General features: G+C 38.6%; 8 protein-coding genes, 2 long non-coding RNA genes, 3 other non-coding genes and 2 pseudogenes across 17 annotated transcripts in view; 6 read left to right on the plus strand and 9 right to left on the minus strand.

Annotated features, from left to right (window-relative positions):
* On the plus strand, positions 1 to 125 carry LOC119785758 (annotated as a pseudogene; the record flags this gene model as incomplete).
* Positions 126 to 3,938: 3,813 nt separating this feature from the next.
* Positions 3,939 to 8,887, minus strand: LOC119785738. The gene is made up of 3 exons (XR_005281083.1): positions 8,825 to 8,887; positions 5,007 to 5,167; positions 3,939 to 4,117 (listed from the first exon to the last, which is right to left on the minus strand). It is a non-coding gene; the product is annotated as an uncharacterized LOC119785738 (long non-coding RNA).
* LOC119785735 lies at positions 4,498 to 67,901 on the plus strand. Of its 2 annotated transcripts, XM_038288499.1 has the most exons (8): positions 4,498 to 4,591; positions 8,324 to 8,409; positions 58,288 to 58,396; positions 58,497 to 58,610; positions 61,562 to 61,701; positions 62,026 to 62,195; positions 65,533 to 65,932; positions 66,420 to 67,901. In XM_038288499.1, exons 4-8 carry the CDS (start codon positions 58,554 to 58,556, stop codon positions 67,264 to 67,266), a joined length of 1,614 nt encoding a protein of 537 aa, XP_038144427.1. In that variant the 5' UTR covers positions 4,498 to 4,591; positions 8,324 to 8,409; positions 58,288 to 58,396; positions 58,497 to 58,553; the 3' UTR covers positions 67,267 to 67,901. The 2 variants fall into 2 exon arrangements, with proteins under 2 accessions (XP_038144427.1, XP_038144428.1); XM_038288500.1 differs by having other exon boundaries at positions 58,497 to 61,687; positions 62,025 to 62,195.
* Positions 4,999 to 5,162, plus strand: LOC119785756. The gene has a single exon (XR_005281084.1). It is a non-coding gene; the product is annotated as a U1 spliceosomal RNA (small nuclear RNA).
* LOC119785767 lies at positions 8,817 to 8,965 on the plus strand (annotated as a pseudogene).
* LOC119785729 lies at positions 10,213 to 11,891 on the minus strand. The gene is made up of 4 exons (XM_038288492.1): positions 11,882 to 11,891; positions 11,740 to 11,794; positions 11,398 to 11,695; positions 10,213 to 11,209 (listed from the first exon to the last, which is right to left on the minus strand). The coding sequence occupies exons 1-4, from the start codon at positions 11,889 to 11,891 to the stop codon at positions 10,652 to 10,654; spliced, it is 921 nt and encodes a 306-aa protein (XP_038144420.1). The 3' UTR covers positions 10,213 to 10,651.
* On the minus strand, positions 11,637 to 13,870 carry LOC119785736. Its single transcript, XM_038288501.1, has 6 exons — positions 13,721 to 13,870; positions 13,405 to 13,595; positions 12,989 to 13,326; positions 12,162 to 12,786; positions 11,882 to 12,070; positions 11,637 to 11,794 (listed from the first exon to the last, which is right to left on the minus strand). Exons 3-5 carry the CDS (start codon positions 13,004 to 13,006, stop codon positions 11,946 to 11,948), a joined length of 768 nt encoding a protein of 255 aa, XP_038144429.1. The 5' UTR covers positions 13,007 to 13,326; positions 13,405 to 13,595; positions 13,721 to 13,870; the 3' UTR covers positions 11,637 to 11,794; positions 11,882 to 11,945.
* On the minus strand, positions 13,062 to 15,722 carry LOC119785750. The gene is made up of 7 exons (XM_038288546.1): positions 15,425 to 15,722; positions 14,875 to 15,244; positions 14,624 to 14,711; positions 14,185 to 14,537; positions 13,883 to 14,083; positions 13,405 to 13,595; positions 13,062 to 13,326 (listed from the first exon to the last, which is right to left on the minus strand). Exons 1-7 carry the CDS (start codon positions 15,475 to 15,477, stop codon positions 13,062 to 13,064), a joined length of 1,521 nt encoding a protein of 506 aa, XP_038144474.1. The 5' UTR covers positions 15,478 to 15,722.
* On the plus strand, positions 17,232 to 17,397 carry LOC119785768. The gene has a single exon (XR_005281094.1). It is a non-coding gene; the product is annotated as a U1 spliceosomal RNA (small nuclear RNA).
* Positions 22,856 to 23,826, minus strand: LOC119785737. 2 transcript variants are annotated; one of them, XR_005281082.1, is made up of 3 exons: positions 23,814 to 23,826; positions 23,230 to 23,411; positions 22,856 to 23,124 (listed from the first exon to the last, which is right to left on the minus strand). It is a non-coding gene; the product is annotated as an uncharacterized LOC119785737 (long non-coding RNA). The 2 variants fall into 2 exon arrangements; XR_005281081.1 differs by lacking the exon at positions 23,814 to 23,826 and having other exon boundaries at positions 23,230 to 23,682.
* On the plus strand, positions 24,514 to 24,677 carry LOC119785766. Its single transcript, XR_005281093.1, has one exon. It is a non-coding gene; the product is annotated as a U1 spliceosomal RNA (small nuclear RNA).
* LOC119785751 (THAP domain-containing protein 1 A-like) lies at positions 29,517 to 39,387 on the minus strand. The gene is made up of 4 exons (XM_038288547.1): positions 39,154 to 39,387; positions 38,733 to 38,829; positions 38,316 to 38,440; positions 29,517 to 29,626 (listed from the first exon to the last, which is right to left on the minus strand). Exons 1-4 carry the CDS (start codon positions 39,380 to 39,382, stop codon positions 29,517 to 29,519), a joined length of 561 nt encoding a protein of 186 aa, XP_038144475.1. The 5' UTR covers positions 39,383 to 39,387.
* Positions 30,128 to 36,451, minus strand: LOC119785734. Its single transcript, XM_038288498.1, has 2 exons — positions 34,002 to 36,451; positions 30,128 to 32,579 (listed from the first exon to the last, which is right to left on the minus strand). The coding sequence occupies exons 1-2, from the start codon at positions 36,253 to 36,255 to the stop codon at positions 30,832 to 30,834; spliced, it is 4,002 nt and encodes a 1,333-aa protein (XP_038144426.1). The 5' UTR covers positions 36,256 to 36,451; the 3' UTR covers positions 30,128 to 30,831.
* Positions 67,902 to 70,079: 2,178 nt separating the features above from the next.
* dcun1d5 (DCN1, defective in cullin neddylation 1, domain containing 5 (S. cerevisiae)) lies at positions 70,080 to 76,479 on the minus strand. Of its 2 annotated transcripts, none has more exons than XM_038288476.1 (9): positions 76,441 to 76,479; positions 76,271 to 76,316; positions 75,519 to 75,615; positions 74,377 to 74,542; positions 74,189 to 74,280; positions 74,003 to 74,111; positions 73,366 to 73,470; positions 70,702 to 70,804; positions 70,080 to 70,519 (listed from the first exon to the last, which is right to left on the minus strand). In XM_038288476.1, exons 3-9 carry the CDS (start codon positions 75,581 to 75,583, stop codon positions 70,395 to 70,397), a joined length of 765 nt encoding a protein of 254 aa, XP_038144404.1. In that variant the 5' UTR covers positions 75,584 to 75,615; positions 76,271 to 76,316; positions 76,441 to 76,479; the 3' UTR covers positions 70,080 to 70,394. The 2 variants fall into 2 exon arrangements, with proteins under 2 accessions (XP_038144404.1, XP_038144405.1); XM_038288477.1 differs by having other exon boundaries at positions 76,271 to 76,313; positions 76,441 to 76,461.
* A 13,250-nt stretch (positions 76,480 to 89,729) lies between these two features.
* The window catches only part of LOC119785739 (cullin-5), a 21,169-nt gene continuing 3,290 nt past the window's right edge, over positions 89,730 to 107,608 (minus strand). Inside the window, exons 3-19 of one of the 2 annotated variants that reach the window (XM_038288503.1) lie at positions 106,958 to 107,057; positions 104,080 to 104,256; positions 103,673 to 103,814; positions 103,008 to 103,153; positions 101,868 to 101,948; positions 101,078 to 101,171; positions 100,430 to 100,560; positions 100,234 to 100,341; positions 98,334 to 98,398; positions 98,121 to 98,253; positions 97,904 to 98,035; positions 96,269 to 96,392; positions 95,746 to 95,921; positions 95,215 to 95,376; positions 94,228 to 94,346; positions 93,950 to 94,073; positions 89,730 to 90,944 (exon numbers count right to left, since the gene is read on the minus strand). In XM_038288503.1, the coding sequence (XP_038144431.1) occupies positions 90,750 to 90,944; positions 93,950 to 94,073; positions 94,228 to 94,346; positions 95,215 to 95,376; positions 95,746 to 95,921; positions 96,269 to 96,392; positions 97,904 to 98,035; positions 98,121 to 98,253; positions 98,334 to 98,398; positions 100,234 to 100,341; positions 100,430 to 100,560; positions 101,078 to 101,171; positions 101,868 to 101,948; positions 103,008 to 103,153; positions 103,673 to 103,814; positions 104,080 to 104,256; positions 106,958 to 107,057 (2,209 nt within the window). In that variant the 3' untranslated portion in view covers positions 89,730 to 90,749. The remainder of the gene's footprint in view (positions 90,945 to 93,949; positions 94,074 to 94,227; positions 94,347 to 95,214; positions 95,377 to 95,745; positions 95,922 to 96,268; positions 96,393 to 97,903; positions 98,036 to 98,120; positions 98,254 to 98,333; positions 98,399 to 100,233; positions 100,342 to 100,429; positions 100,561 to 101,077; positions 101,172 to 101,867; positions 101,949 to 103,007; positions 103,154 to 103,672; positions 103,815 to 104,079; positions 104,257 to 106,957; positions 107,058 to 107,608) is intronic. The other variant, XM_038288504.1, reaches the window with a different exon arrangement.

Raw genomic sequence — 107,608 nt, forward strand, 5'->3', positions numbered from 1 at the left:
CGTCCCCTACCCGGGGACCATATATTAAATTGATTTTTGGAACAGGGAGATGGAATAGGGGCTTGCTCCGTCCACTCCACGCATCGACCTGGTATTGCAGTACTTCCAGGAACGGTGCACCCCCCTCTACCTGTTAAATGATAATGTTCCTTTGTAATGTTTAAGTGAAAAACTTTGAGTGAACTATGGCAGTCATATTCTGCCTGATTTGTGTTGTAATCACTAAAACATTTAGTTTTGCACTTTTTCCAATCGATTTTTATCTATTTAATGGTGGTATAGTAGATATTTTGTTGTGAAATTGTGATTTAAGAAATAGTTTGTAGTAAAAATTGATCACAATCATGATTAATAATCCTTAATATAATCCACAGTTTACCTTTTACCATATTTTATAAAAATATTTAATTGTCAATTGACCAAGAACATCATTAATGTAACTGTATTATTAGAAGGTTAACCCAAAGGAATGGTACCTCCTCAGAGATCAGAGAGAAATCACTTTTACGCAAAAATAAACACGAAAAATACTTCTATTTGAATTTATTTATAAATTAAAATACATCAGCCAATAATATTTCCTTCTAAAGCTAGTAACACAAGTACAAAAGAAAAAGATGATAAACCCAGAGCATGGGACTGTTGAACCAAAATTACTCCAAAATCTAGCCTAGCATGCTTCTCAAAGCTGCTCAATGAAAACACAGGTTAATCTTTTAAACAAAATAAAACAACATTCAACAGAAACTGTGAGGAATTGTTCAGATGGCAATTTAAACAAACAAGCAGAACAAAGTGGATTAAATGACCCATCCTCAATCATTGCTTTTCTAACATCATAATCCTGTCTGCATTTCCACAATGTTTGGCTGGTTGTTATGAGAAACTCATAAAAAAGTAAAAATATAATAAATCACACTGTGTTAAAGAGGAGTAAAACCAATCATCAATAGTCATTTCTTACTCAAGTGCTTGTTTACTAAAATATATCAAGGTCAATTACAAAAGCTCCAAATCATTTTTAGAGCTTAGCAAAGCTACACTGAGATGCACCAGCCTGAAGGCCTTTACTAATATGCTTTTACTTGATGTTAAGATATGGCATCATGCTGATAGAGAAAACCTAAAATACTATAATGGTAAAAATTATTATACCAGCCTTTCTTTCTCCAACTTCTGTTCAAGAGGTGGTCTAATAATGTTTTCCATAACTATATATATCCAGAAAGGAACGGAAAGCTGATCCGGAGCTACAATTGTGGTCAGTTTCCTCTTCCATCCAGTGTGGGGGTTTCTTCATAAAGGCCCGGTCACACCGGTTGTGCACGACTTTTAATCTCCTATCCGATTATTTTCCATGTGCCTCTGACTGCATATAGAGGGGCTTCGACTACGCAGGTTGAGCAGATTCCCATAGAATATTTTCACACCTGTCTTATAAAAAGTTAGTATAAAATAATATAAATGCTTGGAAATAGTATTATTATTGTGAACATTGTTTAAATTCATATCAATTTTCAGGGGATTGTAACAGATATTTTGTGCCACTGCTGATTTTTGGACTGGGCAATAATACTATCCAGCTCTGTAACACCAGCAGAGGTGGGGAGCGTTTATTCGTTTGAATAACACTAAAATAAAGAGGTTTAGCATGGAGTACAAAATATCTTTAGTCCTCTGTTGGTGAAACTTAAAGCCATCTGCCTCTCCGAAATTGTCTAAAAAATAACTATGACAGCAGAAAATTTGATTTTTTAAACCGGATTGAATAAAATGTTGGTAATTTATTAAGCAAATCTGGCAACCCCCTGAAACTTGGGACTGGCATTAACTGAAGCTCATTAACACAATTTGGCTCTAAATTCAATGACATGTAGGTAAAACCGTTTTCTAATTGGTGAGAATTTCCTTTTATAAGTTTGTTTCTATGTTGCTTTGTTTGGTTTAATGTCAAAATATCCTAGTTTTTAATTCAAGCTTCATATCACTGAGGTTGTTAGCGCTTTTGCGACGCCATTTAAGGCTCCTCGTGCTGCTTCATTTCCTCCAGTTATTTCCAGCTGACACACAGAAGTAGGTTAAAGTTAGATATCACTTCCATATCTAGAAATGTTTAATTAATGTTTTAATTAATATAAAAATGCTTGAAGGTTTAAATTGCATTTCGTTATTTCATTTTCTAGACTGCTGTTCTGCTCGGTATAATTCCTTTATGACCATTTGACCATTTTTATTTTCTGATGAGCATAGTGAAATATATATTTTTAGTAGTTAATAAGATTTTCTAAAAGATTTAGTGGTGTTTTGGTTAAAATAATTATAAAATAAAAACTTTCTAATAATGTTAGAAAGATATTCACAAACATACTACTCTCTGCAGCCACAGCAATGTGCTATAATGGCATTTTACAACAAACCATCCTAATAATGCACTGGGAGTCACGAAGGAGAGGTGTATAGCCAAATCATTTTATTTGAATGTGGTCTCACTTCTTTCATGCAACATTTATTTGATTTAAACATAATACTTTTAAAATATCTCAAGACTTTCCTAAAGCCTAAATAGCAAAATATTCAGTAAAGTCTCTTTTGCTAGGATAGAAAAAAAAGTTGAATAAAAATAACTTTGCTCTTTAATAATATAATATAGGGGCTTATAATATAATATATATAATAAAGGGCTTTCAATTTAAGCAGTTTGATATATTTAAATAAGTAATATTTAAACTCTTAACATTGATTAACTTTTAAAATAACTACCCTCTATATGCTATAGTGCCATCAAACTTACAGTTCACAAAAATCACCTCTGGTAACATTTTTGATTCCATCTTTGGCTTTTATTTCCTGTATTTTATATACTCTGTGCTTCATTCTCTGGTTTTGTTTTTAAGTTTTTCCACAGTTCAAAGATTGTCCTAACCTGACTCCGCCAGATGGATTTGCTCGCGAGATCAGGATGGTCTCACGAGGCTAAGATTGTCCCTCCTAGCCAGCACAATGCAGAAGGAAGAGTTTGGGAACAAACAGAAAGTGGTTGGGCTTAAAGTTAGAAAATAATATTTCTCTAAATTCATGAATTTATAACCAGAGAAAACTTATTTTTGCTTTGACAGGTCTCAGACTTAATTTACTCCTCCTAAAGAAGAGCCCAATGGCCAGAAGTGGTGTGAAACTATGCTTCAGCATCAAGAGGGTGACGAGGAATTGGGCAGCACTCGTCCTAGGAGAGGTGCTATCGCAGTAAAGGCAAGTGTCTTTCTTCCTTATTGGAAGAAAGTGGCTAATATTTAATAACAAATTAGTACTCATTAGTGCAACATGATCAGGTAATAAATAGTTGCACAATTATTATCTATTCTCAAACCATTCCTATAGAACTAGCATTTGTGCATTTCACATTATAGATTTCTAAATGTATAAATGTCAACTGTAGCCTTGTCTGTCTGAGTGTTTATCTATCTTCAGGGACCCCCTGCCCTGCATGTTTTAGATATCTCACCTGCTGCCACACACCTGTGTTATATGAATAATTAACAGGCATCTGCATTGGTTGATATCTGCTGAGGAAATCATGTGATTATTTGAATTAGGTTCGCTTTGACTTAGACATCTAAAACATGCAGGGCAAGGTTGAAAACTTAATCACTAAAACAAATTACTCATCTGTGTAAAACAATATTTGGCAAGAAGCTTATTCTAATTTGCTCTTTAAGAATATGAGCGGTGATGACCCCCTGATCAAAGTCAAATTACTTGTGATCTCCTGCTGGTTGATATTGATTGAAGTTTTACTAAATTAAAGGTCAGCTTGAAGCTGATTCTAGGAAATTACTGGAAACTGATGGATGACTGTGAAGGCATGGAACTGACTACCACACATTTTTTGTTATAGCTCCAGAAAGTTGAGGATGTAACAGTATATATTCAATGTGCAGACTAGTAATACAGCCCTAAGATCAATATTAACCATTTGAAAATAAAAAGGAAGGGCTATATGCCCAAGATGGAAACCTGGAATGCTCTTCTTGCCATAATGTGAGGATTATTGGCCTCGCAGCATCTTGTGGATCAGTTTTTCCGCCAGTGGGATGAGAGAAAGATGGCCACTGAACAACTGTGAAAGAGAAGAACACATCTGGTCAGTAAGAAGCAGAAGCTACTAGTTTCCAGGAGCTAGAGTAATAGGCACTTTCAAAAGAGAGTTATTTTAACAACCAGCTCCTTCTCCTTCCCGTAACCAGTGAGGACTTCAGATTATGGGAGAAGTAACTTGGGTCATCTCTGAGTTTTATCTAATTTTAATAAAAAAAAAAATAGTTACAGAAATGAATGTAATAATTTAGATTGGTTATAATCTTTTGCGGTTTGAGTATGATGATTTCCAAGGTTCTTTTTTAGCTTTAAAGAGCTACATAATCAGTGGTTAATTAAAGCAATTTATTTTTGCTTTACTCTTTAAATTGTAAAGCAGTTTTCAGATGGTTTTGTTTTCTCTCTCAGATGCAGACTCTTCACCAACCATTCCAGCAGGGGGCAGCACCAGACCTGTTTCTCTGAACAAAGAAAATCGGAAGTGGCTGTACTACAAGTAAAACAAGCTCATTATTGTTTATATTCTTACTCTCCAAGGTGTTTTAAAATAGTTTTACACAACAAACAGATTTATATCCTTCATATTTATCATGTTTCATTGTTGCTATTTTACAAAGAAAAGGAAAAAATGAAGGGAAAGGAAAGGAGGAACACGTTCTTTGTCTGTTTACTTTAGCTTTGCTCAAGCAGCATTGCATCATGGGTAAACTAAGTGTATTTGTAAAAAAAAGAAATCCAACCGAATTGTCCTTTTTTACACCAAAGCTGGTCAGAAAGACTTTAACTGGTGTAGGATGGCTGCCATCAGGCTTTACATGGTCCTGCTAGTTGATGGTGTATTTAGACCGTTAGTCATTTAAGTGTGTGTGTGAAATGAATCCCGGTGTGTGAGCTGAGCAACTCATACTTACCTGGCAGGGGAGATACCATGATCAAGAAGGTGGTTCACCCAGGGTGAGGCTCAGCCATTGCACTCCGGTTGTGCTGACCCCTGCGAATTCCCCAAATGTGGGAATCTCGACTGCATAATTTCTGGTAGTGGGGGACTGCGTTCGCGCTCTCCCCTGATAATCTGTTAAAAGAAAATGGAATGATTGCAAAATTACTAATGCATAGCTCTCCCCATACTATTCCTTGTGTATAGAAATATCTGGCAACTGTTGATTTATCATTACATTAAACGATATTCACTAACTCCATCACTAATATCTGACTAGGGCCTAAAATTTACACGATTTTCTGGTAGTGGGAGACTGTTTGGGCTTTTCTCTGATTTCATTTGAAGGTTCATTAGAGATAGACAGTCAGAAACAATATTTACAAATGGTAATCATCTTTATGGATCAGAGTTTGTTCTAGTCATGAAAACTTCATTTTGGCTACGTTCACACTGCAGCCTGAAATGACCCAAATCTGATTTTTTTTGCCCATATGCGACCTGAATCGGATCTTTTCATGGCTGTCTGAACAAAACAGATCCGATTTTTGCCAGTGCGACCCAGGCCACTTGGCTATGTGGTCTTAAATCCGATACGAATCTGATCATTTCAAATGCGACCTGTGTCTGAACGACCAGGTCATATTCATCCTACCTGAACATCATTTATACCCGACAAAGGTCACTATTATGCGTCTTGCTATGCAGAAGCGGCAAGAAAAACAACAACCATGGCGGACGATGATGTGGAGAGCAGTATTTATGTTTAACCATATTGAAAAGATTGTGTTTTTATGCTTGGAAAAGACCGCTAGATGCACGCCGGCATGAGCATGCTGGGCTGTGACGTCATTGCGTCCTCTACTGCGCATGCAGGACACCTGTGTTGTATGACTGCAGTTCACACAGTAGATCACATACAAGTTGCATATATTTGGAAAAATGAACGGGAACGCAAAAAAATCGGATTTTGCAAAAAAATAAAAAATTGGAATTGAGCATCAAGGCCTGCAGTGTGAACGTAGCCTTTGATTGAAAGAACTAGCTCATTTAGCTTCTCACTAAAATGAGATGGTTCCTTTGGCACCTAAATACTTCTTGGGGTCTTTGTATTGCTCAATTAGACAAACGTTTTCATGTTGGTATATTATATTGCTTTATTTACTAGCACTCATACTAGTAATCCAGCCCTGAGATCAATATTAACCATTAAAAAAAAGGAATGGCTATACAGTCATATGAAAAAGTTTGGGCACCCCTATTGATCTTAATTATTTTCATGTATAAATATTTAGGTGTTTGCAATAGCTGTTTCAGCTTGATATATCTAATAACTGATGGACACGGTAATATTTCAGTATTGAATTGAGGTTTATTGGACTACCAGAAAATGTGCAAGACGCACTAAAACAAAACTTGACAGGTTCAAAAATGTGGGTACCCTAATCATTTTAATGATTTGAATACCCGTAGCTACTTTTCACTGACTTACTGAAACACAAAATCGGTTTGGTAACTTCATTAAGATTTGAACTTCATAGCCATGTGTATCCAATCATGAGAAAATGTATTTAAGGTGGCCAGTTGCAAGTTGTTCTCCTGTTTGAATCTCCTCTAAAGATTCATCATGGGCACCTCAGAACAACTCTCAAATAATCTGAAAACAAAGGGTGTTCATCATAGTTGTTTGGGGGAAGGATACAAAAAGTTGTCTCAGAGATTTAAACTGTCAGTTTCCACTGTGAGGAACATATTAAGGAAATGGAAGACCACAGGGACAGTTCTTGTTAAAGCTGCAGTCTGTAACATTGAGGAGAGAGCAGACTTCAACTGAAAATTTGAAGAAAAACAGGTTTCACGCCACTCCCCCACCCTCTCTGCTTCACTCATGCCCCACCTCCAAGCTCCACCCCTCTCACAGCATCTGCGCGGCTACCGCATGCGACCAGAAGGGGGGGGGGATTCAGCGTGTGTGAGCTGTGATTGACACTCCATCAGACGCTCCTCTGGCTGTGATTGGTTGTTTTGACTCGTCCCGAATTATTCTTTCCAGATTGAAATACAGGCAGTAGGCGGTACCAATTGAAGCAGTTTTTTTCACAGGTTACATATCACATGTACTGCTGTCTGGGCATAGGGACAGTTTTAGCCAATATGACAAAAAAAGTGATTTTTAAAAACTTACAGACTTCAGCTTTAAGCCCAGAAGTGGCAGACCAATAAAAATATTGGAGAGGCAGAGAAGAAGAACGGTGAGAATGGTCAACCCACAGACCACCTCCAAAGACCTGCAACATCATCTTGCTGCAGATGGTGTCACTGTGCATCTTTCAACAATTCAGCCCACTTTGCACCAGAAGAAACTGTATGGAAGAGTGATGCAACAGAGGTCTTTTCAGCAATTACGCCACAAACACAATCGCTTTAGGTTTGCAAAAGCACATTTGGACAAGCCAGCTTCATTTTGGAATAAGGTCCTGTGGACTGATGAAACAAAGTTTGAGTTGTTTGGTCATAAAAAAAAGGCGTTATGCATGGCGGCAAAAAAACCCCACAGTATTTCAAGAAAAATGCTTGCCGCCCACTGTAAAATTTGGTGGAGGTTTCATCATGCTTTGGGGCTGCGTTGCCAATGCTGGCACTGGGAATCTTGTTAAAGTTGAGGGTTGCATGGATTCCACTCGATATCATCAGATTCTTGAGAATAATGTTCAAGAATCAGTTACGAAGTTGAAGCTACGCCAGGGATGGATATTTCAGCAAGACAATGATCAGAAACACTGCAACAAATCAATTCAGGCATTCATGCAGAGGAAGAATTACAATGATCTGGAATGGCCATCCCACTCCCCACACTTGAATATCATTGAACAACTGTGGGATGATTTGAAGAAGGCTGTCCATGCTCAGCGACCATCAAACTTAACTGAACTGGAATTGTTTTGCAAAGAAGAATGGTCAAAAATCCCTTCATCCAGGGTCCAGCAACTCATTAAAAGCCACAGGAAGCAACTAGAGGCTACTGTTTTTGCAAAAGGAGGATCTATTAAATATTAATGTCTCTTTTTTGCTGATGTGCCCATATTTTTGCACCTGTCAAATTTTGTTTTAAACTGAAATATTACAGTGTCAATCAGTTATGAGATATATCAAACTGAAATAGCTGTTGCAAACACCCAAATATTTAGAAATGAAAATAATTAAGATTAATAAGGGTGCCCTTATTTTTTGCTTTACTCTTTAAATTGTAAAGCAGTTTTCAGATGGTTTTTAATTGGTTTTCTCTCTCAGATGCAGACTCTTCACCAACCATTCCAGCAGGGGGCAGCACCAGACCTGTTTCTGAACAAAGAAAACCGGAAGTGGCTGTACTACAAGTAAAACAAGCTCATTATTGTTTATATTCTTACTCTCTAAGGTGTTTTAAAATAGTTTTACACAACAAACAGATTTATATCCTTCATATTTATCATGTTTCATTGTTGCTATTTTACAAAGAAAAGGAAAAAATGAAGGGAAAGGAAAGGAGGAACACGTTCTTTGTCTGTTTACTTTAGCTTTGCTCAAGCAGCATTGCATCATGGGTAAACTAAGTGTATTTGTAAAAAAAAGAAATCCAACCGAAATGTCAATTTTTACACTAAAGCTGGTCAGAAAGACTTTAACTGGTGTAGGATGGCTGCCATCAGGCTTTACATGGTCCTGCTAGTTGATGGTGTATTTAGACCATTAGTCATTTAAGTGTGTGTGTGAAATGAATCCCGGTGTGTGAGCTGAGCAACTCATACTTACCTGGCAGGGGAGATACCATGATCAAGAAGGTGGTTCACCCAGGGTGAGGCTCAGCCATTGCACTTCTGTGTTTTCACGGATTTGACTGCTCATCCTTTCATGCATCTACGTTGCAGTGATGAAAGTTCTCACTCACTCTGGAAAAATAATTGAACGTACTATTAAATAAGTCAGGAAATATTTACAATAAGGAACAATGTAACTGAAATAGTATAAAAATAAACAAAAGTAATAGTAAAATGGTTTGTGAAATATTTACAATGATTAAGCATAAGTACTACTTTAAATATGTCTGAAATTAAACAATTAAAACAACTTTAAGTAGTATCAAAAAATATGTTTCAAGTATAAAAGACATGTAAATAAATACAGGAATGTACTATTAAATAAGTCAGGAAATATTTACAATAAAGAACTATGTAAATTTGCTTGAAATAGTATAAAAATAAACAAAAGTAATAGTAAAATGGTTTGTGAAATATTTACAAAGATTAAGCATAAGTACTACTTTAAACATGTCTGAAATTGAACAATAAAAACAACTTTAAGTAGTATCAAAAAATATGTTTCAAGTATTTAAGGATGTAAAAAAAATAAAGGGGGCGTACATTAATTGGTCAGGGAAAAATTTCAATAAAAGAGTGTAAATTGCTTGAAAAAGTATAAAAATAAAAATGTTTATTTTTTAAAAGGTTTTTTGAAATATTTAAAAAAATTAACAAAAAAATTTTTTTTAAATTTTTTAAATTTTTCAATTTTAAAAAAATTTTAAGTAGGTATCAAAAATTGGGTTTTTAAATTAAAAATTTTTAAAAAATAAGGGAAGGAATATTAAATTAAGGGTTTTTTTGGAAATATTTAAAATTTAAAGGGAAGGTAAAATTTTGCTTTTATTGTATAAATTTTTTTTATTTGGGGTTTGGGGTTTTTTGGGGGGGGGGAAATTTTTTAAAAGTTTTTTAAAAAAAAAAAATTTTAAATAGTCTGAAATTGACAATAAAACCTTTAAGTGTATTAAAAAATATTTTAAAGTATAAAAACTGAAATTTTCAGGTTATTTAAATAATCGGAATTTAAAAAAGAAACTATGTAAAATTTGCTTGAAAGTTTTAAACTGTAAAGTAAAATGGTTTGGGGAAATTTTAAAAGGGGTTGATTAAATTCTTTAAACGCTGAAAGGGCAAAAAAACTTATAAAAATTTTTTAAACTTTGCAAAAATAATGCCCCAAAGTCAGGGTTTTTGGGGTACAACGGGTAAAAAGCATAATGTTACATCCGTAGGGCCTTTAGTGTTGAATCTCTTTATTGGGAAATGAATTTTTTTTTATTTTTTTTTATGGCCCTGTAGGTGTTGGCCACAGACTGTACAAAGAGGCAACTTGTCCACTTTGTGCATCTTCAATCCGATTGATTTGAGATCTTCCTTCAACTTCCGCTTGTACAGTGTGGCTCTTGACCAGTTTGGCTCTTTAGCTGTGCCAGCTGAAGAGACATCAGGGATCACCTGCTGGGCAGCGGTAGTGTGGTGCGTGGAGGGGCCTGCCATGTCAGAGGCTGTGGAGGAGGAGGCTACAGAGGAGCAGGAGGAAGATGGAGAAGGCCCAGGTAAAGGTGTGGAGCTGGTTGAGGTGACAGGTTTATCAATATGTGGAGTCTGCTGTGAAGGGGGGTTGGTGGGCATAATTTAACTTGTCCTGCCTTTTAGAACTTTAGTTCCTGCTGTGCTGGGTGTGGGCTCATACATAATCTATGGGTAGGCTGGTGTAGGGAGGACAGCAGGCTGATGAGGTGCTGGAGGAAGGTCTGCTGAGGAAATGGACTGCAGTTTATTGATGATGGAGGAGGGCTGCGGGGTGGAATTTGTGTTGAGGATCCGCTCCTGCCGCTGTATGTATTATCTTTGGCAGAGGGATCCCAGCTCTGCTCAGGATCGGGTCCTCCACCAAAACGCGGTGCTGGATCCTCTCATATGCCTTCAAGATGTTTTTTTTCTCTGGACTGGTGCTGCGTGATCCCTGAGGGGCATTCAGCCACAGTAGCTTCACAAGAACATACATCAGTCTGTTGTTCTGTGCACTGATGTTTTGCTGTGCTGGCGCATATCTCTTGGACATCTTCACCTTCTGGATCACAGCAGCGTCCACAAGGTCGTCCCGCTTTGTCCTGCAGTACAGCGTATTCCCCCAGTGAGTCCTGTACAGCTGGCTGAACTTCTGGGGCTGCTTATCATGCTCCTCCACTTTGTTCCACGCCTCCAGGATGCTGTTTCTCTGCTGGGTGCTGAGCGACAGCTTTTCGTCAGTCAGACCGACGTCGATCAGCACCGAACAGAACTTCTCCAGCTGCTGATACCCAGGAAGGGGGCTGGGACCACAGACATCTTCCTGTCCAAAGAGAAACACAGAAATGTTAGATCCGTTTCATGCTTTAATTCTGTTCACTGTTGCATGTAACTTGACTTCTGCTTCTTTTGTCAAATGAAACCGCCCGTATTTGCTCATTTAAAGCCGTTTGATTACAGAACTTCGGCATAAAATAAACGGCATTGGGAAACTACTGAACAGCTACTTACAAAGGCTCGAGGTTGAACCGTCGCCGTCTCTGCACTGGTTAGCATGATGTGAGGCGAAGCAGAAACCAGGATCTCAGCCGAGTTCTCTGGGTCACTCTCATAGGCCTCGTCTGGTTCCGGTTGCCCAGGTTGAACCACCTCCTCATCAGGATCAGGACCATCCAGCATGATGTCCTTAAGGGAGAAGGGAGCAGATTCCCCTGTACTCTGGCTGAAGAGGTAGGTGACATCGGCAGGTGCCGATAGTTGTGGTTGAGGCGAGCCATAAGGGGCGCAGAGTAGGTGCTGAGTCGCTGTCCTTTAACCCCAAACACAGCTTGAGAGCGACGATCTGCGTTCCACCTCGCAATGCCGCTGATCAGGTAAACCTGATAAGGCCGTGCTGCACAGTGTGGACCTGAAAATAAAAAACACAGGGAGAAAATATTAAGAACATTTTAATTAATCACTTCATGCTAAGATTTTTCACACTCCTGCTGCATACCAGGAATCATGGTTGGCAGCGATTTGTGGAATCCCTCCAGGCTGTTGTTCCCACGCACACATTTTTAGTAGGGCAGGTCAACGTTGTTGATGGTAGTTGTGTGAGCCACCCTGTACATGTGTTGGTCTGGTGGATCCTGGATGCACTCCAAATGTCGCTGCTGTGCCGCCCACAATTCGTCAATAGCCTCTGTAAATATGCATTGACACATATACAGTTGAGGTTAATTTTGACTCATTCTGAGCCTCGTTGGTCAGAATTTGCTTTTTAGTTTTCATACCAGGTGTTTTGAAGAGGCTAACCCCGCTCTCATCCAGCCCTGCAGGACCTTTCAGTTCCTCGATGGCCTTGTGGACCAGCCTGAATGTCTCCTGCGCTCCGAGTGTGACTCTTCGGACATGATGTTTCAGTTGATCCCTGGTGATGTACAGGCGAACAACATCCTCATCTGTCACAGACTCAAATGCCACCAGGTCCTTGGCTTTAATGGCCCGGATGAGGAGCTCCAGGTCGGACCGGTTGTATGCCAGAACTGCCCTGGCGATCGCAGACTTGAACGTGGCATATTTGCTGTGGGATTCTGTTCGGATGGCGGCGTCAAAACGATGAATCCAATGGAAGATATCGAGACGTACCACCATCCCGCTGTCCACCCAAGGCTGGAACAAGGTCTCCACTGCTGTTGGTCCCTGAGCACGACAGCAGCCACGGTCCACGTACAGGATGCTCGGGACAGGTTGGCCAGCCAGTTTGTATCTCTCCATCAATCCGCTGCACATTGGCTCCAGCTTCTCCTTGGATTCCTCACAAGTCAGCACAAAAGACACGATCTGTGAGTGCTCATTCCCGATGCTGGTGAACCACTCAGCTGAGTGCCGCCCTTCACCAGACAGCTTCTTTACTACCTAGAAGAGCATAAGAGGAAAGAAATCTCATGTCAGTAGATTCTTCTTCTTTACTTTTAACAGAACAACAGAGTTGGGTTATAACAAAAAAAAAAAAAAAACACGTTCCCAATGTTTTTTTTTTGTTTTGTTTTTTTAATTAATAGTATTTTTAATCCCATTTTATTTATCTAAGTGTAGCGTCATGTTTTGGTTTACATACTTTCTTGGTGGAATCCATTTTCAGCACAGTGCCAAAAGTGGAGAGGATCTGCTTCCTGTAGTCCTGCACGTTTTCAGCCTCCGGTCAGCAGAAAGGCGTGTGGCAAAAGACGGGCTGATGGAAGCTCTCTCTGAGGAGGTGGAGGCTGGAAAGTATGGCCAAACGCACCAATGATCCCTCCATGTTTCGCGACAGACATGAGCAGTGTGGTGTAGAGATCCAGACGATGGAGGTGCTCCTCCACATGGTTCTCCTGGATCTGCCTCCACACCTTCGCCATGGTGTTTCCTTCTGTGCGGTCTCGCAGAAGACGCACCACCTTCTTGTCCACACCACGCCTGTGGAGTGTATGTTTGTTAATGTTTAGAAAACTGTTTTGAAGAAGGAAACATGCCCACATTCCAGTGTGTACTCACTTGCTGGTGAGGATAGTGGGGAACATAGCCTGATGAGCCTCACTGAGCTGCTGTAAAATGGCTGGATCCCATGCAAGCCATCTTCCCACGGTGCCTCCATCTCCGCTCCTTGCTGCCTTTGTGCAGGGCCCGCAACACAAGACCTCCGTCAGCATAGTGTACAAGCTAGATACATCACAAATATGACGTACCTGGAGTACATATGAAACAAATGAGAGAGGTCTTAAAATACAGGAAAGCTTTAGCATTTGTAGACAGAATGGATCTATTATTGAGTCATAATACTTTTAGCAACAAAACAGTTAGTGAGGTATACCCTTTGGTGGTAGCCTGACTTATACAGGAAAACGTTGCGCCCCTTTCCAACACAGTCATCCCCACGAGGACACTTCAGGGAACATCTCCAGACTCCCACAGGGCGCCATAGGAAGACAGGCCTGCGGAAAAACAAATGTGGAACAGTCAGAGTACCTCCTACAAAGGCTGGAGGTTCTGGAGGATAAAACCACATCCTGTCAGACTTTAGCACCCTCCTTTTCTTGCAGAATCCGGTGACGTCTTTGTAAGTCTGAACAGGTGTGAACAGACCCCTCTCTGTGTCCTCCTTCAGCCAGAAAATGTCAGCTGTGGGAATGCCGTTAGGGTTTTCCCAATTTCTCACCCACCCCTCTAACTCCACCTGTAACACAAACACAGGATATGAAGAACTATTGTAAATGTTGCCTCATTTGATGGGATTTAAACTAATAAAGACTTTTTATTTATATAAATGCAACTTACATCAGAGTCACTAGGAGTTGCTTGGAGTGGATTATCTACATGCTGAGGTGCAGGAAGAGATTTGGTGGAAGGTACGGCTGGAGTTTCAGGCTGCTGTCTGTGTGGGACACTTGATTTGTGCTTGTGCTTTAATGAGTGGGTTGGCTTGGACTGCCTGGAGGACAGGATCTCTCTCTGCTGTGTGGGGGAGTCGGGGGGCTCGGGCTCTGTGGAGGACTGCAGGTGCCTTTGTTCTGTTGAGGATCGTGGCTTAAGGGATGTCTCAGTCAGCTTGGGCAGGCTCGTAGGATTAAAAAGATCCCGGAAGGAGCTGACTTTCTTCGTGGGCTCAGTTTTATGTGACTGGATCAAGTCTTAAGAATAATCAGGGAAAATACTGTAAACATAAGCAGGACTTTGAAAGTATGTTTCCCCATACCAAACTGATTGTGTAACTTACCTTCCACAGACTGGCAAGCAGCCACCATCTCAGCCTCATCCTCCGGCCATGCAGTAGGACATTGCTGGGAGACACTGACCTCTGGTTGCTGAACAGTGAGTAAAAATTGAGAAAAAAAATGATTTTCCACCACACAAATTATATTTAAAAAGGTACAAATAGTGTTTGTTTTTGTTTCTTTTTCTCTTTTTTTTTTGTTAAAACCACAAAAATATTTTTTATTATGATCTGTGTTATTTCCTAACACTTAGTTGCTCCTTCTCGTAAATGTATTTCCTGAAGCGCTTCATTTGGACACTGGAAATATGGGTCACTGGAGTATTTAGCCACCTCTTCACTGAGCTCCAGGCCTTGTGAATTTTGTCCGTCTCACTTTTGGTGAAATTCGCTGGGTTTTTTTTAACCAAAGAATACTGGCTGTAAAGTCCCCACATCTCCTTGAAGGTGTAGTTCTCCAATCCCTTCTGTCCATAGATACAATTATCTATATTTGCCTCCAGGATATCAGAGGTCTGTGGGAAACTTTCAGCATATTCTGTGAGAAGGTCCTTAAGCCACTGATTGACAGCCTCTCCCTTCTTCATTGGGTTAGACATCTCCTCCCTGTGCTTATCTAGAATGCTGAAAATATATACAGATTGTTATGCAAAAAAAAAAAAAAAAAAAAAACACTTGAGGACAGAATGATCTTAATAGATGTCATCAACACACTCCAGTGTTGTGCTGGTTATAAATCTACTTATGCATGCAATTATTTTTCCCAAACCAATTAACATGCTGTATATGAATAGAAGCACTTACTATTTCAGGTAGCCCACATCATTTGAGACAAGCCAGTGGAACGGTGCATTCATATATTGGCCAAAGGGAACCACCAGCTTTCCCAGGCACTGCTGTCTGGTCGGAGCTCAGATGCCCTCTGCTTTCAGGAGATTCTCTGCATGGGCCAAAGCAGTCGGGCGGTTCAGGAGCTCCATGGGGGGGGTCGAGAAGCTTCGCTGTCTGTCACGAAACTGATGAGCCTCTTTGGTTGCCACCAGTATGGCCTGTTGTCGGTCTGTAGACGCATCTGGGTTGACAATCCGGATTACTGGGCTTGTCATCTACAAAGAAATATACTGTTAATCTCAACACACAATGTCAGCGTTACACTGTAAATATTAAATTAGTGGTAAACAACCTCGGGGCCTTCACATTTTCAATGTTTACCTGTCTGCACAGAGCCAGTTTTCAGGTACATTTAAAGACAAAAACAATATTAGATGTACAAGTTTGTTTTGAACTCTTTTTTTTTAATGTGGATCTTATTGTCTTGGGTTGCTTTAACTTGTAATATACCCTCACTTTCTTAAGGAGGAATGCAGACACACACAAAAAAGCAAAAAAAAAAAAAAAAACACAAAAGGGTTTCTGAATGGTCTAATAAGTGGTTCCTAAGAACATGATCATATATTCTTATATGATCAAGTTCTTAGGACTTATTAGTTCATTTAGAAACCCTTTTGTGTTTTTTTTTTTGCTTTTTTTATTAGACCAAATATGGTCTAATAAGTGGTTCCTAAGAACATGATCATATATGTTCTTAGGAACCACTTATTAGACCATATTTGGTCCACTTATTAGATTTTGAATTATCTTTTTTTCCTCCCACAGTTTATATTTGATCATTGCTGCACTTTATGGAATGGAAATGTTAATGTACTATCTGGAAAGCAGTACTAAACGAAATTTCGTTTGGTATACACTCTATGTACACAAAATGACAGTAATATTTGTCAAAGTAATATGTCAATGAAGGATAAACATTAACTATTAATATTCCCTTTTACTATAACTAAGATTAGGCTATGCTAAGATTAGAAAAAAGGAATTAAATGGAAAGAAGCAACATTATATATAAAAGAAAAAAATAAATAAATAAAAGGCCATCATTAAAAAACTCTATATATGGGTTTATGCAATTGTATAGCTACTCTATGCTGAAAGGATTTTCCCTCAGCATTGGCATAAATGTTCAGCAGCATCACCAACAAGGCAAATCACAGGGAGAAATTAAGCTCTGATATTTAACAAATTATTTATTTATTTTTTGAAAACTAGAACCCCAAATTTGCTAAGCTCCAGAGGTGGGGGAAGGGTGATGTTGACCCACCTTGACCGTGATCGTCCAGGATATAAAAAACAACGATGTGAAAGACGTCTCTAAAAAATAAAAAATAAAGTATATTAAGAATGCTATTTTCTAACCGATATTATCATTGATTCAAACTTTAAAAAGCAGAAAACTTTTTGAGGCCGATCGCGTTAGCCGACTAGCTCTAAATTCTCCAAATTAAGAGAACGGACGAGAGGAAAAATCAACTACAAAGCAGCCAAACGATCGAAAAATCAATCTGGAATTTTCCGATCGATTGTTTTTTTATTTTTTTCTCCTTACTCACGTCAACGTAGTAATATCTAATCGGTTGTAGCCGTAAGCTAGCGGAGATTTGAACGACGGGTCAGAAGGTAAGTTTTCGCGAACCCTGATTGGCTCTCCCCATAGGGGGTTGATCGCTCTACGAGCCAGACGCTCCGATTGGCCAAAAGTCTACAGTTCTACGTTTCTACAGTTTGCGGCGCTCCGATTGGCTAAAAGTCTACAGTTCTATGTTTCTACAGTTCTACGTTAGGAATTGCACCACTGTCGACCCGACGCCTGCGAATTCCCCAAATGTGGGAATCTCGACTGCATAATTTGTGGTAGTGGGGGACAGCATACGCGCTCTCCCCTGATAATCTGTTAAAAGAAAATGGAATGATTGCCAAATTACTAATGCATAGCTCTCCCCATACTATTCTTTGTGTATAGAAATATCTGGGAGCTGTTGATTTTTCTTTAGATTAAATGATATCAGCTAAGTATGTCACTAATATCTCACTAGGGCCTAATATGTACATTATTTTCTGGTAGTGGGAGACTGTTTGGGCTTTTCTGGGATTTCCTTTGAAGGTTCATTAGGGATAGACGGTCAGAAACAATGTTTACAAACAGTAATCATCATTATGGATCAGAGTTTGTTCTAGTCATGAAAAATTCATTTTGGCTGCATTTACACTGCAGTCTGAAGTTACCCAAATCTGATTTTTTTGCCCAAATGTGACCTGGATCGGATATTTTCATGGCTGTCTGAACAACACACATCCGATTTTTTCCAATAGCCACTTGGCTTTGTGGTCCTGAATCCAATACGAATCTGATCTTTTCAAATGCGACCTCTGTGTGAATGGCCAGGTCATATTCATCCTACCTGAATGTCATTTATACCCGACAAAGGTCACTATTATGCGTCTTGCTAGGCAGAAGCGGCAAGAAAAACAACAACCATTGCGGATGATGATGCGGGGAGCAATATTTATGTTTAACCATATCGAAAAGAATGTGTCTTTATGCTTGGATAAGACCGCTAGATGCACGCCGGCATGAGCATGCTGGGCTGTGACATTGCATCCTCTACTGCGCATGCAGGACACCTGTGTTGTATGACAGCAGTTCATACAGGAGATCACATACAAGTCACATATATTTGGAAATACGAACGGGAATGCAAAAAAAAAAATCAGATTTCACAAAAAAAATAAAAAAATAAAAATTGAGCATCAAGGCCTGCAGTGTGAACGTAGCCTTTGATTGAAAGAACTAGCTCATTTAGCTTGGCTCACTAAAATGAGATGGTTCCTTTGGCACCTAAATACTTCTTGGGGTCTTTGTATTGCTCAATTAGACAGACGTTTTCATGTTGGTATATTAATATTGCTTTAATTACAATCTGCTAAATTATACTTAAATAGAAAAACGTGACCATATGAAACTTAAATGTTTTCCAGACTTATCTACTAAATAAAATAAAACATTTATGTCAACTCTCCTTGTGGCCCCTTCCTGTCTTTCTCTTGTCTCCCCCTCCCTCCTTTCACTATGTGGGTGACTGCCTCCCCTCCCCCTCTGCTCAACCAGACTGAGATGACTCGTCACATACTGAGCACACTTTTGGCGCTGAAGAAAAAATAGTGTGAGAAATAACTCTCCAATGTGTTTTAAAATAGTTTTACACAACAAACAGATTTATATCCTTCATATGTATCGTGTTTCATTGTTGCAGTTTTACAAGGAAAAGGAAAAAATGAAGGGAAAGGAGGAACACATTCTTTGTTTACTTTAGCTTTGCTAAAGCAGCATTGCATCATGGGAAACTTAAGTGTATTTAAAGAAAAAATTATATCCAACCAAAATGCCCTTTTTTACGGAGCCCCCTAGGGGACATGGGGAATTTTTTTTCTTTTGCGTTACCTCGCAAAACTTTTGTGAAATGTGAAAGCCCTTTGGGAAAACTCCTCCAACTCCCATTGTCATTGTGACACAGCACACACAAGTGAACACTGCACACCATGAAATTGCATTTATGCCTCACCCGTGCAAGGGGGCAGCCCTCAATGGCGCCCCAAGGGAGCAGTGTGGCGGGACGGTACCATGCTCAGGGTACCTCAGTCATGGAGGAGGATGGGGAGAGCACTGGTTAATTACTCCCCCCCACCAACCTGGCAGGTCAGGAGTCGAACCGGTAACCTTTGGGATCAAAGTCTGACACCCTAACCGCTCACCCACCGACTGCCCCAATTGCGTTCCCTCGCAATACTTTTGCGTTCCCTCGCAATATTTTTGCGTTACCTCGCAATACTTTTGCGTTCCCTCGCAAAAACTTTTGCGTTCCCTCGCAAAACCTTTTGCGTTCCCTCGCAAAACCTTTTGCGTTACCTCGCAATAGGGCTTGGTCGTCGTGACCATGTTGACGGCGCACTTTACGGCTTCCTTAGACTATTGCCTGTGTTCTCCCTCTCAGCCGTGTTTTATTTCGTTTAATTTCACCGTAACTTGATTTCAACCATGGTAAACCGTTGCTGTATTGTGGGCTGTAACAGCGCATCACATGATCGCCGAGGGAAAAACCTACAAAATGGGATAACTTTCCACCGCTGTCCTGCCTGGAGGCGCAAACACGGAGACCAAGTTTCACAGATAACAAAAAGTCGTCGGCTAGCTTGGATCGCGGCTGTAAGACGACAGAACAGAACTTTCCACAGTATCCTGATGTCAATGCGAGTGTGTTCCCTGCATTTTCATTCTGGTAAGTTAAAGATGCACGGTTTTATTTTATAGCCTACAGTGTTTCCTTCCTTCATCCGTGGCACCACATACAAGCATGAACGCGCGCCCAGAGATTGTTGATATAGCATTTTCATCCTCGTTGGTTGATATAGCATTTAATCCTCTTTGGTAGAACACACTGCCAGTTCCTACAAGGACAGGGACATCCCTCTCCATTTTCAAAAAAAACCCTTAGGGTTGTCAGCTGTCATAGCACCACTTATAAATTTTGCTGATCCTAGCGCTTACCAGCCGTCTTGTAATGTAATGTAATCATATAATACAATATAATAATGTGTATATTGAGGATCATTGATAACATTATGGTTCTATATGTGTTCAACACTGCTGCTGTGGATAATAATTTTAAATTGTGTCACCAGGAAAACCAGCAAATGAAATGTACACCTCACATCCGGATTGGGCACCATCACTACACTTGGGCCACACTGAGATAAAGGCCACACAGACTGCACGCTATGAGAGACAGGAAAAGAGAAAATGGCAAAGGACTGACAGTACACCTGCGAGGATGAGACAGCTATTGATGACCTTGTTCCACCCGGTAAGCCTTACAGAGCCAGCAGATTCAACGCCGTATGTTGCTTTTGTGGCTTTTTCAGCTGCATGATGCACATTTAGCTAAAAGAGGTCCTTATTTTATCCATAGTGGAGACACCAGCACCAGCTGAGGATGGAGCTGAGCAGACACCGCTGACAGAATGTGACTTCTGTCAGAGCCGGCGTGCTGAAATCAACCGGCTGCTGGAGGAGAACAGGACCCTGAAAGGTGAGCTTGGCCAGAGACTTCAAGCTTAACACTAGCTTTGTGACCATTCATTCAGTGAAAGGAATCTCAAATCTTCATCAAAACATTTATTCAAAATATAAAAAAAAATTTTAAGAATAATTTGCTGAAATAGAAATCAGCATTTGTTTGATACTTAGTGTTAGAAAAAAAATGTGTCCTAACAGGTTTTCTGAACCATCTTCTAATCTAGTCTCCCCCAGCTGCTGGTAGAAACAAGATTTTTTTACCATCATTCAGAAACTGGATAGGTGTTACATCTCTATTTTGTTGAAAATCATTTATTGAACATTGTTATTAATAAAATTTTAAGGAACAGATTAAATAGTCAAAGATCCGCAAAATATAAAAAAATAAACAATAATGCAGTGCTGTGGCCATTCAAGTTAACTCCTAGTTTGAATCAGTCTTTCAAAGTGAACTATTTAGAAAAATGAGTGCAGTATTGACTGCGGGTTATTAAATCTGACCTCATAAAACACTGTAACGGGTAACTTTGAGCTTAAATCATTCAGTCAGAGGTATTATGCAGGTTTAAATGTCCTGTGCTCATTTCATTTATTTTTCTTTTAAGTGATATAACAATATAACAGCGTGGTTGTTATACTTTACTGTTGTATAACTGTGATTTATATGATATGTATACACATGCATGAGGGGTTGAGGTTAACGTTTGCTTTCCTGCATAGAATGAAATATAATGGTGTCCTTACCTGCATAATTTATGTCTATTTTTTTTCTCCTCAGGTCTTGCACTCTCAGCGCATTAATGAGACTCCCCTGAAGCCATGGGTCATCATTGCTGACGATGGGCAGGTTTGCTGTGCACACTGTACATGCATGGCTGGAATTGCAGAGGCATGTACACATGTTGGGGCTCTGCTGTTTATGATTGAGGCAGCAGTCCGCATCCGTGGGAAAAAGACTGTGACAGATGTGCCAGCTTATTGGAAAATACCAGCAGTTATCAACAAAGTCAGCGGTGAAGTCGCCCACAAGATGGACTTCACTTCATCCAAAGCGCAGAGGATTGCTCTGGACAGAGTCATCGATGACAACATTCCCATGCCTGGCCTACGGACACGGGCCAGCAGACGCACTGCCCAAGCCACATTGGACGACTTATCGTCAATGTTCCCTGTTCTTCAGAACCATAGGTCAGTTTGTATGTCCACAGTGAAGTCCTACTTTCACAACTATGCTGCTCCTGTCCAGCCAGCTGTGATCCCAAAACCCCTGCAAGACCGTCTGCGCGACCCAAAGTTTGAAAATGCTCCACCAGCTGTCCTTCTCCAGCACTGTGAGACAGTGAAAGACATTGCAGCTGCATATTATTGCACGTCGTTATATTACAATACAATTATAGATTATATTATTGTATATCATGACATATTGCATCGCAGCCTTTATTTATACAATTTAAGAAATGCATATTGTTAAAAGTAATTATATAAGACATTGCACTAACATTGTTTTTTAATGTGTACTATAGTACCGGTAATAATTTGCACTACTTCAAATGTTATTGATATCTGTTATTACTTAATTTGATCTACCTCCAATTTTTATGTTTGTAATTGATGTTTCATAAATACGTATTTTTTATTACTTTGGAATTTTTTTTATACATAGACATTTTTTATAAAAAGCATAGTATTTTGTATTATTACATTGTATTGTTATATTTGCATATTATTGCACGTTGTTATATTATACAATTATAGATTTTATTATTGTATATCATGACATATTGCATCGCAGCCTTTATTTATACAATTTAAGTAATGCATATTATTATAAATACTTATATAAGAATTTGCACTAACAGTGTTTAACTGTTAATGTTTACTATAACTACAATTTGTATAATAATAATTTGCAATATCTCCACTTTCAATTTCTCCATTGATGTTTCATTAAGACCGACTTATTAATAGGATTGAACATTTTGTATAAATACATACTATGTTATTGTAAGTAATTGCACTGCATTTTCATCGCGTCCATTTTTTATTTGTAACCATTTACCTACAAGCATTCAAACTGCACTGCACTGTTCTGCGCTACACTGTGTTCTCAAGTTTCACTACTTGCAAATAAACACTGAAAAGGATCTGATCGTTTGAGACCTCTTGCTTTTGGGTATGGATGCAAAACACACCTATGGCTAAAAAACAACCCACTTGTTAAATGTTTGCTTAGAGTGTATTGTTGATACAAAGAAATCGTCAATTCCATATTGAGCATCAATCTTTTCTTTAATACAGTAATTCATAAACACCAGAATAAAGTGGTTGACTTTAAGGTGTGGAAGTCCAGTGTAGTATTTCACTTTGACGGTGTCTTCCTTCAGGAAATCTTCATCCATTTTTCTCTGGCCAAGCTCACGTTTCAGGGTCCTGTTCTCCTCCAGCAGCCGGTTGATTTCAGCACGCCGGCGCTGACAGAAGTCACATTCTGTCAGCGGTGTCTGCTCAGCTCCATCCTCAGCTGGTGCTGGTGTCTCCACTATGGATAAAATAAGGACCTCTTTTAGCTAAATGTGCATCATGCAGCTGAAAAAGCCACAAAAGCAACATACGGTGTTGAATCTGCTGGCTCTGTAAGGCTTACCGGGTGGAACAAGGTCATCAATAGCTGTCTCATCCTCGCAGGTGTACTGTCAGTCCTTTGCCGTTTTCTCTTTTCCTGTCTCTCATAGCGTGCAGTCTGTGTGGCCTTTATCTCAGTGTGGCCCAAGTGTAGTGATGGTGCCCAATCCGGATGTGAGGTGTACATTTCATTTGCTGGTTTTCCTGGTGACACAATTTAAAATTATTATCCACAGCAGCAGTGTTGAACACATATAGAACCATAATGTTATCAATGATCCTCAATATACACATTATTATATTGTATTATATGATTACATTACATTACAAGACGGCTGGTAAGCGCTAGGATCAGCAAAATTTATAAGTGGTGCTATGACAGCTGTCAACCTCAGGGTTTTTTTTGAAAATGGAGAGGGATGTCCCTGTCCTTGTAGGAACTGGCAGTGTGTTCTACCAAAGAGGATAAAATGCTATATCAACCAACGAGGATGAAAATGCTATATCAACAATCTCTGGGCGCGCGTTCATGCTTGTATGTGTTGCCACGGATGAAGGAAGGAAACGCTGTAGGCTATAAAATAAAACCGTGCATCTTTAACTTACCAGAATGAAAATGCAGGGAACACACTCGCATTGACATCAGGATACTGTGGAAAGTTCTGTTCTGTCGTCTTACAGCCGCGATCCAAGCTAGCCGACGACTTTTTGTTATCTGTGAAACTTGGTCTCCGTGTTTGCGCCTCCAGGCAGGACAGCGGTGGAAAGTTATCCCATTTTGTAGGTTTTTCCCTCGGCGATCATGTGATGCGCTGTTACAGCCCACAATACTGCAACGGTTTACCATGGTTGAAATCAAGTTACGGTGAAATTAAACGAAATAAAACACGGCTGAGAGGGAGAACACAGGCAATAGTCTAAGGAAGCCGTAAAGTGCGCCGTCAACATGGTCACGACGACCAAGCCCTATTGCGAGGTATCGCAAAAGGTTTTGCGAGGGAACGCAAAAGGTTTTGCGAGGGAACGCAAAAGTATTGCGAGGTAACGCAAAAGTATTGCGAGGGAACGCAAAAGTATTGCGAGGGAACGCAAAAGTTTTGCGAGGTAACGCAAAAGAAAAAAAAATCCCCATGTCCCCTAGGGGGCTCCGTACTTTTTTATACCCAAGCAGGTCAGAAAGACTTTAACTGGTGTAGGATGGCTGCCTTCAGGCTTTACATGGTCCTGCTAGTTGATGGTGTATTTAGACCATTAGTCATTTAAGTGTGTGTGTGAAATGAATCCCGGTGTGTGAGCTGAGCAACTCATACTTACCTGGCAGGGGAGATACCATGATCAAGAAGGTGGTTCACCCAGGGTGAGGCTCAGCCATTGCACTCTGGTTGTGCTGACCCCTGCGAATTCCCCAAATGTGGGAATCTCGACTGCATAATTTCTGGTAGTGGGGGACTGCGTTCGCGCTCTCCCCTGATAACCTGTTAAAAGAAAATGGAATGATTGCAAATTAACTGCCCCATAGTTCTCTCCATACTTTTCCCTAAACAGATCCCTGTGTAGAATAATATGTGGAAACTGTAGATTTATCATTGGATTAAATGAGATCTACTAACTCTGTCACCAATATCTCACTAGGGAAAAAAAGTGTGAGAAAAAGCTCCAAACCAGGACTCAACACCTGTTGTTCACTTTAAGGAGCAATCAGGGAGTCGATTCTCTCATGACTGAAACATCAACACAATTGTTCAAATGCTAACTTAATTTGAATTTAGTTAGGAGCCAGTGACATGCACTGAGCCTAAGTCTGTGCTAAAGTGTTCTCTCTGGAGCTAAAATGCATGTTAAAGTGAGCTCTTGGGGGGCAAAACACATGCTAAAGTGCCTCCTTTAGGGCCAAAATGTTGCAACCTTGGGTACCAAAACGAATGTTGCAGTACCTTCTGATGAGTCTAGACTTATACTAAAGCAATGTTTCCCATTAATGAATAAGACTGTGGTGGCCTGCCACAGTCTCATATAGACAGAGAGAGAGAAAGCAACAACAAAAAAAAGATCTGTCAGTTTATCAGATCATTCCACAGCTGTACTTTCATACCGCCCGTAACCGAGCGCCATAGGGACAAATTGTTTACAGCCGTAACCAAGCGACAGGAAGAAGGCACGTCACGCTCATAGATGGTCAGTAGCGGTTCTACTCCCCGGTGAGACCAACTCCAACTGCCAGTTTTTTCTTCGAAGCGCGTGTCCCACCCTCCTATATTAAAATGCAGCCCCGGTTCGCCCGCATTGTTGCCAACTCAGTGACTATGTCGCTATATTTAGCAACTTTTCAGACCCTTCCAGTGACTCTTTTTCAAAAAAGCGAGTATCGTTCCTACTCTTAACCTCCAGCAGCAGGTGCTGCCGTGGGGCGCCTCCCCCGTCCCAACCCAGCAGGAGTCCCTCTCAGCGCTGCTGTCAGAGCCACAGCATGTTTACCCTCAGGGAGCGAGCGGGATGTAAATGTAAAATATTATTTGGTCTAAAATAAATAACTGAATTTGAAATGATATCTTGAATAACGGCAACAGTCACCTAATCAACTTGTCAACAGTTTACTTTGTGCCTTGAACTCGTTGCCCAAAGGAAGATGTTACTTGGATATAACCTAACGGAATATCTTCAGAACAGCTTTAAATGACACAAAACTCATAAGGGTGAGTAGAACATGATGTCATAACGTAAAATCAAGGGCCAAATGTAAAAAAAAAAAATGGCATTCCCCTTTACGTGGTATACACCATGCTTAAAAATGTGCAAAACCCCCAAGGGTCAGAGACTCTCCCACCACAGTCTCCTAAAATCCTGTGGGAAACACTACTGAAGTGCCCAGTTGGGAGCCAAAACACATGGTAAAGGAAATCTTAGAAGCCAAAATGTGTGCTAAAGTGCCATCTTGGGAGTCAAAACGTGGTAACACAAAATGTCTGTGTACGCCACTGTAAGGAGCCCTAGGACTTTTTAAAATAGGGCCAACATATTTTTAAGATTGCTAGTGCCACATTGGATTGTGGGAATCCATTCATCCATCTTCTTCCGCTTATCCGAGGTCGGGTCGCGGGGGTAGCAGCTTCAGTAGGGAGGCCCAGGCGTCCCTCTCCCCAGCCACTTGGGCCAGCTCCTCCAGGGGAATCTGTCCTGGTGCCAAGAGCACATATGGTCACCCTTATGCTTGAACATGGTGTCCGTTATGGACATCGACGATGAGCAAAGGAGTCCAACAACAGAACACAGCTCGAGTTCAGGTCAGGTGGGCCATTCCTTCCAACCACGCCTCGCCAGGTCTCACTGTCATTGCCCACGTGAGCGTTGAAGTCCCCCAGAAGAACAAGGGAGTCCCCAGGAGGGGCACTCTCCTGTACCCCCTCTGGTGCCCATCCATCCGGCCCATCAAGACTCACTTTCATTTCATCAGACCAAAACACTTTGGAGAAATCAGTCTTCAGATATTTCTTGGCCCAATCTTGACATTTTGTCTTGTGTGTTTTGTTCAAAGGTGGCCTTTTTTCGGCTGTCCTTACCTTGGCCAGGTCCCTGAGTATTGAGCACCTTGTGCTTCTCGGCACTCCAGAGATGTTGCAGCTCTGAACTATGGCACAACTGGTGGCTAATGGCTTCCTGGTAGCTTCACACTTGATCCTTCTCAATTCATGGGGAGTTATTTTGCATCTCCTTTTTTCAACAAGCTTCTTGCGCCGCCGTTGGCTATTTGCCATGAACCGCTTGATTGTGCGATGACAAAAGCTTGGCAATTTCCAAATTGCTGCACCCCTCTGAAAGACATCTGACAATTTTTGACTTTTCAGAGGCTGTCAAATCTCTTTTCTGACCCATTTTGCCAAAGGAAAGGAAGTTGCCTAATAATTAAAGCTACAGTGTGTAATAATTACAGGGATATACAGTCAGAAATGTAATATATTATACATAACTATGTTATTTATCAACATCTACGAGCTCAGCCTCTTAACCATAATATTTGCGTTGCCTTAGAATTCGTTATTTATAATTACATAGGAGCGGGTCTTGCAGCCATGGAGGCAGACATCTTTGCGCTACGGCAGCGCAGAGCCAACAAACTAGCGATTGCGAGATCGCCAAAACGTCACAACGATGTAGAAAAAATAACGGCTATATTTATTATCTTAAGTCTACATGAAATCTATACCCTACACAAACTAATGAAATACTATCTGTAAAATTATCTATGTAAACAAACCTCATCACTTGAGAAGGTAGGTGATGCGGACGTCGTGGAAGACATTTTGTTCTGAACGCTCGCCGTACTGTTGGGGGGGAGAAGCGGTGGGGGGAGATGTTCATGTTGCTGCAGTCTGACCGCTAGATGTCGCCAAAAGTTACACACTGTAGCTTTAAGCAAACCTTATATAGGGTGTTGATGTCATTAGGCCACACCCCTTCTCGTTACATAGATAAACACCACCTGATTTACTTAATTGGTAGTTGGCTTTCAATCCTATAGAGGGATTATTTGTTTATCAACACGGCGGATGCGCGCGCATCTTGACTGCAAAAAGTGCCGGGTCCTTTAAAGTGTCTGGTCGAATGTTGTGATTATACGCGGTTATTTAGCAGTTGCGATCTGCTAACTAGCGATGTTGTCAGCGTTCTACAACAGTTTATCACCTAGTGATAAAATAAGTTATGCTGCTAAATTAACACTAGTTAATGGAATACGTCTTAATGACCCATACGCGTTACATGCCGGTGAGTGGATAAATGACGAGAAAAAATGGCCCAAAATTCAGTGGCCGGACATTCATTCCCACCTGTGCAAAGTGCAATAGGCATTTCCATTACGAATGTGCAAAAGTAAAAAGAAAGGCTAGAGAATGGTATTGTGATCAGCGCAAAAAACAGAAAAACTAGAAAAAATGCACTCTTAAACATAGAGGTTCTCAGTGTGCATCTTATGACAAGATTGTTTAATATTGTTATTTTTATTATTGGTTACATGCACAAGAATAAATATATTTCAATGTTTCCTTGACTCTTGAATACTTTATTAATATTTACACAGGGTTTACACAGGTATCAGCTGATTGAATTGTTTTCTTTTCAATGGCAAAACACAAAGCAAAATATCTGCATATTTCATTTAAGATTTTGAAATATATCATACAACAGAGGAATGAGGAAAAATCTCAATATTCAAAAGCAAACTGGATACAACACACATTTTGAACCAAAACTGCTGCAAAATGTTTTAAACCACAGCTTTTGAATGTTCAATGAGCTTATGCAGTGAAAATACTTAGGCAATCATTTTTTTCAAAAAAATAATATTCAATGACATTTAAACCTCAATTCATAGATGTCTTAATTTTGGCACAATTCAATTAAGGGCTTTTAATTTATTTTCTAGGGACTATGCATTTGCAAATGCTTGTCAATGCTGCACAAACAATTACAATGTCATCTAACAGGTCCACCTGTGATAAAGGAATAACAGTAGTAAGAATTCGGAAAGTTTTCCATCTCCCTATTATTCTTTCAATGTGTATTCTAACATTGGACAAACGCCTCAATGTTTCCACCTCTTGAGCAGACAACTGCCTTTTACCTTTGGTAAAGTGAGGGATCCTCAGGGTAGCACCACGCAAGGCAAGCTCATCTCTAATGGTAAAACCACGATCTGCTAGTATCTCATCATTTACTTGTAGAAGGTCATAAAATCCAGACTCGGCTGTAAGTTGTTTATCAGAAACACGCCCACCCCAACCTGCAGACAGAAATGTAATTGCTCCTGCAGGTGACATGCCAATCAAATACTTAACTGTGTTACGGCTCTTATAATTTGAATATGTTTGGGCTCTGGCTGTTAAATTTGTTGGTCTGTTAATAAAAATTTCTGTGCAGTCAATAATGCACCTGCAACACTGGTATTTAGGTTTGAAACATTTTGGCATATTCTTTAAAATAGCATGCTTACTTGGCCACTTGATTAAAGGTTTCAAAATCTGAGACATAATAGGCAGCCAACTTCTTAAGATTTTAGAGATGTCACATTCGTTAACATTAAATCTGAATGCAATATCCTTGTTGGTGAGTCCTAATCTGAGTTTCATGAGTACAGCCTAAAGATGATCTTCTAGGGTCAGAGAGCCACGGATGACCTCAACACTGTCCTTAATTGTCTGCAGGACCCAATTAAAGAGGGCACTGGTTAGACCTGTGAAAAACAGCACCTGTGCTGCTTTACACTTCAGTGACGCAAAAGAGAACTGTGCAGTCCCGAGCATTTCTTTTAATTGTTCATTCTGTTTTCAGTTTGTTGATGTCCTCACGCAGGTTATCACACTCTGTATGAAGTTGGCTGTACTTCAGCTGGAGGTCATCATGGACAGTCTTTTGGACCATACCTTCTGAAAAATAAATACAAATTTTACATGCTTATCTTTACAAAAAACAAATAGTTACATTCTGGGTGATCAGTCACACTGTGGGCAAATACCTGTTTGCAACAAATATAAACATTACTAACTGATTAATCCCACTAATACGGAAGAGGATAAGGGCCACTGGAAAAAAAAAAAAAAAGTTAACTGTTTTTGTTTATTTTATTTCAGTATAATATGGGAAAAAAGTCAGAATTCTGAGAAAAAAGTCAGAATTCTGACTTTAATCTCAGAATTCTGACTTTGTTCCCATGTTAAACTGAAATAAAATTTAAAAATCAGTTTACTTTTTTTTTTTTCCAGTGGCCCTATACCTCTTCCGTACACTAGTGACTATTCTATTCTGCAATAATTAATATGTTAACATTTAGGAACACACAGATCTACGTCCCTTTATAAAAATCCAAATGAGTTTGCAGGCCGTCTTGGTCAGTGTAATTCCCCTCAGGCACGACGAGCACAAATGGATTTCTTGAACTGATTTAATGAAGCCTCCAAATCTTCATTAGCACCGTGAAAACTGTACAGAACAATACAGTTGATACAATTAACTAATTAGCTACCATCAAACCACACAGTGTACATTGTAGCTGGCTTACAACAGAATGAAACAATGTAACGTTATATACAAATAATAAAATACCTTGTTGGCTGCATGCCACAATGAGGGAATTATCCGTGAATTAAAAGGTGATTGTCCTTGATGCTGTCCTTGGTTTTTACTCAACAAACTTCAGCTTATAATGTTTGTGAGTAATGTGAAAAACCTCCGTTGATTTCCATGAAAGACGGGCGTTGGAGTTTGTTTCCATGGTAACCCAAGACGGACGTTGGTGAAATAACGTCTTCTCAAAACAGCGCAAGAACAAGCTTGTAAATATAATCATGAGAATAATCATAAATAAATCAAACCATTTGTCACTCAGTAAAACAATATAAATATACAATCATATTTACAATAATTAATATGAAATGTAAATAACTTTATATACATATATCAATATCAATGAAATATATCAATAAACTGTCTGCATCATCATGGATACATTTACACTCCCACCAAATTACACAAACTAACAGTATGTGGGATTTCTTAGAGTTATAGCAGGTACCATATCATATCATCAAAGGATATTTCTCAAAGGTAAGCTAAATAAACTCACGTATTGCATCTAATCTGCTTCTATCAAAGTAACAACTTTGTGTATAGGTCTCTCTAAATACACCTTACTCGTTGTAGCTTTCCCTTTGCTATTGTATGTGGTGTGGCTAACTAGCAGCTTCAGCTTTCTGACCCTACCATCTTTCCCTGGGTAGACTTCAGTGACTCTTGCTAGTTTCCATTTGTTGCGTGGTGTCTGTTCGTCATGGAGAAGGACGATGTCATTGACTTTTGAGTTCCTTCTGGTTTTACACCACTTCTGTCTTTGTTGCAGGTTGAGAAGATATTCTTTCCTCCATCTGTTCCAAAACTCATTGGCCAAATACTGGACTCGGCGCCACCTCTTTTGTAGATAGAGATCTTGCTTGACAAATTGTCCAGGTGGGGGAAGAATGATTGTTGATTTCATAGTCAGAATGTGGTTCGGGGTTAGTGGTTCAGGTCCAGATGGGTCGTTCAGATGTTCAGCGGTAAGTGGCCGGCTGTTGATGATGGACATGACTTCATACAGGTAAGTCCGGAGAGAGGTGCTGTCGAGCCTTTGTGCAGACTGGTCCAGAACTGCAGTCAAGATGCTCCTTATCGTTCTTATCTGCCTCTCCCATATGCCACCCATGTGACTTGCCACAGGAGTATTCATGAGGAACTCACATCCTAGAGCCTTCAGTCTCTCTTCATTCATTCCTTTCATGAGTTCTGCAAACTCTCTCCTTGCACCAACGAAATTAGTCCCTTGGTCGCATCTCAGTTGGCGAACGTTTCCTCTGATGGCAATGAATGATCTGAGTGCATTGATGAATGCGTCGGTTGTCATATCGTCGATTACTTCTATGTGAATGGATCTTGAACATAGACAGGTAAGTATGAGTCCATATCTTTTGAGATCCTTTCTTCCTTCTTTAATGCCGATTGGGCCGAAGCAATCCATTCCAGTGTACGTGAAAGGTGGAGCTGCTTCCATTCGATCTTGAGGTAAGTCGCCCATTCTTTGTTCTTCGGTGCGTCGTCTGTATATTCGGCACTTCACACATTTGTAGATGTGTGATGAGACAGCACTGCTGCATCCCAGGATCCACCATCCATTAGCTCTGAGTGCGTTTGTTGTCATTCCACGTCCTTGGTGTTGGATCTTTTCGTGGTGGTGCTTGATGAGTAAGGATGATATGTGGCTTTTCCGTGGAATAATTGCTGGATGCTTTATGTGTGGGTGTAGTGCAGCTTGACCTAGACGTCCTCCCACCCTGAGGATCCCTTCTTCATCCAGGAAGGGGCTTAACTTCTGTAGCTTACTTTCTTTGGTCTTTACAATTTCCTGCTTTTGCTTGAGTCTTTTGATCTCAGCTGGGAATGCTTCCTTTTGAGCTAGCTTAATGATGGCAAGCTCTGCTTCTGTCCTTTCCTCGATGCTTGTACTTTCATTGGTGCGTTGCTTCAGACCTTTGTGTTCTTTGGCCATTCGCTGTAATCTTGCAACTGCTTTTACAGCTCTTGTCCAGTCTGAAAACTTCTTCAGGTGGTCTAATAAAGATCTCTCTTCCTTTGTCTCAGTATTGCACACAAGAGCCTTACGAAGTTCGGGATCATCTTCGTTGACTTCTCCCACCTTGCATTCTCTCTGCAGTGGACCTCTTTGCCAAAGAAACTTCGGGCCGGTATACCAGTTTGAGAACTTTAGTTGGTCTGCAGTCAAACCTCGAGAGGCATGATCTGCAGGGTTGTCCTCAGAAGCAACATAGGACCACTGTTCAGGCTTTGTACTTGACTTGACTCTTTCGATGCGGTTGGCGACAAAGACTTGAAATCTTCTAGCATCGTTGTTTATGTAGCCAAGAACAACTCTGGAATCTGTCCAGAAGAACTCTTGTAGATCTTGGATTTCGAGCTCATTCCGGAGCATATCGCTGGTTCGAACTGCAACAACTGCTGCAGCGAGTTCAAGTCTGGGTATTGTTGTGACTTTTGTTGGAGTAACTCTTGCCTTTCCCATTACGAGACAGCAGTGGACTTCATCAGATTCATTGATGGATCGCAGGTAGCTACATTCGCCATATCCTGAGACGCTTGCATCTGCGAAATGGTGAAGTTCGTAGCTTTTGACGTTGCCGAAATCTGAAGGTAAGTAGCATCTCCTGATGTGTGTCTCAGACAGATTGGGTAGGTCTCTGAGCCATGACTCCCATTGAGGTCTTAGGGCTTCTGATAGTTCTTCATCCCAGTCGGCTTTGTCTCGGCACATCTGCTGGAGAACTTGCTTCCCAACGAGGACAAAGGGTGCCACGAACCCCAGGGGGTCATAAATGGAGGCTACGGTTGAGAGCAGACCTCTTCTTGTCAGTGGATGGGGCTTTACTTGGACTCTGAACTGGAAAGTGTCTGATGTAACGCACCACTCTACTCCAAGAGCTCTCTCCACATGTAGTACTCCGAAGTCCATGTCTTGTTCTTTCACTGCAGTACATTCTTCTTCTGGGATGCCCGCCATGACATTCTTGCTGTTTGAGACAAACTTGTGTAGTCTCAACTTCCCAGTGCTGCAAAGTTCTCTTGATTCTCTGACAAGTTGTATGGCTTTATCTTCATTTTCCACACTTGTCAGACCGTTGTCCACATAGAAATCTCGTTGGATAAAGCGTTTAGTTTCTTCACTGAACTGACCTTTTCCTTGTGCTGCCAGATGTTTGAGGCCAAAGTTGGCACAGCCAGGGGACGATGCTGCCCCAAACAGGTGGACTTTCATTCTGTAGACTGATGGTACTGTATCCATGCAGCCATTCTCCCACCATAAGAAGTGTAGATAGTCTTGATCATCCTTTCTTACTTGAAACTGGTGGAACATTCTTTCGACATCACACATGACTGCAACAGGGCCCTTTCGGAAGCGGCACAGGACACCAACCAGTGCGTTTGTCAGGTCAGGACCAGTGAGGAGATGGTCATTAAGGGATGTATCTCGGAACCGGGCACAACAGTCAAAAACGACACGAATTTTTCCTGGTTTCTGCGGATGATACACTCCGTGATGAGGGATGTACCAAGCTGGGCTGTTGTTGATTTCTTCCTCAGGGACTCTTTCTGCATCACCACGAGAGATGATATCCTCCATAAAGGTACAGTAATCCTTGTAGTAGTTTTTATCTTTCTTTAGTCTTCTTTCAAGACAGTTCAGGCGGTGTATTGCACTTATCTTGTTGTTAGGTAGCTCTGGTCGCTCCCTTTTGAATGGTAAGGGCATCTCGTAGTGACCGTTCTCCTTTTGTGTGATGTTCTCTTTCAGCTTTGACAGGAACTTCATATCGTCTTGTGAGATGGGATTATCTTCCTTGGCTCTTTCTGAGAAGTCAGACTCGAGGACCTTAATGATTTCTGAAGTGGTCACTTCTTTCACCTTGAATCGGTTTATATAGTGTACTTCCGTTCGGAGGTTGATAGAAGACTCAACATCTGGTGTCACTTGTCTCACTTCTATACAATGACTCGTTCCGATGGCATCTCCATAGTCTACACAGGGACTTCCACACCCCACGATGCTCCATCCAAGGTCTGTGCGTTGTGCGTAGGGCTGGTTTGTTTTGCCAGATACAACTTCTCTTGGTAGAAGTGCTTGTGAGCAGTTGTACCCGATGAGCAGGCCTACTTCACATTCCAGTAGAGGTGAGATCTTTTCCTGAAGGTGCTCCAGGTGGGACCAAGCTTTTGCCTTTTCGTTTGTAGGTATGTGAGCTCTGTTGGCTGGAATGAACTCCCTTGTATAGGCTGGTGGTAGGGAGATCTTCTTTCGTGAGTAGAAGCCACGGGCTTGTAGATTGTTCACTCTTTGGGAGTTTACTGTTGAGGTTGCAGTCATCGTAGTGAGCTTGAGCTTAATTTGGTCTTTGTTGGCTTTCAGCTTGTCAGCTACTTCACTTAGAATAAAGGTTGAGTCGCTTTGAGAGTCCAGTAGCGCATACACAAGGACTTCTTCTTCTGGGCAGGTTGTAGATGAGAGCCAGACAGGAAGTATTGCAGAGGTATGTGTGCCAGCCTCACCAGAGATCGTTCTGTATGCAGTAGCAGCTGTGCTTGTTTCTTCAGGAGGCGACGATTCAGCTTCCTCTTGGCTTTGACTTTGCCTTTCCTTAGCTTGTGTTGGTTTCTTGTCACCTTTGGCTCTATCCACATGCAGGCAGGTAGGGTGCTGCTTGTGGCACACATCACACTCACTTCTACTGCTACATTTCTTTGAGTAGTGGCCAGGCTTGAGACAACCAAAGCACAGCTTGTTTTCTTTAACAAAGGTTGTTCGCTCTTGAACTTCCTCCTTCATGAACTTTCTGCATTTGAGCAAGGTGTGTCCATGCTTCTTGCAGAAGACACATGTCATGACCTCCTTTTCATCTGAGCTTGTAGCCAGTACCTTTGCTCCCATCGTCCTGTTCCTGTTGCCTCTTGGGCTCTCTGCTTCGCCTTGCTTAAGTGACTGCAGAGAGGTGATGGGGTGACAGGCGATCTTTGCTTCTTTGATTAGGAATGCAACAAACTGGCTGAAGGTGGGGAACTGGCCGTTCTGTTCTTCTATTTCAGTAGACTTCCGATTCCACCTGGCCGTTAACCAGTCTGGTAGCTTGGAGAGAATCTTCCTGTTTTCGTTGCAGTCATTCAAGATTTCCAGAGCCTTTATGTGAGTCATAGCAGCCTCACAACTGCGGAGAAAATCTGTAAACCTTCTGAGTTCGAAGCAATCCTTAGGTCCCATTTTGGGCCATGTGTGGAGCTTGTCTCTAAACGACTGTGCGATTGTGAATGGGTTTCCATATCTCTCGTCCAAGAGCTCCCACGCCGCAACATAGGCAGACGCTGTGCCGAGTAGGAAATAGCCATTGATCGCTTTCTTTGCATCTCCATCCACATACCTGCGGAGGTAGTAGATCTTCTCATTTTCCTGGATGTTCTTCTGGTCGATCAGCGTTTTAAATGACAGTCTCCAGTCACTGTACATCAATGGATCCCCACTGAATACTGATGGTTCGGGGATTGGGATTCTGTTGGTACTCACAGCATCTGCTAGCACCTTAACGAGCTCTGCTGTACTTTCATTTGGAGAGGTGATCACAGTCCTTGGTGCAGAAAACACATACGTGGATGGAGGGCTTGTGGGATCAGGCACTTGATTGACTGTTCTCAATTCACTCTTCAGTATGATATCTTTCTTCTCTTCTTCTGTGACCTCCACTTGGTCATACACTTGTATTCTCGCTTGTGCTGCATTTAGACCTTTCATTGTCTCCAAATGCTGTACCTTTCTTTGCCTCTCATCCAGCGTCCTTTGGAGAGCTGTGTGTTCCGCTTCTAGTTGAGCCTTGATTTTAGCTTCCTCCTCTTCTCTCTGGATTCTTCTTTTTAGATTTTCTGCTTCTCGTTCCATTCTCCATTTCAACTCTTCTGCTTCTTGTTCCATTCTTATTTTCAACTCCTCTGCTTCTCTTTCCAAATGACGCTTTACAGCTGCTGCCTCTTGTTCAGCTATTCTCTTCTGAGCTTCTTCTTTCAGTCGCTGTATTTCCCGTTGTTCTCTTTCTTGTTCTTGTGACACCTTGAGAACGGCTTGTCTTGCAGCGGCATCAGCAGCAGCTTCTTGTCGTCTTTCAGTGGACCCATTTGTGTGTAGTGAGGTCCTCTTCGAGTCTGAGATGAGAGAACTGATACTAGAGTTGAACAGAGAACCTGCTTCAGGCCAGTCATCTTCTTCATCAGGTGTAAGCCCACCCAGTCGTCTTGAGGCTCTGTCTATGATGAACTGAGATACATGGACACACAGATCAACTTTCCGACGTGTTTCCTGATCTGGAGTTTCGATTGTCCGAAGTTCATTATAAACACACTGGACATCTGCAGAGAGACTATGAACGTCATCGATGACATGGTTGAGCATATCATCAGATACTCTGTTGCTTCTGATAATGTTTTCTTTGAGTATTTAATGTGATTTCTCCATCTACCATACATATATCTGAACTTGTCTTAAAGACCTTTAATTTTTTCCTCCTGCATTCCTCTACCCTTCTCTGTCAGAGTTCTGGATCTTTCACTTCGTCTTACTGTGTGTTCTTCAGCAGTATCACCGACTTGACTCTTTTCAGGCTGCTTTTGGGAATCTTCTTTGTCACGAGTTTTATCCCTAACCTGACCAGTAACCTGCTCTTCTACTTGATCAGTAAGCTCTCCTTGTCCTGACATGTTGTACACTGACATGTTGTACACAAACTGAATATGTAAATCTAATAAATCTGTAAGCCTATTTATACTATGGCTGCTTGCTGTGTGATTATTTATAATTTTTAGAATTGTTTTTCTAAAATAACCTATACTTATGTAGATTAAACCCCTTATTAATTTAAATGCCTCAAATAAGATTTAACAATGAAATTATACTTTAAACCTCAAAGCACACTTATTTAAATACTTGCAAAAAGGGAATTAAGTCAGACCTTGTTATCTTGAAAATCACACCATATATAGGTTACAGTCAATGAAATACTTAAAAACATTGCAAAACATGTGATATGTGGGTGCTTATTATTATTACTCTCTATCAACACACACTTCACTTACACAATAACTAATAGCACATTTACAAAATTGCCCTTTCTTAGATCACCAACTTGTAAAGTGTCCAAGCTCCTTATGGCTTCTTTATGCAAATGTAGCTCTTATGCAATCTTCTTGCCTTTATGTGTTTGTGAGATGCGAGCTGAGTTTAGCCTTCAGTTTGCGCTGTTATGGAGTTCCTTGCGCTGTCCCATGTTCGATGAAAAGGACTCTGGCGCCATCTTCTGTCCCACTTGCGTCGGTGAAACAGTCCGAGTTTTCACTGTAATTCCCCTCAGGCACGACGAGCACAAATTGATTTCTTGAACTGATTTAATGAAGCCTCCAAATCTTCATTAGCACCGTGAAAACTGTACAGAACAATACAGTTGATACAATTAACTAATTAGCTACCATCAAACCACACAGTGTACATTGTAGCTGGCTTACAACAGAATGAAACAATGTAACGTTATATACAAATAATAAAATACCTCGTTGGCTGCATGCCACAATGAGGGAATTATCCGGGAATTAAAAGGTGATTGTCCTTGATGCTGTCCTTGGTTTTTACTCAACAAACTTCAGCTTATAATGTTTGTGAGTAATGTGAAAAACCTCCGTTGATTTCCATGAAAGACGGGCGTTGGAGTTTGTTTCCATGGTAACCCAAGACGGACGTTGGTGAAATAACGTCTTCTCAAAACAGCGCAAGAACAAGCTTGTAAATATAATCATGAGAATAATCATAAATAAATCAAACCATTTGTCACTCAGTAAAACAATATAAATATACAATCATATTTACAATAATTAATATGAAATGTAAATAACTTTATATACATATATCAATATCAATGAAATATATCAATAAACTGTCTGCATCATCATGGATACATTTACAGTTAGGATAGTAATAAGGTTTCATACCATTATATAGATCAGCACCAGCCTCTATTCCACACTCAGTTGGAGAGATGGAAGAGGGTGTACAGTGATGTCCATCTTCTGGACACCTGCTGGGGGTTGCATCCCTTCTTCTTTTTCTCTTATATCTGAAACACACAGGAGAGAACAATCATTTAGTGCAAAAAAACCCCCAAAAAACAAAAAAACAAAACAGTTCCACAGGTGTTATCTCCTAAATTCAAGTCCATACAAATCACATGCTCAGTCATCCCAACTCTCCATATGAGATGTCTAATAAAAACTACATGCTCTGACCTTTAACCCGGGTAACCTATATAGCTACAATATATCAATATTTTTTCTTTGCACTTCCACTCATACTATGTGGAGTCATGCTTGTAATCAGACAACAATCAAGCACACAGATGTGATACTTACCGCTCCAGTTTTGCAACACCGTCTTTGCCGGGCTGGATTGAGTATGGAAAGATAGACAGGACAAAGTCTGGGTTGTCGATGTCGTCTGATGCCTCTCCTGTACAAATAATGTATTGACGCAATCATCATCATCGTCAACCTTTATTACAGACATTAGTCAATCAATTGAAAAGACAGCACACACAGAGAAGTTTAGACCAGACAACGTGATGATGTTAATGATAAAACTTATGGCTGACCCGATGAGTTGCAACTTGATAAGACTGAATCAAGGTACATTAGCTTGTATGCTAGTTATCCTCCAATGTGTTTTGTAAGATTCATTAATCCCGTTTATATATGTAATACTTAATAATTGTATGTAAAACCATTGTTTGTAAAATCAGCGATGCCGTTTAGCTTTTTTATAGATAAGACTTACCTGATATAAAGTGATCGCTGCAGATTGATGCATTTTTAATCATCTGCTCGTTCCAATCGCTTCTTCTGATGGCTTGCAACCAATGACGTCTCTTGTTTGCCTTGAAAGGGGTGCGAGTTGATGGGATTCGGTAAAACTTGCGCGTTTTATTGTTTTTATCAAAACGGTTCGTGCAACCGACAGCACAACAAGACATGTTAGCGGCTCTTTCTGCAGGCGACATGCCCATTGGGGCCGGAAGTGACGTAGAGTGACGTTGCCTGATAATCCCTCTATACAGCTTAGAGTAGGACAACATGCATGAAAAGGATGATGTGGTTGAAATACTCATTTTCCTAAAGATTCTGCACACAATGTAGACATCTACAACATGCAGGGCAAGGTTGAAAACGTTATCACTAAAACAAATTCCTCATCTGTGTAAAACAATATTTGGCAAGAAGCTTTTTCTAATTTGCTCTTTAAGAATATGAGCGGTGATGACCCCCCTGATCAAAGTCAAATTACTTGTGATCTCCTGCTGGTTGATATTGATTGAAGTTCAACTACATTCAAGGTCAGCTTGAAGCTGATTATAGGAAATTACTGGAAACTCGTGGATGACTGTGAAGGCATGGAACTGACTACCCCACATTTCTTGTTATAACTCCAAAAAGATTAGGATGTAAGAGTGTGTATTCAATGTGCAGACTAGTAATCCAGCCCTGAGATCAATATTAACCATTTGGAAAAAAAAAAAAGGAATGGCTATACAGTCATATGAAAAAGTTTGGGCACCCCTATTGATCTTACTTATTTTCATTTATAAATATTTAGGTCTTTGCAATAGCTGTTTCAGGTTGATATAACTAATAACTGATGGACACAGTAATATTTCGGTATTGAATTGAGGACTACCAGAAAATGTGCAAGACTCACTAAAACAAAACTTGACAGGTTCAAAAATGTGGGTACCCTAATCATTTTAGTGATTTGAATACCCGTAGCTACTTTTCACTGACTTACTGAAACGCAAAATTGGTTTCGTAACTTTATTAAGATTTGATAGCCAGGTGTATCCAATCATGAGAAAATGTATTTAAGGTGGCCAGTTGCAAGTTAATCTCCTGTTTGAATCTCCTCTAAAGATTCATCATGGGCGCCTCAGAACAACTCTCAAATAATCTAAAAACAAAGGGTGTTCATCATAGTTGTTTGGGGGAAGGATACAAAAAGTTGTCTCAGAGATTTAAACTGTCAGTTTCCACTGTGAGGAACATAGTAAGGAAATGGAAGACCACAGGGACAGTTCTTAAGCCCAGAAGTGGCAGGCCAATAAAAATATTGTTTGTGGCATTCTTGCTTACATTTAAAGGAGAAAATTCAAATCTTGGAGAAAAAAAAACAGCTTGAAGTAGTTGCATTTTTTCTTCAGGTTTTTAAACTCTTACTGTGGCACTTTAACTTATTTGTGTTTTTAAGGTATTTATAGTGGTTTTATCTCCCTGCTCTTAACTATTTAAATTCTCTTTTAGTGTTTTAGTTCACTGCAAAAAATAGAAACCTCAATAAGTTATTTTTTCTTAAAATAAGTGAATTTTTCCTTGAATTGAGGACGTAAGTAAGACACTTTGCCAATGGAACAAGACAATTTCCTTTTAAAATAAGAAAAAACTATTTTATCGTCTTATTTCAAGTAAATATTATCTAACTATCTTATTTTAAGAGTAAAAATACTCATTCCATTGGCAGATCATCTTATTTACCTGCTCAAATTAAGGGTAAATATACTTAATTTAAGAATTTTTTTACTTATTTCTGGATTGTTTTTGCAGTGTTGGTGGTGCCTCCACCATGTCGGCCAGCCATGCCGGCATGCGGAGGCGCCACAGCGTTCGCTTTTTATTCAAAGAAACAGAAGAAACTCCAGTAAAAATGTCCAGACTGGATTTCTCCAGGATAGTGTTAATTTTTACCAGCCATTTTTAAATTTAGTTTCAGTTTTAGTCCAGTTTCAGCATCGCTTGTTAGTTTTTATCATTTAGTTTTAGTCGACTATAAGTCGAGCATTTTAGTGTTAATTTTAGTCCAAGAACACATAATTTTATTCGTTTAGTTTTAGTCAACAAAAACTGTCAACATTTTAGTCTAGTTTTAGTCAGGACATACAGTGGGGCAAAAAAGTATTTAGTCAGCCACCAATAGTGCAAGTTCTCCCACTCAAAAAGATGAGAGAGGCCGGTAATTTTCATCATAGATATACTATGAGAGACAAAATGAGAAAAAAAAATCCAGAAAATCACATTGTCTGATTTTTTAAGAATTTATTTGCAAAATATGGTGGAAAATAAGTATTTGGTCAGTTACAAACAGCTGGCTTTTTGTTGTTTTAGTGGCAAAAGAAGAATACCTTAAATAATGAATAGAAGTACATTTTTAGCTGGTCATGTTTTTCTTTCCTTCTATGTTTTGAGTAGAATGATGATTTTGCTGCTTTTGAGGCTTTAAAGAACTGTAGAATAAGTGGTTCATGAAAGCAGCTCATTGATGGATTTTCCTCTCAGATGCAGGCTCTTCAACATTCATACCAGCAGGGGGCAGCACTAGAGCTGCGTGAAGCTGACACCCCACCCACGTCAAAAAACTCTGCAAATAGACTGAATGGTTAGTGCAACGTTAGTGCAGATTTGTGCAGAAAAAAATATCGTTTGTGCTACTTTTGTTTAAGAGATATTAAAGATTATTTTTTAGGTCATCCAGAGGTCACCATCCCCCCATTAAACTCCAATTTGAACCAAAGTGGTCTCGTTTTTTAGTGCTTCGTTTGTGCTGATTTGTGCAGTTAAAACGGTCATTTGTGCTATTTTACTTTTAAAGATATAATCATTTTAATTTTTGGCTGATGACGTCACCATCCCCCCATCAAGCTCCGATTTGATCCAAAGTGGTCTCATTTTTTAGTGCTTCGTTTGTGCTGATTTGTGCAGTTAAAACAAACATTTGTGCTGCTTTACTTTTTAAGATATAATCATTTTAATTTTTTGGCTGATGACGTCACCATCCCCCCATCAAGCTCCGATTTGATCCAAAGTGGTCTCATTTTTTAGTGCTTCGTTTGTGCTGATTTGTGCAGTTAAAACGGTCATTTGTGCTGCTTTACTTTTTAAGATATAATTATTTTAATTTTTTTGGCTGATGACATCACCATCCCCCCATCAAGCTCCGATTTGATCCAAAGTGGTCTCATTTTTTAGTGCTTCGTTTGTGCTGATTTGTGCAGTTAAAACGGTCATTTGTGCTGCTTTACTTTTTAAGATATAATTATTTTAATTTTTTTGGCTGATGACATCACCATCCCCCCATCAAGCTCCGATTTGATCCAAAGTGGTCTCATTTTTTAGTGCTTCGTTTGTGCTGATTTGTGCAGTTAAAACGGTCATTTGTGCTGCTTTACTTTTTAAGATATAATTATTTTAATTTTTTTGGCTGATGACATCACCATCCCCCCATCAAGCTCCGATTTGATCCAAAGTGGTCTCATTTTTTAGTGCTTCGTTTGTGCTGATTTGTGCAGTTAAAACCGACATTTGTGCTGCTTTACTTTTTAAGATATAATCATTTTAATTTTTTTGGCTGACATCACCATCCCCCCATCAAGCTCCGATTTGATCCAAAGTGGTCTCATTTTTTAGTGCTTCGTTTGTGCTGATTTGTGCAGTTAAAACCGACATTTGTGCTGCTTTACTTTTTAAGATATAATCATTTTAATTTTTTTGGCTGACATCACCATCCCCCCATCAAGCTCCGATTTGATCCAAAGTGGTCTCATTTTTTAGTGCTTCATTTGTGCTGATTTGTGCAGTTAAAACCGACATTTGTGCTGCTTGCATGTCCGATTCAAACTATATTCTCTATACTTGCAGGTGATGATCACAACCGACTACATTTATTACACATCTACAACTGCTGTTTTTGTTTCAGGCCGCTTTTTATCCTGTAAATTCTTGTCAGTAATTTAGTCTGGGACAAAAGTAAATTATATCTCACTGCCAACACTGGAAAGAAGGGAAGTCTTTTTAAAATGTTTCTACTGATAAATCAGTGTCTTTATTATGAAGATTACCGAGCCTGTTTGTCCCCTTCTTATTAGATTATTTATATATTCATGCTAATTGGCAAAGATCTCTAGGGAAACGTGTTTTTATTGTTATTTTATTATTATTATTTTTTGTACTTTCCACTGTTATAAGAATACTTATTTTATACAGTGGCTTGGTTGCCCCATGCTGGAAAGGAAAGTAGTTATTCAACAACAGCAGTTGTGGTCCGCTGTCAGAACGCCTTGGTGGAAGAAGATGTGGCCAGATGCACCGTTTGGTCTAACCACTGTTCTCAAGAAAGCAGTTAATTTCATATATTTGTTTTATATTGCAAGTTGTTTTAGCTGTTATTGTAAAATGTGTTTTATATTGTTTTGTATTCCCTAATAAAGATTGATTGCAGCAAGATTTATTGTGCCTCATTTAAAGAACTTTGCTTTATATAGCAATGTCAACAAAGCCACCAATATATTAACCTTTCTCCACAGAAATGCAATATTGTTGTCTCACAAATGGAGAGGGGGACACACCATCCTGAGCCTGCACATGATCAAATCCTCACATTCTGCAACAGTTATATACTTATAACTTCTACAAATCTTTTACCTGTTACTTATATTCCATTATTATTATTCTAATATTGTAACTGCGATTTCTTTTAAGGTGGTTTTGATAGTCGTATTCACATTGTTGACCCTTATTTTCCGCACATTGAGCAGCAAACTGGTTTAAAAAAATAACTGAGATGCGCCAGAAGGATGAAGTTAGAAGTGCACAGCACGTAGGCAATTGAGTGTCATTTCAATTAACCAACCTTCTTAATGCTTTAATAAAATGCATCAAGCTTTAATTTGTAACTTATGACATTAAATGTAGGAGTTATTAAAACAGCATTGACCGTTTGGCAAATTGGAAGTCCCCACAACGACTTTACAGGGAGTGACGCCACCTAGTGAGTCAGTGAACTGTGCGTAGAAAGAATCAAATTAGATCATATATATATCAATAAAAGTGAAATCCTTCAAACGTCAACATCCGTCAAACGTGATTTTAGAGCAAGGTAAGATAATAAATAATGGGAGATGCATTGTTGAATGCCATACATACAGGGCTAGCAGCCACATGGCAGTAAATGTTAGCAACAAATAAGGTTTTAGTAACAAACGTGACACGATCAACAGCAACTACGTTATTTTTAGCTAAGTTGGCCAGGGTATCCGATATTTAATTTAATACAAAGCAGACAGATTTCTGTAAATCCAAAATTCAATTACATTTTAATTCCAGATTTTTTAAATTTTATTAAAGCAAAACCATTTATCTAGGGATTGGGCCCAAATCTTAGACCCCAAACATGGCTAAGGAAACTTTTTTAAATTTGAACTAATACTTTAAATGAAATTAACAACCCAATAAAAATGCAAAAATGTGCAAAAACCCAAAAAAACCCGATTTAAAATTTAAAAATTAAAACATAAAGGGCATATTGATTTGGGGAAAACCCGAATTTAAACTGAATTTTTTAGTTGAAGAAAATTTCCCTAAAAGCCCGAATATTTTGTTTTAAAAGCTATCAAATTTTTTTTATTTTTTCAACTAGATGCCTCACAGCCATCAGAACCCAAGGGTTTTTCCCTTTTTTTGCAGTTGTCTGCAATTAAAAAAGGGGGCCATTTTTCCCCTAAATGGCAAAATGCCACTCCTCCCTTCCCTGCTATTTGGACAAATTTAAAGCCCATCAGCGGGAAAACAAGATGTCTCCAAAACCCTGTGTACCTTTTAAAAATTTTAAACAGACAAAACCCATCTGGCCCATTTTTGGGGAGATCAATGGGCGGAAAGTGATCCTGAGAGCAGATTTGGACATGGGATTTTGACTCTGGTTTCTATTTCTTCGGGGAGTAAACAGCTCCTCATGTTTTCAATTGAAGCCCCTTTTTGGAGGAAGGAAATAAAATTTTGAACCAAGAAAGTACAATATAATGAAAAAATTTTCCCACCCATTTTGGCAAAAGGGAAAATATGATTTTAAAACCAGGCACTTGGAGTAAATTAATTAACCATCTGAAAAGGGAAAAAATTAAAAGAAAAATGTAAAATTTGGGGTTTTCCCCAGGGGACCCAAAGGGGTTTATATCCAACGCCCCCAAACAATTACATCGATATAAAGGGGCCTTCTGTAAAGATTGTCGGGGCCCAAACGTTAAAATGACATGTCCCCAAAAAACCAATATCAACAGCCCAATGATTCGGGATTTTTTCCAAATCGAAGACACGGGGATACCCTCCCTGCAAAAAACCGGGGCTTTCCCAAAGGGGTTTTGTCTGGAAAGTTTCCTGCAAAAGTTTTAAAAAGAGCTGTGTGAGGCGGGAAAGGACCCGGGGTTTTTATGGAGGTCAGCGAAGGCATGGGAATTGAGGTGATTTTGGAGATCCTAAACCCAATTCACCCCCCAAAATTTTTGGCGACCCAAACCGAAAAGCAAAGCAGGAGGAAAAAGATTTAGAATTGGGTGACAAAGACCCAAATTCTGTCTTTGAAAGTTTGCCCAAAAAAAAAAGCTCACCTCACAGTGGAAGTATAAGAGACTTTTTGGGTCTAAAATAATTCTTCTCCCACATTGGGGGTCCCCCCTCAGCTCCTCTGTATAAACCCATTGTCCAAAAAATCCCCCTCAGAAATTTTTTGTTTTTGTTTGCAACAGGTTCAGTTTTTTGAGAAAAACCTGGTGAAAAACCAAATGGTACATCTGGCCCACATCTTCCTATATCAAGGGGTTGACGGGGGAAAATTTGTTCCGCCCCGGGTAGTGCAAATGCTGTCAGAGAGACACGACATTAAGGGCTATTGCAACATGGCTGACAAAATTTGGCTTGGGACAGGTGCTGCAAATCCCAAAAGAAGCCGTGAGTGCTTTTCACTGCTAACTAGGTCCCTCGGGTGAAGGTTTTCACCCCTTTACCCTGTCTAAAGACATACATTAATGAGGGGCTTCCGGTCTATTTTGGGAACCGGTCGGGGGGAAACCCCTTTCCTTGTTTCATCAGGGTGGATTTTTGGCACACTGAAATAAAGATGATCTCCAGGGGGAGCTCCCTTAAAAACAATTCACAACCCGTGTAAAAAAGCCCTTCTTTGTCGGGCCCAAATCAAAGCTGCTTTCCAAGTCAAAATTTTAACCCCATCCCAAAACAGCAAATAACAGCCATCACTGTTTGGCTCTCAGCGAAGCAGAGGGAGTTTACATTTCGGGAGCCCCCTCTGGAATCAAGAGGTGTAAAAAATACCTAAACACAGATCACAAAAGCCCTTTTTCAACATTCCACGAAGCCCACAGAGGAAAATGCATAAAGGGGGACCCTTTTTTGATGAGATCCGGGAACTGCCCAAAGAGACGGGTATAAAACTTTATGGGGAGGAGAGCGGCCCACCGCTGCAGCCAAGGGGGGATAGGGATAACATCCATTTTTCTACCTGAGATTGTTCCACCCCTAAAAAGACTTCAATTTATTTTCCACTTTGGACAGGTTTTTTAAATGGTCCCCCTCCCCCAAAAGCACCCAGCCTCACGCAAGCTCACCACTGTTAAGAAGCAAGATTTCCCAAAAATTAAAACATAAATTTTTTAAACACGACAATTTGCCTATTCGAGTTACCCGCTTCTTTTCCCGCCCTCTTTCCTTCATAAAAAGGAAATATGGGGGTTTTTTGTTCTGCAAAACAAAAAATGGGGGGAAAAAACAACGGGATTAAAAAAAGGAAACCCAATAAAAAACTGCATCCCACGACTAACCACAGTGCGGAAGCCAAAGAAGATTTTGACCCCCTTACCACTCTAAAGGAATCCGAAAAAAACCACAGACTTTCCTCCACAGATAAAGATGGGGTGGAAAACGGGAAAGGGGGACAAATTTTTTTCCCCCCTAAAAAAAGAAAGCAAAATTTTAAATATCTCATTTCCCTGCACTGAAGGCCCCCATGCAGCCTTTTTCTTTTGGGGGGAAAAAAAGAGTGAAAGGGGGACTAAAAAAAAAGGGAAAACCTACCTCCCAAAATTAAAGGATTTTGGGAAGTCAGCAACCCTCGGGTCTAAACCCAACATTTTCTTTTGATGCTTTCTGCCCAGTGTTTAAATTTTGTGTTTTTTGTGACAGCCCCGGATTTAAAGAATGTTTTTTCGGAATAAACGGTGACAACCCCATTTTTGCAGCTGGTTAAAGCCATTTTACAGAGGGGTGACCCAAAGGATATATTGGGGAGAGAGCACAGCTATTTTGTACAATTTTTGAGAAATCCATTTTGGGGTTCTGGCGCCTACCAAATCGTGCCCATCAACATCTGTACAAAAAGGGAAAAAACAAGAGGAATTTTTTCAAGTTTTTCCCTTTTAAAAGCCACTCCCTCTTCACCGTATTTCCCAGCTAAAAAAAGGGAATCACAAGGGAATCCCAAAATTTTTTTTTTCCCTCCTGAATCTCTGTCCTGGGGGGACTTTTGGGCATTTCTCCCCCTTGGGACTTTGCAGTAAAAAAAAACGGGCTCTTTTTCCCAGAGTCTCCCTGCCTACGCCCACTGGAGGAGAATCAGAGTGTCCAGGCTGAATTCAAAACAAACCACTCCTTCAGGAAAAATGCCCCTGTGCTGGAAGAGTGACTCACAGCTACCGTTTTGGGGAAAAAGCATGGATTGACACTGACCTTGCAAACACAACTGAATTTCCTTTTTGTGAAAATTTTCCCCCTGTTTGGCTCTTTCCCAAGGGAAAAACACTGACCTTAAAAGGAGTGTCCCCTTTCCCCGGCCAGCTCAAAACCAAAAACGGTCTTTGGGCATTACACTGCCCACTGCCGGGAAAAGCCCATGTATGTGGAACTTTTTATGATCTGGCAAAGGGGAGTGAAGACCCGGGGCCTGAAAAAAACCAAAGGCATCCACATGCTTTGTTTTTACCCAGCAATTAAAATTTTCTGTTTTAAAAAAAATAACTTTGGAAGGCAGGTTTTTAGAACCCAGAAGAGTTCCCAGTTGTTAAAGGGCCCATATTTTCAGGGTTTAAAAAAGGGGGTTTTCCCTTTTAAAACAAAATGCAAAAGTTAACAAAAATTCGTTTTCCAAAACAGAATGTTTTTTCTTCCCTTTGAAAGTAAAAAGGTTTTATTAAAATTTCAAGGGGACTTTTTTTATAGTTGAAAAATTTTGAAGCAAAACTTTATTACATTTTTGTATTTCATCTCTCTTTTTATTTATCTTTTGTAAATTTTTTTGTAAAGTACTATGGTTCAAAAAAGGGGGGCTGCTAAAAAAAATGTATTATTATTAATTTTTATTAATTTCTTTCCCTTTTTTGGGGTTTCTGCACCAAAAAAAAAAGCAAATTTCAGTTTACAGGCTAAGTAGTAAACTAAAACAAAATACAGGGAAAAGTGGTTTGACTATAAAGAAAAAAAAGCATCTGTAAGGGAAAAAAATCCAAAAAAATTTTTTCTGTTCAAGCAAAAGGGTTTAATTAGGCTAAGGTCCCCCCGTTCATTACTAAACTTCAAAGCGTGGAGTGGGGAAAAATTGTCCAAAAATTAATAAAAATTTGGGTTAATTAAATAATTAGAAATTACAAAAAATGTTTGAGCAATTTTTTTTTTTATTTTAATTTAGCTCAGCATAAACTTTTTATTAAAAACGTAGCAGTCCCGCACCCAAAATATTACTGGGCTGCAAATCTTAAAAAAAAACTTTTTTAAATTTCCCAAAGGGTTTTTGTTGACAAATTAAAAAGAGCCAAAAATGGATGAATTTTTTAAAAACCCAGATACAGTTTTTTTTTTGAACCCCCGCTGGGGGATGGGAAATGACACAGCTTCATAAATTCAAACCCCCGGGTTTATCATAGAAATACCAAATATGACGAAGAAAACTAAAGACTTATAAAAAAGGTTTAGGGGGCAAATTGAATCTGCCCGAAAGGGCGGGGGCAAAATACTACAATGCAAACTTTATTTGAGGGCTTTAAAGGGATACAGGGAGTAATCAAGGGTCTTGGTTTTGGGCTAAAGAAAAAAAACAAATAATATCATACTAAAAATCATTTAAAAATCAGTAAGCAAAAAGTAAGTAATCAGGCATGAAAAAACATTCACCATAAAAAAAATATCATTAGCCCCTGACACCTATGGTCAATCTAGCCCAAAAAAAATTAAATCAACCAAAAAAGAAAAAAGTTTTCCCCCCCCCCCAACCAAAAGGAAAATTTAAAAAATCCGATCCCCGTGCATAAAGACTGAAAACAAAACATGTATTTTAAACTTTAAAAATTTAGGCTAAGCCCAAAAAAAGGAAAAACATTGAGTAAAAAACCCTTAGGGTTTGTACTACTAAAGCTGCAGCTAAAAAACTAAAGCTGCAGCTTAAAAAAACCCAAAACAGTTAAAAAAGAAAGGTTTTATAAGGAAAATTTTTCAAACCCCCAAGGCATAATAAAAATTTTCATGTCATCAGTTACACACTTTAAAAAATCCACTGGGCATGCCCTAGGGGGGGGGGGAACCCCCAACTAACTTTTTGACGAGACTCCTTTCTTTGCTGCTGAAATTTTTTCCTTCCGCAGCTCTCTAATAGGGGGGGGGTTTACCCCACCCCCCTAAATTTTAAAATTTTTTATTCTTTAAAAAATAAAAACACAAAAAATGTTTGTTTTAAATGGGACAAATCCCGCACAAACGAAGCACTAAAAAATGAGACCACTTTGGGTCAAAACGGGAAACTTGATGGGGGGAAAGGGGGATGTCTTTAGCCAAAAAAAATTTAAAAAAATTATTCTTAAAAAAATAAAGGGAGCCCCAAATGACCGTTTTTTAAATGGGACAAATCAGCCCCAAACGAAGCACAAAAAATGAGACCCCTTTGGGTCAAATCGGGGCGAAGGGGGGATGGGGATGTCATCAACCAAAAAAATTAAAATTTAAATTTTAAACTTAAAAAGTAAAGCAGCCAAAAATGACCGGGTTTTTAAAAAGCACAAATTTAACACAAACGAAGCACTAAAAAAAAGGACCCCCTTTTGGGTAAAAACGGAGGGTTGAAAGGGGGGGAATGGTGTCCCCTCAGGGCCCAAAAAAAAATTAAAAAAATTATATCTTAAAAAGTAAAACAAGCACAAAAGGGGTTTTTTTTAACTGCACAAAACAGCACAAACGAAGCACAAAAAAAAGAGACCACTTGGATCAAAAACGGAGCTTGATGGGGGGGGTGGGGACGTCATCAGCCAAAAATTAAAATGTTAAAAATCTTTAAAAAATAAAATTTGCACAAATGACCTTTTAACTGCCAAATCACACAAAAGAAGCACTAAAAAAGGGGAACCCCCTTTGGGTCAAATCGGAAACTTTATGGGGGGATGGGGATGTTTACACCAAAAAAAATTTAAAAAGATAAAAATTTTTTAAAAATAAAACACACAAATGTCCCGGTTTTTAAATGCCCAAATCAGCACAAACGAAGCACTAAAAAATGAGACCAACTTTGGATCAAATCGGAGCTTGAAGGGGGGGTGGGGGAAGTCAGCCAAAAAAAAAATTTAAAAAAGATTATATCCCAAAAAATAAAGCAGCAAAAAATGTCCCTTTTTTTAAATCCCCAAATCAGCAAAAAACGAAGCACTAAAAAAAGAGACCACTTTTTGGGTCAAAAACCGGGGCTTGGGTGGGGGGGGGGGGATGTCAGCCCAAAAAAAATTTAAAAAGATTATACTTAAAAAGTAAAGCACACAAATGTCGGGGTTTTTAAATGGGGAAAAAAATTTAGCACAAAAAGCACAAAAAATGAGACCCTTTTGGGTCAAAAACGGAGCTTTTGGGTGGGGGGGTGGGGGAGCAACAGCCAAAAAAATTAAAAAAATTATATCTTAAAAAAAGTAAAGCAGCAAAAAAAGACCGTTTTTTAAAAATGCACAAATCTCACAAACAAGCACTAAAAAATAACCATTTGGATCAAAACGGAGCTTGATGGGGGGGTGGTGAAGTCATCACCAAAAAAATTAAAATAATTTTTATCTTAAAAAAGGGAAAGCAGCACAAAAAGACCGTTTTAAAAAAATGCACAAATCCACAAAAGAAGCACAAAAAATGAGACCCACTTTGGGTCAAAAACGGAGCTTGATGGGGGGGATGGTTGGGTGTCATCCCGCCAAAAAAAATTTAAAAAATTATATCTTTAAAAATAAAGCAGCCCAAAATGTTTTTTTTTAACTGCACAAATAGCACAAACAAAACAAATAAAAAAAAGAGAAACCAAATTTGGGTCAAATCGGAGGGGTTTATGGGGGGATGGGGGACGTCATCAACCAAAAATTAAAATGATTATACTTTTAAAAATAAAATTTGCACAAAAACCGTTTTAAAATTCACAAATCAGCACAAACAAGCACTAAAAAACGAGACCACTTTGTTCCCAAAAAAGGGGTTTAAAAGGGGGATGGTTACCTCCGGATGACCTAAAAAAAAAATCTTTTTAAAATCTCTTAAACAAAAATACACAAACGATATTTTTTTTTTCACACAAATCTGCACTAACGTTGCACTAACCATTCAGTCTAATTTTTTAGAGTTTTTTTTTACGTGGGTTTGGGGGGCAGCTTCACCCACTCAGCACTAGAAAATGTTTTCTCTACAAGGAAAACCGGAAATGGTTGTCCTACAAGTAAAACAAGCTCATTATCGCACAACAAACAGATTTATATTCTAATCTCTCATATTTGTTCTATTTAATTGTTGCTTTTTTTTTTTTTTAGAAGAAGATGAAAATAATGAAAAAAAGGAAAAGAGGAACAAATTTTGTGTGTTTGCTCTAGCTTTGCTCATGCAGCATTGAATTGTGGGTAAACTAACTGTGATTTTAAATCTAACCCAAATGCCGTTTTATACAACTGAATTAGTCCTACAGACTGAAAGATAAGCAATAAAAACTTTTGACAAATTGAACTTTTCACCCAAGCTGAGGCTCAGCCATTGGGTCCATTTGTGATGACCCCTGCATGATATGTCAGCTGCAGAATATCTGGCACTGATGCATAAGATTAGCAATCTCCCATGATAATCTGTTAAAGACACAAAGTTTAATTTTGTTTTATTCTTTATTGTTTTATTGTAGATGAAGCAGTAAAAATAGAGAAATTATTCAAAATAAATACAAATGAAAAGAAATGTAGTGATGTTCAATTTGATATGCAATTATGTGTTGAAATATGTTTTTTTTTAGCCAATGAAAACATAAAATTATCTAATGGAATATTTTTTTTTTTATTAAATACCCAAACCCGAAACTTTAATAAAAAAATTTGGGAGCTGCTCACATTTTTACAGGGTTTTAAAAATGATGGAATGTGGGGAAGTGAAGACAAAAGAAAATTGTTTCTTTTATTTAAAAACTAGTTTTTTTGTTTTTTTTTTTTCCCCGTCCCGTTGTGTTGAAAGATTTTTCCTTTTGAAACTGAGCACTCTAACAGCAAGTAAAATTTAAAAATTATGTCTCCACTGCTTTAAAAGACATGAATTTAAGGGGGCCTTTTGAAAACGTCCTGGTTGGGCCCAGCTGAAAAGCATCACAAGTTTGCTTTTCCCCGGGCCCCTTTTTACGGAACTTTACGCTCGTGGGAGCCATAACCCGGGTTTACAGGTTTTATTTAGTTTTTAAAAATTTTTAGGGTCAGCTGCTCTTGCTTCACTGCTCTGTGCCAGCTGTGTAGTTTATTTAACCATTGCTTTTGGCCTAAAGATGGCTACCTTTCTACTTCTGACCAGCAGGGGCAGCAGGTGTACATCTATTGCCAGTCAAAGACCAGGAAGTGGCTGCTCTGTATTTATGCTCTCATTAAGTTTTTAAAACGTTTTTTTTAGTTTTTTAAAAGCGAAGGTGGAAAAAAACAAAATTCCCCCTAAAATCGTTTTTTTTGCCTCTTTGGGGTTTTTGCTGGGGGTTTTTAAAAGTAAATTTTTAAAAAAAAAAAATAATGTTTTCTCTGTGAGATATCTTCAGCAAGGCTATTGCAGCATTGGATTGTGGGAACCCAAACATTACTTTAAACATTAAATCTAATCAAAGCCAACATTTCTACTACCAAGAGAGGCCAAAATGTGTAGGTAATGCAGATCTGCAATCTTCTGGTTCTGGTTTTCTTAGTTAACATTTTATTTGGGACCCGACCCTTAAATTTTTTATGCGGAAAAAACAAAAAAATGTGGGGAACAAAACATACCCGGGCTTTCCCCGGTAGGGGGGAAACTACCAAAAAAAGCAGGTTTGGCATTGCAGCCCCTTGTGGAAAAGTGGTCTGTCCCGGGGATTCCGACCTTTTATTTTGTGGATTCCCCTGACAGGTAAGTTAACTCTTGGTCTTAAATGGAAATGATGTTCCATAAATCACAGATGTATATATTGGAAATTTTGGTGGTGATCCAATACAAGCTAAACTTCTTGATAGCAAATTTTTAAAAATAATGTTTGGGTTTTTTTTCCCGTAGTGATTAGAGACTGACACCCGGGGGTGGAAAATTTTTACTCCTGTTTCCCCTCCCACTCCCCCAGAAAAAAAAAGGGGTCCCCTCCCGGGGCCCGAGTAGAAAAACTAAAACCCGTCCCGTTTCCCCCTCCCCGGGGAACCCTTTAAATTTCCCCCCCCATCCCGCTCCCCCTTTAGAATGACCCCCCGCCCCCTGCACCACCCCATTCTTTTGTTTTTCCCTTTAATAAGATTTCTGCCAATCCCTTTAATCTGAATTTCTCTGAATGGGGCATTTAATTCCCCGTTTTTAAATGGTAAACTGTTTGGTCCCCCATTGTTGTTTTTGACGCCGGGGGAAAAACTCAGACGGAAAACACTGTTTGGGTTTTTTGGGGGGTGTAGTTTTTTTTTACTCCGGGGGGTTTTTTAAGGGGTGGGGTTCAAAAAAAAAAAACTTTTCACAATGGGGCCCCCATTCTGGATTTTTTTTCTTTCTATTTTTTTTTTTTTTTTTTTTAATTTTTTTTTGGCAATAACCCAGTTTTTTTTTTTGTTTTTCTATTTGGTTTTCTCCCCCTCCCGTCCCGCTCCCTTAGTGTTTTTAAATCCGTACCGTCCCAATCCAAAGTGATCGTTTTTACTTAAGTACTGACTCCCACCCACGGGGAAACCCCCTGGGATTCCCCGGGACCCCCTTGGGGAAAAAAATTTTTTTCCCAAAAAATGTCAGTCTCTAGTAGTGATGGCAATTTTGAAAACTACATCCTGATGTTAAGGCAGCTTCTTTGTTTCCTTTCTTTCTCTACTGGATGAACTGATTAATCCAGGTGTATCTGGCCAATGCTTTCTGAGGTCAGGCAAAGTTAGATTAATCAGTTTATTCAGTAGAGAAAGACAGGGAACAAATGAGCTGCTTTAACTTCAGGAAGTAGTGGAGTTGTGAATAAAGTCCACTGGATAAAAACTCAACATCATGCTTAATACAGTTGAACAGATTTGAATGGCGACATCTGCTGATTGGCTATGAGAAATACATTTGTCTAAATTAATCCACGACTGAACTAATTTGTTCCATAATATTAGTATTGATAATGATAGTATAAATAAATGAATAAAAAAAATTCTGACTTGTGGAATTTTAAAGAGACATAAAGCCCTTTTGATTATTATTGCTGAAGCTTTTCTGAGCTCAATGTTGTTTAATTGTATCTCAGACTATAATTCTGTAATTTAGATAAAAACGATATGACAAAACGATGATGTGGGAATGGTATGTGCCTCTGCAACTGTGCTTATGTCACTTTAAACTGTAAAATTGGAAGGAGATGGTTGTGTGAATTTGTTTTGTAGTTAAAAAATTTGTATTAAAAAAATATTTCTTTTCAGCAGTGCCTGGTTCAGCCTGCTCCCCTCTTCTTTCATTACCTCTCCAGCTTTGGAGGAGACCCATTCGCTTGGTACCAATGTTGCTGGTATCAACCGATATTATTTAGCTATTTTATGTAAATTAGGATGCACCGCAGCTGTTATATCTGAGCGGGTCCGCTCCTCTGTAGAGGTAGGCCTCAGATAGTTTTGTATTTCCATCTGCGGTCTCACTGCCGTCTAACTGTGGTTGCACCTACAACAAAATAACTACATTAACAATTGTTAAGATAAATGATTTTTGTATATTAAATAAATATTATGGAGCACTTGATTAATTGATCACACAAGTTAATGTTATCCTAAAAAAACTTAATCCATAAAATTTGTCCTCTACATTTAACCTGCAATCAGAAAAGAAGTGGAGAAATGGTTATACCCTTGCAAATCATGAAAGTCTTGTATTTTGCACTGTTGCATCATTTGTTCATTGGAGCTCACCAACGTACTTTGCTGGTGTAGATCAACCCACATTTAAAAAACAAGTAGAAAGCAAAGATATTTCTTTGTTGTTTCTTTTATTGAAATCTACCTTTGATAAAGGTCCAACCAAAAACAGAATGAGTCCAACATAAACAAACCATTTCAGCTTCAATGCTTCAGGTAGCTGTAGAGTAACATGTAGCAGGTTAATTCTTAACAGAATTTAAGATATATAAAGCTTTCTGCCATCATGGAGGTAAAAGGAAGTGCTAGCTAAATCCAGATGGTCAGAAGTGATACATTTTAAGACCTGAATTGATTTAAATCAGATGTATTTAAAGGCCCTGTCATACCTTGACGATTTAGCCAGCATATGCCTGACATCCCAGAATCTTCTAAAACGATGGCATACGCTGAACTTTCGATGTGTTTAATTTTGAGCGTTTACATGGAGTATTCATCACGAGTCCAGAACTTATGTCCAACGAAAGCCAAACTTATGCAATACGGGGGGGGGGGGGGGGGGGGGGGGGGGGGGGGGGGGGGGGGGGGGGGGGGGGGGAATGCGCCCGGAGGCGTCTGGTCTGCATAAAAAGATTTATTTGATCGCAGTAATAACCTAGCTGCTGTTTAAAAGAAAAAAAGAAAAAGAAAGGGGATTTGCAGTCACAGTAGATTGAGCATGATGTCTGCTAGAAAATTTGTTGTTAGCGGCTGTGGGTGTTAAACTGTAGAACTGACGGTTTCCTCCTGTGAATCCCCTTTTATATCGAAAACGCTGCCAATACGCCATTTAACGGTAGCTGTACGTTAGAAACACATTCAGCGGTGGTCTGGAACACATCAAATACGTTGATATGCGTTGGAGAAAACGTCTTGATAAGTTACGCGTAAGTTATGCACAAGTTACTCATAGGTTTTAAATAAAGCATCACGACGCCATGACCTATGAGTAACTTACACTTAACGTATGTCAACCATCAAAAAACCTACCTGTAACTTATGGCCCAGGTATAAGTAAATGCTTAAAATGTTTTGACGTACTTACAGTATGTTGACGTGTGCCAGCCTACTTCAGCGTGCTCATAACTTATACAAAACTGACCTATAACTTATCCAACGTATGCCAGCGTTTTTAGCCAGATTTTCCGTACGTCAGACATACGCTGGTTAAATCGTCAAGGTGTGAAAGGGACATTAGCAGGTAAACCTCTAGGAGATTTACTCCTGGGGATTTTAGTGTAACTAAAACCAATTCTTGATGCAGTTTTTGTGTTTTCACAGACTTGATTGTTTGTGTTGGGTGGAATGACGGATACACTGACCTTGCATGAATAACCGAGTAACAGCTTGAGGAATAATCTCTAAAACTTCATCTTCTTTTTTTATAAGAGCTAAAATTGTATTTGATATGAACAAATTGGAACAGTTATAGTATAATTCCTGGTTTAAAGTATATTTTATAGGGTGTACAACTTGGTTTATCACAACTTTAGGCTTTGTGTGGCCTTAGGGGGGTCCGGAGGTTTCCTTCCCCGGAAAATGTTTAAATTTATACCCTCTGGACGCTAATTCCTGCATCTTTATGTGGAATGCAGCTCACTTTTTGTTTATGTTACAACACTGCTTTTGTCCTGATTATTATAAGTATGTGTGCTTGAATGGCTGTGGAGATTTCATAAGAAAGACATGAAATAATTTTTTGGTACAATATTATGTTTCATAGGATAGTTCAAACAAAGAGTGAACAGATGCATTTCCATTTAAATTAAATTACTGGTATGTATTTTTTCAAGAATCGTAAGATAAAAGCACATTTTAATTGTACCTGGAGTACAATTTATTAAAAGCAATCAATAAAATTAGCTGATGTCAAAAGCAAATAGTTCAAAAACTCTCCTTAAAGGTGATGTGTTTGTCTGTGAAAATATTTACATTAATTACATCTTTTAGATTTACAAATACTTCTATTTTCTCTTGTAGGTTTTTATTCTTTAATGTTTTTATTTTAATACTTTAATCTGCTTTTGAGGGGTGTTTTTATTTTTGCAAGGATGTCCCTGAAAGATGCGTATTTTTTTGTGTAGAAGTGTTTTTAATGTCTGCATTTTATGTTTCCATGCGTTTCCAAACAAAATGATATTAGGTTTTCATAAAGGTGGAGATTCCTCACAGCAACAGAAATATAGCACAGGGTGTTACTGTAGCACAGAAGACTTTGTGAAACAGTGCTGTGGAATCAGAAAATTTAGAGAAAGGCGTTCCTTCCTCCTGTAAAATAAAAAACAATTTAAAGCCTCCTGTAAAGTGTGTTTACAGTTGAGTTTTGCTTATCACTCAGCACTTAGGTAAAGTGTTTATATTTTCCATAAACATTCTGATCCAGACCGTTCGACAGGGACATAATCTTTTCAGGGCATTACTTTGTGTGTGTTTTGTTTAGACTGAAGGTACAGCTGCATTGGGTTAACTTGATGGGCTGCCATTATTGGCTGCTGGAGGGGCCTGGGATGTGATGGTCACAGTAGGACGCTCCGAGGTACCAGGACCAGCTATCTGAGACATCACTGGAACAGATAAATACAGGCAGTGAGAGATCAGGCCCGCTGATGGCAGAGTTTATTTCTCACCAATGATGAAGTATGTTGTGGCAGCTGGTGTGCGGACCTGTGTCATTATGGCCATACTTTCCTTCAATTCTTTTGTCTCCTCAGTGCTGGATTCGGACTCGTTCTTCATCATCTTATGGACGGAAGACGGTATGCTGAAGGGCTGGAGGAAGATCTGCTGAAGAACCTAAACTTGCTCCTGCTTCTGGAAAAGGTCCCTCACAGATTTATTCCACTGTTTACCTATTTCTACTTACAGAACATGAGTTTTGCTTATCACAAAATAATGAAGCCTTAAATGCTCTGTTTTCAAGGTTTCTAGGTAGAGCAGTCCTGCTCATTATCCACCAGCAGGAAGTGTAGCGCAGAAGATGAACAGTTTGGTGGAGGCTGGAACATTGAGCCAGACGTCGCAACGATACCTCCAGGTGTTACCATGTTCATGATCTGCATATTGTCCAGGTTCAGATGATGGAGGAACTCCTCTACATGATTACTTGCTGCCAAATTTTGACAAAGATGCTTCAGTACTCAGAAGTCGTACCACGTTATAGTCCATAACAGACCTGTTAAAGTTATGTTTATTGGTTTATTTTTTGAAGACTAAAACATGCAGTTTTGCCTCACTAAGCTGCTGCAAAATGGCTTGAACCCACTGCTAAACCCAGTGGCTTGAACCACTCCTTGGGGCCTTAGTGCAGGGCCTACAACACAAGATCTCATTATTATTCCATGTTGACTACAGGGGATGTATAGAGGTTCTACTCCTCCATTGATTGACTTATAACAAAATTATCTCCCATGTTGTTCTTGTGATTGCCTAAACGAATGAAGATACCACATTTATAGTAAATACATGAATCAATCTTTATTTGCATTATATCACATACATCACTTACATTTGCGGGGGCCTGGACAGGGGAATGATTAACTGAGACCATGTGTGCTAAAGAACACTGTCATTAGGCGCATTCTTTCGGCTACCGTACGGCTACCCCGTCGTGTGGTGGTTTCCTTAGGGCGTTGCCTTTTATCTCAGTGGAAAGATTGGAGCCACATTGGGGAGGGAGAGGGGAAAAAGCATATTTCACACTTTATCCTTAACAGGGTACAGTTTAAGATATCAAAAAAGAACCTCAGCACAAAAACGCACATATAAACACCAGACAAACATTTCAGCAGAAATGTTTGTGAAGATTCTCAGTCATCAAGGTCATGTTCATGCTTGAAAAAATTTGGTCTTGGCAGCTGGATGTGAGGTTTTCTAGAATTAGTTTCAACAACGCAGTGCACAGAAACATCCAGTTCACACGGGAAGATGTGAAAGATGACAGCCTTGCTTTCCTGGACTGCGTGGTTCACATCATGGAAGACAGACAACTCAGTTTACAGGAAACCTGCACACCGACCAGTACCTCCCTTTTGACTCACTCCACCCACTGAAACACAAACTAGGCATCATCAGAACCCTCCAGACATGAGCAGAAACCATTCCCACCATCAACAGAGGGAGGATAAGAGAACAGGGACACATTAGGACATCTGGAGTTATCCCAGATGGGCATTTCTAAAAACCAACAAGAAGAGGTCTGCTGAGAAGGAAGAAAAGAGAAGAAGGAACATCGTCAATTTCTGTGTTGATGGAGTTGTTGAAAAACTCAGGAGGATTTTCAACCAGCACCCAGTTGCCATTTCAAACCTGGCAACACCCGAAGACAAAATTACCCAGAAGATTCACCTCCCACTCGTCCCCATCTGAGTTCTGGGCTCTTCCGCCCTAACATCCAGCGGAGTTTTGATAAGGGGCCGGCCGAAGTCCAGAATAAACTTGTTTTAAGAGCAAGCTGCACAGAATCTTTCACCTGCCTTGAAGTCTTTGTCGCTGTGCTCCTAATGGCGAATCCAGTATTCCAAACTTGTTGGACTTTTCTGCCTTGAAGCGAGCATGCACATCCAAGATATTATCCCATCTTACCCTTGAGGTCAACCACCACAGCCAGGTTGCCGTTCCATCGCACCCAGCATACGGCTCAGCTCACAGTCCTGCTCGTTCACAGCCTTTGTGAGCGCATCAACTGTCGCCGACATCCTCCATAATTGTAGATACATCAGGTATCCTCGTAATCCATACAGATGATATCTGAGTATCTTAAGTCCAAACATGTATATGTCTTCCACGTCCTTGACTGACAGCATCGTAAAACACACCATTCTGCAAGCCTTCCAGGAGTCTAGAGTTTATCCCACAAAGTATGTGCCAGCAGGACAAGACTTAAGCCTGTTTTCTAATTGAGAAAATGTTATCAATTGCATTGAGAGACCAGCTGACTGGATGCATTGTATGATTCGGGTGATATGAAGAGAGGGCTCAGAGGGCTCTGCCTTATGCCCTCTGGAAAGAAGCTTCTCAGCATTCAATGGAGGGCCAGCAGGTTCTGCAACAGCTGTTTCCCCGCTGCCATAAGACTGCTGAACTGTTGAAATTCTAATTAAGTCAAAAATCAAGACTGCATCACACTTGTAAACATCATATTGACACTACATGGCCAATTTTCAAATCCTTTTAACTAGAACTCAAATCAGTGTTTCTACTGCCTTTTGCACCATATTGAATCATTTATTTTGCACTGCTCTGAACCGTCCACTTCAATGCCTTTTGGATCATGTCTCTCCTACACTGTTTACTTTTTGATCACTGCTGCACTTTATAAATGGAAATGTTCATTTCACTGCTAAGCTTCTCATTCACTTTTGAAGCAGTATGCATCAAAATGTGTATACACTGTATACAAAATGACAATAAAGTTTGTCAAGGTCTAGTTCCATTTGTGTGATATAGGCACTTCCTGTCGCCTGTTGTCATGGTGACTCATCAAAGCTATTCCGATCTAATTAAACTAACTCACAGCAGCTTTTTTGAAACCAAGAATTCAGTTTACAACCTCAGACCAATTCAGAGTTGACTCATTTTTGATTATGTTAAAAAAAAAACAGGTTGAATCTGTGCTGCTAAGAGCCAACAAGAACTACAGGCGGCCTGTTACTCAGTTTATCTAGGTGTTTCCAAATCTCTCTAAAAATTACTGGATCATCTCGGCCCTTTAATGAACTACAGCCTGAAGCCACATCTATTTTAACTTCAAATAATTCATGTTATTAATACCCTGGTAAATTCACATTAAAGGGCCCGTATCATGCAAACTCAGCTTTTAAGCTGTTAACAGCTTTGTAAGGCTATTCCTTAATTAAATAATGCTCAAAGTAGTAGAAAGAAAGAGGCCAATTATCTATTTACAATGTTTTAGCCACTTACTCTGTTCAGTCTGGCTACTGTTGTCGAGAAACAGCAGCTGATGCTATTAATCTTTAACATCTTAAGAGAAAACATCCCCACTGTCATGTGAAGAGCTGCACTTTACACTCAGCCGGAGGAAACTTAGACACAATCTCAACCATCAGAGGCAATGGTTTCACACTCAAAGGAATGAAATATCTGTCTCTGTGGAAAAAGAAAATGGGGTAAGCTGATTTCTTCCTAAGCTGTTTTTATCTATGTCTTAAATTCCTGGATTAACTTTTTAAGATTAAATAAACAGATATTTTAAGTTAAAACAAGCTTAAAGTTGCTATAATCACTTCTACTTGCAGGCAACAGAACAAGAAAAATCACGGGCAGTTGTAACAAATCTGAACATTGTATTCCAAATTTAATTTGGCTGTTTTTAGTTGTGTTTTATAGGGTTGTTTTTGTGTGTTTAACAGGAAAGCTGCTTGGATCACATTCTTGATCTCCTTCACTTTGTGTGGCACATAAAAACGCAGCTGACTTTGTTTCTCCTGCAGGTTTAAAATGTTTATGAGGTGGTTAACGTTCATAGCTCTTCTGGCTGCCTCAGTGAATTCAGGAGGCCGGGTTTCTGGTCGGGGATCGGTGACTTTTGAGTCAACCTGCAGGGTCAAAAGTGAACCAGAGGAAGAGCTGATCTTACACTGTGGAGACGGAAAATATGAAGGTGAGGATTTCATTTGATAATATTTTATGAACAGCCTACATGGTGTCAGTAATAGTTTGAAAACAGTTCTTGGTTCCTGCTAATCAGACTTTCCCTTGTAAACTGATCCAAGGTTTTCTGTGAAGTTTTAGTCCTGTCAAGTTCCTAAATCACTTTCAGAGTAATCTTTGTTACTTAGCCATTTAATTCTAAGCTTTGAATCATTAGGGCATAACAAAGGCTCTTTAGAATAAAGCAAATAAAATAGGCTGTTTTGACACAAAGCAGATAACTTGAACTCCAAAAATTGAATGAAAGGTTAGAGAGAAGCGTAAAATAAATGTTTGCAATTGATTTGGCGCAGGTAAGTAAAATGACTTTATTTTTTTTTTACTTTTAAGAAGGGGAAAAATACATTTTAAACTTAGTGCATTATATGTAATGTTTTTAAGATAAAAAAAAAATTATATCATTTTTAGAGCTGACTTCTACCTTCTGTGAAAGAGAATATACTGTTCTATATAAGCAGCAGGGAATTTATATTTAAACCTCTTTACAAATTGTTCTCTCCAAAGAAAATTTAATAAGACTAAAAAGGGCATCAGTGGCAGCTGCTTATTTTGCACTTGGCGTGGGACATCCTGCTGAATGTACAGTACCAACTTTTGATCATTGCTAGGTCAAGATATAACAGCCTAAGATTTGTAGAACATATTTTATTTAGAAGACTCAAATAAAACTATTTCAGAATAATCCTGTCTTTCACAGTGAGGGTGGAGGTTTGACAGGACCCAAATGCAGACACAAAGGTGGTTACTTGAAGGTTAAAAAACAAAAGTTAAACAGAAGCAAAAATCCAAAAATATAAAACGCTGAAAACCAGGAATACTCAAAACACTAAGGTGACAAAGAAATGTCAACAAACCAGCAAAGAGTGACTGAACAGGAGATTATATGGGAGTGACAATCAAAGACCAGACTAATTAGCAGATTGGGAGCAGGTGTGAACAGAGGCAAGAAGGGAGCTAGGGAAAAGGAGACTGACACAAGAGGGCAAACAAGAAATATCTAAGAACTCAAATACAATCAAAAATAACTAGAACACAAGAATCGAAATAAGACCAACGAAAACTCAATATAAAATATTTCGTCAATATAATTAAACTTGGACAAAACCATGACACTGTTCATGTTTGAGTTGTCTGCATGTTCTTGTCTTTTATTTTTTTTATTAAATACCAAAAAAGCTCTAAAATCAAATTTTTTGTGTTTTTATTTTTAGAATGAAGAAGGTTTTACAAATCAAACAGTATTTTGATATGATTTGTTAATACATTACAAATATCCAGTTTAAATTTAAGATTTGATTTTGTGCTATGGTTGATCAAAGTTTACTGGACTTGATAAATACAGCTAATTAGTCCTTTATTATAGTCACTTTGTCAAAATGTTAACAATAAAGGGCCATTTTTTGGTTTTTATTAAGCTCTGAATCGTCATGCTATTGGATTTTCTTTCTTTAGAATTGTAATAAAAATACATGTTTTTTTTACAAAAAAAAATGTTTTGCTCCCATTTCACAACAGATTGTCAAGTTGTTTATTTTGTTTCACCACCCATGATTTGTTCCCTGATTTTAAAACTGTAGAAAACTCCCAGCTCCCATAGCACATAGTCTCATTAAACATGTGTCAGTGCTAATGGGTGGGCCTGGAGGCCAGAGTCCAATGATAGTCCAATGGTTCAGATCTGCTTTAAAGGAATAGTACACCCAAAACATGATTAGCCTTCATTTTCTACTCACCCCCATGCTGAACAACACTCTGGAGTACTTTTTTGATATCTCAAATGCATCTGGAGATCTGGGAGGCTTCTTGCTGTCTGCTGACATTCAAATAATGGAGGTCTATGGCGCCCGAGGCAGAAAGGTCCATAAAAGTCCACAAAAAACGTGTCAATATTCCTCCATACTGCTCGTCCAATGTATTCCATGTGTCCTGAGTGGGTAGCGTCCATAATTTACTCGAAACTCGAATCCTATACACTACTGTTTATGCTCTAAAAACATTCTAAATGACTTCGTTTCGAGTAAATTCTTATCTTGGAAAGATAAGCTTAATGGCTGCTTTTTTTGCATACCATAATTAGAAAAAAAAGGAGGAATCAGAATCAGAAAAAAACAAAACACCCAGTATTTGTTTTGTAATCTTTTTTTTTTTTTTTTTTTTTTATGTAATCAATTTTTATTTTATTTTATTTTATTTTATTTTTTTTGCACCTGCTACTTGGACTGCAGCTTAAAGGTTCTGGAAACAAAGCAAATATATTTTCGCTGTTAGCCTCTTTTATATTAAACCTCCCAGATGGAAAAAATACACAAAAAGAATATATAAATGTTAAATGAAATAAAACATATTAAAGGTTGTTATAGCTGTAACTCCTTTTGCTTTAGCTAAGTTAATGCTAAAGTAATTTGAAGTGTAAATCATTTAGGAAACTGCTGATCAATCACCTTGTGCATAAAGGTGTTAGCCAACCCCATTGGATGAATGTGCTGCCAAACAGAACTCACAAATGTTTGAGTAGTGAGACCTCAATATATTTTTTAACAATTATTTTGTTATTTTCTGATCAGTTTTCTAATTTTCCAGCGAATCAGACCTTCCCTTGTAAACTGGTCCAAGGTTTTCTGTGAAGTTTAAGTCCTGTCAAGTTCCTAAATCACTTTCAGAGTAATCTTTATTACTTAGCCGTTTAATTCTAAGCTTTGAATTGTTCAGGCATAACAAAGGCTCTTTAGAATAAAGCAAATAAAATAGGCTGTTTTGACACAAAGCAGACAACTTGAACTCCAAAAACTGAATGAAAAGTAAGAGAGAAGCGTAAAATAAATGTTTGCAATTGACTTGGCGCAGGTAAGTAAAATGACTTACTTTATTTTTTTTTTACTTTTAAGAAGGGGAAAAATACATTTTAATCTTAGTGCATTATATGTAACTTATTTAAGATAAAAAAATATATATATATCATTTTTAGAGCCGACTTCTACATTCTGTGAAAAAGAGAATATACTGTTCTATATAAGCAGCAGGGTGATTTATCTTTTAATCTTTTTACAAATTGTTCTCTGCAAAGAAAGTGTCATAAGACTAAAAAGGGCATCAGTGGCAGCTGCTTATTTTGCACTTGGCGTTTTTGTTGTTGTTATTTTGTTATTTTCTGATCAGTTTTCTAATTTACCATTATAATTTAGAAACTATTATTTGATTTGATGTATTGCACATTTATTTCTTGAATTCCTCTGTGAAAAAGCAGCAAAATTAAAAAGGCAAGAAAAATATGTTGTCTCTTGTTATAGGTGTGGTCCAATTCTGGCACACCCCATTTGGTGACCTCCAGAGTTCCTCTTCACAGTCTAACCTGGACGCAGCGTTTATTCACCTCGATGGGCATCTTGTGATCCCAAACTCCAGCATCCATCACAGTGGACTGTACTACTGCATCCTGCTTCACCTGGATGGATCCACACTGTGGCCCTATGAGCTGCATGTAGGTCTGAGCCACCAAAACGTAGCGGATGAGGATGAGCGCGGCAACAGTTGTTCTGCACACAGGTTCAGGAGGAACGCAGGTTTCCCAGAGAAGAATGCAGCTGTGGTTTCGGATGAGACTTTTGCCGGAGCGGTGGCTGCATCGGTGCTGCTGACGTTTTTGGTGGGATTCAGCGCTGGAGCTCTGCTACGGTCTCGTGTTCTCAGGTGGGTTTGGAACAAGGAATGTGATTATTTGGTATTTTATCAAAAAGTATTTTCCTTCAGATTTTATTATAAGCCTTTTCTCTCCTATTTGTAGTTTGTATATTGGTTGGAGTTAAAAAAATTAAAAGAATGATGGATGCAATTCAAAAGTATTAGTCTAACTTGTTCCAGTTCATTGTGATTTGGGTGGGTGGGTAGGTGGGTAGGTACACCCCTTCTTTCATATGATTTAAAAAAAAGTAACCACATACATTTATTGGAAGAACCTAATTATTTTATTGTTAGTAAGTGTGACAATGTTTAAAAACAAGGATATACTGCGGTAAGTCCCAGTGATCATGATGCAAAAGGCCAAAAGTTCATATTAATAAATATTACTAAATATGTCTCACTGCAATGGCAGGAGATGATAACCTGAAACAAACCTGAGTGAGGGTGATTAAGAGATGTCAATACATTTACTAACCCAAAGATTGATTTCTTTCAGATGCTTACAGGCACTCAGGGTCAGGATGTCACGAAAGAAGCGACAACACCAGCCTGATGTGCCAGACAGTTCCCGGGTCACCATGACAACCCTGCCTCCCATGTATAATAGCCATGCCTTTAGGACTGAAACAAGGCAGCATAATGCTCCGCCGTCCAGAACCACAGAGACACCAGTTTTCCTTACAACACCATCTCCACCTGCCAAACCTAAGAGAAGCTTCCGGAACAGAGATGAGGAGAAACAGAAAGGAGCTGCATACTTGGAAGGATGTGATTACAACCAGGAGGAGGAAGGTTGTGAGGATGAAGAAAATGAGGGGGGAGAGTCTGCTAAACCTTCTTTCCATGTGCAAGATGAAGGGAGTCGTAGTGAAACGGAGGAAGACAAAAGTGAAGACCTAGAGGAGGCTGGAGCAGCAAGCAGGGTCTCAAGAATGGGGAAGAAAGGTGGAGCAGGGGAGCTGAGCAGAAGAGAGGAGGAGATGAGCGGAGAGGCGGATGGAGGACAACAAACGGATGAGGAGATTGCCCAGTCGCCCACGGAAACGGATGATGAGAAGAGCAACAAAAGCGAGGACGACACAGCCGAAGAGGAGCCTTCAACGTCGTCTTCCCGCCGTCGTCGGAGCCGCGTTATCCGTTTATACCAGTATGACGATGACGGCCAGAGATACGGCCACCTCCCGGATCCTGCCCCCCAGGCTCCAGAACCTGCCCCCAGGCTCAAACATCGCTCCCTTTCTCTAACGCGCCTGAACGCCATCATGGCAGTAGCCTCCACAGGGCTGATGGAGTCGGGGAAGGAGCAGGGCGAGGAGAAGCAGGGCTTCCACATGAAGATTTAAGAAAACCATTCAGACTGGAGGCTGTTCGTGGAGAGGAAAAAGACCTCAGAGACAAACACAAAGTCTGCTGTCTGAGAAACTACCAATGGTCAAATAATTTTAAAGATGTCTGCCAAGTTAAAAAAAGCAATAAACTCAGGGTGTGACCGGCCTCTCACAGCTGGAGAGAGGGACTATGCCCCCATTAGAGTATGTAGGTTTAGACAGAAATAAAATAAATGTCTTTAATGTAAACTTATGAAATAATTCTTTACTAAAGTGGTGAAATCCTTAAACATTTTGTTTCTTGTACTACAGTCTACTATGAATTATAACAGTAACAAACAAGTTAAACAGGTAACAGTTCTTAGCTACTGATTGTTCAAGGTGTACAATAATGGAGCTCCAGACCAATCATCCTGTTTACAGCATTCTTAGCTCCGCCCACTGAGTGTTGACATTAAAGCTGAGAGGTTCATTAGAATCATCATGAATACACACTTCTGAAAAATAATTCATTTGAATAATTCATAGAAACAGTTTATATTGAAATTTTCACATTTATATTATGATTTTGTGGCCTTTGACTGCAACACTATTGGAGGATCGTCTGCTTTTAATAATTACACATTAAAGTTGTCTAAAAATGGAAGGTACAATAACAAGTACTTATTTATCAGCAGATTTTTATTTAATTTCAGAGGCATGAACATCCAGTGTATTTACTGAAGATATTTTTGTGAACCTGTTTGGTAAAATCTGTTAAATTGAGGAGTTTTTAAAGGAAGATCAACTAAAGTTCTGTTCTCATGACTAAAAATAAATGATTGGGTTTTCTTAAAAAACACACAACTAATGTGTTATAAATTAAAACGTAAAAATGACTTCATTTGCTAAAAAAAAAAAAAATCTACCTTTATTCAAATTTTTTTTTTGTTTAGCAGATTTTATGGATGAAAGAAAAACGTTAAAATGGTGGAGCTCTTAATTATACTTTCTAGCACTTTTGGACTCATAGTTTGACACCGCCGCATTATATATTCCTTAGAGTCGCATCTTAATGGATGAAAAGATTATAAAGATGAATCAGAACCTTAGATTTAGGAGCCTTTGGGACTGAATGGAAAACCTGCAGAAAAAGCTATAAAATACATGTCAGTTCTTTACACTTGTATCTAATCAAAGTAGAATATCAATGGAAGTGCCAATTTCGGTCTAGGAGTTTATTTTTGTGTCTTTTAACAAGGTACAAAGGAAATACTGCATTAGCTCTGTCTTCAATGAGTGCTTAAAAAGGCATTTTCAGGTGAGAAATAAAATGCAACCATATTGAAGAGATGTGTGCATGTGTAAATTATAAATTCATGCAGTAGGTATTTATTTTAGGTTTATAGAATATAGTTAATTGTTAGAATGAGAACCTGAGAGAAAGGGGAGGCAGGGTTTATCCTTGACTCAAATAATCTATCCTTTCAAAACATCTCATTTTGCATTGCATTTCAGGAGAAAAAAAAAAAAAAACCTGAGGAGAGGTTAAATCGCACTTCCATGATCTTTTAACTGATTACAAGTCTGCAGTGGTGTCACAACTGCACACATTTGTTACTTAAGTTGAAGTATCAACTTGACCTCTTTACTCAAGTAAAAGTGAAAAAGTATGTGCTCCGAAAAAATACTTAAAAGTATAAAGTAACCTTTAAAAAAAAAAACAGCCAGGTGCCACTAAATTGAAAGCTAAATTTTTCGACAATTTTGAAAAATTCTTTGAGATAGGGCCAAGGATGAGGGAGGTCTTGTTGGTCTCCATCTCCCGATACGGTCTCGCCTGCGTCCAACCTTTAAGACATTTCAACATCTTTTTCTGAATCCTACATTATAGCATGGTTTAGACAATTCACGTTTGCACTAGTTTTCACTAGGTGTTGATGGCGCCAATGATCTACATTGGATGCAGCACATGATGTGAAAATATAAACATTAAACCGAAGCCAAGAGTAACGAGTAACGTTTGTTTTAAAGATATAAGGAATAGAAAGTACAGATACTTGTGTGAAAATGTAATATGTAGAAGTCAGAAATGGGAATAAAAATAAGTAATGGAGTAAAGTATAGATACCTAAAAAGTGTACTTAAGTACAGTAACAAAGTATTTGTACTTCATTACTTGACACATCTGCAGTGTGTAAATTTACATCTATGAGATGGGAATTAATGTAAAATTTTTGATGATATATTAGGGCCTTTCTTCCAAGATAATTTTGTTCATGTGAGGTAAATTTGTCCATGTCAGAGAAAGTGAAACATTTCCTCCTCTCTCAGCTGTCTGAATAGTTTAAAAAATATTGCAGTGACCAGAATTGTACACCCAGGACTTCTAATAGGACACCAAGTACAATATATTCTAACTATAGACCTTTAATACCTAATGGACCAAAGCCATCAGCTTAATTGTTAATTTACTTTAAAATAACCTATTTAACCACATTTCTAATAAACCTGAAGCATTTGTGAAAAGGCAACGCTTTTAAAAACTTCCTCCATCTGTTAAGATTTAAGAAATGTGTCTCAAAGGATGAAGATTAATCTGTTGATTCAGCTATCTAGAAGGCAATAACTAAACAATGAATGTAAAGAGACTGGTTAAACACATACAGGAAAACTTTGAATCCTTTAGGAAGTATGCTATTATTTTCATGTTTTGGTAACTTTATATTTTTTAATGGATGAATTCATTTCTCCTTTAAATTCACCAGGAATTCTAGTGTGAGATGTTTTGTTTATGTTGCCCTTGTTTGTTTGGTGATAATTTCAAACTGTAATAAAATAGCAGCTGATACTTTTGAATTCCTTTTAATAACAGTGAAAACATCTAAACAAGACACATAAACGAAACAAAAACAATAACCGGGGAGTAAATTCCACAATTCTTTCAGCAGATTTCATTTCCCCAGATTTTCTCCAAATGAACACCAGGAAAACAAATATGAACTTCTACTCCGAGAGAAACGACTCCCAGCAACTGTTTACCGAGGGCAGAGGATCTCTGACAGGATGTTGATGGTAGAGTCCACGGCGATTAGTCTGCAGTCCAGGTTTTGTTACTTGGGTTTTTTTTTTTGCATTTGTGAGACCAGCATCGGCCTTTGTTCTCATGTCAGCTGTTTAGTTTCTGCGGTTAGTTTTCGCTCGCCTTCCCTTTTGTTGGTGATGCATGGCAGCCTAGATGCTGACCTCGTCTTCTGCCATTCCACAAATTCATCTAGCAGCACAGGCCCTGCAGGACAATAAATGAATGCTCATTCACAGCACTGTTCATTTCACAATCCGAATAAAGCCTAATCAAAAAAAGTCTCACTGGAGAAAATAAAGTTTAAATTGATGTAAAGTCCTGTTATCATCCATTTTCATTTTGAAGCAGCACCAAAAGCTAAGTTAGTGAATTTCTTTGATACTCACAAGCACCGTCTTCATCGTAGTTACTGAGGTCTGTGTTGATGGTCCTGCTGAACTCTAGAACGTTGTACCACTGGTCTTTATTCAACCCTTTATACTTTGACTGCTGTGGAAGATAAAGGGTGTGGTCATTAGTGAAGAAGGACGGAGCAGGAGGAGAGTCGCTGGAGAAGACGAGGTTTTAAAAACAAATGAACCAAATAAAGGACAATGTGCTGACTGGACTATAAAAAAAATACATACAAAAAAAAAAAAAAAAAAGGTTTTATTTTTTTTAACAAGAAAAGTATTTCTGGTCACTATATTGTAAAATGGTCAATTAAAATTAATAATTACTATTTTACTGAACCCGGACCATATACAGGTGCTGGTCATAAAATTAGAATATCATGAAAAAGTAGATTGATTTCAGTAATTCCATTTAAAAAGTGAAACTTGTATATTATATTCATACATTACATACAAACTCATATATTTCAGATGTTTATTTTGTTTAATTTTGATGATTACAAATGACAACAAATGAAAATCTCAAATTCATCATATCAGAAAATTAGAATATTGTGAAAAGGTTCAAAATTGATGGCCCCTGGTGCCACACTCTAATCAGCTAATTAACTCAAACCACCTGCAAAAGCCTTTAAATGGTCTTTCAGTCTAGTTCTATAGGCTACACAATCATGGGGAAGACTGCTGACTTGACAGTTGTCCAAAAGACGACCATCGACACCTTGCACAAGGAGGGCAAGACACAAAAGGTCATCGCTAAAGAGGCTGGCTGTTCACAGAGCTCAGTGTCCAAGCACATTAATAGAGAGGCGAAGGGAAGGAAAAGATGTGGTCGAAAAAAGTGTACAAGCAAGAGAGATAACCGCACCCTGGAGAGGATTGTGAAACAAAACCCATTCAAAAATGTGGGGGAGATTCACAAAGAGTGGACTGCAGCTGGAGTGAGTGCTTCAAGATCCACCACACACAGACGTATGAAAGACATGGGTTTCTGCTGTCGCATTCCTTGTGTCAAGCCACTCTTGAACCACAGACAGCGTCAGAAGCGTCTTGCCTGGGCTAAAGAGAAACAGGACTGGACTGCTGGTGAGTGGTCCAAAGTCATGTTCTCTGATGAAAGTAAATTTTGCATTTCCTTTGGAAATCAAGGTCCCAGAGTCTGGAGGAAAAGAAGAGAGGCACTTCATCCACGTTGCTTGAAGTCCAGTGTAAAGTTTCCACAGTCAGTGATGGTTTGGGGTGCCATGTCATCTGCTGGTGTTGGTCCATTGTGTTTTCTGAGGTCCAGGGTCAACGCAGCCACATACCAGGAAGTTTTAGAGCACTTCATGCTTCCTGCAGCTGACCAACTTTTTGGAGATGCAGATTTCATTTTCCAACAGGACTTGGCACCTGCACACAGTGCCAAAGCTACCAGTACCTGGTTGAAGGACCATGGTATCCCTGTTCTTAATTGGCCAGCAAACTCTCCTGACCTTAACCCCATAGAAAATCTATGGGGTATTGTGAAGAAGAAGATGCAATACACCAGACCCAACAATTCAGAAGAGCTAAAAGCCACTATTAGAGCAACCTGGGCTATCATAACACCTGAGCAGTGCCACAGACTGATCGGCTCCATGCCACGCCGCATCGCTGCAGTAATACAGGCCAAAGGAGGCCCAACTAAATACTGAGTGCTGTACATGCTCATACTTTTCATGTTCATACTTTTCAGTTGGCCAACATTTCTATAAATCCTTTGTTTTTATTGGTCTTCAGTAATATTCTAATTTTCTGATATGATGAATTTGAGATTTTCATTTGTTGTCATTTGTAATCATCAAAATTAAACAAAATAAACATCTGAAATATATGAGTTTGTATGTAATGTATGAATATAATATACAAGTTTCACTTTTTAAATGGAATTACTGAAATCAATCTACTTTTTCATGATATTCTAATTTTATGACCAGCACCTGTATATTCTCAGGACTTTATTTTTATTATCCATAGGTCAACATTTAAAACAATAAAAACCCTGTGTCTAATGAGGAAACAATTAGGAAAAGAAGATTTTGTCTCATCTCACCAAGGCTGATTCATGCAGTGGGATTGAGTGAGTGATTATTCTTAAACTTATGTTAGAGTCCTTTAACACAGTCTGCCCTTTAACATCTCCACATTGTGTTAATAAATCCTGCTCCTTAAGATAAGCTTACACTCAGGTTTTCCACGTTTTATTTAAATCGAGTCACCTTGACAGAAATATGTGTATAAAAAGGTGCTAATTAAGTAGATAGTGTTATTAGGAGATCTGTTTAAAGGGAAAACTTTTTTTAGTTGTACTAAAACGTGCCACTATCCTTCACCATCACACGGTGAATAGGGAGGTTAAAGCAATAAATGAGCTACACTTTAATATGATGTTGCTCCATTTCAGCTCTGGGATAGTGAATAAAACAATGAGGTTCTTTTACAGAACCAGACAATTGGATCCAGCACCATCCCTGGTAAAGAACTGGAACCTTGGTGTAGATCATAGAACTGAATCAAAAACACAAAATGACTTTATTGTCCAGCACAAACAGCTCTAGTTCTTCCATCTATGCTCTTCATCTCCCAAAGTACGAAGACTTGTCACATTCCCTTCGCTGGTTCTACACAGCAGTTTACCTCCAGGAACTGGCGGAAGACAGGAAAAAGAGGCCAGGTCCTTCCCAGTAGCAGAGCCAACATGGATGTCGCCGTGTCCATGTCCAAACTCCTCTGGTTTGTATCCTGTAAACAAAAAGCACTGAATTGAAAGCCTAGGTTCTTAAACCGTCTCACCATTTTAATTCTTCAAGTCAGTGCCATCAGGAATAAGTCATTTCTAATTTGAAGAGGTAAAAATCTGTGTACATCACATATTTAACCATGTTTGCCCCAAGCAGCAGGACAATATTGTTTCAATGATGTTGGAATTAGGAAAAGCTTATGTAAGTGAATAGAAGTGCTTTTAACAAATCTGAAAAGAATCTGGTTACAAAGCAGAGACAACTTTGACCAAATTATAATCCCCTTCAACTAAACGCATCACCTATAACTATACTGATTTTTTTCAAAAAGATGCAGAGTAGATGAGTTTAATACCAACTTACTCCTACATATGATTAACTATTACGAGATTGACCCTGCTGATTTAAGCTCATGTTAGTTTGCATGCTTCTAAGGCATAACTAAAAGCCCTGACAAAAACACCTGTACATCCCTTTAAAGTGATTTCATTGTGTAGCAGCAAATTAAAAGCAGCATGCATCAACAGACTTACCCTGGCAAAGTCAAAGGCATATCTGTAGATATTTTTGAAGGCTACAGCGTCATTAAGCTCACTGCGCAAGTATTCGAGTTTGCTTTGTAACCTCTCAGTAGAGTCGCATCTGAAAAGCACAGAAATGTTGCATTCATAAATGCTAGTTATAGTCAAAAATGAAGCAGTAAAACAAAAAGCACTTACTGTAGTACTGTCATTCCCCTCAGCCATTCGTCTTTAGTGAAGTATCCCATTTTTGCAGCTTCTAGATGCCAGGCCAAAACTAACATTATAATCTGAAACAAAACCAAGTAGAGTTGTTAGAATATTTAAACCAGTTAAAGTGCAGTGGTAAATTAAGAAGATCCAGGTTCAATCCCAGTCTGACTCACATTCTCTGGTTCCACACCAATGTCTTCACAGAACTTCTCCATGGCTTCTGGACCAACCACCTTATCAGGACCAGCATACTTGTGGAACCAGGCCAGGCACCTTTTACTGGAAAACTGCCTTTCAGAACTGTTTGGTTTAACACCTCGGACCTGAGGACGGGTAAAGCTGCAATACAAAACATAAATTCAAGCAAGAATGCCTAAAAGAAACTAAACCTTGATGACTGTTCAATTTTATGATTTCAATAAGCTAGACTTAGGTTTCTACACATCATTTCAAAAGTCTAAACTTTTACTGTCAACTATTTCAACTAGAATGCACAGATAGGTAAATGTGCACCAATATCCTAACCTGATATTAATATTGCCATCATGGCCGATATACTTCCCTCCTCCTAGCACACCATGAAACATTGACATCACAATGTCACATGACTAAAACACAACATGACTGATCCTCCTGAAACAAAAACAGTAACTACAAAGAATAAATATCGGCCCAGTTTTATTTATCAGACCAATACGTAAAACTGGGTTATCAGTCCAAACAACCTTTAACTTGATGTTTTAAATACTTAAAAAAAAAGGCTATTTTTTTATCCCCACTAATCACATGTTCCCAGTAGAAAGGGCAGCTTTATGCAGTAATCTTAACGAGACTTGACATAAATTCCCTGAATGATTGTTAAACTGATCCACACCGTTGCCATCCCAGGAAGAAACCCTGTCATCATAAATGTTCATGTTTATGGCCATTGCAGAAAACGCAGCGCTACCGAACCAGATAACATTTTCAAACTTTTTATGATTGCCAATAAAGACAAACCAAGAGCAGCAGCAAAGGCGTTTGTCTTTAATTCCTGTCAAGGGTTAAAAGCAACCCTCCCCCATGAAAGACACGTACAAAACAAGACGTCTAAACTCACGGCAAGAACCGGTAAAAATAAGAGTTTTTATAATAATAAGTAGTAAGTAAATAATAAGTAAATAATTAGTAAATAATAAGTTTATGTATTGTTTCTATGGAGGTAAAAAAATAAAAAATAAAAAGAATCATCAGAGCTTAATTGCTCACCAAAGAGGTCGCATTTTTAAATAGGTTCATGTAGAGAGAAAACATTTTTTTTTAAAAGAGAATGTACCTTGTTATTTTACACTTGTGCCCTTGTTCCTCAGAATCAGGCAGTTTCCTCTTCTTCACAGGCATTATGGAACCTTTATGGGGCTTTCCTACATGGGCTACACACAAAAACAGGTTTGGGAGTTGATTATTGCAGATTTAGGGAATAACCAGAACATTGGAGAAATCTGACTGATTAAATATAAATCAGACAATTATCACAGGGGGTCTAGAGGGCTTCTGACGTCTTCAAATTTAATAACATCTCAATTTGTTTTCCAAAAAGGTGTCTAGATTTTTTACATTAGTCTTAGATTTATCAATAACTGTTTTTACTTTGTTGCTTTGACACATTATTGAATTGCTGGCCTCTAGGAACACTGCTACATCTTAGCTCAGATAATAAGGGACTAATAGATCAACATTAATTTCAATAATACAGAAAGGTTGTAGTTGTAAAAAAAACAGGCAGCAGAAATTAAAATGTTGCTATCGGAAAACAATCAAACATTTAAACTAGGGCTGCAAAACATAACGTATATCATTGCAATTTAATCACAGATTTAATGCAGATTTTATAGCCCGTTTTATACAGCAACTTCATTGTAGGTCATGGGTAGAATGTCGTTCCAATAGATGTTTACTACATCGATAGGAAAGCCCTAGATGTCAAAGCTCTAAGATAACAGATAAGAGGAAAATGTGAATTCATTTCAGCAGATGTTGAACCAATTAAATCAATATTCTATGATATGCATGTTATCTATTTCTTACCTGTATGCCTCTGGCTTCCTTGTCCATTCAAATTAACAAGATTCTGCTATAAAAAAAGAAAAGAAAAAAAAAGAAACATTTCAGATGAAAACCTTGTTTCTTACCAGTATACGGTTAATATATTAACGGCTTAAACTGTTGTTTTTATTATAAAAACAATAATGACTTACAAGCTTATCCAGCGTTTCTGAAGTTTTACCAGGTTGCACAAGCTGATCCGCTGATCTGTCGAACAGACAAGTTACTGATGAAAACCTGAAAAAAAAAAAAAAAGAAAAAGTTAGCCTCTTGTTGTGATTGGGTAATCCTAAGCATCCCTTAATGCATAGCTTTATAGTATATTAAATCAAATTTTTGTGATTAACAATAATTCTAAATATTTTTCAGGTGAATTGACACAAAAGAGAAAAAGCATCAGGCTCATCAATTGGTTATAGTCATGTCAGATGAACAGCGCTTAACAAAACAGATTCTTCAGCATTTAAGTTGCATTTCAGTTCAACCTTGCACGGCCGAACCTGATTTTGGCGAAGAGAATAAATGTAAAAGAGAGGCAGGCTGCAGGCAGCAGTTGTTAATGACTCAGTCCAGTTCATAGTACTACAGTTACTAATATTCTGACCACTCATTCCCCAGAACAGTTCAGATTAAAAAACATTATCATTACAGCATTCAACCTATAATGATGGTAAACAGCATTTCACACTATTTTTAGAGCAAATTGGGAAGGGAAAAAAAGGGGGAGTTGCGGTCTAGCGGTTAAGTCAAAGCTTGAATCCTGAGGTTGTGAGTTAGACCCTAAACCTCTGATTCCTCCCTGGGCGCCCCACAATGGCAGCCCACTGCTGCCCAAGGGGATGAGTTAAATGCAGAGGTAAATTACTTTTTTTGAGATCAGTAAAGTTCAATTATTTTTTAATTGTCCAACATTATTGTGATACTTTAAGTTCTTACATAAGTGTAAGATGATACCTGGAGAATGTTTATGAGCCACTGCACTTAAGCTGGCTTCATGTGGTCTAGTAAAAATGATCCCTTTGTCGTGGTAGAGAAGAGAAACATGATGGAGCCAAAGATTATCCTAACCTGCTAATTGGCCAAGACAGTTATTGGCTCATCTGATTCCAGTAAATCATGCACCCACTGGCGCACACTAAAGACTAAATCAGAAAATTGTCTACGTCAGAACCCAGTTCACACATTACCCTGTTGGCCGCTATCCTCGATGGCCTGCTATCTAGCATCCAATAGAATCCAACATCTACGGTCATTTTAAAAACAGCACAAGTTTAAATTGTGAAAAGAAATGTTTGTCACTGCATTGTGTAGGCAATGACACACAAGAGAGGACGTAAAAAAAAAATGCAGTACTCATCATAAAGAATTGGTTCTCCACCATGTTGAAAGGTCAAAGTTTTCCTGATCTCAGCATCTTGGGCATCATCCCCTTTTACCAGCTTTCCAGGGTAAAATACATGAGTGGGTATTCACTTGCAATTTTCATGCAAGTTTTGTTATTTACCATTATTAGGATACCACAATAAGGCAGTATGGTTCACTGGTGATGCCCACAAGAAAGAATGTAATACTGGCCCATTGATATTTAACACATAGCGTACAATTACAAATTACAAATAAATAGCGTACATTCTCTGATTAATGCACTTTAAGAGATTTTAAGCAGGCAATTTACTTTTCGTAAAACATATATCTAATTAAACAAAATATTAATACGAATTTATCTTATTACTCTAATCTCCAACGTGGTTCCATTATCCAGGTAATAAGTGTAGAAGTAGTCTATTCGAGCGTTTTTTTAAATCCAGATCCTTAAGGTACACTGCCCTGCATGTTTTAGATGTTTCCCAGCTTTCACTGACCTGCTATCCATTGATAGCATATTATCAGCTCTTGCTTAACAGCAATCATCTGAACCAGGTGAGAAACATCCAAAACATGCCGGGCAGTGTGCCTTGAGGACCAAGTATGAAAAACACTGTTCTATATGCTCCTAGCAAATCACATCCAGCTCTAATATTCTGCTCAAGCCATTTGAATAGAAGATCCTAGAGAGATCCATGTTATGAAACACTAAAATATATTCCTAATGACAGGGCTATGAAGAACTCAGACTTTATAACTGATTTCACAAAAGGCCTGCGATTTTTTTTTTCTTAGTTGAAAGAACTTAATTTGAATTAGGCCTTTTATAAAAGCAAATTCCTGTTATGTAAACAAAATGTTAGACTTCTAACTGCGACATAGAGGCTGGCACAGTGGTTGATTCGGGTCGCACCATAACCATCTGTCATCCTATACAGTAACGGAAAACATGAACTGCGTCACAACCTTCATTTTCTCCAGAATCGTGCCCAGACTTGAAAACAGTTTTACACACCGACCGAAAAAATGAAATCACCAAGAGCAATAAGCGTTACTCGAAACAAGACATTTTTCTTTTTACTTTATATTTTATCTCCCTCAGGCTGACAGAAAAAAAGCTTTAAATCAAATCTATGACAGTAGAAACCAGTTTCTAACGCTAAAATAACGATTAAACCGAAAACACGATTAGACTTAAGAATAGTACTTATAAGAATAGTCGGTTTCTGTACCTTAGTTATTGTCAGTTTTATTTTTTCAAAACCTTTACTCAAATAGGACAGTTAATGCTAACGTTAGCACCAGCAGACAGTCACTGTAGCTCATTTAAAAATTATTTTCACCAAAAGCCGATTTGAGACTAATCGTAAAAAGCCGCGATAGATTAAATAGCATTATACAGAATAGCGTGTTTAAAACAGACAGTAATTTATATTTTTTTAACTGCAAACGATGGTCTTTTGTTAGCAAGCTAACGCTAACAGCATACCGCGGGTCTAAAAGAGGCTTTTACGACGTTGGGCAGTTTAGCACGCGATTCAAAGGCTTTAATATAGCGGCATAATTAAGTCTTCAATGATGTTTAAGAAATGAACGAGTTAATGAGCGTCCGTTACAAAGCTCCCAAATTCGTTATAAAACACTTACTGTAATCAGCGTCACTTTACTTAAAACATTGAATCCACCTGCTTTCCACACTGTTCTGCGGCTTCAGCTGTACCGGCGTTTCCGTGGGAGTGGGCGATACCATCACAGAGCGGAGGGGAGAGTGCCCAAAACTCCTGAACTCTAAAATAAACCCTTTACGCCTGGTGCAATTTTCTCGGTTGTTTCTTGAAAATAAAATAAAATATATAGGATAATAATTCCCTAAATTTGAAATGTTATAACCAAAACCCATGTGATAAAAAATTAAAGAAGTGCGCAATCACCGTTTATGAAAGAGAATTGAAATCTCCTAATTTATTTTTTAAAGGAGCCGTTCACCTTTTTCACAAGACTAGGAGAAGACGTCACATGTTTATGAAAAGTCAAAAGACAAATTCGTAATCATTATTAAATATTTGAAGAAATATGATCAAATTAACTGGCATGTAGAGTTAATATGAAAACTAGCCAAATCTACAGTTATATGTGATTAAAATACATTTATTGCATTATGCCAATTTGTTTAGTGTCAAACAAGGTTTGCAACATACACTATGTGGGGCTGATTCTATATGGGGCTGGTTTGTTGAGATTCAAACCTTGACATGTGCAAATTAGCAATTTATCACTCCAAATGTCACTATGTTTTGCAAAAAGAAAATAAAGACTGGGCGGAATGCAACATAAAAGACTGGTCAATTTAAGCAGCTGTCTAATACCCATATACAGAGGATAGCTCAGATGTAGGGATGTGTTGCCCTACAGTACCAAAGCTGGAGGCCCAAGATCATTCAAGTGTTGAATGTGCATGCCCTCTATGCCAATATAAGGATTTTTTTCAAAGATATCCCATTCTCTGCCACTTATACATGTATATTAGGTTAATTGACAATATAGAGGGAATTTTGTTCCATTACTGTTACAAGAAAAGAACACATTTTTTGATTAAAAAAGAAGGCTTTGTGATTGAGGTTGCTCTTTTCTTATATTTGATTTTTTTTCAAAGTAGTTTTTTCTTTACTTGTGTTTTACCAAACTACTTTTATAGATTATTTCTTCAATTTTTATTTCTCCTTTTCAAGCTGAGTCTTTGCCACTTATATTACATTACAAATGCTCTACTTTGACCTATCAAAATGTTGTCACTAACGTCCAACAGAAACGTGTCTTCGCTCCTCACTACAGAGCAAAGGTCACTCCCAGAAATAAAGAGAATGTTATCTAGAAAATGGAATTTGAAAATAACAATTTTCATAAAACTAAAACTGAAAAGGAGAAATAAGAACAAATAAAATGTGAAAATATTAAATTTTAAAAAATGGTCAGAAAAAATCTGAGAAAAACAACAAAGTTACTACCAAAAGTTTATTTTGATTAAGAACTTTTTCAAGGTTTCATTTCTGGGTTGCATTTTGGATTGCATTGTTTTTAAATTTCCATTTACCAAGCATGTTCCTTGCTTTCAACAATAAAGGGACAAAATTCACTCCATATGCTAACTAAATACATTCCTGTTTGGTCTATGTTGGCTTTTGGATTAACTGAAGTAAACTGTCTAGTTTGGACCCAACACTGTAATCTTAATGCGTTTAGCTCACACTACATTTACATCTTATCACATTTTCTCATTCTGTTTTCTGTTCTGTGTATAGCTATAGGCTTATTAAAGTTTTGCAAGATTAGATTTTATTGTAAATGCAAAAACTAATTGGAACCTAACATTTAATTCAAACATACTCAACAATATTCAAGTATACTCAAACACATTAAGGACTATATTTCCTTTCTTTTCCCATGTGGTTTACGTCAGTTATCATCAAAGGCAGTTTTTTTTGTACACACTAATTTATTTTACTAAATGTTTTATAAAAAACACTTTTAGGAAATAATATTCATATACAGTGGATTAGAGCAAGTATTGCTATGTAATCCTGTTTTATATATGTATATATATACACACATGTATATGTATATATATATATATATATATAGATATATACCCCATGCACCTTATTGTACCTTCTGTTGACTATTGAGCCGATTTGACAAGTGAATTTCTCTCCTGTCAGATCAATAAAGTCTATCCTATCTTATCTTACTTTGTCTATTTTGCAGGTTTTTCCTCTTGGAAAGAATGTAAATGTATTAATTTTCATCATAGGTTTTCTCCAGCTGTGATTAACATAATCTAAAACAAAAATACAGAAAACCACATTATTTTTAAGTAATTGATTTGCATTTTATCATAAACTTCAGACCGTCACAGACCTGCTAGTTGTTCTTTGAGAAGCCTTCCTGCTCTCCTCTCATTAACTGTAGTAACTGCACATGTTTGAACTCATTATTGTATAAAAAGATGCCTCTCCACTATTCTAACGTCTCCACAAGGGCCAAGACAAGGGAGCTCTGTGAGCACATCAGGGATAAAAAAAAAAAAATAGACTTGCACAAGGGTCGGATGGGCTCTAGGGAAATAGGCAGGCGGCTTGGAGAGAAGGCAAAAACTGTTGATGCATTTATAAAAAAATGGAAAAAGTTCAAGATGGTGTTCAATCTTTTGGTCTGGGGTGCAATGCAACATCTCACTTCTTACAGCATCAGTGATCATGAGAAAGGTCAGAGATCAGCTTTGAACTACAGAACAGGCCCTATTCAATGGCCTGAAGAACATTAGCAACAGAGTATGCCACCATAGTAAAAAAAAGTCCTGCAGCGCAAGGTTTCATTGCCCATCTGAAGTTTGCCAATGAGCATTTGGAGGATCCAGAGGAAGAATGTCATATGGTTTGATGAGCCAAAAATAGATCTTTTTGGTCTAACCTCCTCAGATTGTGTTTGGAGGAGGAAGACAGATGAGTACAACCCATAAAACCACCATCCCTTTCGTGAAACTCTTATGGCTGAGATTGTTGGCTAAGATCTTCTATCAGAAGATTCCCTCAGTAAGGGCACTGAAAATAAGTACAGGCTGGGTCTTCCTGGAGCACACACCCAGGGCAGTAGGGTGTGGCTCCAAAAGAACCACTTTACGGTCCTGGAATTGCCTAGCTAGTCTGTAGTCCAATAACCAGTCGAAAGTCTTTCAAGAGACCTGAAAGTTCACATTGTCTAGTGATAGCCGCAAACACCTGTAGGATCAGAAGGAGATCTGTATGGAGGGGTGGTCTAATATCCCAGCTGCAGTGTGTAAATCTCTACAGGAACTACAGCAAATGTCTGATATAATTGCAAGCTATGAATTCTTAGACAAATTTTTAATTATGAATAGTTTTTGATGCATCAAGTACTTCTCTATGCAAAAGAATATTACTTAAAAATCAGACTGTGACTTTCTGGATTCTACATGCTTTAAGTGGGGAAACCTACAAAATCAGCATTATATCAAATAATTCTTCTCCCCACTATAAATGTCTTTTAGTATATTTTCCATTGACATATCTTTCAATAAAGGCACGCTAAAGTGAAGTAATTTATTGTAGGCTAAATGTTATTAAAAGTGTAAAAATATATTCTTGGCAATACATTAGTAAAACATTATTTATATATCCTATCATGTACAATGACTAGCATATAGCTTTCATTTTGTTTCATAGATTTATATTTTTATTGTGTTATAAGGATACAATACAAGTATTTTAATGAGGATATGTTTCACCCCCACCCCCCATTAGAAAGTCCTGATCACATACAAGCAAAATACAGTAAGTAATGTGAACAATGAGAAAACACGACTCTCTCCCCTCCATTGTTCCTGAATAGAGATCGCTCCTAGATCAACAGACGTTGGTATAAATCCCCAGAAAGTCTAGCCGTGATTTGAGTTTTTGACATTGAGGCCTTTAAACTCAGTCAGCAGCATGGACAGACCTGCTCTTGTCTCTTGAAAACAAGTTGATATTCAAGTTATATGAAGCAGAATCAGGAATGCAAATTCAGAGTTAAATTTTAGGGAACCAAAGGTTGAAGCAGCAGTGTTATCTTATATGAATATACTAACATTAGACATGTTTGAGAAACAAAAGCAGTTAATTTGTTGATCCTCTTGTGATTTGATGAATGTTCATTAAATTGTAAAATCCCAAAATCCTGTAAAACTGAATTTACTGGAAAAACATGAAATGTGTTGACAATAAAAGGACTGTAGTTACCTTTTATGAAAAAACACCATTATTTTGCATGTTTTCCACCTAAAATTGCAAAACCTACTTGGTGCCAAGCTTTTTTCTATCAAATCTTTGGTAAAACAGGGACCAGAGGATTCATGGAAATGTGTCATTTTTTATTGTCAAAGTATTTTTGGCTTTTGTTTTATAATTAAAAGAGGGGTTTCAGATTACACTCAGTCAGCATCCTGTTTTAGAGTTTCCTAAATAGATCTGCTAAAGAGTGTAAACATTTGTCCAATTAACTCTTTAATAAATGGAAATGCAAAAAAAGAAAAAAAAAAGAACTGCAAACGAAAAATTAAACTTTGAAAAACTAATTTAAAAAATCTTTTGAGAGTAACTTTCCTGTTTTCTCAGACTTTATGATTTATTTTTCCTAATTTTATATTTTTACCCTATTCTTTATTTGGAACACATTTAAAATTTTCAAATTTCTCCTTATCCGCTATAGTCACTGTGGGTTAAAGTATCCAGACCCCTTTAAGTCTTTAACTCTTTGTTTCATTGCAGCCTTTTGCTGAAATCCATTAAAGTTCATTTTATTTCTCATTGTCTCATTTAAAGAGGTCTGAGTACTTTCCGTACCCACTGTGTGTGTGTGTATATATATATATATATATATATATATATATATATATATATATATATATATATATATATATTTTTTTTTTTTTTTTTTATCAGTCTTCTAATTTAAAAAGCAAATAGGTCTCCTTAATTATGACTTTAACCAGTATATGACCAAGGGTCAAAGGTTTTAGGTGATAAAAACTTAAAAAATAATTATAAAAATAAAATCCGCACTGCCAGGGTGTGTAAACATATGAGTAGATCTGAATCAATACATTTTAAACTACAAAATTTTGGCCTCAGATTGCTAAATGGTTATAGCATCTTCAGTAAAGTAAGTAAAAACTCCTGAAAAGTGGGTTTTCATTTTTTCTTTCCTTGGATCATGTAATCTATCAAAGGTATTACTCTTTAAGTTCCCTATATCCTATTATCACACCAGGTAAACAATAAGTCACAAAGCAATGATTAAAACTTAACCCCTTTAATAAGGTGAAGTATAAATAACATTTTTGCTTATAGCAAACTTAGGCCCTAGAATTAGTAAAAGGTGCTAAAATTTGTGGCTCCTGTGACTTTAATTTTCTAAAATCCTCATTTGGAGATTATGTTGAGCCTTTTCTTTTATAGATTTTTTTTTTCTTGTTGTCATAGGGCCAGTGACATATAACTCAAATCAAATACTCAAATAAAACCCTCTCTTTAAGAAAATACTTTTTAAGCAAAGCACTTAAATCTTAAGAATCTTTTAATAACATGCCAATTAAAGTATACTAATAGTAATTAGTTCTCCTGTTCAGCTTCCAATAAGCAGCTCCTCTAATATCTCATCCTCACCTTGAATACAAACCTTTAGCTTATGCAGTGTGTTTCTTGTATGACTGAGATAAAGAACACAGTTAAAATTGTAAAAACCTTCTTAGTAATCTTGTGTCCTGTGAGCTGGCTATAAACTACCCCCAAACCTCCCCCAAAAGAAGAGAACAGATGTCAGAGATGCATTAAAAGGGCTTTATATGAGAGCAACAACAGCATAGAATAGGTGGGAAAAAGAAGATCGCTCATTCATCTGCTCATTCATTCCATATTAATCTCTTTAAACCATATTTATATTGCAGCCGGACCCCAATTCTAATAAGTTTGTGTCAGTGAAGACCGTCTTGAGGTTTAAGTAAAATTAACCCAGAATAAATGGGTTTATGAAAAGCGAATTCAAAAACGACAAGTTTTATATCATATGGGTTCATTACACACAGGGTCTTTTAGGTCTAATTTGAATTTCTCATAATTCTTGTGATCATGGCTTATAGTTAATTTTAATCTCCAAGACCAAAATCAGGTTCTCTAAAATTAAATTTTTCTATTTTAATAATAGGAAACTTTGCCTGCAAAAACACAAGGGACGACTACTGACTTGACAGCTGTCTTGTGAGTGCTCACACCTTTCATAAGCAGGTTAAGTCTGAAAAGATCACTGCTTAAGAAGTTCCTTTTTCAACTGCAAGTTAAATCAAAGGAAAACATGGCAGAAAAAGGCCTGAAAAGGGGATTGCAGGGCAATTGCCTAATGCCAACATACACATATTTATTCAGGACATATGCTTAAGCTAAGCCTATTCTGAAGTACTAATATTAGGGTCTTATTGGGGCTGAGAGGAACTGCCTATATTAGTTAAGTGGTTAAATGTCCTGAAAACTGCATTTGATTGGAAAATCAAGGCCCCAGAGTGAGGCAGAACCACGAAGATGGACATCAGTCAAGATCCACAGTCAATGCAGCAATCTAACAGGAAACTTCTTGTACTTCACGCTTCCTCCTTCTGAGATGCTGATTTCATTTTCCTGTAGGACCCGGGACCCATCCACATTTATATAGGGAAAAATGACCATGGTGTCACCATGTTTGACTGGTCAACAAACCGCTCTAAGGATGAGAAACACCAAACCCACAATGCTGCTCTGCATGGATGCAATCCAGGCTCCAGTCAAATACTGTCTACAGTTAGGGCCAGAAATATTTGGACAGTAACAAAATTTTCGCGAGTTGGGCTCTGCATGCCACCGCATTGGAGTTGAAATTAAACCTTTACAACAGAATTCAAGTGCAGATTGTAACGTTTAATTTAAAGGGTTGAACAAAAATATCTGATAGAAAATGTAGGAATTGTACACATTTCTTTACAAACACTCCACATTTTAGGAGCTCAAAAGTAATTGGACAAATGAACATAACCCAAACAAAATATTTTTTTTTCAATATTTTGTTGCGAATCCTTTGGAGGCAATCACTGCCTTAAGTCTGGAACCCATGGACATCACCAAACGCTGGGTTTCCTCCTTCTTAATGCTTTGCCAGGCCTTTACAGCCGCAGTCTTCAGGTCTTGCTTGTTTGTGGGTCTTTCCGTCTGAAGTCTGGATTTGAGCAAGTGAAATGCATGCTCAATTGGGTTAAGATCTGGTGATTGACTTGGCCATTGCAGAATGTTCCACTTTTTTGCACCCATGAACTCCTGGGTAGCTTTGGCTGTATGCTTGGGGTCATTGTCCATCTGTACTGTGAAGCGCCGTCCGATCAACTTTGCAGCATTTGGTTGAATCTGGGCTGAAAGTATATCCCGGTACACTTCAGAATTCATCCGGCTACTCTTGTCTGCTGTTATGTCATCAATAAACACAAGTGACCCAGTGCCATTGAAAGCCATGCATGCCCATGCCATCACGTTGCCTCCACCATGTTTTACAGAGGATGTGGTGTGCCTTGGATCATGTGCCGTTCCCTTTCTTCTCCAAACTTTTTTCTTCCCATCATTCTGGTACAGGTTGATCTTTGTCTCATCTGTCCATAGAATACTTTTCCAGAACTGGGCTGGCTTCTTGAGGTGTTTTTCGGCAAATTTAACTCTGGCCTGTCTATTTTTGGAATTGATGAATGGTTTGCATCTAGATGTGAACCCTTTGTACGTATTTACTTTCATGGAGTCTTCTCTTTACTGTTGACTTAGAGACGGATACACCTACTTCCCTGAGGGTGTTCTGGACTTCGGTTGATGTTGTGAACGGGTTCTTCTTCACCAAAGAGAGTATGCGGCGATCATCCACCGCCGTTGTCTTCCGTGGACGCCCAGGCCTTTTTGAGTTCCCAAGCTCACCAGTGAATTCCTTTTTTCTCAGAATGTACCCGACTGTTGATTTTGCTACTCCAAGCATGTCTGCTATCTCTCTGATGGATTTGTTCTTTTTTTTTCAGCCTCAGGATGTTCTGCTTCACCTCAATTGAGAGTTCCTTTGACCGCATGTTGTCTGGTCACAGCAACAGCTTCCAAATGCAAAACCACACACCTGGAATCAACCCCAGACCTTTTAACTACTTAATTGATTACAGGTTAACGAGGGAGACGCCTTCTGAGTTAATTGCAGCCCTTAGAGTCAATTGTCCAATTACTTTTGGTCCCTTGAAAAAGAGGAGGCTATGCATTACAGAGCTATGATTCCTAAACCCTGTCTCCGATTTGGATGTGGAAACTCTCATATTGCAGCTGGGAGTGTGCACTTGTGTCAATGTCCAAATATTTCTGGCCCTAACTGTATATGCATTGGACAGTTTGCAGAGAGGTGATGTAGGTTAAAATCCTTTTTAATTGATCTAATGCAATATTAAAATACAGAAACTGAACGTTAGAACTGTGTGATGAATTTATATCATATATAGTTTTTACTTTTCATTTACATTAATGATATAAATCATTTATGATGGAAGTCTTATTTATGGAAAAGTATTTCTATAGAACTAGTCAAAACCGGATGACACAACGGAAAAGAAAAGCATTTGATTATCAGATAAGAGTACCTTCTACTGTTTTGCTTTAATAAATACTGGCTTCGTCGTATTTACAGTGAGGAAAATAAGTATTTGAACTCACAGCTATTTTGCAAGTTCTCCCACTTAGAAATCATGGAGGGGTCTGAAATTTTCATTGTAGGTGCATGTCCACTGTTATAGAAGAAATCCAGATATAAGAATATGATTTTTTAAACTATTTATTTGTATAATACAGCTGCAAATACGGTAAGTATTTTAACACCTGTCCATCAGCTAAAATTCTCAAAGACCTGATAGTCTACCTTCAAAATGTCCACCTCCACTCCATTTATTATTCTGTATTAGATGCACCTGTTTGAGGTCATAAGCTGCATGAAGACACCTGTCCATCCCATACAATCAGTAAGAACCCAACTACTAACATGGCCAAGACCAAAGAGCTGTCGAAAGACACTAGAGAAACAATTGTACACCTCTACAAGGCTGGAAAGGGCTACAGGGAGATTGCCAAGCAGCTTGGTGTCCACTGTTGGAGCAATTATTAGAAAATGGAAGAAGCTAAACATGACTGTCAACCTCCCTCGGACTGGGGCTCGATGCAAGATCTCACCTCGTAGGGTCTCATTGATCCTAAGAAAGGTGAGAAATCAGCCCAGAGCTAAACAGGAGGAGCTGGTCAATGACCTGAAAAGAGCTGGGACCACAGTTTCCAGGGTTACTGTTGGTACTACACTAAGACATCATGGTTTGAAATCATACATGACACGGAGTGTTCCCCTGCTTAAACCAGCAAATATCAAGGCCTATCTTAAGTTTGCCAGTAACCATTTGGATGATCCAGAGGAGTCATGGGAGAAAGTCATGAGGTCAGATGAGACCAAAATAGAACTTTTTGGTCATTATTCCACTAACTGTGTTTGGAGGAAGAAGAATGATGAGTACCATCCCAATAACATCATCCCTACTGTGAAGCATGGGGGTGGTAGCATCATGCTTTGGGGGTGTTTTTCTGCATATGGGAAAGGGCGACTGCACTGTATTAAGGAGACGATGATCAGGGCCATGTATTTTGGGGAAAAATCTCCTTCTCTCATTTACAGCATTGAAGATTGGTGGAGGCTGAGAGGCTTCAAACATGACAATGACAAAGCACACAGCCAGGATAACCAAGGAGTGGCTCTGGAAGAAGCATATCTAAGTTCTGGTGTGGCCTAGTCAGTCTCCAGACCTAAACCCAATAGAGAATCTTTCAAGGGAGTTCAAACTCCATGTTTCTCAGCAACAGCCCAGAAACCTGACTGATCTAGAGAAGATCTGTGTGGAGGAGTGGGCCAAAATCCCTCCTGCAATGTGTGCAAACCTGGTGAAAAACTACAGGAAATGTTTGACCTCTGGAATTGCAAACAAAGGCTACTGGACCAAATATTAACATTGATTTTCTCAGGTGTTCAAATACTTATTTACAGCTGTATCATACAGTAGTTGTTGTTTTTTTAAATGATGTCTCTCACAGTGGACATGCACCTACGATAACAATTTTAGACCCCTATATGATTTCGAAATGGGAGAACTTGCAGAACAGCAGGACGTCAATTACTTAATTTCCCCACTGTAATTAAGAAACATTTAGAATCTCTGATTTGCAAACTGAAAGATTCGGTTTGGCTGACTGTTACAGACCAGTTTTGATTTGAAACGTCCCTTTATGTAATACTGATCAAAGGGGCACTTTAATTTCCCATGACCGTATCGAAACTGAAGCAGACAACCTTAGAGTACCTATCTATGTGTTGCTACGGCAAAAGTATAATTTGCTGACCAGAAATGATCCTTTCCCACTGAACTCTTGACACAAAAAAGTAACCCGGCCAATAATTTCAATTTTTCCATCTTGAAATTTAATTTCATGTCGCCCAGAGCATCGGTTCTTACACCCCACATAAATAGTTTGCAGTGTGATAACTGTTCAACAAATACTATAAGTTGAAACCGTCTCAACTGCAATCAAAGGGAGATAGAAGAAAATCAGTTATCAACTTTATACCAGTGGCAGATCCTCAGCTTTCAATCAGCTCACATACGGTCGTCACAGAGTGTGATAGATTTTCCATACAAGGAAAAAAAATAATAATCATAGAGCAGCATGCTGTTGAAAGTGCACATACAGATACACACATGTAAAAGAACAGATCCACATCATGCACCCAAACACACACACACACACACACACACACACACCACACAGACACACACACCCAATTTGGCAAAAATACTCCTCGGTACTCTGAACTTGTCCTTTACCGCTCCTCCTCCATTGGCAATTTTGACTTGCAGTTCTCTGCTTTCCACAAGAGCAATAGGGAATTGGAGGGATGCAAGACGGCCGCCGTGGAGACGGCAGCTGAGGCGTCGAGAGAAAGCAATAAACTGATAGCAGCCTGTTACCTTTGTCCTCCCTTCGCTGCACATGTCCCACCTTCTCTTCTGCAGCTCCCTGCTGAGGACGGTAAGGCAGGAAGTCTTTAAATTTTAATATGTTACTATTTTGTTTTTCTTCTGAGCTGCTGGCCAAAGGGCCACGCTGGTGTGCGTCTCCTCAGATCGGACACTAGAGGGCAGCAAATACAAACAGACAGCCCAATGACTCAACGCTACATCGTTAAATGACACTCCGATAACACACTGGCGTCACGTGAACAGAAAAAAACATCCACACTTTTGTTGAAAAGGCTCAACCTTGTCCCTTCATCCTCCGCATCCATCCTCAGGCCTCTCCCTTATTTTGGACACCTCCTTTTACTCCTTGTTCCCCTCCTCTCCAGGATCATAAAGCGCCAGTGGCAGGCCAGCGGTAAAAGAAAAACGACAGGAATGCAACTCCTTCCTCTGTGTCTAGGCCATGTAGATGAAGGTGTTGATGTCCGATTCGTCCCTCTTTATATATTTGTGTTCGATGAGCCACTCGATCTGCTCCTTTATCATCTTCTTCTGAGGCAAAAACATGTTTTTCAGGATTTCCACCAGCTCCGTCTGCAGCTGAGCATTGCTAATGCGCTTCCTCATCTTCATGATTTGGATTATAGCCTCCTGGACAAAAAAAAGCAGATCTCATTAAAATGTTAGAGATTCTAAAAAATGCAAAGGATCTGATCTTAAAGCTACAGTGTATAATTTTCAGCGACATCTAACGTCCAGACTGCAGACCGCAGCAACATGAACATCTCCCCCCAACCGCTTCTCCCCCACAACAGTACGGCGAGCGTTACGGGACAAAATGTCTTCCACGACGTCCGCATCACCTACCTTCTCAAGTGATGAGGTTTGTTTACATAGAGAATTTTACAGATAGTATTTCATTAGTCTGTGTAGGGTATAGATTTCAGTACCGTCTCAGTTCATCTCTCTCAACTTGCCGTAGTTACTTTCGAGCGTAATGGGCGATCTCGCAATCGCTAGTTTGTTGGCTCTGCGCTGCCGTAGCGCAAAGATGTCTGCCTCCATGGCTTCAAGACCCGCTCCTATGTAATTATAAATAACGAATTCTAAGGCAACGCAAATATTAAGGTTAAGAGGCTGAGCTCGTAGATGATGATAAATAACATAGTTATGTATAATATATTACATTTCTGACTGTATATCCCTGTAATTATTACACACTGTAGCTTTAAAGTTTAGTGTGTTTTTTTTGTTCACATTTTGTCACTTCAAAACCAAAAAACATTTAATTTTTCTCCCAGATTGGATTGAGGATCACACACCTTTTACGCTGATATCTTGTAATAAATGTTGCTTTCAGAAGTCAGATAATGAGTAATTTATAGAAGAAAAACAGTCTCATTGGAATCCGCCTTTATTTTGTACATCGAATTTTAAAAACTGAATTTTTTTTACACATTGCATTCCTTAAACTGAATTTATATTTGGTAAAACATTTGCCTGGAAAAAATTCAGCTGCAAAAAATTTGCCTGCAAAAAATTCAGCTGCAAATGTTTTGACCTCTTGGTGAACTCATGCAAAAGCAAACGACCCTTGATGCGAGCACCTTCTAGCCAACGAAATGAGCGAATATGGTCATGGGACACACCAGTTGGGCATATCATTGTTCCAGGTTGAATGAAGCTGAATGAGGAGTTTTTCTTGTTAAATAGATACGATTACAAAACATTAGTTAGCTACTAATAGACAGCCATTAGAGTTTTTCATCTAATTGGACTGGGTGAAATAACTGAGCCGATCACAGCTAGCATGGCACCCCTGTCTGCCAAGGCTCTTGGTTTGATCCGGAAGAAGGGGCTGGGGGCAAACTTCCTTTTTTTTCTCCCTCATGAAATGAGCTAATTTCCATAGCTAGAAGTTGCTACACTGCATCAAGTGTAGATTGCTTTGGCTTGAGTTCACCAAAAGGTCAAAACAATTGCAACAATTTTCACCAGATAAAAATTCAGTATAAGGAATTCAATGTGTAAAAAAAAATCAGTGTTTAAAATTCAATGTACAAAAAAAAGGGAAATTTCAATGAGACTGTTTTTATTCTAAAGTAATTGATTTAAATTTAAATCCAGCATGTCTGTAAAGACCTCAGAGGTTTGGTATTTAGAACAGACAGCATTAAGAAGAGGAACACGGCAGACAGGGCTGTGTTTCTCCTTGCAGACAGGGCAAGGAGAAAGTGGAAGAGAAGCTTAATATCCTAAAGCTCTCAGCATCTCAGCTCGATCCTTTATTTGGAAAATTAAGAGGATGGAAAAACTGCAGACCTTCCAAGAGGAGGATGTTCAGGCTAGGCGAGGAAGGCATTGAATCATTCACTTTAATTCAAATTTATTTATATTGCACCAATTCGCAACACATGTCATTTCAAAGTTTTTCTTGTTGTGGCAGTGGGCAGCCAGTTCAATTGCAGCAATCCATCATACTGACAATGCATGCAGCGACAGTCTAGAGGCATATTGTTAGTTGTATCCATAAGAAAGAAAGAAGTCATGTTTTCAGTTTAGCCCAAGCCACATAAGGGACACAGCAACCATGTAGCTATGCTTAGCACCAACAGGAAAACTGATAGAATTGTGAAGATGGTTGAACCTGCAGACAGGTCCACCATGGGAAAAAAATCTGTTAGAGGCTGCAAAAGAGTCCAAGGAGGCGCTGCAACGTCATGCAGCAAAACAAAAACTAAAAACCCAATCAGAGCTAAATATATATTGTTTTGGTCAACGTTCACATTAGTATGGCCTAGTCAAAGTCTGGAGAAAAAGCCAACTGATAATTTATGGTACAAGTTGAAAATTGTTGTTGACAGGTGCAATCCTGACAACCTCAGCTAATTTGCAAATAGATTATATAAAAAGATTAAAGAAAAAAATGGTGTCTAGATGTGCAACTCTCATTACGAAATACCCCAAAGGCTCGTATTAGAAACTACAACTCATCACTCTACATACTATTGGGGTGGGTGGGGCTTAATACGAACACTGTTCACTTTTCAGATTTGAACACCATCAAGGCAGTGTATTGCACTTGGTATTTATTAGAAACTTTATGTTATTCATTAAGTGTCCAAACTGGGGCCAAAATAACAATAAATAAATACTTTGTCTACTTTGCAGTGTTGATCCAAATTTATAGTTAAAAAGGTTTCAATAAAAATCATTTAGCTAATTTTCTTTTTTATAAATTTTAACTTTCAAAGGATACTAAATTGGTTAATGGTGGTAAAAAGGCATTTTTAAGAAGAGAATATTGAAGTAATCAAATATTATTTTCTAAAACTGAAGGTTGCCTCAAAATTATATATATAAATAATAACTTCATAAAGATTCAGGGGAAAAAAATCCTTAATTAAATTACAGAACATGCAAAATTCCAAACATTTATTAATGAATTTTAAAAAACAACTGCCTTGCCTCGTGTACAGAATAGTCTAGTTCTGCATATCTGAGCACATAAGATTACTACAGCTGATGCTGCATGCTTGTATCTGGGTGTTTTAGGTGGACGCACTTTCCTGTATATTTGTTATTCCTGGAGCTATTAACCTGAAATGAAAGGAGCTGCTGACTCGTTTCTCTCTTATTATAGCTCTGGGATGTACCTGAGTTCTGAGTATTCTGAGCTGAACGATTCCTTCATTCTCCTCTTCTCTCATTCGCTCCGTCGTGAGCTGAAGACGACCAATCAAATTGATCTTTCCCCTCTTCTGAACTTTGGAGTTTTTACTGAGAAAATAAATAAGACACCAAGAAGTCACCAAATATTAGCAAGTCATTTTATAAAAGGAGCAACACTCACGGCCATCGATTACGCCTGTTTCTCTCACTAATGAAATGGTCAAAGCTTTGAAATGTTTTCCTAGTAACTGACAGAACATACATGAGCGAGAATTCCTGGTTGACATAGAAGAGCGTGCCATCTGTGAAGTCTTTGGGCGAGCTAACTGAGGGGTCATACGACAGGACTTGCTTCTTCAGTTTAGGAAAAGCAACAAGAGACTAAGAAGAGAAAAAAAAGGAGTTAGGCTTTAAAATGCAAAAAAAAAAACAAAACAAAAAAAAAAAAAAAAAACAGTGTATTTATTTAATATTTCAATACATCAAAAACATAGATTTTCCCCCATGGAGTATGACTTGTTTATAGGGTTGCAACTAACGATTATTTTGCAAATCAATGAATCTGTGAAAATATTGACAGATGAAAAATTCTTTTACATTTACTTATTTCTTTTTTTTACAATTTTGGTATAATAACTGCTCAAGGTGGCTGTCAGATAAAGGAATCTTTTACAGTCTCTATACTCCAGTTAACGATTAATTGATCACTAAATTAGTTGAAGATTATTTAAATAATCGATCAATCATGATTAATCTAATTAATTGTTTCGGGCCTACTTGTTTACTTACAAATAGAGAAAGATCTTTGGCTCAAATTATACACAAATATTCCTGCATGGTGCATGATTAACTCACAGAGCTCCCCTCTACCATCCACTAACGAGCTTTTAGTGCAGCTCCAGTCAGATATTTACATCCACTGTAAATGTGCTACTAATACCAAGGCTATTATTCTGGGTTGAGGTGGAAAACTTTAGGGATCTTAGAAAATACAACAAGAGTTTCTCTAAATCCTACAAAGTCGAATCATGAATGTTTGAATACAAACCAAGCACCTTGGAGTTTAACCTTAACACAATAAAGCATCAAGTCATTCCCCTAAGGAGAAAATTCCTCATCAAAAAAATAGAAAATGGATCCTAGACTATACACTCTTTGCACACTGAACGTTCACTTTATGCTAAGATTCAGAAAGAGGCCACAACAAGCTGTCAAACTAAAGAGACATGCTGAATCTCTAAGCTCTGACCCATAGTGTTCGGCGCAGCTCTGCATCAGGTAGCTCTGTGGCCAGTTTGAGGTTCTCAAAGCTGATTTTCTCTCTGGGCCTCTGATTCCAGGCAAACAGCACCGCCAGCTGGAACGTCGTTACCTCCAGGTCATATTGGCCAACTTCGTTTTTGAAAGTAATCTGAGAAGAAAGGAAAACAAACAACAATGGTAGCAAACCCATGCAACTTGAATCTGTAAATGAGTTGAATCTAAGCAGCCTGATTTTTAGTGCTCAGACAGAGCAAATAAAGAACCACTGATTTCTTCCAGCACAGATGTTTTAAATAGTTAAGCTCTAAAACTGTCAATTCATTTGTAAAAATGATGGGAAACGTCAACGGTTAGAGTTATCAATAGAAGAATTAATAGAAATAAGCTATGAGAAAAACAAACGATGCAATTGGAGGGACAGAGTAAAAAAAAAGAAGAAATAAGCATGAAATAAGTATTCTAAAAGATGAAGGCATTTAATTGAGAGTGGCTGCTTTATGTTGACAGATCTACTCACAATGCCGTTGGACATGAGGTGATGCCAGTGGAGTTTACGGCCGCTGTGATTCCTCTTGTAGAAGTCCTCCACCTCTGGGATGAGGTCCTCCAGCTCCGTTGGCAGAGAGACAAAAACCTTTTCGCTGCTCCGTGACCAGGCTCCCGCATTCAGGATCTTAATGTTCACGCTGTCCGCTGCAGGAGGGAATAAACACACAGCATGGATGGAGGAAACAAATGTGGCTTTTAGCTGCTTAATTTGATGAAGACAAAGAACTTTACCATAGATAAAAATATTGCAGGAACTTGAGCTATAATCCAGTAATAGAAATGCCAAATTTAGTGTTTAATAATTAATTAATTAACAAAACCAACAAACCCAACCAGCTACATGAATATTTCAAAATCCATTAATATCCTGACATCATCGTGAGTCCAAACAAATAAAAATGCCACTGAATTTATATTACTTGGGTTTTTTTTCCACAAGAGTTTTGTCTCAGAGAAAGGAGCTGCCTGCTGTGTGTTTGCTAATGCTGTACCTGGTAGAGCCAGCTTGTTGTGTTTATGCATCTCCTTGAAAACCTGATTGAGGTCCTCAGAGACCTTGATGTCCTGAAACATCCTGGCCAGTTTGTTCACATAATCAGCAGGCATTCCTACTTCCTAAAAAGACGTAATAATATAGAAACACAAAAAAGACAGAGAAGATGGGTTAGAAAAAAAAAATAAAAGCACATAAAGCATATCGTTTTCAGTTAAGCATTTCTCGCTTTTTTATTTTCCCATCTGGGTAAGTGTTTTATTTTTATGGTTAGGTCTACTTTAGGGACATTGTACAATAATTCAGGTTTTATGACAGTGTCTAACCCCCTACTACCAACACTCCTCTTAATGTGAGCTTGTGTAACCCCCCTACTTGTGCCACCCTGGTAAATTGCCCATAAGGCTCTTATTGAAACTTTTTTCAAAACTGATGGAGACACATATTCCAAAACAAATTGCCATGCAGTTGGAGGAAATAAACATTTAACAGACTAATAAAAGTTACATGGAGAATTAAAGATTGAGGAACAATCTTTACTACTACTAGCGTTTTTAAGGATGTATAACAGTTTATTTAACCAGTCTTTATGTTTTTTTACTGGTTCAGAGAAGGCTTAAGACCATGTTGCACTGCTCTTTCAGTCTATTCAGTTTTTTTTTCATTTCCTGCAGCCATTCTGTTGCTTTATAACCAGACTGAGCTTGGCAATCTGTAATGAATCATTCCCAGTCAGTGCAGGACTCCACCAGGTTTGCCCTTTGTTACAAATTATATTGACAACATTTCCCTTGAGCTTTTTCAGGGGGTTTAGATTTTATAGCCGACTGCTGCAGATGAAATATTTCTGTTGCTGCATGGGTAGTATATAGTGAAAGGGTTTATAGACAACAAGCCTGGATGCAGATCGTGCACCATTTCTGATGTGAATTTAACAGTCGGTCCACGTTCTGACCCGTATAGAGGAACTGAGAGTCATGATGGAAAGAATGACCGCTCTAGCTGCCCTGTTGGAAGAAGCTCAGTTTTAAAAACAGATTTCTGTTAAATATTTTCCCAGTGTGCTGAGCAGCCAGATGAAACGTGCAGGACAAACCCAGGACAGACTGGAGAGATTATGTCTAAAGCCTATTTCTTATAGCTAGAGAACGGAACAGTTCCCATATATCAGATAAAGGAACATCTGGAAAAAGTTCGGGGTATCTCCATATAAGATGCTGCTCCGTAATCTGCTCTTGGATATTTTATTCATCTAATTCTGCTTTTAAAATATTAACCAGTGTGAATGCATTTAGTTTTCTCTATGAATTTAATCATTTTTAACCTTTTATTAAACATATCTACTGTCTAAATTAATTTTATCCACTTATTCAGCAAATTACATTATATCTATAATTTAATATATTTTTTAAATTAATCTTTATCTCTTTATTAACTGTATCTTCTTCATTATTTTATTATTCATTATTTCCATTTAGCTTTTAGTTATTTCATCTTTTTTTTTGGTATTTATTTAATGAATTTTATTATATTGTCAGTCAAAGAGACAATGTTGAGATGGTTTCCACCTTACAGCAGATTCTGCTGCATTGATTTATTTCTCTGTTATGAGTAACATTAAAGTGCGACTCACCCTCAGCCACTCCACCATGTTCTCTTCAATCTCGCTGTCGGCTGAAATGTCCAGAATCAGTCGCCTGGTCAGGTGAGCCTTATGGTAACGCATGAACACGTCTTTGTTTTGGACGTACTTCAACACCAAGAGCTGCAAATAAAAATAAATATAAAAGTCATGAGACCAATTTTAAAACTGGCAGAAAATAGGACAAAGGGTTAAAAGATCCACTCACCACTTCTTTGAGTTTGAGCTCAATTTCTTCAGAGGTAAGTTTCTTACTGAGGGGGGTTTTCCTCAGCAACATGTCGCAGTAGTTCGCCAGCAGCTCGGGACACTTTGACTCCGGCTGAGTCTTCATACCAACACTGGTTCAATGCAAACAGCCACACATTGATGTTAGCTTTATAATACAGCTCCACAGTTAAACAGGTTATGTCTAACTCACCCTTTCTGTTTCAAAGGCAGCTCCAGCTTGAAGATTGTTGCGTCGTTCACGACGGCTTTATAAGCCTGGAACGAATGGAAGCATAAAAAAAAGTACAGCAAGTGCATTTAGCTCATCATCAAGGCAATGATAAAAAACAGGATATTTTTTTTAATCTTATCCTTCTTTTTAGGTAATACGACCCCAATAAGGATGAACAAAACATGGCCTCAAGTGTTAAAAATAGACAACAGAATGAAGAATGTTTAATGCTGGAAGACTCAGATCTAAATATCTGTGCTCTTTATAGTCCAAAAGGGATTGCTCTGAAGACCTTGCTGCTAAATTAGAGGAAACTCAATATATTACTGTGGTATTCTTCAAGGGAATAAAAAGAGACATTGTCAAAGGAATCCATCTAAAGCAGTAAAAATGTGCTCAGTGTTTTTTTAACTGTGCTGTGATAAACTTTAGCATCTGATGTGTGCAGAGCCTGAAATCGAAATCCCTGCTTTCTACAATTCATCTAAAACCACATTCTGAGGGCCCTGAAACACCTTGACGATTTAGCCAGCTTATGCCTGCCATCCCAGGTTTTCTAAAACACAGGCATATACTGAACTTTCTATGTATTTTTTTTCAATTTTTGGCATAATGACCCCAGAACTTATGTCCAACAAAAGCCTAAGTTATGCATAAAGCACAGCAGCGTAATGCCTAGGAAATGTCACAAGCCAGTGTACTGAGTGGGGCAGCGATGCATCCAGAGGCGCCCAGTCTGCATAAAAAGATGTATTTGATCGCAGTATTTACCTAGCTGCTGTTTACCGGCCGGTAAAAAAAAAAAAAAAAGAATAAACAAGAAAAAAAGAAGGTTTGCACTCGCAGCAGATTCAGCATCATGTCTGCTTGGAAGTTTGTTTGTCCTGGCCGTGAACGCAGGGAGGATCCATCACTCACCTTCTCGCTCACCCTATGATGGGGAGGAGAACTGCTGGTTTCCTCCTTTGAACCCCTTTAATACCAAAATGCTGCCAATACGCCATCATACAGTAGCTGTACGTTAGAAACACGTTCAGAGGTCGTCTGGAACACGTCATATACGTTGATATGCGTTGGAGATAATTTCTTGATAAGTCACGCATAAGTTATGCAAAAGTTACTCATAGGTTATGAATAAGCTTGACATCACCACTTATGAGTAACTTACACTTAATGTATGTCAACTATCTAATAACTTACCTGAACTTATGGCCCATTTATGGCATACATACTCGCCTATATGGACATGTGCCAGCGTGCTTCACTGTGCTCATAAATTATACAAAACATACCCATAACTTATCCAATGTGTTCTAGCGTTTTTGCATGATTTGTGGTGCGTCAGGCATACGATGGTCTAAATGCTCAAGATGTGACAGGGCATTGAACTCAGGCTGTCTGTGGTGGGAATAATCCCAGCCGTCAGACATGTTTTCCATTCAGAAAATATTGTTAATGACATAGAAAACTGCTATCAAATAGTCTGATGTCCAGCACAAGTCTCTTTTTAAGGATCATTGCTGTTGTGCGTCCTCCTTGTGTTGTGTTTGCACACCTGTATGCTTCCGACCAGCAAAAGGCCAAAACTACAGAAATAATCTATATGGAAGACGTCTTTATTAGCAGCACATGGCGGCTACTTCCAACCTTAAACCCCAATGAAGTAGAATAGTTTCCTTTGTTTTTCTACACATATCTTCTTCCTCCTGGCTTGATATTTTACAAATACAGTATAGAACCTGGTGTGTTTTGCGCACTTTAGTTTGGTTAGAAGTGTTAAATGAATAACAGCGAGTCTCGTTTTTTCCGTGACTTTAACACCTAAAGGTTCTTTCGATGGTCTTTTGCAGGGATCTGAGGGTTAGGCTGAAAAACAAACCTTATCTCTTGCAGTGAGGAAGCGAGGGTCGTCCTGGAAAGCCTCCTTCACCAGTTTACTGAAGCGGTTAAACAATGTAAGCAACTGCTCCACATACTTCTCAGAATCCTGCGTACACATACATTTCCTATCAGTTATCTGGAGGAAGAGAAGCTACTTTTGGCTGAAAACATTCAACATGACAGCTGAAACCTACTGTAGTGATAGTCTCAGCGGAGGCCACCATGTCTGCCAGTCCAGCATTGACGATGTGCTCTTCTAGGTCTTTTAGCATGGGATCGATCCCACTGGGAACTTTGTCCATTAGTGAAAACATGAGGTGCAGCTCTGCTCACCGAGGGGAAAATAAACACATGAGTTACAAACAAGTCAAATCTTTTTAGCTCACAACCACACAGGTTAACAAATTACACCTGGAATAATCCCTACGGCTTTCTAAACTTCTTTTAAAGTTTTTTCTTTCAGAATAGACCATTTTTTGATCTCTTAGCTGCCTTTCAGAAACAAATGTCCCCGTTTCTTCAGCTCTAATATGAAAAATAGTAAAGGTAGAACTAAACACAAAGAACAATGATCTAATTTAAATGTTTAAATAGTGACAAAAGTATATTTTTTGCAGACTTCCAGTCTTGGATTGTGTCCCTTGCCCCTTCCTAGCAAGAAACCAAACCTCAGTAAACCAATGTCTATTTTTAAAGCCTATCTGGCTGACTGAGTCCGTTGAAACCGATGCTACCAGCAGCATGTATTAGTTGCAGGAAAACAACTATGCCATTTGCTTCACCAACAGATCCAGAATTGAGACGTATTGCTCTCATTTCGGTGTCGGAGCAGCGGTACTCACTCTCGGTCTCATTGCGTTTGATCATTCCTGGACATTCGGCTAAGATTGTCTCCTTGAACGAGGTCACCAAAGCGTTAACGCAACATTCCATAAGCTGCAGAGAAACAAAGGCAGCAAGCTCCAATTAAATGTCAGAGTGTGGAAACTGGGATCAAGATTATAAACCTAGCCAAAGCACTGAAAATTAAAGTTCTGATTCAGGTCACTTATAATAAAGGGTGCGTTTGTAGCGTGTTTGGTCACGTACACACTCACAGGTAAAGTGCATGTTTATATATATTTTTAATGGGATGCCTATTTATAGAATTCAGATGTTTCTATAGTGTTCTTTATACTCTAGTCTTATGTTTACATTTGATCACCATGTTTACATTTTATCACTGCTGCACTTTAAGAAATGGAAATATCTTGAGAGCTGTACTGTCAAAATTTTGTAAAAAAAAATGATAATAAAGTTTGTCTAAGTCTACAGGGACAAACAATGGAAACCAGATTTTGCTGTGATTGGTCACATTGCTCAATATTTATTTGTACACAAAATCCCTCTCCGATTGAAAAAGTAAAATAAAATCAAGAAAAAACAAGAGCCTTTTTGGAAATAAATTATAGTAAATGCAATGAATCCTCCTCGTAAATTTTACTACAGTATATAAAGATCTCCTAGTCTGAAATACTGTTATCTGTTCATATAAGCACAAAATTGTCTTTCAAATGTTATATTCTGGTGAAAATGGGGAAAAGGAAAGAAAAAGAAACTATATAAGACTTTTTAGATCTTAAAGATACTTACTGCTTGAACAGAATTACATTCACGACGTGTCTCTAGATATCTAAGTGCTCTCTTCTCCTCCTCTCTGAGTTTTGCATCAGCCTGCAAGGGAAAAGCAAATGAACATAAAGCACTGATATATTGTTGCACAAACAGTTATTCGAAAGCAATGTGATACAGCTACAAACTGCTGTTCATTCAATTGTGATTTTATGTTAAAACACCAATAGAATCTGGATACAAGCCATTTTGTTACAACCCATGAAGTTTAAAGAAGGTTAAACACAAATAAATGGCACAATAAGAATTTATGTCACATTTATCATTGTTGGCTTCTTTGTGTAGGCATATAAAACCTCAATAAAATACTTTAGATTTTTTGGCTGTAACAGGAAAAACTTTAAGGAATATGAACCCTTGTTTTAACATTACATTTAATTTTTGGAGAAACTGGAGAAAAAACACAAGATCTGTGGGTTTTTTAGCATCGAATTGAAGCAATCAATTCAATAATCTTTTATAAACATATTTGAATTTTTACGGTAAGTTTTATGTATTAATAAGTAAGACCACAAAAGTACATTGAGCACAGCCAGTAATTAAAGATGGCTGCTGGCACATCAATGTAGGAGCCACTATTCTTTGGCTGCCACCTGCTTTAATACTGACCTGCTGACCTTATTTTTTATGCTGACTAAACAAAAACATAAATAGGTAAAAAAACAAAACAAAAAAACAAGACATACAGGAAGTGTTTTTCCAAAAACAGTGACAAGTGAAAACTTGCTAGCAAATAAAAAAGGACAACGATTTCCCAAAAACATTTTTCTTTGAGTGTCAAATATGCAGGTTTTTGTGGTTTCACGTATTTATCTAAATTGTACCAATAATTCCTTTCTAGATCTTCAGAAACTACTAGTTTGTTTGTTGCATTAAAATATTGAATGTTTATTAAACTGTCGAACATGTAAAGGAAAAGAATCACTAATCTTTTTCGCACTTTTCATTGACGATTCACGACACCACCAACCTAATCAAGAAGCTTTTGGACACTCAATAAACTCAGTTCATGATCAAATTATTTAAAGAGAAATCTAACATTAAAAAGACTCAAAAAAAACAAACAAAAAAACAAGAAAGAATTGTGATATTGAGTCGTACGTATTTCATGTAGTTCTGGACACCGTTCTGCTGCAGGTAGGACGGCGCCTGTGTTCTGTAGAACCTCTCTGTGGAGTCCAGGTAGGCTTTCTCAAAGTTATCCCTGTAGATCTGCAGCTTGTCCTCTGGGTTAGAGCACAGGTTGACTGGAGGAAAGAAAACAAAAGAAAGTCAGTCGGAGGGGGCTCGGCTATACAAATGTTTTCTGTGATTTTAACGTTTCATAAACATCTAATTCATATAAAGAGTGGCTGGTTTTGACCATCTCTTTTCATAAGATCAGATCCTTTCTGTGACACGTATCAAGTTATGATCCAGAATTTGTAGCTTTCCTCCAGAGAAACAATCCAAATGAAGTTTAACCAGGTTCTTCTATCCTTTCAGGTACTTCCAGCTGACTTTGCAGACCTTTTTCTTCATAGGACTTGTCAAAACTTTTCCCTCCTATGCATCATTTATAAACAAGCTCATCCAAGTTGGCAAGCTTCCTGAACTAAGACGCTAAAGCTCTCCTCACAGCAGCAGTATCTCCCATCTAACCTGCTCTCTCTGGTCTATATTCTTAGCTGTACTTTTCTAGACATAAGGGCCATTTTGTCAGTGTGGTAGCCTAGTGGTTAGAGCTGAGTGATTGTGTGCTACTGCAAATACTTGATCCATCTTACCATATGATTCACGTACACCTATAACAAGCTGGGAGTCAAAGGCCTCTCCCAGCCTCTCTGCATGCACCAGTTTCATTGCACTGTCCTGCAGGCGGCTTTTTATGTTGGAGAATATCGACTCGTTCCATGTGTCCAGCATTAGCTGCAGAGAGTGGGGGAAGCATGTTAAAGCTGCAAAGAAATGGGCATTCTTTAAATAAAAGAGCAACAGCCAGTAACACACAACAATGAAGGACTTTTAGACAAAATATCATTTTTTTTAATAGCAATTAAGAAGTTTCACAGGCAAGCCAATTTGACCATTAAAAACATGGGATTGACACTTTTCTCTTTCCATGGTTACTGTGAAGCTTTCTCGGTTTATAGCAACTCATCCCTTTAGCGATTCCCCCCCCTCTTGGTCTTACCTTGCGTACGATGCTGTCCTCCATGTTTGTTTTCTTGTTGCTGCCTTGTTTCCCCATCAGTGTAATCTCCAGCTGACAGAAGGGTTTGGGCAGGATGTCACACTGCGTGAAGAACTTCCTCCACTCCACGATGTAGGCTTTCAGCAGAGCCGTGTCATCTTGGTGACTCAGCACACGCTGCCATGGCAACGGATGAAACAAAAGGTGAGAAATTATGCATATGTAACCCAAAAATACTTTATAAAAAGAAACGCACATCCTGAAAACTAACATCAAGTGAGTAATGTCCTTTCTAATGAGGAGGAGGAATATTTTTCGACGGTTATCTCAGGACAAATGACTATTAAAGAGTCATCCAGAGTAGATCCGTCTGTAAAATCTGTCCAGAATTAAACATCCAAAGCAGTAAAAAAAAAGATGATTTAATACGTGTTTGGATTGAATGTGCAAAGGTTTTAAAACTTCTATTATTACCTTCGCTAAGAAGGTTAAGTTTTTAGTTGAGTTTGGTGTTTGTTTGTACAAGATAACTTGAAATTCTGATCAGATTTTAATAAAAATTCTTTTACCAAAGGTGAACTTCAGTCCAAGGAGCAATCGATTTAATTTTGGTGATGATCCATATTTTTTAAATGATTCTTTAACATTATTTGGCGGAACAAGCAGTTCCCCACTTAAGCACAGAGTGGCAGCAGTCTTAGTTCTTAGCCTGCCTTCTATCGAAGGAACCTTTTTAGGATTTTTTTCCAGATTTTAGAATACCTCTGAGCAATTGATAACAAGTTTTAAGCAACTTATTTCATTTTCTTCTGGTCCACTCATGTCAGAAAAATGTTTCTTTCCTCCCAGATTGCTCCAGGATTGTTTAACGGAATGTGCTGAAACTCTATTCACTAGTGTTGATCTATTTTGCTTGATACAAGATTCATAGTAGAATCTATTTTTTGTGTTTGAGAAGGGATTAAAGGAAGAGGCGATCTGCCAGCTGTGTGATCTTCATCTAGTTTGGTAAAAATGGTAAATGGCATGTACTTATTAGTGGTGGAACGGTTCACAAAATCCACAGTTTGGTTCGGTTCACGATTTCGTGGTCACGGTTTTCGGTTCGGTTCAGTATATGTTTATTGTTACACCGAAAAATAAAAGAAATAATAAAAATTAATGAAAAAATACAAATTTATGAATATAATGAAAAGAATCCAAAAAAATTAATGAATTGTAATTATTTTTAATGATCCGCGGAAACCCTGGTTCATTTCCGCATGTTTTGCTGCTTTGAATTTAATCATCTCGCGCATGCCCTCTACCATCTCCAAGGAACTCAGAGCGGACCGGACGGGAGCCACAGTGGGGGCTGTATTCTTTGCTTTGTGCAGGCGGTATGGAGCGCAGCGGGACGGAGCGCTGACGGAGTATGTGGGATTTCGGGGTTAGCATGACATGTTGGTCATGTTGCTGTTAGCATAAACAAAACGTGTTGCACAATGCTTGCACGCTGTTGCACTTTTATCCACAACTTTCTTTCCGCTGTCATCATAGGTCACTCTAAATGCAAAGCGCTCCCATACAGCAGACCTATAAAGTGCTGCTGGCGCGTCTTCCAACTCCTGTTCTTTCCCACTCGCCATACCCACACAATTCTCCATAACAACTGATTTTTTTCTGCTACACCCGGCAACGCTGCTTCGCTTCTTCTTCTTGTTTATTACTGGTGGTTGGCTTTGGTCGCAGTACCGCCACCTTCTGCTCTGAAGTGTAAACGCTTCGCCTATGAGAAAAAGGAGCAGCGCCTGAACTGAACGCAACACACGCAAACCGAACCGAGACAGTCGAACCGAACGGTTCGGATGGTTTTCAAAAACCGTTCCATCCCTAGTACCTATATAGCGCCTTTATTCAAGTCAGGAGACTTGACCAAAGCGCTTTACACTACATTCATTCACCCATTCACACACTCACACACTGATGGTGGCAAGTTACATTGTAGCCACAGCTGCCCTGGGGCTCACTGACAGAAGCGGGGCTGCCGTACACTGGCACCACCGGGCCCTCTGACCACCATCAGTAGACAATGCAGGTGAAGTGTCTTGCCCAAGGACACAACGACACTGAAAGTCGGAGTCGGGGCTTGAACCACCAATCCTTCGGGGATTTCAGGGCAAACTCCTACATCCAACGCCACTGTCACCCTGTTTAGTTAACAGATGGGCTTCTCTTTGGTTCCTCTACTGCCTCCTAATGGACTTTAGGTTGATTTTAATCTATTTCCGCAGTCCTTCCAGAGCAATGGAAACAAAAATCATTCAAATTTTCTAGGATACTTTTAACCAGAGTAAAAAGGGTAGCTCTGGAATTGTCATGAGAAAGGTAATTCTACCGTTTTTTGTTTTTTTTGCCGTTTATAATTTTACCGTTGTAGAAGTAGCTAATCATTCTAAAGTTTGCACATTCAAGATCTTAGAAAAATAAACCCCAAAACAAAACAATTTTATTGGATATTTTTGTGATTGGTGGGGAGACAGACTGATTTTTCCTTTGCTTTTTTAAAAAAAAAAAAAAAAAAACCTTACAAAGAGTCTTAAAAAGGGATGCTATTTTAGCACCAACCTGATTCCTAGCGCAAAGCTGAAAACTAAACATAAAGTAGATGATCAATGGAAGGATGATGTACAAGGTCTGGACGGTAAATGAGTGAAATAAGCAGTCAGTGATTAAAGAATAACCAAAGCCCTGAGGTCTATTGGTCACAACCGCAGCATTAAATCATGAAAAAGTCTCAGAGAAAGTGAAATTTACCACCTAATAAAACCCTGTACTAAATGGTTTAAAGAGAATTACTCAAACTAAAACAACAATCAGTAGTAAAGTTGCTACTTACAGTTTGTGCTTGTTTGATAAAGTCGAGGATGTCTTCTTTAAGGGCTTGGTGGATTTTGGCAGGACCTTTATCGTCCCATAAACACACAGCATGGACATCACTGGAAAGAAAAATAAAAAAAACTTGCCAATCAGTCTAAAGCGAAAGACCCTGTGCCTCATACAAAAAATGCTCCATTTCTGATACTGATGCAAATCTAAATATAATCATTTCATCAATGAAGTAATGAAGTCATCATATAATGAAGTTTTTAGATATTAAAGCAATAAAGTGATTAGAGGCGATGAAAAAACTGCCGGGGTTCCTAATTCCAGTCTTCAACAAATACTATCCTGTCAGGATATCCTAGAGGGATTCTTTCTCCTGAATCAACCTGCTGAACTCCGTCTTCAGCAAACCATTCAGCTCTGCAGAGCCCTGGTAATAAACCATTCATTTTTCTCAGGTTTGCTGCAGAAGGGATGCATCTAAACGTTGCATGTTATGCTACTTCCCTGATCAAAAGGCAGCGAGTGCTTCTCTAAGGCCACTGCTGATGTCCTGTCTGATATGCTGTGTGTTAACACAATGATAGCATTCCAGGGCAGAAAGCTGACAAAGCAGCTTTCACAGACAAGTGGTGAAACTGATGATAATCAGTTAATCGTGGGC

This window comes from Cyprinodon tularosa, unplaced genomic scaffold (genome assembly GCF_016077235.1).
Source record: "Cyprinodon tularosa strain WSP-4 unplaced genomic scaffold, ASM1607723v1 ctg257, whole genome shotgun sequence".
NCBI classification, from domain to species: Eukaryota; Metazoa; Chordata; class Actinopteri; order Cyprinodontiformes; family Cyprinodontidae; genus Cyprinodon; species Cyprinodon tularosa.

What these genes read in the sequence shown, in the direction of transcription:
- LOC119785734 (XM_038288498.1), bottom strand. Translation starts at nt 36,255, where the DNA reads ATGGAACAAGAAGCAGAAGAGTTGAAATGGAGAATGGAACGAGAAGCA. An exon ending in GCTACCTAACAACAAGATAA is followed by an intron (nt 32,580 to 34,001) that starts GTGCAATACACC and finishes GAGTCAAGTCAA; the next exon opens with GTACAAAGCCTGAACAGTGG.
- LOC119785729 (XM_038288492.1), bottom strand. An exon ending in CTGATCAGCGGCATTGCGAG is followed by an intron (nt 11,696 to 11,739) that starts GTGGAACGCAGA and finishes TTGGGGTTAAAG; the next exon opens with GACAGCGACTCAGCACCTAC. An exon ending in CGGTTCAACCTCGAGCCTTT is followed by an intron (nt 11,210 to 11,397) that starts GTAAGTAGCTGT and finishes CTCTTTGGACAG; the next exon opens with GAAGATGTCTGTGGTCCCAG.
- LOC119785736 (XM_038288501.1), bottom strand. An exon ending in TAGCCTCTTCAAAACACCTG is followed by an intron (nt 12,071 to 12,161) that starts GTATGAAAACTA and finishes GCATATTTACAG; the next exon opens with AGGCTATTGACGAATTGTGG.
- LOC119785751 (XM_038288547.1), bottom strand. Translation starts at nt 39,382, where the DNA reads ATGGGCATGTCGCCTGCAGAAAGAGCCGCTAACATGTCTTGTTGTGCT. An exon ending in CAGCGATCACTTTATATCAG is followed by an intron (nt 38,830 to 39,153) that starts GTAAGTCTTATC and finishes TTATTTGTACAG; the next exon opens with GAGAGGCATCAGACGACATC. An exon ending in TGGTGCTGATCTATATAATG is followed by an intron (nt 29,627 to 38,315) that starts GTATGAAACCTT and finishes TTTATTTTTCAG; the next exon opens with AAGGTATGGTCCAAAAGACT.
- dcun1d5 (XM_038288476.1), bottom strand. Translation starts at nt 75,583, where the DNA reads ATGCCTGTGAAGAAGAGGAAACTGCCTGATTCTGAGGAACAAGGGCAC. An exon ending in TTGGTGTGGAACCAGAGAAT is followed by an intron (nt 74,281 to 74,376) that starts GTGAGTCAGACT and finishes GTTTTGTTTCAG; the next exon opens with ATTATAATGTTAGTTTTGGC. An exon ending in CTACGATGAAGACGGTGCTT is followed by an intron (nt 70,520 to 70,701) that starts GTGAGTATCAAA and finishes ATTGTCCTGCAG; the next exon opens with GGCCTGTGCTGCTAGATGAA.
- LOC119785750 (XM_038288546.1), bottom strand. Translation starts at nt 15,477, where the DNA reads ATGAATGCACCGTTCCACTGGCTTGTCTCAAATGATGTGGGCTACCTG. An exon ending in GATGTGGGCTACCTGAAATA is followed by an intron (nt 15,245 to 15,424) that starts GTAAGTGCTTCT and finishes ATATATTTTCAG; the next exon opens with CATTCTAGATAAGCACAGGG. An exon ending in ACATTTACGAGAAGGAGCAA is followed by an intron (nt 14,712 to 14,874) that starts CTAAGTGTTAGG and finishes CTCACTGTTCAG; the next exon opens with CAACCAGAGGTCAGTGTCTC.
- LOC119785735 (XM_038288499.1), top strand. Translation starts at nt 58,554, where the DNA reads ATGAACAGTTTGGTGGAGGCTGGAACATTGAGCCAGACGTCGCAACGA. An exon ending in CTGTGGAAAAAGAAAATGGG is followed by an intron (nt 61,702 to 62,025) that starts GTAAGCTGATTT and finishes TTTCTCCTGCAG; the next exon opens with GTTTAAAATGTTTATGAGGT. An exon ending in CTACGGTCTCGTGTTCTCAG is followed by an intron (nt 65,933 to 66,419) that starts GTGGGTTTGGAA and finishes GATTTCTTTCAG; the next exon opens with ATGCTTACAGGCACTCAGGG.